The sequence below is a fragment of the Schistocerca serialis genome, chromosome 3 (genome assembly GCF_023864345.2).
Source record: "Schistocerca serialis cubense isolate TAMUIC-IGC-003099 chromosome 3, iqSchSeri2.2, whole genome shotgun sequence".
Classification (NCBI taxonomy): Eukaryota; Metazoa; Arthropoda; class Insecta; order Orthoptera; family Acrididae; genus Schistocerca; species Schistocerca serialis.
In genome coordinates this window covers 852,937,216-853,081,394 of record NC_064640.1, presented here as the reverse complement: position 1 = coordinate 853,081,394, position 144,179 = coordinate 852,937,216, and positions in this window count along the sequence as shown.

The window sequence follows — 144,179 nt, the reverse complement described above, 5'->3', positions numbered from 1 at the left end:
GGCTGTTTCCCAGAGGAACTAAAATATGCTGAAGTCAAACCACTCTTCAAGAAGGGATCAAGAGAGATCTTGGGAAATTATCATCCTATCTCAATTCTCCCAGTCCTATCTAAAATATTTTATTTGAAAAACTTTCTGTTGCACAAATCCAAAACTTCATTGCAAAATATTCTGTTATTCTAAACAATCAGTTTGGTTTTCAGCAGGGGGAAAACGCTATAGATGGAGTAAACAGTTTCATTGAGAAAATAAGTACATCATTAGACAAGAGAAATAAGATGGCAAGAATTTTCTGCGACCTCACAAAGGTGTTTGATTCTGTACACAATACATTGCTTGTTTACAAACTTGAAAAATATGGCATTAGTGGCAGTGCCCTACAATGGCTTAAATCATAAATCCTACTCATCCAACAGAAAGTAAAAAGTTATCATTTCTTCAAATGGCATATATTATTTTTCTGACTGGAAAAAAAAAAAAAAAAAAATATTTCAGGTTGTTCCACAAGGCTCCATATTATGCTCAGTCCTATTTCTCTTTTATGTTAATCACTCACCATTAAATATCAGCTCCCCATCAGTTCTGTTTGCAGTTGATGCTTCTGTCTTAGCTGAAGATCAGGATTCAGAAAAAAATTCCCCAATCTGTGATCAGTACCCTCAGTGATTTAGAAACTTGGTTTCAGCTAAATGGGTGGAATCTAAACGTATCTAAGACTCGCATGATGCAGTTCAAAACCAAACAGTCCAAATATGAGCAGACTAAGATTGTACACAACAACAAACCTATAGAAGAAGTTGACTCAGTCAAATTCTTGAGTTTAAATGTAGATAAAAATTTGAGCTGGCTGGCACACGTTGAATACCTGGCAAACAAACTGAGCAGCTTTGCATTTGCAATGCAAATATTATCAACTGCAACTGATGTGGACACACAAAAAGTAGCATATACAAGCGACTTTGAATCCATTATTAGGTATAGTATTGTTTTTTGGTGTAACTCGACAAATAGTGCAGATACTAAAAGGACAGAAAAAATCATACAAAATATGTGCAGTGCAAATCACAAAGAACCATGCTGACCAGTATTTAGAAAACTTAAAATATTAACTCTGCCATTCTTATACATTTATGAGATTATTATATTTCTGTACACCAGACATGAATTATTTGAGAGAAACCATTTTGTCCATTCACGTGATACTAGAAACAGAAAATTTTATGCTCCCCACCCACCACATCAGACTGTATGCCCAGGGACCTCAATACATGGGAATGAAAATTTGTTATAAATTAAAAGGGAACAAGTTAATGCAGATGAATTTAGACTCACTTAAAAGAAAGCTATATGAGGTACTGACACGGAAGTGTTAGTACTCAGTGGATGAACTCTTGCAGGACAAACTGGAAATTTTTGAGCTGGACAATGTGTTACACGTTCTAAGAAATATCCTTATAGTGTTATTATTTATTATAGTGCTATTATTTATTAATGTAAAAATCATTGTAACTGTTTTATAAATTTTTGACATGTCTCCTATATGCAAACCAAATGGATTGCAAATGTACATCATGAGATGAATAAAACACAAAAACAATTCCCCACATTGTCTACCTAATGGGCCAGACAGCTGGGAGCAAAAAAATTTATTTGGTACCTGGTATGTACTAGAGTAAATGGGAATATTTCTACAGTGAAAACACCATTATTTTTGTGTAGAACAAATTGAAGATAAATTTGTAGTTGACTCCCTGTGAGAAATGCACACTGGATCACTTTTAAGGCCACCTCTGCTGCACAATCTCAAGCTCTTTAAACATGTGGACAACTGGGTAGCTTACCAATGACTGTTCACTAAGCTGAACTCTGTCCTTGAGCCCTGGCAGGCTCGTCAGTACTGACTTACCGCTGTGTCATCCTCAGGGATGTGCAATGGAGGGGTGTCAGATCAGCACATGGCTGACCCAACTGTCAGTTTTCGTAACCTGGAACCTCTACTTCTAGGTCAAGTAGCTCCTCAGTTGGCATCATGAGGCTGAGTGAACCCTGTTCCAGTGTTCCCACCAAGGAAAAATCCCAGAAGTACTGGGAATTTAACCCAGGTCCACTGCATGGCAATCAGTACTCCTGACTACTCTCTATTGCCCCATGTAAATCTCTAATCCGGGCCAAGGAAACCTTACACTGTAGATAGTCAAGAAGCTATAGGTTAATCTCAAATGGCATGGTTTCCATTTTTTTGCATGTACAACAAGGTCCAAAGAATAACCGAACAGATACAGCTGCTTTCATCTTAGTATTTGAAGCAAATCTCCTCCCAGAGGAAGTTAATCATGGTGTACAGGTGTGAAATGAAACATTATGTCCTATCACCCACGAGGTCCTTCCAATGCGTATGCTTTGGTCATATGTCATCCTGCCACATGCCATAAAATGTGGCAACTGTAGATGGCCTTTCCATGAAGAGCCTTTTGAACAACCACCTTTGTAAAAGGTTTTTGATTGTGCTGAGTCACAGTCATGCAGTATTTTTTAAAAGAAAAACCGCCATTTGACTGTGTATTACTGTATTTTTCTTCTGTACTATCTATATTTCAGATTTTATGCCATTATCAAGTACAATGCTAAAAGTTCTTCGACAATTAACACATTATATATGGTGAGAAACCAGATATAACTAGATATGATGTCTTAATGGTGTAAGAGCTTTTAGCATTGTACTCAATAACTATGTAAAATGTGAAATATTGGTAGTACAGAAGAAAAATATAGTAATTTACAGTCAAATGGTGGTTTATTCTTTGTGTCTCACTTGCAAAAAAAAAAAAAAAAAAAAAAAAAAAAAACACTATCCTCCACATTTACTGACTTGCCCAGATTTAAAAAAGAAAAAAAAAGTACAAAAATATAAAAAATTGAGCACCTGTCATATATTGATGCTTAAAAAAAATGAATACTTACATCCTGCCTCTGCCCTTCTCTCATGGTTTCCATGGCCCCATCTTTGGGAACCACATCCTGCTCCCATCCAGAGAAGCAGCTCCCTCCTCTAGCAGGGCTCCCTCTTGGGGCCCCTTTTCCCAGAAACCCCAAGGTCAGAGGTTTGAAACCAACTATTGCCTGGAGTTGCCACATCCTGGGGGTGCCAGAGTTGTCTGCCCTTCATCCTTATCCACAACTGCTGTGGATAAGTCCTCGTCGGCCGGTGTGGCCGAGCGGTTCTAGGCACTACAGTCTGGAACCGCGCAACGGCTATGGTCGCAGGTTCGAATCCTGCCTCGGGCATGGGTGTGTGTGATGTCCTTAGGTTAGTTAGGTTTAAGTAGTTCTAAGTTCTAGGGGACTGATGACCACAGAAGTTAAGTCCCATAGTGTTCAGAGCCATTTGAACCATTTTTGATAAGTCCTCACAAGAACGTCAGTGACCAAAGGTTGTGAAGCAGAAGGGAAATACCAGGAGAAGGCCATTCCAGTGACTCCAGAGGCATCAGATCTCCCCACTCATTTGGATATGGAACAAATGTTAATCAATATGATTCCATCCCCACTGATGACAGGTAGTGATTCTGGGGCACAACTGATCTTTCTGGCCCTTCTAGCCTAATCAGGACACCCAGCACATGATGATCTAATGAAACTGTAATGGATATTACTCTCACCTGCCAGAACTACATTATCTCATTTACTCATCTTCTACAATTCATGTTGCTCTATAACAAACATGCTTCACTGATGACTATTTCCCAATGCTGCATTGTTATCATGCCATCAATGTGTGAATTTCTGTTTGTACTACAGTGGAAGCAATTGCAGTGCATGTGAGAATGACCTCAGCAATCACCACCACCTCCATGGCAGGCTATTATTTACCTTGAGATGACCAACTTAATCCAACAACTCCCCTCCCCCTCCCATCTTTCCTCTCCAGTGGGCTCATGGTTCTTTCGTGAGTTCGTGTGTGGTGCACATGAGGCCCCGAGTTATTGCAGCTCATTTTTCATTCCCTCGCTGCTTTTCCTTCTCCATGCCCCCTCCCTCCCTATCCCTGCTCCTTCCCTGTTGCCACTTCCTTCCCCTCTCTTGGTGTTCTGCTTTATGTTGACCTGGCTATTCTCCTGGTTTCCTGTATTGGTTGCAATTTTGTTCCTTTTGCCCGTTCTTTCACCCTTTTGACGTTGTAGTCCCCACTTGAGGTTTTACCTCCACTTCAAAATTTCCTGTTTTTATTGTGAGCCATATGGGGAAGAACTCTCTCCCTAGCGTTTACGGTGTGGATTCCTCTCCCTTCTCAGTTCCCCTCTCCCTTTCCCAGTCTAGCCCTTTTCCACACTGCTAGGTCACCAGCACGTGTAGCCAGTCCTTGTGGTGGGGCTGTTATGTACCCATATGGCTGAGCCCCCTGACAACACAGGGATCACACTGCTGTACCTCAGTTGTTCCCTCCCCGTGTATGCCAAGGAGTAGTTGCTTGTCTTCTTGGAACATTGGAACTCTTGGCAACGGCCACTGTGCCAGATGGCCCTTGCTGTGACTGGGTGACGCCCTTGGGGAGAGCCCCTGGTTGCAGTGGGTGATATCAGGGCGAATGCTTGGCGCAAGCTGCAAAAATCTGGCTGTTCTCACACAGCCATCTCTTCAAATGGTGAAGGATTCTTAAATTCTGTCTCACATGACCTGGCAACTTTTCCCTCCCTGGCTACACCATGGGAGGAGGGCCAGGCTCCCATGGAGCTGAAACATTTTCCCCGTTACCTCATCTGTACTAGGACAGAGAGGAGGGACAAAATCACCACCACAAGGCCGTTGTTTTTTGTGGAAAATATAGAGGACAAGTTTGGTGAAGTGGAGTCGATTAGTAAGATGTGATTGGGTTCCGTGTTGATCAAAACTACTTCTGCCACCCAATCTGCAGCTCTTTGTGCCTGTGATCGTCTTGGCAATGTCCTAGTGTCTATCACTCCTCACCAATCTCTGAATATGACCCAGGGAGTCATTTTTTTATAGGGATCTTGCCCTGCAAACTGATGAGGAACTCCAGGCTACTCTGGAGTGGCGTGGTGTTCATTTTGTCCAACATGTGCAGAAGGGTTGCAAAGACAACTGCACCAATACTGGCGCCTTCATCCTGGCTTTAGAGTTGGATACCCTCCCAGAGAAGGTTAAGGTTATGTGTTACAGATGAGACATGAAGCTGTACATTCCTCCACCTATGTGGGGCTTTTGGGGGTTGCGTTTTGGGCATATGTCTTTCCGCTGTACGGCGGACCCCTTGTGTGGTGATTGTGACCACCCCGTCCATGAGGGAAGCCCTTGTTCCGCTGCATGTGTGTGGTAATTGTGCTGACTACCACTCGCCTCACTCACCAGACTGCTCAGCTTACAAGAGAGAAAAGAAGATACAAGAATATAAGCCCCTGGATCGCCTGTCTTACACTGACGCTCGCCAAACGTATGAGAGACTCCATCTGGGATCACTATCTTCAACTTTTGCCTCTGTTACTTCCTTTCCTCCTCCTCCTCCTCCTCCTCCTCCTCTTACCATGCCCCCCCTTCCCCCCTCGTCCTTACCCCAGCCACACCCCACTCTCTCACCTGACGATTTACTCTGATTGGAAACTGCCATCTGACAGGCTTTTACTCACTGCTGACACCTTGTCCCACTGTTCTTTTACCTACATAAGGTGTATGACATGGCTTGGTGCCATTACATTTTAGTTACCCTCCATGACTGGGGCTTCCATGGTCCTCTTCAGATTTTTATCCGCGAGTTTTTATCTTACTGGTTCTTCCGAGTTCAAGTTGGCACTTCACCACAGGGTTCTGTGCTAAATGTTACTCTCTTCCTCACTGTCATTAATGGGTATGTGACCTCTGTTGGGCCTCTAGTTACCCTGGCGTTGTACGTTGATAATTTTTGCACCTGGTGCAGCTCCCACTCGATGACGTCTGCTAAGTGCCAGATCCAAGGCACCATCCGATGGGTCTCTGTGTGGGCCACCACCCACGACTTCCAGTTTTCCTCCTCCAGAACGCAGGTTATGCATTTTTGTTGTCAACCCACAACACCCTGATCCAGAACTTTACTTAGGCAACCAACTCCTTGATTTTGTAACACAGTCCCGTTTCTTGGCCTTATTTTTTATAACAAGCTGACATACCTGCCCCACATTCACTACCTAAAAACTACATGCATACGGAAGCTTACTGCTCTCCACCTCCTGGCCCACATATCTTGGGGTGCAGACCATTCCACTCTCCTCCTCCTCCTTCTTCTTCTTCTTCTTCTTCTCCTCCTCCTCCTCCTGCTCATCCTTCTCCACCATGCTCTGGTTTTGTCCAGACTCTATTATCTATTATGGTAGTCAGGTTTATGGTTCAGCAGCTCCTTCCACTTTGTAACTCCTTCACCCTGTCCATCATTGTGGGGTGCATCTGGCTATTGGTGCCCTTTGCACTAGTCCTGTTGATAGTCTCCTCACATAAGTGTGAATTTCCCCTCCCCCCATAGACATCCAACAGAGCCAACTCCTTGTTTCCTACGCAGTTGCCATTCACCACTTCCTTGACCATCCTCTATACACTGCAGTCTACACCAATGAGGAATGTCTCCCTCATAACACCTGCCCAAGGGTGGGATTGCCAGTTGGCATGCATCTCACTACCCTCTGTCAGGATCTCCATCTGCACTCTCTTCCAGGGTCCTAAGATCTATGTTGATCCTATGGTTTACTGGCATCTTGTATGTGCCATCCTTGCAGAGTTCCAGGGTGCCACCATCTTTTACTCTGATGGTTCTAAGACTACTGATAAGGTGGGATATGCTTTCACGTCTCTTACCAGCTTTGAGCACTATTTGTTGCCAGGATCATGTAGTGTATTTACAGCAGAGCTTCTAGCCATTTACAGGGCCCTCCTTTTTTGTTTCTTAGGCCTCCCTCCATAGTGTTTTAATTTGTTCAGACTCCATGAGCAGCCTTCAGGCTATTGATCGATGCTACTCTCATCACCCCTTGGTCTCTGCCATCCATGACTTTCTCTCTGCCCTTGAGCATGCTGCCTCTTAAGTCATCTTTGTCTGGGTCCCAAGTCGTGGGGAAATCCGAGGAAATGAAGTGGCTGACTGTTTGGCTAGAGAAGCAGATACTTACCCCCTTTTCCTTTCACGATTCCAACTGCGGATATGTGGATCTATGTCAAATCTCTCTTTGCCCAACAGTGGAATGCCATCTGGAGCGCTACTGCTCATAGTAATAAACTCTGCACAATCAAGGAGTCTACTGCAGTTTGGGGCACTTCTTTCTGCCCCCTCTCAGGAGTCCACTGTTTTATGTTGTTTAGTTATTGGCCATACCCGGCTCACCCATTGTTTCCTCCTACATAACGACCCACCCCCCCACAATGTGGTTGTGACGCCAGACTGGCGAAATCTCGCATATTGGTGGCATGTCCCTTCTTTCGACCCTTCATGCTAAGTATAGTCTCCTTGCTTCCTTAAATTTAATGTTAGCGGATGATTCACAGATGATTGACCTGGTCCTCACATTACTCTATGGAAGTGGTTTTTATTTCCAGATATGAGGTTCTCCTTTTGTCTTGGAGCAGGGGCAGGTTGGTTGTGATTGGGACTCCTTTTGCAGTCTTCACAGTTTTTGATCCCATGACTGCCTCCACCCCCCCCCCCCCCCCCCCCATCCCCCCCTCTTTCCCTTTTTCCAGTTTTTAGGTTTGGTCTCACCTTTTATGCATATACTGTGTGTGTTTAATGTTCATTCTTTTATAATTTTACTCCTCTGATTGAATCTTTTCATTTCTAGTGGACTCTCTTTCTAATGTAACCCCCTTTGGAATCGCGGGACTGATGACTTCACCGTTTGGTCCCATACTCTCTCAGTTAATCAATCAGTCCCGCCCTTTCCTCTTACTTTACAATTACAGTGCACACCATCATGCCCTGGGGAAGTTCCATTTCTTCTGGCAGGCCTTCTGATTAGCTAACTTCTTTCCAATCTTGGTCTGTCTCCCCTCAATGACAATACTCCTAGCCACTTTGTTGCTTCCCATAGCACCTATTCAGCTGCTGACCTTATGATCTCTTTCCCCTAAGCTCATGGCTTCGCTAGAATGGCCTGTACCCAATGAGCTTCGTACAGTGACCATTTTTCAGTGTCCTATCACTTGTCACAGCCCTATGGACCAATAACCATGTTTGGCACTTCAGAGAACCAATGACAGTTGTATGCTTTTGCTATCATCTTTGTTGCCTGTATGTCAGATTGCTTCAACATGGTTGTGGGAGATGTCTTTGATACAATCTCCCATGCTGCTGGAAATGCTATTCCTCTTTCTGAAGGTTGCCTCCACCATTCTATGTGCCATGGTGGACTAAAGAAACTGCAATGCCTATTCAGTTTGGCAATACCGTTGAGAGTTTATTGTAGTGCCTATTTCCAGGAAATCCACCATCCTCCCTTTCAGGCAACTAAATTCTGAGGTTCACTATCTAATTAAATGCAGTAAAAATGAATGTAGGGAGTGCTATGAACATTTCCCTGCATTGGAGCTACTTCAGGCACTTTCCTCATCTCACAGTATGGTCCCAGGCCTTGATTAAATTCATTATGAGATGATCCAACATCTGAATGAATATTATTCAGTTGCTCCACGTACTGAGGATCTTTAACCATATTTCTCTTCACAATGGTTAGATAGAATCATCATACTAGTTCTTAAGCTAGGCAAAAACCCCTTTGTCCATTGACAGATATGCCAGTTAGCCTCAACACTGACTTGGCTGCACGATATTTGTCAACTAAAGACTAACAGTCTTTGCTTTCTTGCCCACACCTCTTCAGGTGCTGATTGCACCACCCTTCTCTGTGTTTATCAGGCCCTACTATTGCCACAGTTGGACTATGGTTGCCAGGTTTGTGTTTTGGCACCCTTTTACATTTTGAAACTGTTAGATCCAGTCAGTCATCATGGGGTAAGACTGGCCACTGGCACCTTCCTGACTAGTCCCCTAGACAGACTTCTTGCTGAAGCAAGAATCTTTCTCTTTATTTCTGACAGTACCAACTGTTGCTCACTTATGCTGTTACCATCAGACAATTCCCTAATCATCCAACTGATCACACATTTTTGACCGAGAGAAGTCTCGCAGTGGTTAGCACACTGGCCCCACTTTCAGGATGACGACAGTTCAATACCCTGTCTGGCCATCCTGATTTAGACTTTCTGTGATGTTCCTAAATCAGTTCAGGCAAATGCTGGGATGGTTCACTTCCTTCTCCATCCTTCCTTAATCCAATGAGACCAATGACCTTATACGAGGGCTATCCACAAAGTACATTACGTTTTGGAATAAAAAATAAGTAAAGTATTGGAAATTCTTTTAATTATATACAGATGAAAGCCGCACTTAAATACTACTTTTCTACATAGTTGCCATTTAAATTAAGGCACTTATCATAGTGATGGACGAGCTTGGAAATTCCTTCGTCATAAAATTCGGCCGACTGCGCCTTCAACCATGTGGTTACCTCTTCTTGAAGCTGTGCATCGTCATCAAAATGCTGAATAGCCAACCACTTCTTCATCGCTGGGAATAAGTGGAAGTCGCTCGGTGCCAGGTCAGGACTGTACGGCGGATGAGGAAACAATTCCCACTTAAAAGATTCGAGAACTTCACGAGTGGCATTTGCTGTGTGGGCCCGGGCATTATCGTGAATCAGCAAGATCTTTGAGCCCAACTTTCCCCTGCGCTTGTTTTGTATTGCTCTTCTGAGGTTGTGCAGGGTTTGGCAATACCTTTGACAGTTTATTGTAGTGCCTCTTTCCAGGAAATCCAAAAAAATCACACCTTTTCAGTCCCAAAAGAAGAGGTAACCACATGGTTGAAGGTGCAGGTGGCCGAATTTTATGACGAAGGAATTTCCAAGCTCGTCCATCGCTACGATAAGTGCCTTAATTTAAATGGCAACTATGTAGAAAAGTAGTATTTAAATGTGGCTTTCATATGTATATAGTAAAAAAAATTCCAATACTTTATTTATTTTTAATTCCAAAATGTAATGTACTTTGTGGATAGCCCTCATAGTTTGGTCTCCTCCCCCAAATCAACCCAACCCAACATATTTTTTGGCTTTGATCTCCTGACACCAACCCCCTGATGGGATTACCAGTTGGCGTATGTCTCACAGCCCTGTGCCGGGATCTCCACTTAACTTCTTGAGAACATACTCCCTGCATCCTCCCCTTTGGTCAATACCCAAGCTATGAATTAAGACCAATCTGTTTCATGGTTGTAGAGTTTACATTGCCACCATGACTTTTCAGCATCTGTTGCTTTGAGTTTTAGTATCAGGGTGTTACCTCTCATTTATGCTCTGAAACCATAGACGGGATGACATGTGCTTTTACATTCAGCCCCAGGAACATGTAGTGTTCACACAGTGGAGCTGATAGCCATTAACAGAGCATTAAGTTTTCTTAAACTGGCCTCCGTTAATAGCTCTTTAATTTGTGGCTCAAGGAGCAATTTTCTGGATATTTATCTAATGCTATTCTTGTCATCCTGTAATAATGGCTACTTATAACCTCTCTTACCTTAGTCACACTGCCTGCGTAGTTGTCTTTCTCTGACCTCTAAGTCATGTGGCTATCCAATGGAATGAACTGGCTGACCATTTGACTAGAAAAGCAGTTAAATGCCCACATATACTTTGATCACCCCAGATGGACATTTTCCAGTGCAAATAGTCTCTGCTCAGACTGAGTTGGAACATCTGGTGGGCTACTGCCCCTTCTAATAAACTCCACACTATAAGGGAGACTACTGCTACATGCCACTCCTCCTTCTATCCCTCCCAGAAGGAATCTACTGTTCTATGTCACTTCCTTATCACTCATACCAGACTAACTCACAGCTTTACTTCATGTAACAAGCTACCTCCACATTGTGGTTGTGGGACCTTACAGACAGTAGTACACACAACCTGGTAGAGTGCCCCCTCCTGGCTTTAATTCTTTGCCTCTAATATTGACAATCGACTCATGGGCAGTTGGACTGGTTTCCTGTTGTTCTCCATGAAATTGGTTTTTTGTCAGATATGTTTTCTCCCCGATGAACCATGGACCTTACCATGGGAGGGAAGGCTTACATGCCTCGTGTGGATAGCTGTAATGGAGGCGAAACCACAATGGAGGGGTATCTGTCAAGAGGCCAGGCAAACATGTTGTTCCTGAAGAGGGGCAGCAGCTTTTTCTGTAGTTGCAGGGGCAACAGTCTGGATGATTGACTGATCTGGCTTTGTGAAATCAACCACAATGGGCTCACTGTGCTGGTACTGTGAACAGCTGAAAGCAAGAGAAAACTAAAACTGTAATTTTTTTTACAAGAGCATGCAGCTCTACTACATGGTTACCTGATGATGACATTCTCTTGAGTAAAATAGTCCCCCATTCAGATCGCTGGGTGGGGAATACTCAGGAGGATGTCATTATCAGGAGAAACAAAACTGGCATTCTGCATATCAGTGTGTGGAATGTTAGACTCCTTAATCAGGCAGGCAGGTTAGAAAATTCGAAAAGGAAGTAGATAGGTTAAAGCTAGATATACTGGGAATTAGTGAAGTTCGGTGGCAAGAGGAACAGAAGGACTTCTAGTCAGGTGAATACAGGGTTATAAATTCAGAATCAAATAGGGGCTGGTTTAATAATTAATAACAAAATACGAACACAAGTAAGCTACTATGAACAGCATAGTGAATGCCTTATTGTAGCAAAGTTAGATACAAAGCCCACACCCACCATGGTAGTACAAGTTTATATGCCAACTAGCTCTGCAGATGAAGAGGAGATTAAGGAAATGTATGGTGAGGAAAAAGAAATTTGTCAGATAGTTAAGGGAGATGAAAATTTAATAGTCATGGGGGACTGGAATTCGACTGTAGGAAAAGGAAGAGAAAGAAAAGTAATAGGTGAATGGAGACTGGAGGGAAAAGAATGAAAGAGGAAACTGCCTGGTAGAACTTTGCACAGGGCATAATTTAATCATAACTAACACTTGGTTTAAGAATTGTGAATGAAGGTTGTATACGTGAAAGAGATCTGGAGACACCAGAAGGTTTCAGATTGTTATACAAAGGCAAGACAGAGATTTCTGAACCAGTTTTAAACTGTAAGACATTTACAGGGGCAGATGTGGACTCTGACCACAATTTATTGTTTATGAACTGTAGATTAATACTGAAGAAACTGCAAAAAGGCAGGAATTTAAAGAGATGGGATCTGGATAAACTGAAAGAACCAGAGGTTGTAGAGCGTTTCAGAAGGAGCATTAGAGAATGACTGACAAGAACAGGAGAAAGAAATGCAGTAGAAGAAGAATGAGTAGCTTTGAGAGATGAAATAGTGAAGGCAGAAGAGTTCCAAGCAGGTAAAAAGATGTAGTAGAAATCATTGGGTAACATAAAAGATATTGAATTTAATCAGTGAAATGAGAAAATGTAAACATGCAATAAATGAGGTAGGTGAAAGGGAATACAAATGTTTAAAAAATGAGATCGACAGAAAGTGCAAAATGGCTAAGCAAGAATGGCTAGAGGACAAATGTAAAGATGTAGAAGCATATATTACTAATGGTAAGATTGATGTTGCATACAGGAAAATTAGAGAGACCTTTGGAGAAAAGAGAACCACCTGTATGGATATCAAGAGCTCAGGTGGAAAACCAGACCTAAGCAAAGAAGGGAAAGCAGAAAGGTGGAAGGAGCATGTAGAGGGTCTATACATGGGAGATGTACTTCAGGGCAACATTATGGAAATGGATGAGGACATAGATGAAGATGAGAAGGGAGATATGATACTGCATGGAGAATTTGGCAAAGCACTATAAGACTTAAGTCAAAATAAGGCCCTAGGAGTAGACAACATTCTGTTAGGGCTACTGATAGCCTTGGGAGAGCCAGCCATGACAGAACTCTTCCATCTGGTGAGCAAGATTGATGAGACAGGTGAAATAACTGCAGACATCAAGAGGAATGTAGTAATTCCAATTCCAAAGAGGTCAGGAGCTGAGAGGTGTGAAAATTACTGAACTATCAGCTTAATAAGTCACGGTTGCAGAATATTAACATGAATCCTTTACAGAATAATGGAAAAGTTGGTGGAGGCCAACTTGGGGAGGATCAGTTTGGTTTTCATAGAAATGTAGGAACACATGAGGCAATATGACGACTTCTCATAGAGATAGATTAAGAAAAGATAAGCCTACATTTACAGCATTTGTAGACTTCGAGAAAGCTTTTGACAATGTTGACTGGAATACACTCTTTCAAATTCTAAAGGTGGTAGGGGTAAGATACAGAGAGCAAAGGGCTAGTTATAATTTGTGCAGAAACCAGATAGCAGTTGTAAGAGTTAAGGTGCCCGAAGGGAAGCAGTTGTTGAGAAGGGTGTAAGATGGGCTTGTAGCCTATCCCTGATGTTATTCATTCTGTGTATTGAGGAAGCTGTAAGAGAAACAAACGAACAATTTGAAGTAGGAATTAGAAGCCCAGGGAGAAGAAATAAAATCTTTGATGTTTACCAATGACATTGTAATTCTGCCAGAGGCAGCAAAGGACTTGGAAGAACAGTTGAACATAATGTATAGTGTCTTGAAAGGAGGATATAAGATGCAAAATGAGGATAATGGAATGTAATAGAATTAAATTAGGTGATGCTCAAAGAATTAGATTGGGAAATGAGTTTTGCTGTTTGGGAAGCAAAATAACTGATGATGGTCAAAGTAGAGAGGATATAAAATGTAGACTGGTAATGGCAAGAAAAACATTTCTGAAGGAGAGAAATTTGTTAACATTGAGTATAGAGTGAATGGAATTGGGGAGATGAGAATTTTGTGGTACAACTGCATTAAAGAAGGGATTTGTTGGAAGGACACATCAAGGGATCACCAATTTAGTACTGGAGGGGAGTGTGTGGGGCAACAATCATAGAGGGAGACTAAGAGATGGATGCAGTAAGCAAATTCAGAAGGATGTAGGTTACAGTAGTTACACAGAAATGAAGAGGCTTGCACAGGATAGAGTAGCACAGAGAACTGCATCAAACCAGTCTTTGGACAGAAGACCACAACAACAACAACAACAACAACAACAATAACAATAACATAATGTTTTCAACTACTTTTGTGGTGGGGGTGGGTGGCTGTGGTTGAGGTGTCTCCCACCTTATGCTAGGTTTGGGAGACCATCAACCATACCTCAACCTCCCATTTGTTCCATACTTGTCTCCAACACCACAATGTGACACCATTGCTTATCAGTTATCCACAGAATCACAGAATGTAGATGCACACTTAATAGTTGGTAACAGGCCAAACAGGGGCATTTGTAAGGCACTTTCACTGAGATGTTATTTAGGAGAGCATATGGGATTTATGGTACCCCTAGCCTGATATAGGCTCATATCTTTAGAGTATGCTAAACACATTGGTATCTTTCCCTCAGCTGTATGTGTATAAAGTTCTCTTTGGCAGTGAATGCCTCTGTATGTTTGGACCAACTTTGATATCAGGGTGTATTTATTTCATGCAATTGTTAATTCTTAATTGTAATTGTTAATTCATTGTAATATTTCAGGACCTTATTGATGGGAGAAGAAAAGCCTGCAGATGCCAAATATAATCATTCTTATAACAATTTATTCTGCCACTCACATTTTAAAAAATCCACAGGAAAGCTTGTGATTGAACTACCTAGCTGACATCAAGCACCTACTGTGTGGAAAGTGACACTAATAAATACTTTCATCTCTTCTATTCTCATACATTGTTGAATCTTGAAACAACATTCCTGGAAAAATGACATTGCATTTAAACTCATTTGAGGACTCCATTCTGGCCCATTATTTTTCATTATTGAGCGTGTAATATTCAAAATTGATAAGACTTTGTGCGTAATTTTTAACTGTCAGTATTCTGTGTTAAAATTCCTTTGAATACAAAAGCAGCACCTTGTACTATGTATACAGGAGTGTAAAATATGCAGAAGAGCAACAGCTTTTTCAGTTGGTGACTTATGCTTGTTTTCGGTTAATCATTCACTATCTGATTATAGTTGAGCTTAAATTTATCAGAATGATTCATGTTTGTATTATTATTCCATGGCACTAAAAAAATGTATACACTTACTTTGTAGTCACTCAGATTTGTATTTCCAATAATGCTTCTTTTGATGCTATCAACATTTATTGAGACTAGTATACTATGTATGCTAAAATGAAGACACCCTTTTAGGGATATACTGTAGGTAATTGTTTCCACTGGACATGCTACCCTAAATGGTATATATTTTAGTGATGTTACACAATAATTTTCTTTAATTTTAGTAGAGAATATACAGGCCTGTGTTGAGCTAAAAAGGCTGATGCTGAGCAAAGATAGAGATGGATATCAGAAACTCCTGGAAGAGCACAACCTATTGAAAAAACAAAATGAAAGCTTGAAGAATGAAATGGGTCACCTGCAATGGCGTGGGCATTCTAAAAGTACTCATCAGTGTTCTTTTTATAGTCCAATCACTGTTAGTGCACAAGATAAAACTATAAGTGGTGTATCTGACCATGGGGAAGATGTAAGTTTTTATTCCTTTATTATCCCCAATGTGTTTATCTTGTGTTTGCAATGTCTGTATACTATGGGATTTACTTGTAGGTGAAATGCATTTTGGGGTAATGCAGAATCAGATAACTTACACAGATTAAACAATTTTGTCTTCACATATTTTTCAAATTCAAAATAATAATTAAAACTTCAGGCTTGTCTCATGTGAATGTCAAAAGGAGGAAGGGAATTCCAGCAAAAGAAAAAAATCGTTATTCAGGTTCCACAGCTTGCTGAAGTAGATGGAACAGTATCAATATTATGCTCTGTTAATTTAAATATATCCACCTGATGATGAATATATGATCACTTTGGTTATTCCAGCACTTGTAAAATGAACCATAAACACGGTTATAATTTGAATATCTTCTTCTGTAGCAAAGGATCTACCTATGACTCAATTTTTTTCAGTGTTAAAGTACATACCATGGCCTTTTGGCCTTTATACTGGTGTCTCAAGAGGATTTGTCAATATTCATGGATATGATGAGAAGGACCATTCCAAGGAAAAAAGTCTAGTAAGCATGGGCTCTAAAATGCATTCCTTAAGCTCTATGAGAATATGTACATCTTTGCTACTGGGAAATGTATCTCTTCTATTGAATAAGTGCTCACAGATCTTAAGGTATGCATTTCAGAGCCCAAGTTCACTAGATTATTATTTTTTCCCCCAAGTGATCATTCCTGTCATATTCCTGAATGTTGTCCCAGTAGAGTGCACACAGAATACCATTCCGCGAGTTACTGCAAGAACTGTCAGCCATTTTGAAGCTTCCAAAATAAATTTCATTATAGCGTATATGGTCAAAAAAGTATGTGCAAACATGTTTATAATTTTATTCATTGTTACCACTTTGTAGAAAATATAAAATGTAATGAATTTACCTGGAAATCAGATGGAAAAAGTAAGTAAACTGTTCATTATTTTGAAAGTAATCACCATAACTGTTGATACACTTAACCCACTATGTGATACACAGTCAATACCATCATAGAAACATGTTTGTGGTTGCCTACCAAACCATGATTGTACCCAGACATGCACCTCTTCATCCAAAGCAAATCTGTGGCCACAAACATCTTTCTTCAGGTCTCCAGAGAGGTGAGTTATAATTATCTGATCAATTCCATTTCCACATTCTTCTGGAAACTTCATCTTGGGACACCAGTATAAAGACCATGGTATGTACTTTAATATGAAAAGAAATTTGACTCATTGGTAGATACTTTGCTATGTAAGAAGACATTCAAATTGTGTTTGCCAATATTATTGAAAACCAGGCTTTTCACCTCAAAAATACAGGATATGGAAGTAAAACTCTACCAGTAAGGAAGCTTTATTATTGATTCATGTGCTTTAGTCATGCTTTTCAGTGCTATCTTTGTTTTCAGACTGAAGGTGTTCAATTGGTTCTCAGGCTCCACCAGAAGGTAAAAGAACTGGAAAAAGAAACAATCAAGTTGGAGAAACAAATGGAAGAGGTAGAGAAAGAAATAGATAGTCCATGTGGTGATACAGCATTTACACATGTTGGTTTTAGAGTATGACTTGAAGTGATGATTAAACTTTCAATTCTGTGTACTACTATTTAAATAATCTATTTGATAGTATATTAGAATTTGATTTCAAAAATAATATTGATTAGGGGATTATTTTTTCTGTGTCTGTTTTTTGTAAGAACAAGATGTGTGTGTGTCATCTTCGATGGTTTGGGCATGTTTTATGGGCTGGTGATGACTCTATTGCCAAGGTGGGTTACACACTTGAAGTTGTCAGCAGCAGACCCTAAGGATGACCTAAGCAATAATGGGCTGATACAATTCATAAAGACCTTAAATGTGTGAACATCCACCCAGATGCAGCCCTTGATGGAGCAAAATGGAGACAACGGACCCATATAGTGGACCCTGCAGGCACATGGGACAAATGCTGAAGGAAAAGAAGAAGAAGAAGAGTATTAGATGATGACTTGAAATGCAATAAAAGAACCATTTTGAATCATGGGTGCTGTGCTGCTTTGATCTATATGATGGTTTTTTTAATGTGTATTGACAGAAGTTGCTTGCATTAATTATTTTATGTTTCTTCAAACTTCCTTACCTGACCAGGTCTGTACATTAACACTAGCTAACAACACATAGATGAATTTTGTAACCTACAATTTGAATGATACATTAGGACAGTACAAACTTTCTCACAAAACATACATACAGCTTATATAGTAAATCAACATTAAAATGCATCATCTGTGTGGTCAACTCCATTGTCAACTCTTGTTTCAGATTTCAGAAACAACATCCAAATGTTTTAAGGTTAGTGGAAAGAAACTTTTTGTGAAGTGGGAACATATTGCTACTGAAATAGGGTTACAGTTGGTGGTTTTTGTGTTTGACATCAGCAGGTGGTTTTATTGAGCCATCTCAAACAGAGAAATCAACATCTGGGAAGGTAGCTCATTGATGGTCAGATGAAGCAGGTTTTGGAGATGATGATGATGATGATGATGATGATGAAACAACTTGAAAAAAAAAGCCCCAAGATCATGAAGATGATGTCAATTAATTTAAACCAAACAAGGGCTGTTAGGGGTCAAACAGGTATGGATTATTTGTTTAGGTTGCCCACAAACAGGTTAGCATTTAATGCAAAACTGATACTCATCACAATTCCATGGAGCTTTTGTAGATTTAGGCTTCAAAAGAGGGAATTATAGGGCAGAATGTCATTGACTGAAAGGATTAGGATTTAAGTGGTGGATTCATATTGGCAGGTTACTGGGAAATGTGTTCATGGCAATAAAGCTATGAGCATAGGGGATGATGTGTCAGGAAATAGCATCCACAGTGCAAAGCGCAGGAGGAAGTGATTTAGTCTTTGATGTAAGAAGGCAGACTGTGGACAATTGATTGGAGATGATGCTCAACAAAGGCTGGAAGATCTTTCTATGAGTGTGTTATATCCAGCCACAGTGAGGCGAACTGTAACGGGATTAGTGGTATTAGCTTTGTGAAATTTGGGGTGAAAGTGAAGATAAGGGTTCAAGTGGTTGACAATGTGTGAGCACGTGGATTAAGGTAAGAGCTTTGGAAAGAGCTGCTGGCGGTTGTGTAGGCTGAAGGTCGTATAGGGATAGCATCCTGTGGTAAAGTATGTAAGCATTGGTGTTGAAAACATTAGGAGAGTTCCCTCTGCCTCGTGGTTACTTTGATCCATGACCATGCTTCTGGAGCCCTTTTCTGAAGGGGGCTGAAGTTCATTTTAAGGCTGAGGTTGTTTTGTAAGTGTGCAGTTCACCTTACTGGAAAGAGATCTAAGGCAGGAAGGTAATGTTAAGTTGGATGTGAGGAGTTCCTGGAAAGTTATCAGGAATGGCTGCTTAGGATGGATTGAGGACCACAATTAGTAGTAGCTTGGAAGTGTTTGAGACAAGCTGCTGTGTGATTTTTTGCTGGCTGAGCTCAGTTGTGCAGATGACAAACAAATGAGTTGACTGAAGGGAACAAACAAAGGAAAGCAGGGCCTTAGCTATTCCATCATTCTTAAACTGGATTTGGAGCTAAATGAGAGGCATTTTGAAAGTACTGTAATGTTGCAGGGGCCATGTTCTTGCAAGACAAGATATTGACAGTATTTATGTAGAAAGGGGTTAGGTGAAGGTGATTTCTCTGCCTTAATGAATAAGTGACATATAAAACTATCCCTAAAAACATACTGCACCAGCCTTGCAATAGTCGTAGCAGCAATAGTTCACATGATCTCCAAAAGTAACAGTGTCACACTACCCTTAGGTCTATCAACAACTGTATCTTTCAGCCTAAGTAGGATCCAAGATGGGCCAGTTTCTCTCAACAGAATTCCAGGTGGCCACACTAAATAAAATTGTGTTCAGATGATCTTGAGGACCTGGTAGGTAACTGAATTTCCATGGCTTGTTGATCAAACCACTGACCAAATTTTTGGATGGGGATGTGATACTTTCTGAATGAATTTTCAAACTCTGCCTGCAGCTTTTTGTGTAACTCACATACATTGTAGAAGAAAAAATGTATGAGCAGCACCACTTCAGCCCTTTGTAAATTAAAGAAACAAAGCATGTGTAATGGAGTCAGGATGGTCTTAGTGCTATTAATCTCACAATGGATGAGAATGATAGACTGAAAAGTAGGTTAGAAGAACCAGTTTCTCAGCTGTCATAGAATTGTAAAGACAGTGAAGGTAACATTATTATTTATATAGCCAAAGTCACGCAAGTCAAGTAGTCAGTGTCCCAGTGACGCGTGTTGACCCTGGGCTGTGGTATTTCCTTTGCTTGACACATGGCAGTGGGAGATTCCACTAGTGCAAAGATGTCAGGCTGGGCAAGTGGCCACAGAAGTACTGAAGTCAGCACATTGTCTGGTGTGGAGTTGTGTCATACCTGCCAACATCAGACACACAACAACAGAAAACTCTGGTGTAGGCTGGCTATGCTATCAGGTGCCAATGCAGCAGGCCAGGAGCTCGCATTGGACATGGTGCAGAAAATATGCAAGGATGGGCAATGAACCAAGGACACCAGAAGGTGCCCCAGAGTCAGTTGATGACAGCCAGCAGTATGCCTCTAGCTGGCAGGCAACAGTTTGGCTACTGGCAGCATTGAGATTACATGTGGGTCATAGATGCATAGGTAGAGGAGGTAGCACCTTGTTGTAGTTGAGATGACCCAATTTGGGTCGACGATCACCATGGAGTACTTTTCAGTGTATGGTGCAGTTGACAACAGTTGGATGAGGCATGCGATATTTGGGGCCGCTCGATCTGGCTCTGTTATGACAGTATGTCACTTTTGGCCACTTAGACCACAGAAGCAGCAGAGTGCCATGCCCTGGCAGGATGTAATCCAGGTAGTCACTGCAATAGCCTGGATCTCACACCATGCTGTGTGAACAGTGTTTCAGCCCCAGCAGCAGCTGGCAGGGCCTGGTATGTGGCAAATGTACACACTTCAGTGCTGGAGCAGAGGTTTCCTTCATGTCAGCTCAGTGTGTGTCCAGTACAGGCACCATAATTTGGTAAGGTACCTGGTGGTTCATCTGGGTGCAGGTTGCAGACATTGATCTGGAAATGTAGTGCCGTAACACATGATTAGTTCACATTTTGGTGTTTAAATGTGTAAGTACTACCACTAGCCTGAACTGAATCTTGCTGCTAAGAATGATCCATCATTTATTGTGGTTTTTATGTGCTTCTACCTTGCCACTGCTGTGTAGCAATGTGTAATGTGACTCACCAGTCAAAGAGGAATCTTTCATGCTTCAGATATGCAGTGGCTGGTGTTTATGCTCAGAGCTCTCCTTCCACCCTATTACATGCATTTAGCAGAGTTACTTCAGGGCAGTGACTTCAGTACATGATAAAAACTGGATGATACTGGAAGATACATTTGCTCGCAAATGATGTTGTTGGACAATTTTCTGCACTGTGCCAAGCGTGTATACTGCTACAATCAAAACTGAACAATGGTGCATTTGTCATTTATTTTGTATTGGACACACCAGTTTACACTACCAGCAGAAATGTTACGTGACTGAGGTACTGCCAGTATATTTCGCATGTTGTCCCATAAGTGGCTTAGCTTCAGTGAGGAAGAGCTGTATGTTTTTGTGACTGAATCTTCATTATCATATATACTGAGGTTTAGTCATCTCTATTCCAAGCACAAATGTCAGGTTTATTAACAGATGTATATGTTTTACAAGGAAATAATTTTCTAGAATGTTAAAATATGGACGCAAGAAATGGTGAATTTGGCTCCTCATAAACTTAATAATCATTAAATGGTTGTCTACACATATTAATACTACAATCATTTCTCTTTGAACTGTGCACATACTTTTTCTGAAAATCTGTCTGGATCTTTGTATTTTTCCTATTAGACATATTGCTGTATTATAACTGGCATTTTTGCCTACCACCTATCCTTTTTAAAAGATCTTCACCTTTTCCAATTCTCCAGTTTCACTGGCTGGTCTGCATTATTATTATCTTCCCTTTCTCAGACGTTATGTCTGGCTAAAAATGGTAAGTGACTCAGACCTTGATCAAGCGTGTCTTCCTTTTAACTGTATGGTATATGTTACATTGCATTTAGGAACTTTCGGGTAATTGAACATGTATCAATAATTACAGATTTCTGTAATTGTAGTCCACAGCTTGTGGTCGTGCGGCAGCGTTCTCGATTCCCACTCCCGGGTTCCCAGGTTCGATTCCCGGCGGGGTAAGGGATTTTCTCTGCCTCGTGATGACTGGGTGTTGTGTGATGTCCTTAAGTTAGTTAGGGTTAAGTAGTTCTAAGTTCTAGGGGACTGATGACCATAGATGTTAAGTCCCATAGTGTTCAGAGCCAACATCTGTAGTTGTATATATATATGTTTGGATGTAGCTGTATTGCGTTGATGTACTGGTGGATATTGTGTGGTATAACTCTTGCAGTTGATAGTACAATTGGTATAATGTCAGCTTTATCCTGATGCCACATGTCCTTGACTTCCTCAGCCAGCTGGATGTATTTTTCAATTGTTCTCCTGTTTTTTTCTGTATATTTGTTGTATTGGGTGTGGATATTTCGATTAGTTTTGTCAATTTCTTCTTTTTATTGGTGAGTATGATGCCAGGTTTGTTACTGTTCCAGTATAATTTGTATTAATCATTCTCCAGTACATTTTGTGGTGCATTTATTTATTTATTTATTTATCCATCTTTAAGCATTTACATGCAATCGATATTGTCATGAGTAATGTACAATTTACATATTAAGAAATATAACTATTGTGAGGTATCACACAAAGCTAAAGTATACATTTTAAAAGAACATACATAATAAAGGAATACATTTGATACATAAAGATAGCCCACATAACTAAAGTGTTCATTTTAAGGAATGTGCATAATAAAAGAATACATTTCATACATAAGGATTTCTCCACATGTTTAACAGTTAAATGTGGAACTACAGAGACAAAAAAAGCTTAGAGGTACAAGCAGAGTTGCAAGTTGATTCATAAGTCAGGTCTATTTTTGAAGAGTTTTCAAATTCTTTAACACTGTAAAAAGCTTTGTCTATCAGCCATTTTTTAGTCTTACTTTTAAACATATTAAGAGAGACACAACGTGCCTGCACAGGTAATGTGTTGAAGAGCCTTATTCCCATGTATTCATAACTGTCTTGTGTTTTCTTGAGTCGAGTTGTTGGTATGTCTATCTTAAATGTTTGACGAGTGTTATGATTATGAATGGACTGCCTAAGGATTTAACTGTTAAAGTTTTCTTTTATGTACAAAAGGCAGCTGTATATAAAAAGAGAAGGGACTGTCATTATCTGTAATTCTTTGAAGTATGACCTACATGATATATTATTTTTGGTAATCCCAGAGATGCTCCTGATGGCTTTCTTCTGCCAAATAAAAATTTTCCTGGACCATGGAGAATTACCCCATAGAAGAATACCATAGCTAATATGGCAATGAAAGAATGCATAATAGGAATTAATCAGCAGGCTTTCAGAAACATATGTGCGTAATTTTTTCAGTAGATAGATAACTCGCGAAAGCTTTCGAGATATGTTGTCTATGTGACTCTGCCAGGTTAATTTCGTATCTAAGTATATGCCAAGAAATTTGGTAGAAGTGTACTCAGTATCAGCATTGGATAAGCTGAAGGATATATTTACAGTCTTTTCATAGTTAATAGCTAACTCATTGGCTTCAAACCACATATTGGATAATCTGAGAAAATCTTTACTTTGCTCCTTCAGTTTATTTATGTCCTTCCCTGAATTGATGAAAGTTGTATCATCTGCGTAAAGCACAGATTTGCATGGCATATTGCTGGCCAGGTCATTTATAAATATTATAAACAGTAATGGCCCAAGCAGTGATCCTTGGGGTACACCTCTAGTGACGTTCAGTAACTGTGACTTTTGACCATTGTAGCTTACAGTTTGCTTTCTGTTACTGAGATATGATTTAATGAGGGAGAGTTCCAGATCCCTAATGTCATAACACCATAGTTTCTCCAGCAGTATTGTTTGGTTTACAGAATCAAGTGCTTTGCTTAAGTCCACTAGTGTGGCTTCAGCAGATAATTTAGATTCAAAAGAAGATTGCACAATAGAAACAACATTTTCAACAGCATTAATTGTTGATAACTGGGCCCTAAAACCACATTGAGACTTAGTCAGTACACGGTTTTTTGACAAATGCATGTTAATTTGCTTTTGTATACAATATTCGATTAATTTTGAAAGAATAGGTATCAGAGAAATTGGATGATAATTATTAGTGCAGTTTTTATCACCCTTTGTGTAATGGAATTACTACTGTCTTCTTTAGACATTCTGGAGAAATACCACAGTCAAATATCCAGTGAAGAGGGGGAATGACATCAAATCGATTATTTTTTTTAATCACAAAATTTGAGAGGCCATAAATATCTTCTGATCTGGAGTCACTTAACTTTGCCACTGATTTAATTACATCACGTATTTCCACATGTCCCCAATTACAGGTTGGCACAGTATCAGCAAAGTTTTGTAAAAACTGGTTTATATAAGTAGATTGTGAATTTGGTTTTGAACTGTTCTTATGAGGAGATGAGGGATTAGGATTTGGTGCATTGATAAAGAAGAGGTTAGATTCATCTGGGGTGACATTAACACCAGTTGTAACTTTTACACTATGACTACCTGTACCTAATTCTGCTTTAATGACCCTCCATGCAGCCTTACACTTATTATTGGAGTTTTTAATAAAGATATCATTTGCTCTACATTTTGCTACTCTGATTTGTGATCTATAGTGTCTCTTGAGGCTAACATATGTTTCATTGTCAACACTACCATTTTTTACCTTATCATAGCATATCAAGACCATTAATCTTAGCTTCTGTAAATATGGTGTGAACCACCTATGTGGAGTAGTTCTACCATGCTTTCTTGCCATAGTTTTGTTTTGTTTGGTAACCATTGGACAGGAGGTATTGAAAATTTCAGATAAAGTACTAACAAACCTGCTACAAGCCTCCTCAACATTGTTGGAAGCATATATTATATTATTCCAGTTTAGTACCTTCAGCTTATCCCTGAAGCTATTTATGCCTTTATCATTTAATAACCTGACAAACCGGGTTGGTTCACAATTCCCCATTGTTTCATTAATTGTTAGTTTTGCCCATATACCTTTGTGATCTGTCAGATAGTCAACATTAAGGAGTCCCAATTCAAAATCATCTTTATGTATATTTGTGATAAAACTGTCGAGAAGAAAGTTGCCTTGTGGGACTATAATTTGCACAGAAGAGATTATGGGATCTTAGCATGTTAAGCAAATTAGTATTTTTGTGTGTGTTTTTTTTTTCCTTACATCAAAATTTAAATCTCCTAGCATGTTAAGCAAATTAGTATTTTTGTGTGTGTTTTTTTTTTTCCTTACATCAAAATTTAAATCTCCTAAAATTACTGTCTTGTGTTTGATATATTTTTCTGTATGGTGAATAAGTTTATCTAAACACTCTACAAATTGATCAGCATCACTATCAGGAGAATGGTATATTGAAATAACTGTGAGTTTTAATGTTGGTAGTAGCTTGACAGCCGCTTCAAGAATGCCTTTAACACATATGTCCTTAACATCAACCACAGTATATCTTAACCCTAGGTTGTCACTTATATATATTGAGGAACCCCCATAACCTTCATTGGGCCTGCAGTAACTTGTAATTAAATTAAAACATGGTGGTACATACAGTATTCTCAGTTCTTCTCTTAACCAGTGTTCATTAATACATAATACAATTCTATTGTTTCCATTCAATACAACACCAAGTTCATCAGCTTTATATTTCAGAGATCTAATATTTATGTGCATGAATAATATTGATTTTTCACAGCAAGAGGGAAGATGCATGATGTCTTGGGCCCAACGGGATGCACACATGGTGGTTTGCCTTTCACTGGTCCTCATGTTTGGTGTGGCGATGGTGTTATGTTTCGGTAGCGGCTGGACTTCCTTGTGGCAGGCCATAAAAAATCATTACTTCTCTGTGGTATTTTTTTGGTTCTGTTTGAGGCTCGGGTGGCAGACTTGTTTATTTCACTTCCTGCATAATTTATCTGGCATGGGGGATTTGATATAGGCCTACTTGATAGCACATTTGTGTGGGATGGCTGATTTGATGCACTAGATAACACTTCACTATGGGATGGATATGATAAAATACTTACTTAGGTTTCTGTCTTCTTATCCGGTAATCAAGGTGACATTTTTGTTGTCTGTTTCTCAAGGTTCTTGTTTGTCTCACATGTTACATAGTTTATGTGGGCAGGCTGAGTGGAGGCACTTGATAACACTTTGGCATAGGATGGAGGTGGTGATACAATACTCGCTGTGGTTTCCTTCCTCTTTTCTACCAGTGACTGCAGTGGAACTGCTACAGTTGTTGTTGACACCATTTCTGCTTCTGTTGCTTGTGCTGCTGCTGTTATTGGTCTTGTTGCTCAAGCTGATTCAGATGTTACTCAATTTGATCGTGATGCTGTAACAATTTGTGGTTCTGTAGCTGGTTTAGTTGTTGTCTCCAGGACATATTCACTTCCTGCATGGTTGCTTTCAGTAATGTATCGGTAATTCATTGCAATAGTTGGTACTGACTCATAGATACTCTGTTTTTCATATGTTTCTAATGTTTTGTAAATTGCTTTGCACAGAGATGACTTGCCTCTTCTATTCAGGTCATGCCATGTTTTGTAAAGCTGCATCTATCCAGGAAATCATCTGATAGAAATCTTATGTTTGAGTACACTTGACACACTGTTTGTATCTGTTTATTTGCTTCCTTCATTTCGGCTTTCACACATGAAACAGATATGAGGTCATGCCTATGTGGTATACCAATAACAGTTACTTTTTAGTTTTCTAATGAGCTGAAGGCACTTTTGAGACTGATAATAGTGTTAGCTTACTCGTTACAATACACGTCATTTGCTCCTCCAATTAATACAACATGATGATTTTTGTTGTCTTGTTGGTCCCGTAAAACGTCCCTAATAATTTCCCACATTGGTGCTCCTGGTTTCACATGACTGCATACTTTCAGTGTGTTTTCCCTTGACCATGCCATTTTTCGTACTTTTGTCTGTTCTGAAAGCCATATTTATATCATTGCTGAATACTTCTGTTATCTTTAGTAATTGGTTGAGTTGTTGATTTCTTGCTGCCAGTAGTTTTAGATCATCCATGTATAGCAGATGAGTGATTTTGTGTTGGTATGTACCAGTAATATTATATCCATAATGTGTATTATTTAGCATGTTGGATAGTGGGTTCAGAGCAAGGCAGAAACAATGGACTTCATAAATCTCCTTGGTATATTATACCACTTAATCTGTTTTGTCTGTTATGTGATATTATTTGAATTTGCTTGGATATTAAGTGTGGTTTTCCAATTTTTCATTACTATGTTTAGGAACTGTATCAATTTAGGATCTACTTTGTATATTTCCAATATTTGTAGTAACCATGAGTGGGGTACACTATAAAAAGCTTTTTGGTAATCAATGTATGCGTAATGTAGTGACCTTTGTTTAGTTTTAGCTTGATATGTCACCTCTGCATCTATTATCAGTTGCTCTTTACATCCTCGTGCTCCTTTGCAGCAGCCTTTTTGTTCTTCATTTATAATTTTGTTCTGTGTTTCATGTGTCATTAATTTCTGTGTAATGACTGAAGTTAATATTTTGTATATTGTTGGTAGGCATGTTATGGGGCAATATTTAGCTGGGTTTGCTGTGTCTGCTTGATCTTTAGTTTTCAGATAGGTTATTCCATGTGTAAGTGTATCAGGGAATGTGCATGGGTCTGCAATGTAACTGTTAAATAATTTAGTTGGATGTGAATGTGTTGAGGTGAACTTCTTTAGCCAGAAATTTGCTATTTTCTCTTTTCCAGGGGCTTTCAATTTTGTGCATAGAATTAATTGCTCGGGTGACTTCATGTTGCAAAATTATCACTTCAGGCATTTGTGGTATCATCTTGTATGTATCTGTTTCTCCTTGTATCCACCGTGCATGTCTGTTATGTTGTTCCGGGTTTGACCATATGTTGCTCCAGAAATGTTCCATGTCTGTTATGTTTGGTTGGTTGTCTATTTTAATGTGTGTGTTATCTATTGTCTGATAAAATTTCTTTTGGTTTGTGTTGAATGTCTGGTTTTGTTACCTTCTATTTTTACTTTTTTGTATCTTCTAAGTCGTTTCACCAATGCTTGTAATTTCTGCTTCTTTTCATTTAATTGCCCTATCGGTTCTTGTTGTGAGATGTTACCTAACCTTTTTCATTTTTTGTCTGATATTTCATTTCTTATAAATTGTGTTAGCTGTCCGATGTCTCTTCTCAGTTTTTCTATTCTAATCTGTAGCCTGTGTTGCCAAGCTGGTTTTGTGGGTTTCTTCTGTGTGTTGGTTGGTTCTGATCTCTGCCTAGTGTGTATATTTAGTGTAGTGAGTGCTCCTATATAAACCAGTAGCTGTAACTCTTCCATAGTTGTATTTTCATTTATTTTGTTGTGTATGATTGTGTTGATAGTTGTTATTGTTGTTTCGACTTGTGGGTTATTTGGTGGTCTATGCAAGAATGGTCTAATGTCTGTGTTTGTGTCTTTGTATTCTGTATATGTCAGCTGAAATTTTTCTTCTATATCTAACATGTGTGTCACTTCGTGTTCTATTTGTGCTTGTTCTGGTGGCTGTCTTAAGATTTCGTTTTCCTCTGATTGTTTAATTGATGCGTGGTGTTCTTTGTTTGTTTGCTCTGGGATGTTTGAGTCCATTACTGTATTTTATTCTTCTTCTGATTGCATATTATTTTGTTCCAGTATGTGTTGTACTTGTTGTTTGATGTTTTCTAATTCTAACTGGGGTATCCTGTTATTTTTGATTATTACATGGATCTGATCAGCTAGTCTTTCTGTTAAAAATTTTAATTCTGGGTATCCGGTAATAAATGTTGTATATACTTGTGATCTGTATCCAGTTGTGTTGGTTCCTAAGTTTGTTGCTTGGTAATAACAGAACATGAGGTGTCGGTTAACTTCATCAGACCATCTCATCCTCTGTCTTTGTTTTCCTTCTAGGGTGGTTGCAGGAAGCATATCCTGCAAAACACCTCTATTTGGATTTAAATCATTTTCCGTGTGGCTAGCAGTGTCGTTACCATTGTGGATGGGCATAGGGTTCAAGTGTCGTCCCCGACCATGACAGCACTTGTCCGAGGCTTCATTAGTTCTGTCCTGAACCAACTAATCACACTAAAAGGGGGGTTAGCCCTGTTAGTGGTTTGTTCTTTTCGTTGCCTTTTACGACTGGCGTATTATTATTATTATTATTATTGATCTTAACAATTACTAATCATTCATTAATACTAGTAATAATTGAATATAAGTAATTGTTTCTTAATTATTAATAATTAAAAGTATCATCAATAACAATAACAACATATTTATGCAAGATGAGACTGTCAGCCAAAGGTCCTGTACTATCATATTTATACATCTTCCTGGAAGAATATAAGAACACATGAGGCGATACTGAGTCTGTGGCTTAGGGCTTACCTTGGAAGACAAAACTACATTTGTGAAGGTAGTGTGAATAAAACACGTGGAACTGCAGGCTGTCTACAACTTTCACAGAAACCAGACAGTAGTTATCTGTCAAAAGATATAAAAGGGAAGCAGTAAGTAGATTGGCTATGATGGCATTGGCACACATTGTTTACATTTGTGACATCACTTGCACAGGTCAGTGCTGTACCCATGATGAGCAATAGAGCATAACCCCTGAGCTGGCAAGTGAATTGGGCTGCTGATATTTCAGACTGTAGTGCAGTTTCCCTGTTCTAGCATGTCTGCAGTGTTGGTGGTAGCAGTTGTTGTATGGTGACCCATCAGATAAATGTTCCTGATTGAGAAAGTCTTTTATTCATAACAGTTACAGTGATGGCATCAGGGAAGTGTCATTTGCATCCATGATGTAGGTGACAATAGCTGCTAAAGTGTGCTGGCATTAGCAGTTGTCTGCAAGGAGGGTGGCCCAGGGTGGCACACAGTACGATGGTAACCCATCATGCTGTAATCAGCAAATCAGCACAGCAGCAGAGTGCTGATGCAAGGCAGTAATGGGCACAGGTGACAGGGAGTAGGAAGCCACCTTAGTTCTCACTTGCTTTTTTGACCCGCCAGAGAATACAATGGAGTTGGTGGGGTTAAACTGCAGCCACTGAGATGACTGATGACAATGGCATGTGCCTGTTCTGAACAGTGAACAGCAATTACATGTGTCCACAGAGGGCAGTGATGCAAGGGTAGCTAGATCACCAGCCTCAAAACCATGGCCCACCAGGGAGGTGGCTGTTGGCAGATGGTAGTCAACCAGTAAACTGCATACAGGCTCAGCTCAAGCAGAGGACTGCAGCTCTTGACAGCAAAGTCTGACAGCAATGGCTGGTTGCTTCATCTTTGATTGCAAACAAATTTCTTTTCATAGCTAGTGGCCAGCATAAACTGCGTAACTGGGCCTTCTGTGTGCAGATTAATGCTACTGAGACTGATGGACTAAATTAGGTTTTATGTGTGTGTATGGGGGGGGGGGGGGGGGGGTGTATGTATGTAGATGAGCTGGGCTGGATAGTGTTTCTCAAACGGCAGCAGTCCTGACCTGTAAGTCACAACAGGTTGCTATTGTCAGACTTAATCATTGGGAAACTGACTTCATTTGCCACGGTTTTCCTATCTAGCTAGCTCCTCCATAAGCTCTACTGGAGTAGGGAGGCATCATAACTTCAACTTCTGGACTTCTGTAGATGATGGCTGGCATCTTCTCCATTTTCAGTGTACTGAATACATGTTCTTGAGTGCTGAATATGCACTCTTGTGCCAAATCACCTAATTATTGAGCTGATGTACGCTTCCCTCCTCATGACGTCATTCTGCTGAATGAACACAGCAGTTGTTTGCTACACCAGGCAAAGCCATGGTAGAGCACTACCTTCCACTTTGAGATTCAGTCTCTCCAGTTGTGATATGTTAACATTTATAAAGAAAATCTTAATAGATGTTTCATATATGTCCAATATTCTCCACTTCTCTCTTCTCAGGTTCAGTGTGAACCACTTTGTTCATTTGCTGTTTACTAACTTAAGTACTGTTTCCGAATATTAACACAGTTTACTGGTAGTCATAATAAAAGCTAAAGCAATCAGGTGGTTTCCCACTTAAAGTAGATTCAAGTAACACACAGTAGTCACAACCATGGTGATAACAGACACCAGGACATTGTGTCATGTTTTTTATGAATAACTGATCATGGTGTTGCCACACATGCTGGAGCACCTGCTCTGCAGTAATGCATGATTTCTGTGTAGCTGTAAGCTTAACCAGTGAAAGGAAGTCAGGTTTTAAGCGTTGCTTATGTAAGTTTAAGTCTGGATTGGTAGTAGTTTCAGTAGTTTTTTTTTCAGCTAATACAACAATGGCTGTATCATATTCATTATAGTGGTTCCATTGATATTAGTTGTAAGGCAGTTCCTGCTATGCCACAAGTTGTACCATTTACCAGTAGCACACTACCTCATAATTTTAGCCGCATCCTCCCTCTCTGTCATCCTTGCTCATAGCAGTTTATAACAACTATTTTGGTTGTAAATATGGATTAGATATAATACATTCCAGCACTTTGAGAGTAAGGATACAGTGCCATGACATCCCTTTGGCATCCTAAGGCATCTTTTATCCCTAAAAATAACCCCCCCCCTCCCCCCCCCCCCCATGGGCCTCTTGGTCCTTCTGTGAGTACGTGCATGGCGAGCATGGGGCCCCGAGCTATTGCAGCCTTCCTTCTTTCCAGGGCTGCATTTCCTTGCCCTTTCCTTCCTTTCCTCTCCCTGCTCCTTCCCCTTCTCCCTCTCCTCTCCCTCTCTTGGTGTCCTTTTTTAAGTTGGCCCTGTTATCCTCCTGGTTCTGTTGGCTTTGCAATTTGGTTTCGTTGCGTAATCACCTCATCCTTTTGGCATTCCCTGGTTCCCCTCTGGGGTTTGACCTCCATTACTAAACTTCTGTTCCGTAGTGTGAGCAATTTGGGGAAGAGTGCCTTACCTAGTGTCTCCGACGTGTGCCCTCCTAGTTCATTCCACCTTTTCTTTCACATCCTTGTCTGATGCTAGGATGCATAGCCTGCACGGTAGGCAGCCCGTGTGGTGGGGTCGCTATGTACCCTTTTGGTTGAGCCCCCTGAACACACAGGGATCACACTTCTGATACCTGAGCTGTGACCTCCTCGTGTAAGCCTAGGAGTGGTTGCTTGTTGCCCTGGAGCATCAGAATTCCTGGCAATGGCCACCGTGCCAGACAGCCCTTGTTGTGGCTGGGTGGCGCCCATGGGGAGAGCCCCTGATTGGAGTGGGTGGTATCAGGGCGGACGCTATGCAAATAAAATGCATACAGGTCCAGAACTCTGGCCTTTCTTCTGCGGCCATCTCTCCGCGTGGAAATGATTCTTTTAGTGCTTCTTCTCCTGCTCCTTTGGCCTTCCTATCCATGGCTACCCCCTGGGAGGAGGGTCAGCTAGGAGCGAAACCTTTCCCCCACTATCTAGTTTGCACCAGGACTGATGGGGATACTGTCACCAATACCAAACCTTTATTTTTTGTGGAACACATTGAAGACAAGTTTGACGAAGTGGACTCTCTGAGAAAGATGCAGTCATGTTCGTTGTTGATCAAAACTGCTTCAGCTGCCCAGTCTGTGGCCCTTCGTGCCTGTACCCATCTTGGCACAATTCCTGTGTCCATTACCCCCCAACAGTCTCTAAACATGGTTCAAGGTGTGATTTTTCTTAGGGACCTAATCCTTCAAACTGATGAGAAACTTCGGGACAATCTCAGCTGGCAGGGTGTTCACTTTGTTTGGCATGTTCAGAAGGGTCCGAAGGACAATTGCATTGATACTGGTGTCTTTATCCTGGCCTTCGAAGGGAATAAGTTCCCTGAGAAAGTAAAAATCATTGTTTATCAATGTGATGTGAAGCCATACATCGCACCACCTATGAGATGTTTTAGGTGCTTGCGTTTTTGGCACTAGTCTTCCCGCTGTTCGCAGGCCCCTCTCTGTGGTGACTGTGGACGTCCACTCCCTGAGAGGAGTTCCTGTGCTCCCCCTCCTGCGTGTGTTAATTGTCATGCCAATCATTCCCCATGTTCACCAGATTGCCCAGTTCATAAGAAGATACAAGAGTAGAAGTCCCTTGACCATTTAACCTACACCGAGGCTCGTAAGAAGTATGCACGTCTTCACCCTGTGTCCATGACGTCTAGCTATGCTTTAGTTAAATCTTCAGCCCTTCCTCCGCCTCCCTTACCCCAGTCCCGAACCCCTCTCCTCCCCCTCCCCTGCGGCTCCCACACCTTCTCCTCTAAGCGCTGCTCCCCCTCACCAGCCGATACGTGTCCCATTTCTTCGGCGTCTGCCGGTCAAGGGCGTCCCTCCTGGGATGCCCCTTACCGGCACCTTCCAGGTCAAAGGTCTGCTGCCACGAGATGACTACGAGAACCATGGTCTGTGGGCCCCCAGGTCACCTGATCTCTTTCTGTTCCCAATCTTGCTGCAGCTGGCTCCTTTATGCCACACAGCCCTCCATGATCTAAAACAGAAAAGAAGAAGAGACATAAGTTCTGGGACAAGGAGCCTCTGGTGTCACCAGAGGTCCCATCCCCACCTTTGCATCCTGATTCTCATCTGTTGTTCGTGGGTGTCGCCCCTCCTTGTCGGTGATGGGTGGTGACCCGGTGGCATGACTGGCTTTAGCCTGTTCAACCCCCATTTGAATCATCATTCTGCGGTTATCTAGTGGAGTTGTAATGGATACCACCATCACCTTCCAGAATTGAAATCCCTTGTTTCGTCTTACTCTACAGCTTTTGTGCTTCTACAGGAATCTCAATTTACTGATGATCACTCACTGACCATCTGTGGGTTCCATGTTTTCTGTTGAAATCGGGTCGGCCCCCTGCGGGCCTCTGGTGGTGTTTGTACATTGGTCAGTACGGACGTTGTGGATTCCTCTTCAAACTACATTGGAAGCGGTTGCTGTTAGGGTTCACCTGGACGCTGAGGTCACGGTTTGCAATCTTTAGCTCCCTCCTGACAGGACTCTTACGCCTGCTGCCTTAACTGCCCTTCTTCAGCAACTTCCTCCTCCCTTCCTCTTTCTCGGGGTTGCTCATCATCCCTTGTGGGGCAGTGCATTTCCATCTAGATAGGGTCTTCTCATAGACCAGTTTCTTGTAGACCATCTATCTATCTATCTATCTATCCTTCTATCTATCCTTCTATCTATCCTTCTATCTATCCTTCTATCTATCAATCTATCTATCTATCTTTCTTTCTTTCTTTCTTTTTCTTTGTTTCTTTCTTTCTTCCCTTTTCTTTCTCTCTTTCTTCCTTCCTTCCTTCCTTCCTTCCTTCCTTCCCTCCCTCCCTCCCTCACACTGGCGGCCACATGACAACATTTGTGATAGTGACCATTTCCTGTTGATTCTCTCGCTCCCTTCCTGCTCAACGATGGACAGGTTACCTCGTTGGTCTTTCCAATGTGCCGATTGGCCTCTATATACTGCACAGTTTGTTTTTTCTCCATGTTTGTCAGGTTGTATTGATGACGTCCTATGTGACGTGTCTGACGCAATTGTTCACGCTGGTAGCCTTGCTGTACTGCACTCAAGTGTACCATCACGCCGCCGGCAAGTCCCATGGTGGAGTACGGCCATTGCCATTGACATTCGTGATCACTGTCAAGCAAGTCCTGTGGTGGAGTATGGCAATTGCCACTGCCATCCGTGATCACAGTCAAGCTTTGCAACACCTTAAGAGGCACCCATCTGTTGCCAATCTTATTACCTTTAAATGCCTTCGTGCTATGTCATGGGTATGGGCTACACTTCGCTCTCTCCAAGGTTGCTGTCCACCCTCCCAGGCCTTCACCTCCTAGATGGCCTTTGCACAGACCTGTTGATTCTCGCGGAACGTCTTGTGACCAATTTTGCAACAGCATCAGCAGCAGCCTCCTATCCGGCTGCTTTGCTTCACCAGAAACAGCAGGCCGAAGCTTCCACATTATGTTTTACCCCTTGTCAATCAGAATCTTACGACAAACCTTTTACTGAATGGCAACTTCTTTCCACTCTTTATTCTTCTCATTATACGGCCTCTGGCCCAGACTCCATTCATAACCAACTGCTTCAACATCTCAGTGCTCCTCAACGGCAACATCTTCTCTGGGTGTTTAACCGTATTTCTCTCCAGGGTGACTTCCCTTCTCAGTGGATGGATAGCATCATGGTTCCTGTCCTTAAGACTGGTAAGAACCCCCCTTTGCCGAAAGCTACTGGCCAATTAGCCTGACAAATGTTGTTTGCAAGTTACTTGAATGGATGATAGCCCGTCAGCTCACTTGGATCCTCGAATCTCAGGGTCTATTGTCCACTTACCAGTGTGGTTTCCAAGAGGGGCGGTCTCTGATTGATCATTTACTTCACTTGGAATCCACAGTTTCGCAGGCTTTTTCCCAGCACCCCATTTGGTTGCAGTATTTTTCAACTTTCGCAAGGCCTATGACACGGCTTGGCGTGATCACATTTTACTTACACGTCATCAGTGGGGTCTTCCAGGCCCACTCTCGATTTTTATCTGCCAGTTTCTGTTCCATCAGTCGTTCAGGGTTTGGGTTGGTACTGTTTTTTGTTCTCCACTGACCCAGGATAATGGCATCCCACAGGGTTCCGTATTGAGTGTAGTACTTTTCCTCATTGCTATTGATGGCCTTGTGGCCTCTGTCAGTTCTTTGGTCACCCCCTGCTCTGTATGTGGATGATTTCTGCATTTGGGTTAGTTCCTCTTCGATGGCCTCTGCAGAGCGGCAGCTCCAGGGAGCTATACGGCATGCCTCTGGATGGACTCCCACGCACGGGTTTCAATTCTCTCCTTTAAAACTATGGGTGGTCCACTTCTGTCGCCGTACTACGATCTACCCCGATCTGGAGCTCTATCATGATGCACAACAATTGCCTGTGGTCCCACAGTTTCATTTCCTGGGTCTTCTTTTCGACAGCACGCTCACTTGGCTGCCCCATATCAGACTCCTGAAGGTAGGATGTTTCCGTGAACTCAATGTCCTTCGCTTCCTTGACCACACCTCTTGGGGTGCGGACTGCTCCATCCTTCTCTGCCTTTATCAGGCTTTAGTGCTGTCTCACTTTGACTATGGTTGTCAAGTTTATGGTTCGGCTGCTCCTTCCACACTGTACCTCCTGGATCCGGTCCACCATTGTGGTATCAGTTTGGCCACTGGTGCCATCCCTACTAGCCCTGTTGATAAACTCCTGGTGGAAGTTGGGATCCCCCCCCCTTCCCCCCATCCGCCTTTCTGTTCGGCTGTCACAGCTTTTGGTTTCTTATGCAATCGCTGTCCATTCCTCTCTCACTCAACCTTCCTATTCTATCTTGTTCTCAGACCGTGGACATCACCCACCTGCTCCTTCGAGGTCCGAAAGATTCCACTCCTGCGATGGTGTTCCGTTGTTTTTTCTGCCAAATTTTATGGGAGTTCCAGGATGCTGTTGTTTTTTACACTGATGGCTCTAAATCTGCTGATCATGTCGGATATGCCTTCACATCCTCTGTTGACATGGAAAATCATCTACTCCCACTTACATGTGGGGTGTTTACTGCAGAATTGATGGCAGTTTCCCAGGCCCTTACCTTTATTAAACAGTCCCAACGCAACCATGTTTTGTTATGTACGGACTTAATGAGTGGCCTTCTGGCTATTGACCAGTGTTTTTCCTGCCATCCCTTGGTCTCAGCATTTTGGTGGAATGCCGCCTTCTTTTGGCTCTGCGTACAAAGTACAGACTTCCCCACAATTTACTTTTAATGTTGGCTGACAGGTCCCAGATGGTCGAACTGGTTCTCAGTTTCCTCCATGAAAGTGGTTTTTATTCTCAGTTTTAAGGTTTTTAACCTCACTCTGGTGTTGGGGCAGGGCCAAGATCCTCTTTTCTTTCCCTTTTACTCTGTTTTTATCACTTTTTAGAATTAGTTAGTCTCCTTTTCCAGTACACACGTCTACATTCTAGTGGTTGATGCAGTAGAGGCAAGACCACCTGCTATTTAAAAGCATTCAGAGGTGGGATATTTCCTGCTTCTAGCATAGCCTTGGAGTTGCTCTCTTGCTGACTTCCCTCATTTTGTTTTTACCATTGACGGCACGACTGCAGTCTTACGTTTTTTTAGCCTTTTTCTTTCATCGTTCTGACTTTTCTGAGATGTCAGACTGTCTGAATGGACCACATTTGAAACAAGGGACTGATGACCTTGCTGTTTAGTCCCTTCAACCCCAACCAACCAACCAACCAACCAACCAACCAACTAACCAACCGACCAACCAAAAATAACTCTCACACACCTTTGTGTCAGTCTGGAGCATCTGAGTTAGGCATATTGTAACCCATCCTCTCTGCCATTGACAAATCTCATCCACTAACATTAACACATAGCATCCCCTTTGTTTGGAGATCAGCATCACCTCATGTGTCCTTAGTTGTGTGTACTTCTCCAGAGCTTTCCACTATTTAGAACAAACAAACATAATTTTGGATACACCCTCAAACTGAATACACAACCCATAATTCATTACATAAACAGTACAAATAACAATAAAAAATGCACAAAAAATACAACAGTTTGGAATGGTTCCCATAATCCAAGCATACTCTTCTTGACATGAAACCACAAGAAATGAACACCCTATCCCAAGAAAAATTCATGCACAAGTAAAATATTGCAAGTAACCAAAATTGCTTGCAAAGACTGCACTCATGCCCATTTTTTGTGGCAACACCACCTGGGGAAATGGAATCTGCATCACCCTATGTCCCCCTCATGAGAACACTGCCCATGGTCCATTGTTATACACCAGCCATGATATAACTCATTCTGTTTTGCTGATATACATGTGTTCCACTCCTGTATTGCACTTCATACCAAGCCTATTACTAGAAAACAGATTAAAGTGAAAACACTAACAGAAAAATAAGAGAACTATACAAACACAACAGAATCTACCATGAAGTTTCTCATGGACTCCATATCTCCCATACAATAAATCATACAAAAAATATTCGTAAAATATACATACAAACCCCTTATGTGCGTGACCTAAGAGCATATAGTATCTTGTGTGCAGCCTGCATGCAAGTTTGATTCTTTACTTCCCTTTACTCTTGCCATCTACCTTCTTTCCAGGTAGTGGTGCTGGCAATTGTAGTAGTATCTGAAGCACCTTTAAAAGATTAACTGTGCTCCACCTGAGCAATGGTTTGTGTGTCAGAAACTGCAATGGATTGTTTACTAGTGATGTCATTTCCACAGCTTGATATGGCCCATAATATTGTGTAATAAATTTATTCAGTTTACTCTTTGGTTATAGGGGCCAGTTAACATTACCCTTCACTTGGCTCTGTACTCTGGCAGTTTAACTTTATACTGTCCCATTTTCTCTTGCCAATCGAATGCCTTATTGCTTGCCTTTTGCATTTCCTTTCTTATATCTTTTAATGCTTTGCGATAATTCCATATGTTTCCCATTTTTTCCCTACCTTAGGTTTAATACCTCAAAAAGTTATGGCATCTTTCTTCCATGCGTCACCTTATATGGTTACAACCCAACACTAATGTGCGCCTTTCAATTATACACAGCCATTACACAGGGTAAGTAAACATCCTAGTCATTATGGTGACGGTTGAAGTAGTTGCTCAGCACCTTATTTATGGTTTGGTGAATGTGTTCAGTCCTCTCTTTAGACTGCAGGTGCAAGGACTGGTTCTTTGTTTCCAGATGTGTGATGGATGTAATGGCTGTTTCATTATCTCTGACATAATGGTGGTGCCCTGTTCAGTGATTATCATGTTGGGGATGCCAAACTTCAGTAACCAGTTATTCACAATTGCTTGTGCTACTGTAATTGCTAGCTGATTTGTAATCTTTGCAAGGTAACACAAAAAGTGGTCTATGATAGTCAAAAAAGAGTGGTTGCCCATCATTTGTGGCTCAATGGACCCAAAACTGTTCATTCCAACCATCTAAAATGGCCTGGGTGACCCTGGTAATCATTGAATTGTTTAATCTTACCCTCCCTTGCATCACCAGTTGATTTTCACTCTTATAAATAATTGACCGGTTTCATAAGCTTTGAGAGAAGTAAGATTTACGAATAAACTTTTTTACATATCTTCTTTCCTTATTGTTGGCTCTAGTTTGTCACATCTAGGGGTTGATTCTTGAAGCTTAAATTTTTTTGACTCTGTAGGTTTCAAATTACATGCTAACTATTAAGTAAGTCTGCTGTGTAATTTCTATTTTTGTACTTTTTTTTATTGTATCACATTTTTTGATATCACACTGTCTTTACAATTTCCACTTCCATAAAACCAAGAATTGCATTGTTATTGCCAAAATTAAAATCTCATTCAATTCCATCAGATCTATACCCACTACTACTTCATTCTGCAGTACTAAAAATATTCAAGAGATTTTACAAAACAAAAAGAGTTTACAAACTTCCTTGACAAAAGAGGGATCTTCACCAAGCTATATCATTTTATAGATGAGACCAGAAATAAATATTGTCAGATTGTGCAATTAACAATAGGAATTTTAAGTATGCCAGATATTTTGTAATTTAAAATATTTCTAAAAGAAAAGTAATTGTAACTGTACATAGAGAGTCAATACATATAGATTGTGATAAAGTAATAAAATAATTTTTCCTTGTGCATTTTAGTCTGAAATGTAATACATCATATACAAAAGCATATGAAATTCTTTTAGTTAAATAGCGTGGATAATATTAACCTGTTCAAAAGGTAGAAAGTATTTTTGGTATCTATAACTTCTGTTGAATAAAGGTGATGTTAGAGGATGATGTCCCTTTACAGTATCCCCTTCACAAAATTTTGAAACTGTTTGTTTACAATATTTTGTGACAGACTATAAAGTTTGACAATCGGTGTACAAAATGATGCCAAAAGGTTGAATACTGATGTATGATCTGTGGAGCATACTGTTACAAGACAAATAATACAAAGTCAAAACTATAACATTACAACACTACACTATGGAAATAAGTACAGAGACTATAATTACAAATTGTAAGTATACATCCATAAAATCACACCTTCAAAGCCTTAAAAAGAGACGAGAAAAAATTCAAAGCCTAAGTGTACAATTAGTGAGCCGATTCTCAAAATACGACGATGGGTACAGACCAGAGGAATATACTCAATTATGAGTAGGAATATAGTACAAAATCAATCAGCCACATAAACCAGAGTATTTGAGGATATGTTGATTCATAAAAGGAGGGAGAGGGAGAGTCATAAATAACTTTAAATGATGACCTAATAAAGTAGCTTGAGGACAAAAACAGTGTATGGAAGTAGACATGTATACATCTCGTTATATTGACTATGCTAGCAAAAAGTGTGGAAGACATACAAACTAACCTACATACATAAAGGCCTAGAAGACTCATTAACAACTGATAAAAAAAGTACATACTGATTCAAAGTTACATAATGTATTGGGAATTTAATCCCCCTACTTAAAAAAAACTTACATTTATGTGAAATAACACTGTCTTTGGTAGTCTTGGTTAACAATTTACAAACCTCAGTCACAACACTGATGTAGTTGGCAGGTGCTTGAGTACATTACCCAGCACCTACGATTTCTTGTAAGTTGACTGGTCCAGCCAGGTACAGCCATACAGCAGTGTGGGATTGAATCTACCCATAGCATTCAGTTTCCTCCCTAGAGTTCTCAAACTTTCAGTCTAGCATTCAACCAAATCCTGAAACATTGTTTTATGTACTAAATATGCTGTTCAATACCTTCTTTACATCACACGTTGTATGCTCTCCCTATTAAGTTTCCAAAAGCAGTTACTTATGTGAGATGAAATTTAAAAACGGTTCACACATGAAACTTTGATAAACGGAGTTAACTGCAATGGGAAGAATAAACTAACAAGGTGATACACACAGATATACTAACATACTATTCCTATTTTTTACAGTACAAATTATGTATATTATCCCATTTCAAAATTGCAAAAGGATCTACTCATGTAGTTTCATAGCATATATGTATCATATTCTAAAGCACAAATCTATTACAAAACATCATTATATAGTGCATCAAAAATTTGAACAGCCTATAGATAAGACAAAACTCTAGGAATGACATTATCTTACATACTACATTCTTGATAAACACACCACAATTATGTAGTCTTATGAATCTGCAAACGTAGTGTGTATTTTCTTCTAGATCATTAAGCATCCACAGTCATAGGTCTTGTCCTCTATACTAAAAGTTAACAGTACTTAACATTTTACATACTTGCTTTACTTACCACTAGTTCCTCCTATCTTTACACATGCAATGGACATTTCCACAGAATTCTTATTATACTGGATCTTGTCTCTAAACTGTTCAGATATACCACAAATTGGTACCTGTCTCAAACAAACAGTTCCCTTCCCACTGATCAATCTTAATGTTAATGTATGGACATCCAAAATCTGAATCATCATCTCTGATAATAGACACTTCATGTAAATTATCACTTGCAATTTTGTCAAATGCTACATCCACACTGTTTTTACAGGGTTTAATCAACTTTACTGATATCATAGAATCACTTTGGTTACTCATTTTGTCAGGTATAGATTAAAGACAAGGAATGGATTCCATAGTGCAACTGACCTCACTTATTACAGAAGGAACACAAAAAATATATTACTGTCAAAATTACACTTCCTGCTCAGATCTTCTTTGACTTCATTCCACCAATTTGGATATAAATTTTGACTAACCACAGCTAACTTATTCCAGAATGCACATTCATCTATGTTACCATCAGTCTCGTCCAAAACAAACTTAAAGATGTTTTGACCTTTTTCTCTTGGCTACAGATAACTCATTACTCTGTGTGATATTATTGAAAAACTGCTTTGACTGGACTGGTATTCCAACACTCTCACTTACACCATCACATACATCACCTTACCTTTATTCACAAATAACTCTGAAACTTCATTATTCTTAAACTCCACAACTACATGATAATCATCATAATCATAATCCCTGATGATGATTATGATTGATGATTATGATTTATGACCATACATTCATTCTCAATAAGCTACCAGTCTCAGACATACCATCTTCAGTCATTTCACAGCTCTCATTCACATCTATATGAAAATACTATCTAGTTCAGATCCAGTGGAGTCATCACCTGACTGGTATACATCAATAACACTGTTTTCTGATCAAAAGAAGAAATCCTTAGTACATACTGCATCAAAACTCCCATTAGTGTCACATTCTGGTTTGTAATTAGTACTGACAACACTATAATTAAATATAGTATCTCAAAACTTTTTATCAAAACATAAGTGAGAAATCTGATATTCCTTCTGTTCAACTTCAGATATCTGTGCCACTTTATTAACACTGTTATTATTGTCTAATTAAAAGTGTAAATTGAAGGTCCCATGCTTTTTGTGTTTCCATGCCCCAAAACTATGGACCTTCATTGAGGCGGATTGCTGTTTCCTGAGTAGTTACATCTACAATTGTTTCTTCTATTAAATTGCCCTTGGTTATCCCCATTATTCCTATCCTGCTGATGTTAAAAATTTCTGTCTCTATTAACATTTTGACCCTGATAGAAGCTACCATTATCTCTGTTTCTGTAGTTATTACCATTGTAATCTCTCTCATTTCGATTATTATGGTACATGCTTCTTTCTACTGCCCTATTCAGCCTGTCAACATACCGTAAAAATTGTTCAAGGCAATCATCAGGTCTGTGCACTAAATCCCACTGCAAACTTTTTGGTAATCTCCTTTCGAGTGCATCAGTCATTGCCATTTCATCAAATGATTTATCAAGGTGCATAAATTTCTGAAGTTGATTCTTACAAAACTCTTTCAGGGTATTGCCCAATTCCTATAATGAGGACCATTCAAAAGTTCACTTTTAATTCTCCCCTGTTCAGCTTCTGACTATAATTTATTTAAAAAACTTTTTTGAAACTTTGAGATGTTTCTCACTAACTTAAATTTAGATTTACCCAAGACAGAGCTTCGCCTTCAAGACATCTTTTAACAAATTTAATTTTTTGACTGTCACTCATGCCTGACACACAACTCTCTTTACAGTGGTGCAGAAGATCTACTGTATGTGAATTGTCTTACAGAAAAAATTTTGATTGGAATGTTGCACCACGCAACACTAATGTTTGAATGCAGATTTTTGTAAATACAGTTTTCCTGAACTTCTGAAATTTTTTGATCTAAAACATTTACATTAGTTTGCATACTGTTTTCAACATTTAAAATTCTTTGATTTAAACTAGTAAAGTTCTGTTCCATTTTTTCTGCTATGACCTTCAGTTCAACTCTGAAATCATTAGCATTCTTCATCTGTCTTGCAGACTCGGCAACTAACTCATTTTCCAAAACAATAAATTTATTTTCTAAGACATCAACTTTTTTGTTCACACTTCTTAATCCCTTGACAACCCACTTTTTAGCTCTGAAACCTGATTACTAAGTTGGTCTGTTTGGTATTGTACCTTATCCATTTTACTATTGTTTTCAGCTTTTAGGTCATTTAATTGTCCTTGTAGTGAAGTAAATTTTCTATCATTGTCCGTCCTTATTTCAGTTGACTGCTCATTAATGCACTAAATTTACTGTTATTGTTTGTCTTCATTTCCTCTAGCTTTGCCAAAATTGACTGCAAAATATCAGGTTTTATTGTTTCTTTGCTGACTACATTTTCACTTGGCTCATACATGTCCTGACTGGGTCCCACAGCTTTCACTTCTATGTCACACCTGCCCTCATCTCTCTTCATTTTGTTAACAATCACACAAGTACACAAACAAATTCATTTCACAAATACTTTGTACTTAGCTTTCCTTTTTGATGTCCCTCATTGTAGTTGTAAAGTCCTCTTTCAATTGATCCAGTCCATCATTATTGGAAGTATCTCATCACTGTTGTTATAACTTGACTGTGCAGCTCTCGGTCTTCTTTCTCTGAGTGATGGGAAATTCAATATAAACTGCAAAAGGCACAAATCACTGTCCCTTCTCTAACAGACAAAACTTCATTATCAGTCAATTGATCATGCCACCGATTGTAAAATTACCCTCCCTCACATCAACAGTTGATTTTCACTCTTCTAAATAATTGACTTGTTTCATAAGCTTTGAGAGGAGTAAGATTGACAAATAAACTTTTTTACTTACCTTCTTTTCTCATCATTGGCTCCAGTTTGTCACATCTAGGGGTTGATTCTTGAGGCTTCAATTTTTTGACTATGTAGGTTTTCAGATGACATGATAACTGTTAAGTAAGTCTGTTGTGTAATTTCTGTTTTTGTACTTTTTTTATTGTATCACATTTCTCTATATCACACTGTCTTTACAATTTACACTTCCATAAAACCAAAAATTTCATTTTTATTGCCAAAATTAAAAACATGTCCAATTCCATCAGAGTTGTGCCCAGTATTACTTCATTCTGTGGTACTAACAACAGTCCAAAGAGTTTACAAAACAGGGTTTACAAACTTTCTTGACAAAAGAAGAGTTTTCACAAAGCTATATAATTATTTTATAAATGAGACCAGAAATAAATTTAATAAATATTATCAGATTGTGCAATTAATAATAGGAATTTTAAGTGAGCCAGATATTTCATGATTTTATTTCGTGATTTCAAATGTTTCCAAAAGAAAAGTAATTTTAACTGTAAATACACAGTCAATACATATCAATTGTAATAAAATAATATCTTTTTATACATTTTAGAGTGAAGTATAATACATCATTCACAAAATCATATGGAATTCTTTTAGTTAAACTGATGAGATAATATTAACCTGTTTATAAGGTAGGAAGTTTTTTTTGCTATCGATAACTTCTGTTGAATGAAGATAATGTTAGACGAGGGTGTCCCTTTACTAGTGGTACTTGCTGATGAAGCACACTATGCACCTAGCACACAATTTCTCACATACTTGTCAACATCCTGTCTTCACACTCTTCACCAGTATTGTTGAGCAACCTTACAATCTATTGTTCTTTGACCTCTGTGTCCAGTTAGACTGTGGTTGTGAACTTCTTTCAATACTTCTTCCCATAATGCAGCAGACATCATGATGCATGGCTCAAGCTTCAGTGCCCTACCTAGCATTCCATTGTGCATGGCAGATTGTGGCTATGTTTTGAATAGCTTGTGTTGTGACTTGGCAAGACAGCCAAGCCAACTGGTAGGTAGCTGAAAGGCACGCGTTTAAGCTCACACAGGCTGGCGTGAGGTCTGGAACAGTCAAAGGAGTTGAGTCTAGTAAAAAAGTACGTAGCTTCTGGAATACTTAACTTTAATCCATAATTGGTAAACATCGGTCTGACGGTACATGCATCACAAGTTAAATAGCAAATGATAATGGCGCCTTGCTAGGTCGTAGCAAATGATGTAGCTGAAGGCTATGCTAACTATCGCCTCGGCAAATGAGAGCGTAATTTGTCAGTGAACCATCGCTAGCAAAGTTGGCTGTACAACTGGGGCGAGTGCTAGGAAGTCTCTCTAGACCTGCCGTGTGGCGGCGCTCAGTCTGCAATCACTGATAGTGGTGACACGCGGGTCCGACGTATACTACCGGACCGCGGCCGATTTAAAGGCTACCACCTAGCAAGTGTGGTGTCTGGCGGTGACACCACAGCTTGAAGTTAGCATCAGCAGTTAGCAGCGTCTATTATTCTGTATGGTTACAGCCATGTGTCCATATGACACCAAACTTTCTGCTTAATCCGTCTGCATTTTATGTGCTTTCTGCCTCGCTTATAAATCTCCTCCAGTCAAATTTGTTTAATTTCAATTCCCACCAAGTCCACCTGCTTGGAGCCTCCTTCAAGCTTAATAGCCATTTTGACACTGTGTGATCATTTAAGACTTTGAATTGCCTGGCATAAATATAGCGCCTGAAGTACATGATACCAGACATCAAACTCAACATTTCCTCTCAAGTAATTTTGCAGATTCATTTAACTGTTTTGATGCATAGGCTGCAAGGTGCTCTTTCCCATACACATCTTTGCTTATAGTACACCTTCCTGGCTAGTTATTTGCATCACAGAACAGAACAAATTCCTACTCATAATTCAGAAATATTAACACTACGTTGTCTGGTGATACAACAGTGGTGTCGTGCACAAAATAGCGGTCAACGGCCGGCGACGCCACAGTGGTGTCGTCTGCATAGTATCGCTCAGTGGTCGGTGACACCACAGTGGTGTCATGAGCATAGTATGATGCAGTGGCCAGCGCCAGCACTTCAGTATCTTTTGCATTCTGTTGGTGTTTTGTTTAGGTAACAATAAGTTACACACATCAATAAGTTTTTTGTTTTTATAAGTACTTGCACCCTTTCATCATGGCAGATGAAAGAGACAATAGGATTATTTACAATGAAGGTGCAGGCGTCTTGTCTGACATTTTGAATGACTTGGCTGATTAGGAGGAAGACATAGGATTTCAAAAAAATTAAAGTGAAGCAGAATCGTAGGAAGATAGTAAAATACGTCCAAGAAGAATTCAGTGAAGGCTACGGTTTCCAACTGATTCGGCTGAATCAGATGAAGAAGACAGTGCACAGGGGTCAGACTTTGATTTACCAAGGACCAATAATAAATTTTAAGGAACCTCGGGTCCAAACATATTTCCCAAATATACACAGAGCATCGAGGATATCATAGAATTAGATATCGGGAACGATCTATTTGAATATATTAGCAATGAAACCAACGAGTACTATAGTCAAAATTGCAAGAGAAGGAAACTGGATTTAAAAAATGCCAAATTTGTCAATGTTATGGGACCCAAGCATAGAAATTGGTTTGGGCTGCTATACTTATGAGAATTATAAATACAGCAAGGATTGATGATTATTGGTCAACAAATCTATTGATAGACACACTGATATTTTGCAAAACGATGTCCTGCAACCAATTCAGACAAATATTATCATTTTTACATTTTTCCAACAGCAACAGTAAACCAGATAATGCCGACCAGCTAGTCAAAGTGCAATTCGTAATAGATTATTTTTCCAAAAAGTTTGGAGAAATGTTTAATCCAAGTCTGAACATCTCAACTGATGAAGGAATGACACCATTGGGTGGACGGTTAAATTTTAAAGTTTATAATCCATCAAAAATTATGAAATACAGCATACTCATTCGGATGCTGTGTGATTTGAGTACAGGATACATTTCTTCATTCGAGATATATTCCGGTGCTGGACAGAATTTAGCAAAAACAGTGATGGAACTATTGACACCTTCTGAGGGAAAGTGGCACCACTTCTGCATGGCTGATTATTATAACAGTGTAGAACTTGCAAAGAAGTTACTTGAAAAGAAAATTTGAGTTTGTGGAATGACATGGCAAAATAGAGGATTTCTGGAAAATTAAAGCTCACAAAAGTCAATGTTTTATAAGCTTGTCATCTATGGAAAGGTGACAAGTGGCCAGTGACAAGCCAACTAATCTGAATTAGTGCTGCCGGCGCCAAGTGTATAAATTTGTAGGAGATGTGAGGACGGCAAAGTGCTAACATGGGGCTAGTTGTTAGTGCTCCTTTTATTTTTTTTGAATGTGAAATTGAGAAGATCTTAGCTGTAAGTCAGTTAGTTTTAGTGATGTACAAATCAGTGAAGTTGGCCACACATAAATAGAACATTTCTGAACCTCATTCCATGTTGATTAAGTATGATGTGGAGTCATTTAAAATATTATGGAGGTTTATATTAATGCATGGTTTTGCAGTGATATGTACCACTAAAACTCTCTTGAACTTCCAGCTGCAGCAAGTGGTTTAAAACTCACAAGCTTTCAGCCAAGTACTCCTTGGCAACTGTCAAGTAGTGACTGTCTTTCGGTTGCCGCTAACATCCTTTACTGCTGCACTGCCTTACATGATGTCACTGGTGCTCACTCCAGCACCATATAGGGTAATGTTTGCATTGCACCCCTGCTGCACCTGCTTCAGCTTTCTGATGGCTGTGTTACAATCCTTGCTCAACGGTAGGGTACCACCTTTGCTGAGGGTGTTTTCACAAACTTTTATCTATCACTTCTTTAATTATGCTATCCCAGAAAGTACTAGTCCATGTAATAAATGATGTCTCTTTGAATGCAGTATGATGTGAATATTCTAGAGCATGCTCTACTATCATTGATATCTTATAACATGACAGGGGAAAGCATCTCTCATGTTCTGTCTGACAGAAAACTGTCAATGCTCACACAGTATTTTATATACTCCTGGCATTCTGAGGCCTACATCACTTTTACAGATCTCGTGAGTTGTCAAATTTTTGTTGGAGGCCTGTAGACTGAATCTGTTTCATACCCCTTTAAGAAGTGGCTAATATTTCTGATTAATGAGCCACAGAACAGAAAAAAACATAAGCTTCATTGAGTTTTATTCAGGGTTCTTCTGCTCCTGTGTTTTCAGGAAGGTGGTTTGTGAAATCTGGTAACTATTGTATCTGTTTTCCTGGAATACTTTCTGTATGTGGCTCAGTTCCTTCAGCAGGTTTTCAGTATCTGAGACACCTTCCACACAATGCACTAAGATCCTCAGAACAGAATATTTTTGTGACAGATAGTGATAGCTGTTAATGTGCAGGTATCTGCAGTATGTGTGGGTGCATTTCCAGTAAACACTGTGGCTGACACACAAATTGCCTTATGGCAGATGAAGACATCAAGGAAGTGCAAGGTGCTACCAGTCTCTACCTCCATTGTGAATTTGATGTTGTCATGGATATTGTTGATGTGGTCCAAGAATTCCCCAAGCTTTTTACATTCATGAGACCAGATGATGAATGTATTGTCAATGTAATGAAAAAAGCAACTAGGCTTTGCAGGAGCCACATCCAGTGAAAAGCATTTGTCTGATTAAAACATTCTATATTCTCCATCATACAAAATCAGATGGACGGCCTCACAATGGAAAGTCCATTAGCTCTAGTTATACCCAACTTGTTTATGGAGAACATCATGCTGGACATGCCTCCTGCAAAGTCTGATTGCTTTTATCATTACATCAATGACACATTCATCATCTGGTCTCATTGATGTGAAAAAACTGGGGTAATTCTTGGATCACATCAACAATATCCATGACAATATAAAGTTCACAATTGAGGTGGAGACCTATAGTGCCTTGCTGTTCCTTGATGTCCTCATCTGCTGTAAGGCAATGTGTGTCTCAGTCACAGTGTTTACTGGAAATCCACCCACACACATCGGGATCTGCAAGCTAACAGCTGTCACGATCTGTCACAGAAATGTTTTGTTCTGAGGACCTTGGTGCATCAATAGAAAGCTCTCTCATACACTGGAAGGTTGCCAAGGGAACTGACTCACTTACAGAAAGTATTCAAGGAAAACGTCTACAACAATTGCCAGATTTCAAAAGCCATCTTCCCGGAAACATCGAAGCAGAAGGGCCCCGAGAAGAAATATAAGCTTTTGTTTTTTCCATTCTATGGCTCAATAATGGGAAAGATCAGCCATTTCCTAAAGAGGCATGAAATAGATTCGGTCATCAGGGCTCCAACAAAAGTTTCACAACTCATCAGTCCTTTGAAAAATGGTATAGGTGTTTGAATGCCAGTAGTACATAAAATACTGTGTGGGTGTGGATATTTTTACGTTGGACAGACTGTGCATACTAATGAAGAGTGCTGAGTAGAACACAAGATACTTTCACTTTTGTTACCCTGAGGGATCAGTGGTAGCAGAGCATGCTCTGGAAAACAGACATCATATTTCATTCAAAAAGACATCAGTTATTACACAGATGTGTTGTTTCTAGGATATCATAATTAAAAAAGCAATAGAGATAAAAATTTGTAACAACACTCTCAATGAAGTTGATGGCCTATAGTTAAGCAAGCCTTGGGACCCTACCATCAGAAAATTGAAGTGGGTGCTGTGGGTGTGCAATGAAAGTATTACACTATATGGCAGTGGAGCAAACACCAGTGACAACAAAGAAGGAAGCACTGCTGTATAAGTATGATGGCAGCAACCAAAAGATAGTCACCACTTGACAATGGCAGAGGAGTACTTGGCCCAAGGGCTTGATGATTTTACACCATTTGATGTTATTGTGAGGTCAATAGAATTTTATCATAATGGTTAATTGTTTATCAGATCACTGTTGATGTTAACCTACAGCACTATCACAATTACAGTAAGCTGTGATCAGCAAGCCTGACCTCATGCACTTGCATGGCAGGTCTTAATTTCTTGTAGAGATAAAGTTGCCTATTTTTCCCAGGTTTCAAACACATGTTTTTTATTTTTCCTAAATCAGTTATGGTGAATGATGAGATATTACTGTTGACGAGGACTTTTTCTAACTGTTGCTAATTAACTTTGTCTAATTATGAGAAATTGTTATTCACTTAGCAAATAAGATGGATAAATGGTACAAACTTGGATCCTCTTTGCAACTATTTTTGAGAAATATTTCAAACAGTTGATTATACACTTTTTAGCGAGCTTCTGTGCAACGTATTTCTATCAGTGGAAGCAAAAGTTTCAGCATGGCATACTCCTATTTTTGTGAGAATGTTTTATAGCTGTATTATCATAAGAATTCTGTATCAAATGAGCAGTAGCAGGAGGCCACTTTTGTAATCATAATGGGGATGTGCCAGTTTCTACCCTTTGTATAGGTTTTTTTTCTGTGGTTGTGCAGTATGACATAAGTCAAATGATTGGATGTAGATGTAGATATGAAGTGGAAAGAATACCTCAGAATGGCAGTAGGGAAGGTGAATGGTAGACTTCATTTTAGTTGAAGAATTTGGGCAAAGTGTCATCCATAAAGGAGATGGTGTATAGAATGCTAGTGCTATTCATTCATTCAAGTATTTGGCATCCCCATCAGGTTGGATTAAAGGAAGACATGAAGCAGTTCAGAGTGGGCAGCTGGATTTGTTACCAGTAGATTCAATCTGCAATTTGTCCCATGGGTAGATGCTTGATAAGAAATAGTAAGGTACAGCTAAACAAGAACAAGGGTCTATTACAACCACAATAAAGAGATTTAATAACAAAGGAAAACTCTTCTCAATAAAATATAATACAACTTCTCTGACACTAACAGGCACACACCTGGAACACTCAGTGAATAAACATTGTGAGGCATGAAGACCATGCCACAGATAGTCCCTAATGACAGAGGTTGAATCCTCAACATAGCTGGTTGACAGGTATGTCTCACGATATCACTGGAAAGTTATAAGTGCTGCTGTGGTGGCTTCTGATCAGGCCCTGACTGATTAGCTGCTTAGAGCTTGTGTGTGAATTGGCCCAGAACCCTGGTGTGGTGAACCATCAAATCGTGTTGGCTTGCACTGTCCTGTATAGATGGGACATGGAGGAATACATGCCAATCCAGTTCTGCACACAACCCAGTTGAGGAAATAGGTCCCTGACGTGGAGGACCTCTGGTGGTGCTCGTCCTGCTGTCTGTCATCCTTTATGTGATCAGTTCAATGCAGTGAGGCAATACCTTGTACATATGCAAGCCCATGATGGATCAGTGTCTGAGGGGTTGCTGATCCCTTTAGGTGAATGAGGGGTACGTGGCGCCATCAGCACACAAGTGTTACGAAGATGCTTTATGAACTTAAATGAGAATCCCTTGTGGAAAGATAATGCTCTTTCTGCAAGGCATTATTCCTGAAATTTAGAGAACCAACATTTGAGGCTGACTACATAATGAATCTACTGCTACCAACATGCATTTCACATAAGGATCATGAAGATAAGATGTAAGAAATTAGGGCCTGTATGGAGGCTTTAAGATATTCATTTCTTCATTGCTCCATTTGCAAGTCAAATAGGAGAGGAAGTGATTAATAGTGGCACAAAGTATCCTCTGTTGTGCACTATATGGTGGTCTGCAGCGCATGTATGTTGATTTGTTATTAGTAGTCAACCTGCTTAGCTGAGTGGCAATGTGTTTGCCTGCCACGCAGTGGGCCCAGGTTCGATTTCCGGCCGTGTTGTGTCACCACCACCACCACCACCACCACCACCACTACCACCACCACCACTGACGTGCAAGCCACCCAACGTTGCGTCACCTGAAATAAGACTTGCAACCCGGGGCTGAACTTTCCTGGATGGGGCCTCCCAGGCAACGAGGCTACAATGTCATAATTTTTGTTTTTTAAAAAGTGTTCATTTGTAGTTAGCATTAGAGTATTTTAAACATGTTTATTATGGCATTTAGACATGGTGTTGAAACTGCAATAAAACTTGGATGTAGATTTTAGTCCATAACACAAAACAACTATTTCTTTAGGCAACATTTGATGTTGCAGGCTACACATGACACTGTTAATCATTTGGTATGTGCAGTGGCTGTGGGTGTTTATTATTGGTATGATGAAACTGATTATAGAATAAACAGAGCTGCAAAAGACCCAACTACTAATATGAACAACGCCATTCACCAGTAGTGTTAAAAAGTATAAATAGCTCCATTTTCAACTAACTGTTAGGGAAGAGGCCCAGAGAAAATTGACATTTACAGCATGTTTGTTTAACAAATACTCTGTTGAGAAATAGACTCCAATGTGGACACAGTTAAGATACAATGTTCTTCATACTTATAGATGTGTGACAGACTTTGAGGTAATCTCAAGTATGCAATACTATAAAGACCACTGCATATTAAGGTACCTCAAATTGCACATAAAAAATGATAAGTGACATCATTACATAAAAATCTTTTTTGAGCCAGGAACATAAACTGAGCAGTGTTGAGTCAGTTTAATTCTGTTTTAAGTATCTGTTATCTCTGAGGCATCATTCTTGAGACACCTTTTATATTTCAATTTCAGTTGCAGCAACTGGAAGTGGAAAATCAAAGATTACATGCAAATATGACTAAACTTCAGCTATCATTCGATGATTGCTGTTCTAATCAAACATTAGATGATGGACCAGGACGAGAAGAATTGCTAAGTAAGTTCAAATTGTTCCTTCATCATAGTAAGGATCTTTCTTGTTGCTGTTGTTCCCAAATACCCAAGTTCATGGTTTTCATTCCGAAAAACAGTTTTTTTTTTTTTTTTTCCTCCATAGACACTCTTTCTAATAATTGAGGACTTCTGTAAGTATAGGTTTTTACAAATACTGCCAGTTCTAGACAGAAATAATTATTCTATCATACTACATGCTAAAGGTATAAAATTGCTATAACACTAAAACAAATATAATAGATATAATATTTGAGAATGTGTTCCTGATGTGCATTTTAAGTCTGTGTTTCCAAATACTCTAGGGATGGTAACTTGTAACTTGACATTCACAGGTGACTGTTCAACAGCATAACATCTGATTTTCTACACGACTGGTGTTATTTTGTTATACTTGAATTAGTATTAATTTCATTTATTTATGACAGTGTTATAAATTTGTTCTCATTCAGAGCAGTACAATTGGCTGCAACTTGAAGTTGACAGATGGCGAGAAGAATGCATTCAGTTACACAGTATTCTAGCAAAGCAAACTGAAGGTTTGAAGAATGTTGCTAGTATCAACTATGGAAGTCATGTACACTTAATAAATGAGGTTGTGCAGCTAGTACTGGCATTTGAAGCACAGAAGGAGATAAACAGGTATGTGCAAAAATGCAGTACCATATCTTATTTTTGTTAGTTAAGTCTGGGAATCATTAACTCTTTAAACTGTAAATTCATGTAGGCAGCTGGAAGATGAATTGCACCAAGAGAAAAATAAGTGGCAAGCAGAAAGAGAACAACTCCAACAAGAAAATGAGAAACTCAAAGAGGAGAATGATAATCAGCACAATCTTTTGTCTCCAAGTTTAACTAAAAGCCCACAAACTCAAACTGAAGCTTTTATGCAACATGAAATTATAAGAGTGACTTCAGAAAAGCTGGTGAATATTAATTCAGATCATATTAATGTATAAAAACTTCATTAAAACAGCTTATAGCATGTACAGGATGTCTTAGGAGGAAACACATATGCATGAAGAGGTGATAATACAGACTGCTGTAATGGGGAAACAATGTATTATTCTAGACTTTTTTCTCAGTTACAAAACTTAACAATAGGAGAATGCATAGAGGACTGAGGCCAAATCAGCAATAATATTTGTAGTTTTCTGTGGTCTTTTTGAGAGTTCATAATTATGCCAATTTTTTAGATGTTTCCAGTTAGTCCCTTACTTAATGCTGAACTTCATGGCTGGGCACAAATACCATGCTGTTTTCTCTGTCAGGTACTAGTGGAAAATGTTCATTGCTTCTATCTTGTGACCCAGCAGTGAAGTGTCCATTTCATTTTTCTTCTTACTTTTTTTCATTTTTTCTCTTTTTTTTCTTGTGTAGTTGACTGTGCTGAGTGCTTTTGCAGTGCAGTTTTTCTCTGTCATTGCAGATTAGCATGGAATGAAAGTAAACTCTCACTTCACATACTTCATTCTTCAAATCAAATCCTTGGAGGGTGTTTGTAAAACTTTACATTCACATTTGATTGAGGAATAACCAACAGTACAAAATGCTCTCTCATAGTGACTGAGTGACACACTTTAGGGATGTTACCCCACCTCTCTTCTCTGCTTCCACCTTTTCCCTGCCTCATCCCCTTGTCCAGATTCCTGTGATGAAACTTTCTTCCATCACCACCATTAAAGCTGGTATCCTCTGGGTGAGCACCTTTGCACTAACATGAATAATTACCTTTATTATTCAATTAAGCAAAGCTCTGACAGAAATTGTCTTTCCAGCCAATAAAATTCATATTCTTGTTAATAAAAAAACAGTTTATTTTCTATTGGAATCAATTTACACCTGCAGTTGTTACACAACTCATCTTCAGTCTTAATTTCTTCATGTTTGTTTTTTTTTTCTGTGAAAAATTTCATTCTCTCTTTGTCAAACTAGTATTTGTATACTATGCTACTCCTAATATCCTATAAACCATATTATAATTCTATCACTACTTTCATAACTTTTTATTCTGTTTTAATAACAGCTATTAAACCCCACTATGTTACTAAAACAACAATCACCCTTATGGCTGCATTCATTACTATTCAATGTTGGGTTTGAAACATTCCTTTTGTCCATATGTCAGAGCTTCTGTGGCATTGCATGCAATTCCATCCACGGCAGCAGTTGGAATGCACTACTCTTAGCAATGACCAGTGTGCTACACAAATAATGTGATTTACTGCTCTGTAGATTTAATCTGAAGCATTATTAGTAGAACTGGATAACTTCTCGGCACTGCCACACTACCCAGTCAGTTGAAATAAGGGTTGCCAGCCTTGACTTGACCTGTGAGAGAGGGTTGAACTTCTCACTACTCCAGAGTCAATAATTGAAAATCCTGTACTTCTCAAACTACTTTCAGGACAGATTCAGAGATATGAGCTCTGGACTGGAATATGATAAATGCTGTCAGTTGAATACATCACCTCCAGCTGGCTACTGGCAGCTGTTGGCAATAATAACTAAACATTGCCACATTGATCTCACTGTCTAAAACACTGCTGTCCAGCTAACTAATGGCACTCCAGTCTGATGGAAGGGCTGTGCTTACCTAAGAAATGTACTTGCACATAAAAACACACTTGCCTGGAACACTGAAAAGTTAAAACTGAAATCCATACTCCTTCTGAGTCTGTTTTCTGTAGTATGAGAAGTAACTTGGTTTATCATGAAGCTATGCAGCTGGAAACTGGCTGAGACAACTAAGATAATGGACAGGAATAGTGCACATGAGTGGCTGAGAAACAATATGTTAAAAGTTGAACAACAGCAATGCACATTCACTCACCTTCATTCCTATGTCAGTAGCATACTTTCATGAAGAGTAGAGTTGACTGGAACTGACCCCGAATTAACTTTCACGTCTACTTTGCAGAATGTGGCAATAAGGTGTGTGTGAAATATTCTTTACGCAGAGATAAAATGTTGTAATGTCAAATATTGTGTCAACATATCTGTAATGGTTTCACTTCTCACACAGGCATGTTGGAAGATATACATGTGTTACGAAAATTGTCATGAATATTAGACTGATTATGGAAATTTTGACTGAAAGGATTATATTTACAATGATGCGTGTTGCAGACATGTTGACTGTGTTGGGTACTAATCAAAGACTCAACTGGCTGTCATTTACCCTGAGCCAAGCTGCAGCTCATCTGAGAAAATTTTGCTGATACCATGAATAATTATGTAAATTCCAGTTGTTATATTTTAAAATATTATTATCCAATTTATTGCTGTTTTTGTAATGAGTTAGCAGTTCATTACTGCTATATGCAAGCAGTATAGTGAAACTTCCTGACAGAGCACACTCTACTGCAGAGTGAAAATCTTATTCTGGAAGCAGTATAGTTTCTCCCAGTATTGTATCATCTGCTTCATTTCTTTGATTATGGTATACAATCTACTGGTTTCAGCATAGAAAAATCCTGGCAACTTTGCATCTGTCATTTAGCTGCAGATTTCATGTTCATAATGTGGTAAAGATCTGAGCCAGAAATTTTAAAGTTATGTACTCCTTCTTTACTTACTGCATGTTTCCTCTCAGGATACTCTTGGTACACCCAGAGTTACAGATTTCACTCTCCTGATATGACTATATGATTGTAAATGCTCTGATCATCTTATGTGGCTTCCCAACCTGTTTAATATATCCTTGAACTAGGAAGTCCCTATTTTAAGAATGCTGATGAACTGTATTTAGTTTCTTGTGTTTTGTTAAAATTCACCCAGTGTACATGAACCAATAATTACAAATGATTTGTTAGGAAATAAGTATAAGGTTTAATTGATTGAGATACAATGAATATATCTTATGACTATATTGTTCCACCTTATGTGGCCAGAGAATGTGAATCTTGAGGATAACCTTTCATGATACCTTCTCGCTAGATGATAAGGAACTTTAAATAAATCCTGCACATCCATCATTATTGAAAATGTCAGTATGGTCCAAGGAGAAATGCAAGATCTTTTTCATCTACCATCATCACTGGAATTTTTCTTGTAATGGTTTGCAAATAGATGCAATTTGTAGTGCAATCATTTCTTCAGCATTTTTGTAATTAATCCCACATTTATTATTTTTTTGTTATTTCTTTCCCAAGCCATTGCCTGCAAATACAGCTTTGTTTCCTTATACTTTTACCACAAACAGTACAAATGGCAAAATACGTTTTAGATATATTAATTATTTCTAAATGTGTTGTGTACAAATTCCAGGTTCTTCAAGAAAAACTAGATTTAGCTAAAGAGGAACTTTCACAATGCAAGAGCAGCTTAAAATTCCAAACTGAAGTGCTGAAGGATGCAGGGTGTAAGTACATTTTGGAGACCAATAAACAGGGTGTTAAAATTATTCCATATTTTGAGAGGTGCTGTTATAATGATTGTGTAACTGCTTCAGAAACAATATTATTTTTTTCCCCTAGTGTTTTCCAGCAAATTAGATAACAATGCTGAAACAGCTGGAAGCTCAATAGAGAAAGTGCTAGTGAAGAGGCAAGATCAAAGGAACAACAGAAGAGGGACAAGAAAGAAGGAAAACCATTACCAAGGCATTTTTGAGTTTCACAAAGAGGATATTATACATATTGTCAGGCATGTGATATTTAATCAGTATATATACCTGAACAATTTTTCATTATGTTCACTCATGTGTTCTCTTTATTGAAGTACTTCCATTTCTTTATGAATTTTCCATTCTTTTAATTGCAGAATTAAAGCCACATATTGCTGTAACATTACTGCCAGGATTGCCTGCATACATTTTGTTCATGTGCATTAGGCATGCCGACCGTCAAAATGATTATGAGAAAGTACGGTTACTCCTGACAGCAACTATCTACACCATCCAAAAAGTTACTAAGAAAGGCCATGATGATATTGATATAATGGTTTTGTGGCTTTCAAATACTGTGAGACTTCTGCATAGTCTGAAACAGTATAGTGGAGACAAAACATTCCAAACCGAAAACACATCACTACAGAATGAGCAGTTTCTGCAGAATTTTGATCTCACTGAATACAGAGAAGTTCTTTCAGATACAGCTGTAGAAATCTACCAGGTATGCCTTATATTTACTGCAATTTTGTAGCTGTTGTACAAACAACAGATCCCAGATGATGATAATTGGTAGTGGTAATGTAATCAATAGACAAAACTTGCTGCATTGACTGCAATCAAGAAGTGTAGCATGGCCTCCAATTGTTTCTCAAAAATACTCTGTGGAATTTATCTCATTTCTCAGTCCTAAGACCTCCTGCACACCAATTTCTACTTTCTTCTGAAACTCATATGTCCAGCCATTCAATACATCTCATTCTAGCTTGTTGCTATGAACCCACCGAAGAAATTTTCACTCTTGCCTATCAACACCTATAGTCTACTGCTTCCAGCCTAAAACACTACACCAGAGGTACTAATTACTTCTTCCATCAATTCTTGACATGTTAGTCACCGTATCATCTCCATCTGCACTATTACACAAAGAGTAACTCCCCACTAATTGACCATAATTCTCCCTCAACAATCCTCTTACCCACCTTAAACCCTAATTTCTACACATTAAGAGGGAAGACTGTCAAGAGAAGCAGTCATCAGCTGAGTTCTACGATTCTCAGAAGGTGGTTTTGGAACACAACAAGCACAGAACTCGTGATAGTCTAATTATTTGGACATGATCCCATAAAAAACGCTCAAAGAAGTCTGTAAAAAACTATGGCAGTGGAGATATGGCAAAACTGATAGATTTTATGAATTTTTTGCGTCATTTTCCTGTACCAGTTTGTTGCTGACTACTGATGGCAGTGTGGCTGGTGATCATGTTTTAACATGCTACAGCTCACTGTAAACATTGCCCCCCCTGCAGGTTTGGGGTAAGAATAGGCCCAAGGTACTCCTGCTTGTCATAAGAGGTGACTAAAAGGAGTCCCTCCCCCTCAATGGGGTAGTTTGCGCCTGCATGCGGAGACCGACGGTTCAATGACTTACATTTGTGGTCATTTTGGTTTTTTGCTTATTCTGGTTGTTTCCTTCCTTTGTTTGTTTTCTTTCTTTGTCCTTCTCCCTCTCTCACTGTCTTCCTTACTTTTTACCTTGCATCCTTCTCCTTGCCTTCTTCTCCTTGCTTTCTTGTCCACCCTATGGTCTCTGCCTTGGCGTTTGAGACAGTCCGTCCTTTCTCTCCCTCTCTCCATTTTTTTCTTATTCTTCTTTCCTCCCTGTGCGTGCCTGAAGGCAGATCCCCGTGTTTGCACACGTAGTCGGTGACGGGGTAAAGCATAATTCCCCGCCCTGGGTAGACGAGTTGGGCCCATGCGTACCCCCTGGTAAAGGCCAGGCCCGGGGAGGGGTGATTGCCCAAGCTGACACCTTCCGACCATGCCGATTGGTCCCTCCATCCATTTCTCAGTAGGTGTGACCTGAGGTGTAAACATTCACCTAAAGCGGAAGCGCCCTCTGAGAGGGTCCCCATAAGAAAGGAGCGCGCCATCGGAGATGCCGGCAATCATGGGGGATTCATCCGCAATGGATTTCTCTTCTTCTTCTCTCTTGACTTCTGGCAAAAACTGAAACTTGACCAGCCACCAGTGACAAAAGTACTACCACCTGCCCCAAAGTTCCTCGTAGTTTCTAGATCTGAGGACGGAAAGGATTTTTCATCTGTCAACCCTTTCGTTATGCAGAAGGGCGTAGATGCCATAGCCGGACCTTGTAGCAGGATGTGTAACGGTACATTGTTGTTGGAAACTGAGAGCACCTTTCAGGCACAAAAGCTCCTTCAGGCCACACTCCTGTATATGTTCCCTGTCCTGGTGGAGACTCACCACACTTTGAATTCGTTGCGTGGTGTGGTATCTACTAGATCACTCGACGAATTGACTGACGAGGAGCTTCAGTCCTTCCTCGCTGAACAGGGCGTGACGGCTGTCCATAGGATCATGAAAATGGTCAACAATGACCTTGTACTGACCTGGACACTTTTCTTGACCTTTGATAGTGTTCAGCTGCCGTCGCGCATCAAAGCAGGCTATGAGGTTATTTCTGTTCGCCCCTATGTCCTGACACCTACGCACTGATACCAGTGTCAGCATTTTAACCACACTCACCAGTCTTGTTGTAATGTGGCTAAATGCGTCACTTGTGGCAGAGATGCCCGTGAGGGTGATTGTCCACCTCCATCTCCTCATTGCGTGAACTTGTCAGGGTGACCATGCAGCATTCTCTCGCGACTGTCCCATCTACAAGGATGAACGCTGTATACAGGAAATTCGGGTCAAAGAGAAAGTGTCCACCTCGGCTGCTTGCAAGCTTTTTGCTAGTAGGAAGCCCACGCTGCTCCCAGCGGGGAAATACAGTACCATCCTCGCCTCTCCTCGGCCTACCGGTGAGGTATCGACACAGACATGCGATCTGACCTTTAACACTACGGTCATCCGATCGGCCAGTGCTAAGATCGCCCGGTCAATGTCTCCTCTCCCTCCCATCACCCCTAAGACACAAGCACCTTCATCAGTTTCTGCCAAGACTAAGACCCAGAAGTCAGATGCACGGGCCTTCAAGGAGGAACCGTCCCATGAAGACTTCTTACGTACCGCAAACTCCCAGCCATCGACCAATACTTCGACTAAATGACCTCCCAAGGAGGCCCATAGGAAGAAAAGTTCTCCTTCTCCCTACGGCGTGTTTCTTCTCCTGCGCCACCCAGCGGTTGCCACCCCAGGCCATCATCCATTTCGCCTGGCTGCATCGCTGGTAGCCGAACATCTGGCCGTTCACCGGCGGAGGAAGCTCCCCCTTCTGACCATCTTAACATGGTGGCCAATGAACCTATTGAAAAAATGGACGATGACTCTCCTCCTATTGACAGCGGCAGCAGTGCTTGCTCGAAGCCAGGCCCTCAGTAGCCTACGATGTGACCCCTTCTTGCTTCTCCTTTTTCTTCTCACGATGGCACTTCTTCATTGGAATATTTCTGGCATTCGCTCCAACTGCAAGGACTTAAAGTTGCTGGTACACTTGCACTGTCCACTTGTAGTAGCTCTCCAGGAAATGAAGCTACGCCCATGCGATCGTATTGACTTGGCACACTATACCTCTGTGTGTTTTGACCTACCCCCTGTGGCAGGTGTTCCGGCTCATGGAGGGGTTATGTTGCTGGTCCAGGATGATATCCACTGTGATACCATCACATTGCACACCAAATTGCAGGCAGTTGCTGTCCGATTTACTCTCCCCACTTTCACATTTTCCATTTGTACTGTTTACACTCCATTGTCATCTGCTGTTACTAGGGCAGAAATGATGCAACTTATTGCTCAGCTACCTGCACGATTTTTGTTGACTGGGGACTTCAATGCCCACCATCCCCTTTTGGGGCTCTCCAGCATCCTGCCCAAGAGGCTCCTTGTTAGCAGACCTTTTCAGCCACCTCAATCTTGTCTGCCTCAATACTGGTGCCCCTACTTGCGGACACAAGTCACACCTATTCCCATTTTGACCTCTCTATATGTACTACCCAACTTGCATGTCGGTTTGAGTGGTACACTCTTTCTGATATGTATTCGAGTGACCACTTCCCTTGTGTTATCCATCTCCTGCATCATACCCCATCTCCATGCTCAACTAGTTGGAACATCTCCAAAGCCAATTTCTGGCTTGACTGTTGCTAATGACATCCTTGTGGCCCATGAGGATGTCTCCAATGCCTTCGGCCAATTTTTCGCAGAGATTTCGAGCTCCGTTCAGTACCACCCTGCCTTCCTCCCCCAAAAACAGGCAGAGGAGGCAAGGCCACCCAACATCCACTCCACAAATTATGAAAGTTATAATACCTCATTCACCATGCGGGAACTTGAAAGTGCACTTGTCCGGTCACGGTCCTCCGCTCCGGGCCCTGATTCTATTCATATTCAGATGCTAAAGAACCTATCTCCTGCGGGTAAAGGTTTTCTTCTTTGTACTTATAATCGCATCTGGATTGAGGGTCATGTTCCCACATGCTGGCGTGAATCTATTGTTGTGCCAATTCCTAAGCCAGGGAAGGACAAGCACTTTTATTCCAGTTATTGACCCATTTTCCTTACCAGCTGTGTCTGTAAGGTGATGGAACGAATGGTTAACTCTCGTTTGGTTTGGCTGCTCAAACCTCGACGCCTACTTACCAATGTACAATGTGGATTTCGTAGGCGCCGCTCTGCTGTTGACCATCTGGTTACCTTGTCGACCTTCATTATGAATAACTTCTTGTGGAAGCGCCAGACAGTGGCTGTGTTCTTTGATTTGGAGAAGGCTTACGACACCTGTTGGAGGGCAGGCCTTCTCCGCACCATGCATACATGGGGCCTTTGCGGTCGCCTCCCTCTTTTCATTCGTGCATTTTTAATGGATTGAAAGTTCAGGGTACGTGTGGGTATTGTCCTGTCCGACGCCTTTCGCCAGGAGAATGGGGTGCCACAGGGCTCAGTTTTGAGTGTCGCTCTCGTCGCCATAGCGATCAATCCAATAATGGATTGCCTCCCAGGTGATGTATCAGGCTCACTTTTCGTGGACGATTTTACCATCTACTGCAGTGCGCAGTGTACATGTTTTCTGGAGCGCTGTCTTCAGCGTTGTCTTAAGCGCCTTTACTCCTGGAGTGTAGCCAATGGCTTCAGTTTTTCTGCCAAGAAGACGATCTGTATTAACTTCTGCTGCTACAAAGAGTTTCTCCCACCGTCCTTAGATCTCGGTCCCGTTGCTCTCCCATTCGTGGAGACCAAAAAATTTTTAGGTCTTACATTTGACAGGAAACGTAGCTGGTATCCACATGTGTCATATTTGGCTGCCCGTTATACCCGTTCCCTAAATGTCCTCCGTGTTCTCAGCGGTACGTCGTGGGGAGCAGATCGAACTGTCCTACTTTGTCTATATCGGTCAATCATCCGCTCAAAGCTGGATTATGGGAGCTTTGTATACTTCTCTGCATGGCCGTCCATCTTACGCCGCCTTAACTCTATACAACATCGAGGGTTACGTCTTGTGATCGGAGCATTCTATACTAGTCCCGTCGAGAGTCTTCATGCTGAAGCCGGTGAATTGCCACTAACCTACCGGCATGATATACTGCTTTGTCGGGTTGCCTGTCGACTATTATCAACACCTGAACACGCATCTTACAGTTCCTTTTTTGACGACTCTCTCGACCATCAATACGGGTTGTATGTATCTGCCCTGCTACCCCCTGGAGTTCGCTTTTGTCACCTCCTTCAGCAACTTGATTTTCGATTCCCTGCAACCTTTAGAGTGGGCGAGAGCCAAATGCCACCTTGGCTCCTGGCTCAGGTTCGCGTTCACTTTGACCTGAGATCGCTCCCAAAGGAGGTTACACCAGCTTCGGTATACTGCTCACAGTTTGTCAAACTATGTTCGAAGTTCATTAATATGATCTTTATTTGTACAGATGGCTCTGAGACCAATGACAGTGTCGCGTGTTCTTTTATTGTCGGGGCACACAGTTTCAAATACCGGCTCCATGGCCATTGTTCGGTTTTCATAGCTGAGCAATTTGCCCTCTATCAGGCTGTTCTTTACATCTGCCGCCACCCACATTCTGCTTATGTCATTGCTATGATTCCCTGAGTGCCATCCAGAGCCTCAGTGATCCGTATCCAGTTCACCCTTCCGTGCACCGGATCCAACACTCTCTTCAGCAGCTGGCGGACGACGGTTCTCCGGTTACCTTTATGTGGGTTCCTGGCCAAGTCAGTATCCCTGGGAACAAAGCTGCAGATGCCGCAGCCCAGGCTGCGGTCCTCCAGCCTCGGATAGCTTCGTGTTGTGTTCCTTCATCTGATTTTAGCACGGTCATTTGTCAGCACGTTTTATTGCTGTGGCATGCCGATTGGTCTACACTTACTGAAAACAAGCTTCTGGCCTTGAAACCTCTCCCCATGGCTTGGACGACCTCTTCACGCTCTTCTCAGCGGGAGGAGGTTGTTTTGGCCCGGTTTCGGATTGGATCAGCCACCGTCATCTGCTGACGGATGCACCGACGACATTCTGCCCATGTGGGCAAGTGCTGAAGGTACGCCACATTTTAATGTCCTGTCCGAATTTTAATACACTGCACATTGATCTTGGCCTGCCATGTACTCTGGATGAAATTTTAGCAGATGACCCAGGAGCAGCTGCTCGCGTTCTTCATTTTATCCACTTGACAAACCTGTCTAAGGACGTTTGATTATGCTGTTTTCTTTTAATTCCTTGCCTGTTAATGTGCCTTTTATAGTGATGTCCTTTTTAGTTGCTGTTTTAACATTGTGCCTCGCAGTGCATTCATAATTTAGTCTGGGCACCAAAGACCACTGTAGTTGTGCGACATAAAACCACAAAAAAACCTGTAAATATTGCACTAAAATTATACCATTTCTCATAAAATGTGGCCGGTGTGCAAATAAAATGGACAAAAAAATGTTTTTGTAGTGCTCTGTATACAATAACCAGAAACAAGTGTCAAGTGCTGAAATGGTCATCCACACTATGATCAACTCAAAAAAGCGATACAACTGTCTGTTTCGATTGCACATGCTCTGATGTGACATTGTCCCTGTTGCGACTATGGGCATGATGTTATTCACAAGTCAGTATTTTTCTTTGAAGATGTCTGTCAGGTACTGTGAAAGCAACATGGTGTATTCAGTATATGTTCTACTGGGCCATAAAAAATGTAAAATTCTCTCTAATAATTTGTGAGTAAAGTATGAGGGATTTGTGAGCAATACTTGACATATCAGTGCCATGGTGCACTGGTCAAGCATACCAGCTGGCAGTTTCTCAGCTCACATTTGATTCTTGCTGCTCTGTGCTTCTTTTCCCCCTTCATAATGATAAACTTTCAATTATAAAATTTTAAATACATTTAAACAGTTCAGTTTACATTTGTAAAATTAATATATTCAATTTGGTTAAGATTACTACACTTGTAAGTCAAAAGGTTGTATGTGGTGGTAATAAAGGGAATATATGAGGAAATTTAGTATGAAAGTGTATAAAGAGCATTGCATTTGCGTGTGTGACGTGCACAATGTGTTATTTGCTTTCCATGTTTGTTATTCATGAACAGTGATGCATGGGGTAGAAGGGGATGAAAGATCTGGGACATTAATGCATTAACATAAAAGAAACAATGGAAATCATAAACATAAAGGGTGGGCAGCAATCTGTTGTTATTAACTGATAATGCTGTGATGTACAGAAACTTTTCACTGTTGTGTGACTGTAACGGGGTACAATATGCCTTTGATAAGATTTCTACTTAAGATACAATATTTCATTGCTTGTTTTCTTAAGAGGTGTGATGCAGTGATCTGTGGACATACATACACTCCAGAGAGACCACTGCATTGTACTTCTGAACAACCCCCAGGGGATCCACAACTCTTTTGTGGATCCGTGCGTGGTGAGCACGGGGCCCCAAGCTATTGCAGCCTTCCTTCTTTCCTGGGCTGCATTTCCCTCCCCTTCCTCTCCTTTCTCCTTCCACCTTGACCTCTCCTCTCCCTCTGTTGGTGTCCTTGCTTATGTTGGCCCCCACCATACTCCTGGTTATGTTGGTTTTGCAATTTAGCTTCGTTGCATAATCACCACCTCCTTTTGGCACACCCTGGTACCCCTCTGTGGTTTGACCTCCATTACTAAATTTCTCTTCCGTAATGTGAGCCATTTGGGGAAGAGCACCTTACCTAGTGTCTCCGACGTGTGCCCTCCTAGTACATTCCACCTTTACTTTCACGTCGTCGTCTGATGCTAGGGTGCATAGCCAGCATGGTAGCCAGCACGGTAGCCAGCCCGTGTGGTGGGGTCGCTATGTACCCTTTTGGTTGAGCCCCCTGAACCCACAGGGATCACACTTCTGATACCTGAGCTGTGACCTCCTCATGCGAGCCTCAGAGTGGTTGCTCATCATCCTGGAGCATCGGAACTCCCGGCAGTGGCCGCCGTGCCAGACAGCCCTTGCTGTAGCTGGGTGCCACCCGTGAGGAGAGCCCCTGATGGGAGTGCATGGTATCGGGGCAGACACTATGCAAATGAAACATATACGGGTCCAGAACTCTGGCCGTTCTTCTGCAGCCGACTCTCTACGTGGAACCGATTCTTCTAGTGCTGCTTCTCCTGCCCCTTCGGCCTTCCATTCCATGGCTACACCCTGGGAAGAGGGTAAGGCCTGTCGGCTAGGGGCAAAGCCTTTCCCCCGCTATCTGGTTTGCATCAAGACTGATGGGGATACTTTCACCAATACCAAACCTTTATTCTTTGTGGAACACATTGAAGACAAGTTCGGCGAAGTGGACTCCCTGAGCAAGGTGCGGTCGGGTTTGTTGCTGATCAAAACTGCTTCAGCTGCCCAGTCTGCGGCCCTTCGTGCCTGTACCCATCTTGGCACAATTCCTGTGTTCATTACCCCCATCAGTGTCTAAATATGGTTCAAAGTGTGATTTTTTACAGGGACCTCATCCTTCAAACTGATGAGGAATTTCTGGACAATCTCAGACGGCGGGGTGTTCACTTTGTTCGGCGTGTTCAGAAGGGTCCTAAGGACAATCGCATTGATACTGGTGCCTTTATCCTGGCCTTTGAAGAGGATACCCTCCCTGAGAAAGTAAAGATTAAGGTTTATTGATGTGATGTGAAGCCATACATCCCACCTCCTATGAGGTGTTTTAAGTGCTTGCGTTTTGGACACATGTCTTCCCGTTGTTCGCAGGCCCCTCTCTGTGGTGACTGTGGATGCCCACTCCATGAGGGGAGTCCCTGGTTTCCCCCTCCTGTGTGTGTTAATTGTCATAGAAATCATTCTCCACATTCACCAGATTGACCAGTATATAAGAAGGAAAAGAAGATACAAGAGTATAAGTCCCTTGATCGTTTAACCTACACAGAGGCTCGTAAGAAAAATACACATCTTCACCCTGTGTCCATGACATCTAGTTATGCTTTAGTTACATCTTCACCCCTTCCTCTCCCTTCCTTACCCCAGTCCCAGACCCCTCTCCTCCTCCCCCCCCCCCCCCCCCCTGTGGCTCCCAAACCTTCTCCTCTGGGTGGTGCTCCCCCTCCCCAGCCGGAGAAGTGTCCCACTCCTTCGGCGTCTGGTGGTCAAGGGTACCCCTCCCGGGATGCCCCTTCCCGGCACCTTCCAGGCCAAAGGTGTGCTGCCACGCAACAAGCGCGAGAACCGTGGTCCTTCGGCCTGCAGGTCGCCCGATCTCTTTCTGTTCCCGATCTTGCTGCAGCTGGCTCCTTTATGCCACACAGCCCTCCTTGATCTCAAACAGAAAAGAAGAAGAGACATAAGTTCTGGGACAAGGAGCCTCTTGTGTCACCAGAGGTCCCATCCCCAGCTTCACAACCAGATTCTGACCTGTTGTTCATGGATGTCGCCCCCTCCTTGTCGGTGATGGGTGGTGACCCGGTGGTATGACTTACTTTAGCCTGTTCAACCCCCATTTAAATCATCATTCTGTGGTTATCCAATGGAATTGTAATACTACACTCACCTTCCGGAATTGAAATCCCTTATTTCGTCTTACTGTGCAGCTTGTGTGGTTCTACAGGAATCTCATTTTACTGACGATCACTCACCGACCCTCTGTGGGTTCAGTGTTTTCTGTCGAAATCAGGTCAGACCCTTGCGGGCCTGTGGTCGTGTTTGTACATTGGTCCGTATGGACATTTTGGATTCCTCTTCAAACTACACTGGAAGCGGTTGCTGTTAGGGTCCACCTGGACTCTGAGGTCACGGTCTGCAATCTTTATCTCCCTCCTGACAGGACTCTTACACCTGCTGCCTTAACTACCCATCTTCAGCAACTTCCTCCTCCCTTCCTCCTTCTGGGGGATCTTAGTGCTCATCATCCCTTGTGGGGCAGTGTATTTCCATCTAGAGGAGGTCTTCTTTTGGATCAGTTTATTACAGACCACAACTTGTGCCTTCTTAATGATGGCTCCCCTACTCATTTCAGTGCTGGTCACGGTACCTTTTCTGCCGTTGATCTTTCTCTTTCTTCTCCCTCTCTCCTCCCTTTATTACACTGGTCACCACACGACGACCTTTGTGATAGTGACCATTTCCCATTGATTCTCTCTCTCCCTTCCCGCTCCTCGATGGACAGGTTACCTCGTTGGTCTTTCCAACATGCCAATTGGCCTCTATACACTGCACAAGTCATTTTTTCTCCCTGTTTGTGAGATTTTATTGATGATGTCCTATGTGACATGTCTGACAAAATTTTTCGCGCTGCTAGACTTGCTGTACTGCGCTCATCTGGACCATTTTGCCGCCAGCAAGTCCCGTAGTGGAGTACGGCCATTTCCACTGCCATCGCCATCTGTAATCACCGTCAAGCAAGTCCTGTGGTGGAGTACGGCCATTGCCATTGCCATCTGTGATTGCCATAGAGCTTTGTAACACCTTAAGGGCCACCCATCTGTTGCCAACCTTATTACCTTTAAATGTCTTTGTGCTAAAGCCCATTTACTTAATCAAACAGAGCAAACGGATATGTTGGGAACAATTTGTTTCTTCCCTCGGTTCTACTGTCCCTATGTCATGGATGTGGGCTACACTTTGCTCTCTCCAAGGTTGTCATTGGCAGTCCACCCTTCCAGGCCTTTACCTCCCAGATCGCCTTTGTACGGACCCATTGATTCTTGCGTAACATCTTGGGACCCATTTTGCAATGGCATCAGCATCAGCCTCCTATCCGGCCACTTTCCTTCACCGGAAACAGTGTTCCGAATCTTCCATCTTATGTTTTACCCCTTGTCAGTCAGAATCTTACAACGAACCTTTTACTGAATGGGAATTTCTTTCCGCACTTTCTTCTTCTCATGATACGGCCCCTGGCCTAAACTCCATTCATAACCAACTGCTTCAACATCTCTGTGGTCCACAACGGCAACATCTTCTCTGGGTGTTTAACTGTATCTGGCTCCAGGGTGACTTCCCTTCTCAGTGGAGGGATAGCATCGTGGTTCCTGTCCTTAAGCCTGGTAAGAACCCCATATTTGTTGACAGCTATCAGCCAATTAGTCTGACTGATGTTGTTTGCAAGTTACTTGGACAGATGGTAGCCCATCGGCTCAATTGGGTCCTCGAATGTCGGGATCAATTGTCCCCTTACCAGTGTGGCTTCCGAGAGGGACGGTCTCCGATCGATCATTTACTTCACTTGCTATCTGCAGTTCGGCAGGCTTTTTCCCAGCGCCGCCATTTGGTTGCAGTATTTTTTTACCTTTGCACGGCCTATGACATGGCCTGGTGCTATCACATCTTACTTACACTTCATCAGTGACTCAAATGGGAAGACGACGTTTTTGAGGAAAACTATTGAGAAAATTTAGAGAAATGGTATCTGACTCTGACTACAGAATGATTCTACTGCCACCAATATACTTTCCATATAAGTACCAAGAAGATAAGACACAAGAAATTAGGGCCCACACAAAGTTGGACAGTCATTTCTCCCTTGCTATATTTTGAGTGTAGCAGGAAAGGGAATGACTACCACTGGTAAAGGCTACACTCTGCCATGCACCATGTGGTCAACTGCCGAGTATCTATGTAGATGTAGATACAAATATCATACATGAGCTTAGTTCATTATGTAAAGCTAATATCACAACAATATTAAGTCAATCCTGTCATGACGATACAGTGAAACAAAATCTGTTTATATTTGTAGTATTGTAGCACATCGGTAAAATTTTGCGTGAGCCACCAGTGCTAGATTGACAGCAGTTTTTGTTGCCGTCGTCATCACCAGCACAATAGAACAATTATGAAAATATATATTCACATAAACAAAGATTTATCTTTTTGTAGTACAGTAATTTTTATGTAATTTGATTTTTTTTTTAATCACAGGGGTTAATTGTGTTAGCACAACATATTATACTGTCAGATTTTAAAACGTTTCAAATTAGATCAAAAAAGGATAAGATCATAAATTTGTGAATATACAAGGTCCAAATGGCTTATTGCACGTTACACAGTCCCCCGAGAGTTTCACTCGCATTCCACTGCGAGGGAAAGTCTCGCAGGCATGCGCAATGTTAACAAATTTGAAAAGTATAACATGCGGTAACACAAGTGTTTATGAAATATCATCATAGGTTTCTGTGGCCTGAATAGTTGAAGGCTGGTAAAAGGAGGTGTCTGGTGTGCACTGAATTTGGAGGGCGGTGACAGATGGTTCTTCATACTGCTGATGGTCTTGATTTTTTAGGTGTGGACACAGCTCCAAGGATATTTCCAACAACATTTTTCAGTGTATCAGCTTCATAATCCAATGTTCCCTAATCACATGTGAAATATTTCATGAGAAAATTCCAAGATAAACAAGGCTTTCAGAATCTGCATATCAAAAAGAAACCAGAGAAACATCAAAATGACTTCTTAACTGATTTGAAGTTTAAGTGAAAAGAATACTTGGCAAACCCTTAGGCAAAAGCAAATACTAACTCATCTTGAAAAATAAATAAATAAATTTGAATGTGTTACTTCCCGCAAAAAAAAAAAAAGTTCAGATGTAATAATGCTGGTAAATTTTGTATGACTACTGATTAGTAATATTAAAGAAAATACTTACACTAAGACAAAAACTGTAAAGTAAATATTAATGCATTAGGGCTAACAAGCCTGAAACTAACACTCAGATGTCTGTAAATTTTAACCTGGATGCAGAAAATACTAAGATAAATGATTTGTTTTCTTAGTCAATAGACTTCATAAAGTTGCTAAATTTTTTGAAAAGTTAATACTATTTTGAAAACAGTCTTTTCTGTTACTTTCATCATAACTGTAAAATACTATACCATTTACACTATTGTAGATTCCTGTACCAATTTTGCTACCGAAAAATGCAATACCATATCTTAGAAGCAAGTCCTCTGTACCTTTTTCTCACTACCATGGCTACAGTACTATTTTACATTGTCAGTAGTTCATGAAATACTATGTGCAGCATAGACACTACTAAAACATCAAGGCATTTGTTAAAGTTTTGTGTGCTACATAGGCACTACTCAGTTCCAGGATACTAGATTATGTGTATAGTAGTTCAAATATAAGTCCAGTGTGCTACCATGGCACAGCTTCAATTTAGGATACCATATGGTAAAATCTATCACTCAACTAAAAGTTCTTTATGACAATTTAAGTTCAAGTCCAGTTGAGGGTACCATGTAGTGTGTTTAAACACACAGCCCAGTTCACTATCAATTTGGTTCAACTCGTGGGTAAGGACAATATACAACATCAATGAAATAACATATTTATAAACACTATGGTAAATGTCCATAGAACATGTCATGTAACTAACACTTAAAGCACAAAAATGAAAATGTCCTCTCCAGATCATGGTGTTGTCTGAAATTTACATACCATTTCTGGATGAATTCTCACTTAAAACCGGATTGAATTGGACAATGTCCACAAAGGCAATACACAAAATTATATACTGTACACAGATGATATTATGTATCAAATTTTGGGAAGCAAGTGCCCACAGATGTCAATAACTCGCCCGATATCTTTTACTCATTTCGGTGATAATAGGATTTGCTTGTTTCAGAGTTTTGTATCATAGACATTTACATAAAATTGCATGGTGCTTTCTGTTTACAAGTAGTTCAAAGACAAAGAATAGTATACATGTATTACTAGTTATCAGACAGTATCTTCAAGGTATTTACAAAAATGATAGTGTTATGCAGTTTTTTATGGGGTGTGGGTATAGTATTCAGTGGCAAAGTAGTCTTTGTACCTGTTAGTATCATTCAAGAATCACTCCCATACTCATAGTTGCTTGCATAAATAACAAAACAGCAAAGAAAATAAGTAACAGCACTTAGATATTTAAAAGTCATTGTGTGGGATATGGTTGTGGTGAAACAGTTAAAAAAACGTAAAAAATAGAATTTCTGTGCAGATAAATGTTGATCATTACATGTGTCAGTAAGTCACTGTTGGGTTTTAACACTTGGTGCACATCAAGCACAAAACAAATTCATTATAAATATCCCATCTGGGGTAAAATGTTTCAAAAACTTAATATATACCTCATCATGTTTTCAGAAAAGTAACTATATAACTCCCATCATTCATCAGATTTTCAGAAATAGTAAAAGAACACTTATATGTCTCAAGTATATAGTCTGATACAATAAGTAGTTCAATTTATAGAGGCTTTTGAATATTGAGTACATCTACCCACAAGTGTTCAGATGTGTTTTCCTGGCTTATCTTGTATGATTCAGCATAAGTAAAAAGATTTCATAAGTTCAGAAATAAGCATTTCTGACTTCTCATTATCTTTCAACGGTGTAAAAGTATGTAGTGGTGTATAGGTATAGTTGTTAATTCACTAAAAATATTCTCCAGCTCACTTCCTATTTTAAAGTGTCACATTCTTCACATTAATTACCATTAAGACAATTAATCACTTTCCAGTGCACAGATTACTGACATGTCGCCTAATTACAAAAGATGTCACACTTAACATAGAATCAACCTTTCTGCATAAATTTAACTGAGTATTTTCTTGCATCTGTTACTTCAAACCAGTCCCTACCTAACATCATTCTCCTCGTTACATAAGTGGTACATCAATACTTCATTAAATACCTCAAATATCTCCTCATTGTATCAACATAATAACTTCACCTATTATCCTCATAATATCACCTTATTACTCCACTACATACTCCATAATAATAATAATAATAATAATAATAATAATAAACCCCGTGGAGGCCTGGGAAAAGAATAGCCCTCCAGTATGTTCTGCCAGTCGTAAAAGGCAACGAAAAGAACAAACCACCAATAGGGCTAACCCCCCTTTTAGTGTGATTTGTTGGTTCAGGACAGAACTAAAGAAGCCTCGGACAAGCGCCGTCATGGTCGGGGACGACGTTTGAACCCTATGCCCACCCACAATGGTAACAACACTGCTAGCCAACTGGAAAATGATTTAAATCCAAATAGAGGTGTTTTGCAGGATACGCTTCCTGCAAACACCCTAGAAGGAAAACAAAGACAGAGGATGAGATGGTCAGATGAAGTTAAGCGACACCTCATGTTCTGCTATTACCAAGCAACAAACCTAGGAACCAACACAACTGGATACAGATCACAAGTATACACAACATTTATTATCAGATACCCAGAATTAAAATTTTTAACAGAACAACAACTAGCTGATCAGATCCATGTAATAATCAAAAATAACAGGATACCCCAGTCAGAATTAGAAAACATCAAACAACAAGTACAACAAATACTGGAACAAAATATAGTGCAATCAGAAGAAGAAGAAAATACGGTAATGGACTCAAACATCCCAGAGCAAACAAACAAAGAACAACACGCATCAATTAAACAATTGGAGGAAAACAAAATCTTAAGACAGCCACCAGAACAAGCACAAATAGAACTCGAAGTAACACACATGTTAGATATAGAAGAAAAATTTCAGAATTTAGAATACAAAGACACAAATACAGACATTAGACCATTCTTGCATAGACCACCAAATAACCCACAATTCGAAACAACAATAACAACTATCAACACAATCATACACAACAAAATAAATGAAAACACAACTATGGAAGAGTTACAACTACTGGTTTATATAGGAGCACTCACTACACTAAATATACAACTAGGCAGAGATCAGAACAAACCAACACACAGAAGAAACCCACAAAACCAGCATGGCAACACAGGCTACAGATCAGAATAGAAAAACTGAGAAAAGACATCGGACAGCTAACACAATTTATAAGAAATGAAATATCAGACAAAAAACGAAAAAGTTTAGGTAAAATCTCACAACAAGAAGAGATAGGGCAATTAAATGAAAAGAAGCAGAAATTACAAGCATTGGCGAAACGACTTAGAAGATACAAAAAAAGTGAAAATAGAAGGAAACAAAACCAAACATTCAACACAAACCAAAAGAAATCTTACCAGACAATAGATAACACACACATTAAAGTAGACAATCCACCAAACATAACAGACATGGAACACTTCTGGAGCAACATATGGTCAAACCCAGTACAACATAACAGGCATGCATGGTGGATACAAGCAGAAACAGATACATACAAGATGATACCACAAATGCCTAAAGTGATCATTTTGCAACATGAAGTCACCCAAGCAATTAATTCTACTCACAATTGGAAAGCCCCTGGAAAAGATAAAATAGCAAATTTCTGGCTAAAGAAGTTCACCTCAACACATTCACATCTAACTAAATTATTTAACAGTTACATTGCAGACCCATACACATTCCCTGATACACTTACACATGGAACAACTTATCTGAAACTTAAAGATCAAACAGACACAGCAAACCCAGCTAAATATCACCCCATAACATGCCTACCAACAATATACAAAATATTAACTTCAGCCATTACACAGAAATTAATGACACATACAACACAGAACAAAATTATAAATGAAGAACAAAAAGGCTGTTGCAAAGGAGCACGAGGATGTAAAGAGCAACTGATAATAGATGCAGAGGTGACATATCAAGCTAAAACTAAACAAAGGTCACTACACTACACATACATTGATTACCAAAAAGCTTTTGATAGTGTACCCCACTCATGGTTACTAAAAGTATTGGAAATATACAAAGTAGATCTTAATTGATACAGTTTCTAACCATAGTAATGAAAAATTGGAAAACCACACTTAATATCCAAACAAATTCAAATAATATCACATCACAGCCAATACAGATTAAGTGTGGAATATAGCAAGGAGACCCATTAAGTCCTTTCTGGTTCTGCCTTGCCCTGAACCCACTATCCAACATACTAAATAATACAAATTGTGGATACAATATTACTGGAACATACCCACACAAAATCACACATTTGCTATACATGGATGATCTAAAACTACTGGCAGCAACAAATCAACAACTCAACCAATTACTAAAGATAACAGAAGTATTCAGCAATGATATAAATATAGCTTTTGGAACAGATAAATGTAAGAAAAATAGCATAGTCAAGGGAAAACACACTAAACAGGAGGATTACATATTGGATAACCACAGCGACTGCATAGAAGCGATGGAAAAAATAGATGCCTATAAATATCTAGGCTACAGACAAAAAATAGGAATAGATAATACAAATATTAAAGAAGAACTAAAAGAAAAATATAGACAAAGACTAACAAAAAATACTGAAAACAGAATTGACAGCAAGAAACAAAACAAAAGCTATAAATACTTATGCTATACCAATATTGACCTACTCATTTGGAGTAGTGAAATGGAGTAACACAGACCTAGAAGCACTCAATACACTTACACGATCACAATGCCACAAATACAGAATACATCACACTCATTCAGCAACTGAAAGATTCACATTAAGCAGAAAGGAATGAGGAAGGGGATTTATCGACATAATAAACCTACATTATGGACAGGTAGACAATTTAAGAAAATTCTTTCTAGAACGAGCAGAAACTAGCAAAACACACAAAGCAATCACTCATATAAATACATCGGCTACACCACTGCAATTTCATAACCACTTCTACAACCCTTTAGATCACATAACATCAACAGATACGAAGAAAGTAAATTTGAAAAAGAAAACATACATGGCAATCACCCGTATCATCTAACACAGCCACACATCGATCAAGACGCATCCAACACATGGCTAACAAAAGGCAATATATACAGTGAGATGGAAGGATTCATGATTGCTATACAGGATCAAACAATAAACAACAGATATTACAGCAAGCATATTATTAAAGATCCCAATACCACAACAGATAATTGCAGACTTTGCAAACAACAAATAGAAACAATAGATCACATCACAAGCGGGTGTACAATACTAGCAAATACAGAATATCCCAGAAGACATGACAATGTAGCAAAAATAATACATCAACAGCTTGCCTTACAACATAAACTTATAAAACAACACGTTCCCACATACAAGTATGCACCACAAAATGTACTGAAGAATGATGAATACAAATTATACTGGAACAGAAGCATTATAACAGATAAAACACCACCACATAACAAAAATTACCCAGAAGTTCCTAAATGCAATATATCATATACCATACAGTTAAAAGGAAGTCACGCTTGATCAAGGTCCGCGTCACTTTCCATTTTTGACCAGACATAACGTCTGAGAAAAGGAAAGAATAATAATAATAATAATAATAATAATAACAATAATAATAATAAAACAACACGTTCCCACATACATGCATGCACCACAAAATGTACTGGAGAATGATGAATACAAATTATACTGGAACAGAACCATTATAACAGATAAAACAACGCCACATAACAAACCTGACATCATACTCACCAATAAAAAGAAGAAATTAACACAACTAATCGAAATATCCATACCCAATACAACAAATATACAAAAGAAAACAGGAGAAAAAATTGAAAAATACATCCAACTGGCTGAGGAAGTCAAGGACATGTGGCATCAGGATAAAGTTGACATTATACCAATTATACTATCAACTACAGGAGTCATACCACACAATATCCACCAGTACATCAATACAATACAGCTACATCCAAACTTATATATACAATTACAGAAATCCGTAATTATTGATACATGTTCAATTACCCGAAAGTTCCTAAATGCAATATAACATATACCGTACAGTTAAAAGGAAGTGACGCTTGATCAAGGTCCGCGTCACTTCCCATTTTTAACCAGACTTAACGTCTGAGAAAGTAAAGAAATAATAATAATAATCATCATCATCTCCTCCTACGAAACATGACCTGCTTCATCTTGTGCTATAGATAAACGTCACAAAATAACATCACGTAGTAGTAGAAGACATTAGATTAGATTTACTGTCATTCCAATTGATTCTTAATGAGGAGGTCCTCCAGGACGTAGAACATGTCAGACAAACAATAATACATGTCAAATACAGTATTTACAACTAAAACACATATGCTACTATACCTTCCAAAGGTCCCAAGTGGAATGATTCTCATTTTTAAATTAACACTATATGAAAGGATCATTTTACAACACTCATTTACTAAGGTCACATTAATACAGAGAATTTAAAATTTAAAAAAAATGTTTATTTTATTTATAAGGTAATAAACATATAACTACCACAGTACTTATTTACAATGAACACATTACTGCACTGAAATGGTGCAGAAGTTTGTAACACACACAAAAATCTGTTGGTTCTACTGAGAAATTCATCAATGGAGTAGGAGGAGTTGGCCACCAATAAATCCTTCAGGCTTCTCTTAAACTCAATTTCATTGGTTGTTATGCTTTTTATGGCTGTTGGCAAGTTATTGAAAATGTGTGTTCCTGAATAAGGCACACCTTTTTTTTACAAGAGTAAGTGACTTCAAATCCTTGTGAAGTTTGTTCTTATTTCTAGTATTGATTCCATTAACTGCACTGTTTTTTTGAAAAAGTGATATATTTTTAATGACAAATTTCATTAATGAATAAATATATTGGGAAGCAGTAGTTAGTATCCCTAGTTCCCTAAACAGGCCTCTGCAGGATGTTCTTGAGTTCATACCACATATAACTCTTATTGCACGTTTTTGTGCCCAGAAAGCTTTAGCTTGGCTTGATGAATTACCATAAAAATAATCACATATGACATGATGGAGTGAAAGTAATCATAGTATGCCAGCTTTTTCATTTTTATATCTCCTATGTCTGACAGAATTCGCATTGAAAACAGATATTTGGTTAGACGCTTCAGCAGTTCTGTGGTGTGCTCCTCCCAGATGAATTTATTATCAAGTTGTAATCCTAAAAATTTAACACTGTTCACTTCTTCTATCTGCTTGTCATCATCTGTTGGGCATATACTCGTGGGACACCCCTTACAGGTTCTAATCTGCATGCAGTGTGTTTTTTCCAAGTTTAGTGATTAATAATTGGCTAGGAACCAGTGATTAGTGTCCAAAACTATTTTATTAGCTGATCTTTCTAAGACTACACTTGATTTGCTATTTATTGCTATGTTTGTATCATCGACAAATGAAACGAACTTGGCATCTGGTAATGTTACTGATGAAAGGTCATTGATATACACAAGAAAAAGTAAGGACCCTAAGATGGAACCTTGTGGGACCCCACATGTAATTAGTTCCCAGTTGGCTGATGCCTAATAGCTCAATAAACATCTCTTTCTTAATAACACCCTTTGTTTCCTGCCAGAGATATTAGATTTGAACCATTTTGCAGCGTTTGCTGTTATACCATAATATTGTAATTTACTTAAAAGGATATTGTGATTTACACAGTCAAATGCCTCTGAGAGATCACAAAATATACCACTTACTTGCAATTTTTTGTCTAATGAATTAAGTACATTTTCACTGTAAGTGTAGATAGCCTTCTCAATATCAGAACCCTTTAGAAACCTGAACTGCGACTTTGACTGTATGTTATTTGTGATAAGATTCCACTGATGAATGACTGGTTACACAGGTAGCTTAATATGTTACTTAACTCAGAATCACATTCTTTAATTAATTGTGTTGATATTTCATCATACCCACCAGATGTTTTTGATTTTAAAGATTTTATGATGGACATTGTATCGTATTGTGTTGTGTGGAACTGGGAACCTAGAAACAATGGAGAGGCTTTATCCCTGCCATAGCCCTCAGTGGTTTACAACCCAACAACAGGCTACGGCAGTCCACTCACCCCACTACCGCCCCACACTGAACCCAGAGTTATTGTGCTGTTCGGCCCCCAGTGGACCCCCTTCCCTAGGAATGCCTCACACCAGATGAGTGTAGCCCCAATGTTTTATGTTTTTGTGGTAGACTAAATATGGTGTACGCATACATGGGGAGAGTTTATGCACAGAAATCGCTGACATAGTGTAACTGAGGCAGAATAAGGGGAACCAGCCCGCATTCACCGAGGCAGATGGAAAACTGCCTTAAAAACCACCCACAGACTGGCTGGCATACCGGACTTTGACACTAATCCATCCGGCAGATTTGTGCCAGGGACTGGCATTCATTCCCCCCCCCCCCCCCCCCACTGAAAGCAGTGCGTTAACTGCATGGGTAATGGGGTGGGCCAAAATGGACATTACTTCTGTTGGGGTAGTGAGGGTCAAATTCATATTATGGAAGTTACTTGAAATGTCTGGTCTAAGGTATCCCATGGCAGCATCTACAGAACCTGGCAACCCCCTCTTTTCAGTAACAGTTATAAAATGTTTGTTAAAAAGTTTTGAAACATTATACACATCTGTCACCAATGTATTATTTACTCTTAATGCTATTTGTCCTGCTTCATACCTGGGTCTACAAGTCTCCCACTTCACTATATCCCATGTTGTCTTTATTTTGTTATCTGATATTACTATCTTTTCCTTGTAATATATTTGCTTTGATGTCTGTATTACAGTCTTTAATATTTTGCAGTATCTCTTGTAATGTGGTATAGCATCATCATCATCAGAACTGTTTTGGATTGACAGACACAGTTTTCTTTTTGTTTTACAAGATACCTCAATTGCTTGAATCATCCATGACTTCTTTGTAGACTTTGCTCTAACCTTGGCTAGTTTTGGGGGAACAGTGTGTTCAAATAAGGTAAGCACTTTATTAGCAAAAGTGTTATATTTTTCATTCATGTCATGAGCACTGCAAACATCACTCCAGTGAATGTCTCTAAGGAGTGTCCTAAAATAATCAATTTTTTCCTTATTGATTACCCTCTTGAGTTCAGATTTAACAGATTTTATATCCTGTTCAGTATTAACATTTAACAGAAGGAACTGCATGTCATGCTCTGAGAGGCCATTGACTATTGGTTTTGTAATATAATTTTGTTCATTGGACTTTTCTATAAAGATATTATCAATGGCTGTTTGTGAGCAATTGGCTACCCAAGTTGGGAACTTTACAGTGGGAATTAAGTTGAATGATAGTCTCACTATCTCAAGTAAGTTCTTATTGGAAGAGTCTTCAAGAAAATCTACACTGAAGTCACCAGCAACCACTATTTCTTTGTTTTTGGTTGTTAACTGGGCCAGTACAGATTCGGTGTGGTTTATGAATGGATTAAAGTTTACCTGCAGGTGCTCGATATACATTTAATATTATGAAGGATTTGTTTGTGAAATTCTGCTTCTGTTGCACATGCTTCCATATGCCGTTCTAAGAAAAATTTATGAATGTCTATGTTCTTAAATTTATGACAGTTCCTGATTACTGTGACAACTCCTCCTTTCTCCATTTCCGCTCTACAAAAGTGAGATGCTAACCTAAACCCTGTAGCACTTAAAAGTACTATACCAGTGGTCACATGATTTTCAGAGAGGCAGATTATGTCAGCTGGGTTTGAGGATTCTAATTCATCTATGCAGATAATTACTTCATTAATGTTATTTCTCAGTCCTTGAATATTTTGATGCAATAAAAATAGCTGACATTTCACATTGACAGAGTTCAGATTTGGTAGAGTTGAGATTTCTGCTGATTGTTGAAAATTCTTAACCAACAGCTGTTTATGCTGATGTAACAAGCTAGAATTATGTTTTTTTTTTGGTTTCTTTCTCAAACTGAAGGTTTGTCTCAATCCTAACCCCTCTTAAAACTTGGTTTCTTTCTGTCCTCCCTACCCTAAAAAAGGGTCTTCTCTGAACCCTAAACCACTGGTATTTTATCACTCATGACAGTGCCTCCCCCCTTTAACTGTCCTGCTATTTACCCAATCAGTTTATCCTTCCCTTTCTTGTTGAGGTGAAGGCCATGCCTAGTATAATCCCACATATCGAGAGAATTAACAGGAACAACAGAAATGTGTGACCCTGCACCTGACATAAACAGCTGTTCCAGCTCAAAATTAACTCTCCTGACAGAGGAGTTCAAATTCGGTCAATCATGGTGCCCAAGAACAGATACAAACTCAACATTAGTATGCTTTGATGCTGATGCAATCTTTGCCAGGGTACACTCTGTACAGTACCCAGGAACTCTGTCAATACTATTACCTGGCCCACCCACTATAACCACAGTGTCTTCCTTAGTGAAATCTTTGCAAAGTGATCCTAAATCCTCTGTAACCTGCTCCAGACTGGCACTAGATTTAAAAAAATTGGTGACCTGGTATTCTGATCCTAGTTCATCCTGCAAAACTTGGGCAACACCTCTTCCATGGGAACTACCTAACAACAACACTTTCCTACTCTTTACTGATTTCCCTATATTCCTAATTTTCAATTTGATGCTGAAAGTTTGTTGTGCCCTGTCTACACCTACGACTGCTTAAGGCTCACCAGCTTCTAACTGAAGCGACAGGTCAAATCTATTTTCCACATTCACCACGAAGCTGTCAGACAAAGTTCTAGGCCTGTTCTTCCTGTTGCCACTTCCCGCCTCTTTTCGCCCTTCTCCCTCCTTAACGTGTCAAGATCTCCCGTGGTCTTGTCTAACTCAGCCTGAAGGGTGGCAATTTTCCCCTCCTGTTATAGTATTTTCCTATCTTTACTACATATCCTATGAAACCACTGACGAGTCTCATTTACTTCCCCTACTCCCACGCCACTACAGTGGCCCACATGGAAAAAACTACAGCACCCGTCACACCAAAGCACCGATCTAACAATTCTATGGCAATTCAAGCACTTTTCACTTATGATAAACGTAATAGTTTATTAAAAATAAGTCAGTTAAATTACAGGTAAACACGAAAAGATGATTCCACAAATTTAGCCTATACGCAACTGTATGTAAACAGAAACAACAGTGCAAAGTTTCTGAAACAACAACTTAAACTTTATGCTACTCTCTGGAAAAGTGAGTTAAATAATGAAGAGGTATGCTACAGTTAAATAGCTGGAGATAGCAAATAACAATTAAATGAAATTCTGTAGATTTTCTGCAGCAAGACGTAAACAGAAAATATGACTATAACCCGACTGTATCATCTTTTCACATTTTCTGCTACATTAAGTAAAGAAAAATGAAACCTAAAAAGGTACACTTAAAAAGCACATGAATACACCTATTTACCATGTAATCAGTACTAAATTAAATGTTGTTATAATCTAAAATGACTTATCTTAATGAGAACACCAAAAACTCGTGCTAGTTCCCTGGCTACTGGGCTACCAACCTCATAATTGGTATAGATTTTCCTCTAACAATAGAAACAGACATTACACTATTTACATGTTTTATTACCTTACTGTATGTAATAACTGCATTGCTTGCACAACTCATTACTTTATACAGTCATATTACTTCAACTTAACCCTTAAGCAGTCGCGCAGGGTGTTCAGAACACCCCAGTCATCCTTATCGATGGATTATTACATAATGGATATGAGTATAACGTCATGTTCTTTGGTACCTTTCTAGGACATAATATGAAAGCTTTCAGTACCAATAGAATCCACAATGGAAGGGCAAGTTCCAAGAAAACACGCAACAATGTGCCTTGGGGTGGTGTTGGTACCCCGCATGACTCTTTATGTTGCAGTGCTGCAAGAAATCGCACAGTTGTGTTCCGTAGCAGCTGCTTGTATTTTGTCACTCTCTGCAGTTAAAACAGCTATGGGTTGTTATGAAATAGAACAAGAAAGAGTGTGCAAGCTTCTGGAAGAGGTCTTAGATAAAACTTTTGAAGGAGGAGAAGAGGAAGAGGAGTAAACAGACAGTTGCAAAGTTCTCTCTCATCACAGTGACACAGAAATGGAGGATGAAGACAACATGGAACTGGAACAGCGAATAAGTGCAGCAGATAATGAAAGCAAGCATGATTTTTTTATTGGAAAGGATAAGGTTGCAAAATGGATGAAAAGTTGTCCTAGTTGTAACATAAGAATTAAAAGTGTAGACCTCATTAATCTCCCTGGTGTGAAAGCTATCGCAAAATCTGTGAAAACTGCTGTGGACTGTTTTTCGATATTTATAAGTGACATAATAATTAGAATGATTACATCATGCACAAATATTTACATACAACACATTGCATCAAATTTCACAAGAGACCATAATGCCAAACCAACAAATGAGGAAGAAATCAAAATTTCTTCTGTTATTGGCTGGCCATTACAGGACAGGACACCAAAACCTGGCAAACTTATGGGACACAAATGGTTTTGGAATTTCAATATTTCATACAACAATGAGTTTACAGCACTTTCGTTTCTAATTGCATTGTTTGAGATTCAGGATATTCAAATCAGACCACATCATAGAGAACTTGATCACCTAGCTGCATTCAGAGAAGTATTTGAATTATTCATGTCAAACTGTGTCAATAATTTTACGGTGTCTGAATATACAACAGTGGATGAACAACTGGTCACATTTAGAGACAAATGCAGTTTCTAACAGTATATACCAAGCAAGCCTGTGAAATATGGTTTGAAAATTTTCACCTTATGTGACGCAAGAACATGGTATACTTTGGGGATGGAAATCTATGTTGGGAAACAGCCAGAGGGTCCCTTTGCACTGTCAAACTCGCCTAAGGAGATAGTAAATAGACTTGTACGGCCTATCGAAGGTACAGGACGCAATGTGATACTAGACAACTGGTTTTGTTCCATACCACTGTCTGAAGAGCTCCTGAAAAAGAAACTTAAAGTAGAAGAACTCTTAAAAAGAATAAGAGGGAGCTCCCTCCAGACTTTGTTTGCACGAGAGGTCATGAACTTGGAAACAGCCTTTTTGGATTCGGAAAGGATATCACCATAGTTTCATATGTGCCAAAGAAGGGCAAAAACATTATTCTTCTTTCATCTTTGTATCATGATTGTGCCATTGACACTAATACTGTGGAGGAAAATAAACCAGAAATTATAACGATGTACAATAAGACCAAAACAGGTGTGGACGCAATAGATGAAATGTGCGTTACTTATTCAACCTCAAGGAAAAACTAGATGCTGGCCACTTGCCCTATTTTTCCGAATGATCGACATTGCTTGCATTAACGCCTTCATCATGTATGCAAATAACAACAATGAGAGTATTTTCCAAAGAATGTTTTTATGTGATGTCAGAAGGTCATCAGTAAATCCCATAGTGTGCAAGAGAGCAACCACTCACTCCCTGCCTAAACAAGTTAAACACATTAAACGCTGGAATATACTGGCAACACCAGCCACTTCCATTCCTCCACTACTACCACTATAGTTAGCTTTGCAATTATTTTCATGTGTACCTTTATATTTTTGTGGACATCTACAATACTTTGATATTACTGCTACATCTAAAACTTTCCCTGTATACATACTGGTGGCAGATACTACACCATGAAGAGATGTGTGTCCCCGTTTATGCCAGGTACCATCGAACGCTGCAGTCAAATCTCTGTTACCATTATTTTCCATTACTGCCTCTTCCACAGCGTTCTTCATAGATGCTATACAGACATCTTCTACTTTAGACCCTATTAATTTATTATAGGTCGTAAACTTGGTTGGGGGATTTGGAAGATTCATGATGCCACAGAAAATTGCACCTGCAGTAGCACCCTTAGCAACTGAATACAAGGAATAAACAAATCTAATGTTGTGTTTGTAGATTTTGCTACCATTTTCTTCAGTTGCAGTTACTGCAACACTGTTCCAAAAGGTGGTCATATATGAACACTTATCACATTTCAGTTGTATTTCACTAGCAAGTCCTACGTGCTTTATTATAGAGAGTTCCAGACCAGCTTCACTACAATGAATACATCTTACACAGTTTGAAAAAATTCCTTTGAGAACCAACATATCAAATATTTCATTCACATCTGATTCACCCATAAAACATTCATAGTTTTCACTCATTGAACCAAGTTTCTTCTGTGAAGTATTTTCTTTCCCACTTTGACTGCTATGGGCAGGTGTACTTGAGAGGTTAGGTTCACTCACTTGGTTATCGTCTTTATTGTTTACAGTAATAACACATACCTTTGGCTTTCCAACATTTCTCCTTTTCTTAAAAGCCTTCAGAGGATTTCTAATAACTTTACTTTTACTCATTATTATACTTCAACAAAACAGAGACTCAAGAAACAGAATTAATTACGAATATTTTCGAGATAACGACAGATTAAATAAACATGAAACAATTGACAATCACACCAGCGATATATATTGAACCATCACAGGTTAGCCACAACACATACTTTATCTCACATCACTAAAATGTACCTGATGAACACGGACGTTAATAATAACACCATTTGACAGCAGTTTAACAGCGCCACAGTGGGTCACGCCCATGTAGAACACATTTCAAAAAAAATTTAAAAATAGTTGTAGTCTTCGGAATTGAATAAATTATATATCTATTAAAAGGTAATAGTCTACAGATTCAGAAAACGCAAAAAAGTAAAAATTGAACTTTTCATGATTTTGAGCCTTTCCGGAGCCCCTTAACTGTATTTGGATCCAGGGTGACTTCCCTTCTCAGTGGAGGTATAGCATCATGGTTCCTGTCCTTAAGACTGGTAAGAACCCCCCTTTGTCGAAAGCTACCGGCCAATTAGCCTGACAAATGTTGTTTGCAAGTTACTTGAATGGATGGTGGACCGTCGGCTCACTTGGATCCTTGAATCTCGGGGTCTATTGTCCCCTTACCAGTGTGGTTTCCAAGAGGGGCGGTCTCTGATTGATCATTTACTTCACTTGGAATCCACAGTTTTGCAGGCTTTTTCCCAGCACCCCATTTGGTTGCAGTATTTTTCAACTTTCGCAAGGCCTATGACACGGCTTTGCGCGATCACATTTTACTTACACGTCATCAGTGGGGTCTTCCAGGCCCACTCTCGATTTTTATCTGCCAGTTTCTGTTCCATCAGTCGTTCAGGGTTTGGGTTGGTACCGTTTTTTGTTCTCCACAGACCCAGGAGAATGGCATCCCACAGGGTTCCATATTGAGTGTAGAACTTTTCCTCATTGCTATTGATGGCCTTGTGGCCTCTGTCAGTTCTTTGGTCACCCCCTGCTCTGTATGTGGATGATTTCTGCATTTGGGTTAGTTCCTCTTCGATGGCCTCTGCAGAGCGGCAGCTCCTGGGAGCTATACGGCGTGCCTCTGCATGGACCCCCTCACACGGGTTTCAATTCTCTCCTTTAAAACCATGGGTGGTTCACTTCTGTCGCCGTACTACAATCTACCCTGATCTGGAGCTCTATCATGATGCACAACAATTGCCTGTGGTCCCACAGTTTCATTTCCTGGGTCTTCTTTTCGACAGCAAGCTCACTTGGCTACCCCATATCAGACTCCTGAAGGTAGGATGTTTCCGTGAACTCAATGTCCTTCGCTTCCTTGACCACACCTCTTGGGGTGCGGACTGCTCCATCCTTCTCCGCCTTTATCAGGCTTTAGTGCTGTCTCACTTTGACTATGGTTGTCAAGTTTATGGTTCGGCTGCTCCTTCCACACTGTACCTCCTGGACCTGGTCCACCATTGTGGTATCAGTTTGGCCACTGGTGCCATCCATATTAGCCCTGTTGATAAACTCCTGGTGGAAGTTGGGATCCCCCCCCTCCCACTCCTTCCCCCTTTCCGTTCGGTGGTCCCAGCATTTGGTTTCTTATGCAATCACTGTCCATTCCTCTCTCACTCATCCTTCCTATTCTATCTTGTTCCCAGACCGTGGACATCACCCACCTGCTGCTTCGAGGTCCGAAAGACTCCACTCCCCCGATGGTGTTCCGTTGTTTTTTCCGCCAAATTTTATGGGAGTTTCAGGATGCTGTTGTTTTTTACACTGATGGCTCTAAATCTGCTGATCATGTGGCATATGCCTTCACATTCTCTGTTGACATGGAAAATCATCTACTCCCACTTACATGTGGGGTGTTTACTGCAGAATTGATGGCAGTTTCCCAGGCCCTTACCTTTATTAAACAGTCCCAACGCAACCATGTTTTGTTATGTACGGACTTAATGAGTGGCCTTCTGGCTATTGACCAGTGTTTTTCCTGCCATCCCTTGGTCTCAGCATTTTGGTGGAATGCCGCCTTCTTTTGGCTCTGCGTACTAAGTACAGACTTCCCCAAACTTTACCTTTAATGTTGGCTGACAGGTCCCAGATGGTCGAACTGGTTCTCAGTTTCCTCCGTGAAAGTGGTTTTTATTCTCAGTTTTAAGGTTTTTAACCTCACTCTGGTGTTGGGGCAGGGCCAAGATCCTCTTTTCTTTCCCTTTTACTCTGTTTTTATCACTTTTTATAATTAGTTAGTCTCCTTTTCCAGTACACACGTCTACATTCTAGTGGTTGATGCAGTAGAGGCAAGACCACCTGCTATTTAAAGGCATTCAGAGGTGGGATATTTCCTGCTTCTAGCATAGCCTTGGAGTTGCTCTCTTGCTGAATTCCCTCATTTTGTTTTTGCCATTGACAGCACGACTGCACTTTTACATTTTTTAGCCTTTTTCTTTCATCATTCTGACTTTTCTGAGATGTCAGACTGTCTGAATGGACCACATTTGAAACAAGGGACTGATGACCTTGCTGTTTAGTCCCTTCAACCCCAACCAACCAACCAACCAACCAACCAACCAACCAACTGACCAACCTAAAAATAACTCTCACACACCTTTGTGTCAGTCTGGAGCATCTGAGTTAGGCATATTGTAACCCATCCTGTCTGCCATTGACAAATCTCATCAACTAACATTAACACATAGCATCCCCTTTGTTTGGAGAACAGCATCACCTCGTGTGTCCTTAGTTGTGTGTATTTCTCCAGAGCTTTCCACTATTTAGAACAAACAAATATAATTTGGGATACACCCTCAAACTGAATACACAACCCATAACTCACTACATAAACAGTACAAATAACAATAAAAAGTGCACAAAAAATACTACAGTTTGGAATGGTTCCCATAATCCAAGCATACTCTTCTTGACATGAAACCACAAGAAATGAACACCCTATCCCAAGAAAAATTCATGCACAAGTAAAATAATATTTCAAGTAACCAAAATTCCTTGCAAAGACTGCACTCATGCCCATTTTTGGTGGCAACACCACCTGGGGAAATGGAATCTGCATCACCCTACGTCCCCCTGATGAGAACACTGCCCATGGTCCATTGTCATACACCAGACATGATATAACTCATTCTGTTTTGCTGAAATACATGTGTTCCACTCCTGTATTGCACTTCATACCAAGCCTATTACTAGAAAACAGATCAAAGTGAAAACACTAACAGAAAAATAAGAGAACTATATAAACACAACAGAATCTACCATGAAGTTTATCATGTACTCCATATCCCCATACAATAAATCATACAAAAAATATTCATAAAATATACATACAAACCACTTATGTGCGTGACCTGAGAGCATATGGTATCTTGTGTGCAGCCTGCATGCGAGTTTGATTCTTTACTCCCCTTAACTCTTGCCATCTATCTTCTTTCCAAGTAGTGGTGCTGGCAATTGTAGTAGTATCTGAAGCACCTATAAAAGATTAACTGTGCTCCACCTGAGCAATGGTTTGTGTGTCAGAAACTGCAATGGAATGTTTACTAGTGATGTCATTTCCACAGCTTGATATGGCCCATAATATTGCGTAATAAATTTCTTCAGTTTACTCTTTGGTTATAGGGGCCAGTTAACATTACCCTTCACTTGGCTCTGTACTCTGGCAGTTTAACTTTATACTGTCCCATTTTCTCTTGCCAATCGAATGAATTATTGCTTGCCTTTTGCATTTGCTTTCTTATATCTTTCAACGCTTTGCGATAATTCCATATGTTTCCCATTTTTTCCCTATCTTAGGTTTAATACCTCAAAAGGTTATGGCATCTTTCTTCCATGTGTCACCTTATATGGTTACAACCCAACACTAATGTGCGCCTTTCAATTATATACAGCCATTACACAGGGTAAGTAAACATCCTAGTCATTATGGTGACTGTTGAAGTAATAGCTCAGCACCTTATCTATGGTTTGGTGAATGTGTTCAGTCCTCTCTTTAGACTGCAGGTGCAAGGACTGGTTCTTTGTTTCCAGATGTGTGATGGATGTAATGGCTGTTTCATTATCTCTGACATAATGATGGTGTCCTGTTCAGTGATTATCATGTTGGGGATGCCAAACTTCAGTAACCAGTTATTCACAATTGCTTGTGCTACTGTAATTGCTAGCTGATTTGTAATCTTTGCAAGGTAACACAAAATGTGGTCTATGATAGTCAAAAAGGAGTGGTTTCCCATCATTTGTGGCTCAATGGACGCAAAACTGTTCATTCCAACCATCTAAAATGGCCTGGGTGATCCTGGTAATCATTGAATTGTGTAATCTTACCCTCCCTTGCATCACCAGTTGATTTTCACTCTTGTAAATAATTGACCGGTTTCATAAGCTTTGAGAAAAGTAAGATTTACGAATAAACTTTTTTACATATCTTCTTTCCTTATTGTTGGCTCTAGTTTGTCACATCTAGGGGTTGATTCTTGAAGCTTAAATTTTTTTGACTCTGTAGGTTTCAAATTACATGCTAACTATTAAGTAAGTCTGCTGTGTAATTTCTATTTTTGTGCTTTTTTGATATCACACTGTCTTTACAATTTCCACTTCCATAAAGCCTAGAATTGCATTGTTATTGCCAAAATTAAAATCCCATTCAATTCCATCAGATCCATACCCACTACTACTTCATTCTGCAGTACTAAAAATATTCAAGAGATTTTACAAAACAAAAAGAGTTTACAAACTTTCTTGACAAAAGAGGGATCTTTACCAAGCTATATCATTTTATAGATGACACCAGAAATAAATATTGTCAGATTGTGCAATTAACAATAGGAATTTTAAGTATGCCAGATATTTTGTAATTTAAAATATTTCTAAAAGAAAAGTAATTGTAACTGTACATAGAGTGTCAATACATATAGATTGTGATAAAGTAATAAAATAATTTCTCCTTGTGCATTTTAGTCTGAAATATAATACATCACATACAAAAGCATATGAAATTCTTTCAGTTAAATAGCTGAGACAATATTAACCTGTTCAAAAGGTAGAAAGAATTTTTGGTATCTATAACTTCTGTTGAATAAAGGTAATGTTAGAGGATGGTGTCACTTTACAGTATCCCCTTCACAAAATTTTGAAACTGTTTGTTTACAATATTTTGTGACAGACTATAAAGTTTGACAATCGGTGTACAAAATGATGCCAAAAGGTTGAATACTGATGTATAGAAGTATCTGGTACATAACATATTACGGAAAACAGAAAAATATCTGCTATACAAGTCATAATCTATACATATGTCAGGGCATGGCATTCAGCTCTTCAGATCTGTGGAGCATACTGTTAAAAGACAAATAATACAAAGTCAAAACATTACATCACTACACTATGGAAATAAGTACAGAGACTATAATTACAAATTGTAAGTACACATCCATAAAATCACACCTTCAAAGCCTGAAAAAGAGACGAGAAAAAATTCAGAGCCTAAGTGTACGATGAGTGAGCCGACTCTAAAAATACGACGATGGGTACAGACCAGAGAAATATACTCAATTATGAGTAGGAATATAGTACAAAATCAATCAGCTACATAAACCAGAGTATTTGAGGATATGTTGATTCATGAAAGGAGGGAGAGTCATAAATAGCTTTAAATGATGACATAATAAAGTAGCTTGAGGACAAAAATCAGTGTATGGAAGTAGACATGTATACATCTTGTTATATTGACTATGCTAGCAAATAGTGTGGAAGACATACAAACTAACCTACATACATAAAGGCCTAGAAGACTCATTTACAAATGATAAAAAATATATATACATACTGATTCAAAGTTACATAATGTATTGGGAATTTAATCCCCCCACTTAAAAAAAAACTTACATTTATGTGAAATAACACTGTCTTTGGTAGTCTTGGTTAACAATTTACAAATCTCAGTCACAACACTGATGTAGTTGGCAGGTGCTTGAGTACATTACCCAGCACCTACAATTTCTTGTAAGTTGACTGGTCCAGCCAGGTACAGCCATACAGCAGTGTGGGAGTGAATCTACCCACAGCATTCAGTTTCCTCCCTAGAGTTCTCAAACTTTCAGTCTAGCATTCAACCAAATCCTGAAACATTGTTTTATGTACTAATTATGATGTTCAATACCTTCTTTACATCACACGAAGTATGCTCTCCCTATTAAGTTTCCAAAAGCAGTTACTTATGTGAGATGAGATTTAAAAATGGTTCACATATGAAACTTTGATAAACGGAGTTAACTGCAATGGAAAGAATAAACTAACAAGGTGATACACACAGATATACTAACATACTATTCCTATTTTTTACAGTACAAATTATGTATATTACCCCATTTCAAAATTGCAAAAGGATCTACTCATGTAGTTTCATAGCATATATGTATCATATTCTAAAGCACAAATCTATTACAAAACATCATTATATAGTGCATCATAAATTTGAACAGCCTATAGATAAGACAAAACTCTAGGAATGACATTATCTTACATACTACATTCTTGATAAACACACCACAACTATGTAGTCCTATGAATCTGCAAACGTAGTGTGTATTTTCTTCTAGATAATTAAGCATCCATGGTCACAGGTCTTGTCCTCTATACTAAAAGTTAACAGTACTTTAACATTTTACATACTTGCTTTACTTACCACTAGTTCCTCCTATCTTTACACGTGCAATGGACATTTCCACAAAATTCTTATTATGCTGGGTCTTGTCTCTAAACTGTTCAGATATACCACAAATTGTTACCTGTCTCAAACAAACAGTTCCCTTCCCACTGATCAATCTTAATGTTAATGTATGGACATCCAAAATCTGAATCATCATCTCTGATAATAGACACTTCATGTAAAATGTCACTTTCAATTTTGTCAAATGCTACATCCACACTGTTTTTACAGGGTTTAATCAACTTTACTGATATCATAGAATCACTTTGGTTACTCATTTTGTCAGGTATAGATTAACGACAAGGAATGGATTCTATAGTGCAACTGACCTCACTTATTACAGAAGGAACACAAAAAATATATTACTGTCAAAATTACACTTGCTGCTCAGATCTTCTTTGACTTCATTCCACCAATTTGGATATAAATTTTGACTAACTACAGCTAACTTATTCCAGAATGCGCATTTTGCTATGTTACCATCAGTCTCGTCCAAAACAAACTTAAAAAGGTTTTGACCTTTTTCTCTTGGCTTACAGATAACTCATTACTCTGTGTGATATTAATGAAAAACTGCTTTGACTGGACTGGTATTCCAAGACTCTCACTTACATCAACACATACATCACCTTACCTTTATTCACAAATAACTCTGAAACTTCATTATTCTTAAACTCCACAACTACACGATAATCATCATAATCATAATCCCTGATGATGATTATGATTGATGATTACGATTGATGAGTATGATTGATGAGTATGATTGATGAGTGTGATTGATGAGTATGATTGATGAGTATGATTGATGAGTATGATTGATGAGTATGATTTATGAGTATGATTGATGAGTATGATTGTTGATTATGATTGATGATCATACATTCATTCTGAATAAGCTACCAGTCTCAGACGTACCAACTTCAGTCATTTCACAGCTCTCATTTGCATCTATATAAAAAATACTATCTAGTTCAGATCCAGTGGAATCATCACCTGACTGGTATACATCAATAACACTGTTTTCTGACCAAAAGAAGAAATCCTTAGTACATACTGCATCAAAACTCCCATTAGTGTCACATTCTGCTTTGTAATTGATACTGATAACACTGTAATTAAATATAGTATCTCAAAGCTTTTTATCAAAACATAAGTGAGAAATTAAAATTGTAAATTGAAGGTCCCATGCTTTTTGTGTTTCCATGCCCCAAAACTATGGACCTTCATTGAGGCGGATTGCTGTTTCCCGAGTAGTTACATCTACAATTGTTTCTTCTATTAAATTGCCCTAGGTTATCCCCATTATTCCTATCCTGCTGATGTTAAAAATTTATGTCTCTACTAACATTTTGATCCTGATAGAAGCTACCATTATCTCTGTTTCTGTAGTTATTACCATTGTAATCTCTCTCATTTTGATTATTATGGTACATGCTTCTTTCTGCTGCCCTATCCAGCCTGTCAACATATTGTAAAAATTGTTCAAGGCAATCATCAGGTCTGTGCACTAAATCCCACTGCAACCTTTTTGGTAATCTCCTTTCATGTGCATCAGTCATTGCCATTTCATCAAATGGTTCATCAAGGTGCATAAATTTCTGAAGTTGATTCTTACAAAACTCTCTCAGGGTATTGCCCAATTCCTATAATTAGGACTATTCAAAAGTTCACTTTTAATTCTCCACTGTTCAGCTTCTAACTATAATTTATTTAAAAAACTTTTTTTGAAACTTTGAGATGTTTCCCACTGACTTAAATTTAGATTTACCCAAGACAGAGCTTCGCCTTCAAGACATCTTTTAACAAATTTAATTTTTTGACTATCACTCATGCCTGACACATAACTCTCTTTACAGTGGTGCAGAAGATCTACTGGATGTGAATTGTCTTACAGAAAAAATTTTGATTGGAATGTTGCACCATGCAACACTATTGTTTGAATGCAGATTTTTGTAAATACAGTTTTTCTGAACTGCTGAAATTTTTTGATCTAAAACATTTACATTAGTTTGCATACTGTTTTCAACATTTAAAATTCTTTGATTTAAACTACTAAAGTTCTGTTCCATTTTTTCTGCTATGACCTTCTGTTCAAGTCTGATGTCATTAACATTCTTCATCTGTCTTGCAGACTCGGCAACTAACTCATTTTCCAAAACAATAAATTTATTTTCTAAGACATCAACTTTTTTGTTCACACTTCTTAATCCCTCGGACAACCCACTTTTTAGCTCTGAAACGTGATTACTAAGTTGGTCTGTTTGGTATTGTACCTTATCCATTTTACTATTGTTTTCAGCTTTTAGGTCATTTAATTGTCCTTGTAGTGAAGTAAATTTTCTATCATTGTCCGTGCTTATTTCAGTTGACTGCTCATTAATGCACTAAATTTACTGTTATTATCTGTCTTCATTTCCTCTAGCTTTGCCCAAATTAACTGCAAAATATCAGTTTTTATTGTTTCTTTGCTGACTACATTTTCACTCGGCTCATACATGTCCTGACTGGGTCCCACAGCTTTCACTTCTACATCACACCTGCCCTCATTCCTATTCATTTTGTTAACAATCACACAAGTACACAAACAAATTAATTTCACAAATACTTTGTACTTAGCTTTCCTTTTTGATGTCCCTCATTGTAGTTGTAAAGTCCTCTTTCAATTGATCCGGTTCATCATTATGGGAAATATCTCATCACTGTTGTTATAACTTGGCTGTGCAGCTCTCGGTCTTCTTTCTCTGAGTGATGGGAAATTCAATATAAACTGCAAATGGCACAAATCACTGTCCCTTCTCTAACAGACAACACTTCATTATCAGTCAATTGATCATGCCACCAATTGTAAAATTACCCTCCCTCACATCAACAGTTGATTTTCACTCTTCTAAATAATTGACTTGTTTCATAAGCTTTGAGAGGAGTAAGATTGACAAATAAACTTTTTTACTTACCTTCTTTTCTCATCATTGGCTCCAGTTTGTCACATCTAGGGGTTGATTCTTGAGGCTTCAATTTTTTGACTTTGTAGGTTTTCAGATGACATGATAACTGTTAAGTGAGTCTGTTGTGTAATTTCTGTTTTTGTACTTTTTTTATTGTATCACATTTCTCTATATCACACTGTCTTTACAATTTACACTTCCATAAAACCAAAAATTTTATTTTTATTGCCAAAATTAAAAACATGTCCAATTCCATCAGAGTTGTGCCCACTATTACTTCATTCTGTGGTACTAACAACAGTCCAAAGAGTTTACAAAACAGGGTTTACAAACTTTCTTGACAAAAGAAGAATTTTCACAAAGCTATATAATTATTTTATAAATGAGACCAGAAATAAATTTAATAAATATTATCAGATTGTGCAATTAATAATAGGAATTTTAAGTGAGCCAGATATTTCGTGATTTCAAATATTTCCAAAAGAAAATTAATTTTAACTGTAAATATACAGGTAATACATATCAATTGTAATAAAATAATGTCTTTTTATACATTTTAGAGTGAAGTATAATACATCATTCACAAAATCATATGAAATTCTTTTAGTTAAACCGATGAGATAATATTAATCTGTTTATAAGGTAGGAAGTTTTTTTTTGCTATCGATAACTTCTGTTGAATAAAGGTAATGTTAGAGGAGGGTGTCCCTATACCAGTGGTACTTGCTGATGAAGCACACTATGCACCTAGCACACAATTTCTCACATACTTGTCAACATCCTGTATTCACACTCTTCACCAATATTGTTGAGCAACCTTACAATCTATTGTTCTTTGACCTCTGTGACAGTTAGAATGTGGGTGTGAACTTCTTTCAATACTTCTTCCCATAATGCAGCAGACATCATGATGCATGGCTCAAGCTTCAGTGCCCTACCTAGCATTCCATTGTGCATGGCAGATTGTGGCTATGTTTTGAATAGCTTGAAGTCAGCATCAGCAGTTAGCAGCTTCTATCATTCTGTATGGTTACAGCCAAGTGTCCATATGACACCAAACTTTCTGCTTAATCCGTCTGCATTTTATGTGCTTTCTGCCTGGCTTATAAATCTCCTCCAGTCAAATTTGTTTAATTTCAATTCCCACCAAGTCCACCTGCTTGGAGCCTCCTTCAAGCTTAATAGCCATTTTGACACTGTGTGATCATTTAAGACTTTCAATTTCCTGGCATAAATATAGTGCCTGAAGTACATGATACCACACATCAAACTCAACATTTCCTTTTCCACACTCAAGTAATTTTGCAGCTTCATTTAACTGTTTTGATGCGTAGGCTGCAAGATGCTCTTTCCCATTCACATCTTTGCTTATAGTACAGCCTCCTGGCTAGCTATTTGCATCACAGGACAGAACAAATTCCTTCTCACAATTCAGAAATATTAATACTACGTTGTCTGGTGATACAACAGTGGTGTCGTGCACAAAATAGCGGTCAATGGCCGGCGACACCACAGTGGTGTCGTCTGCATAGTATCGCTCAGTGGTCGGTGACACCACAGTGGTGTCATGAGCATAGTATGATGTAGTGGCCAGCGCCAGCACTTCAGTATCTTTTGCATTCTGTTGGTGTTTTGTTTAGGTAACAATAAGTTACACACATCAATAAGTTTTTTGTTTTTATAAGTACTTGCACCCTTTCATCATGGCAGATGAAAGAGAAAATAGGATTATTTACAATGAAGGTGCAGACGTCTTGTCTGACATTTTGAATAACTTGGCTGATTAGGAAGAAGACATTGAATATCAAAAAAATTAAAGTGAAGCAGAATCGTAGGAAGATAGTAAAATACGTCCAAGAAGAGTTCAGTGAAGGCTACGGTTTCCAACTGATTCGGCTGAATCAGATGAAGAAGACAGTGCACAGGGGTCAGACTTTGATTTACCAAAGACCAATAATAAATTTTAAGGATCCTTGGGTCCAAACATATTTCCCAAAAATACACAGAGCATCGAGGATATCGTAGAATTAGATGTCGGGAACGATCTATTTGACTATATGAGCAACGAATCCAACAAGTACTATAGTCAAAATTGCAAGAGAAGGAAACTGGATTTAAAAAATGCCAAATTTGTCAACGTTATGGGATCCAAGCATAGAAGTTGGTTTGGGCTGCTATACTTATGAGAATTATAAATACAGCAAGGATTGATGATTATTGGTCAACAAATCCATTGATAGACACACTGATATTTTGCAAAACGATGTCCTGCAACTGATTCAGACAAATATTATCATTTTTACATTTTTCCAACAGCAACAGTAAACTGGATAATGCCGACCGGCTAGTCAAAGTGCAATTCATAATAGATTATTTTTCCAAAAAGTTTGAAGAAATGTTTAATCCAAGTCTGAACATCTCAACTGACGAAGGAATGACACAACTGGGTGGACAGTTAAATTTAAAGTTTATAATCCATCAAAAATTATGAAATACAGCATACTCATTCGGATGCTGTGTGATTTGAGTACAGGATACATTTCTTCATTCGAGACATATTCCGGTGCTGGACAGCCTTTAGCAAAAACAGTGATGGAACTATTGACACCTTCTGAGGGAAAGTGGCACCACTTCTGCATGGCTGATTATTATAACAGTGTAGAACTTGCAAAGAAGTTACTTGAAAAGAAAGTTTGAGTTTGTGGAATGACATGGCAAAATAAAGGATTTCTGGAAAATTAAAGCTCACAAAAGTCAATGTTTTAGAAGCTTGTCATCTATGGAAAGATGACAAGTGGCCAGTGACAAGCCAAGTAATCTGAATTAGTGCTGCCGGCGCCAAGTGTATAAATTTGTACGAGATGTGAGGACGGCAAAGTGCTAACATGAGGCTAGTTGTTAGTGCTCCTTTTATCTTTTTTGAATATGAAATTGGGAAGATGTTAACTGTAAGTCGGTTAGTTTTAGTGATGTACAAATCAGTGAAGTTGGCCATACATAAATGTAACATTTCTGAACCTCATTCCATGTTGATTAAGTATGATGTGGAGTCATTTAAAATATTATGGAGGATTTATATTAATGCATGGTTTTGCAGTGATATGTACCACTAAAACTCTCTTGAACTTCCAGCTGCAGCAAGTGGTTTAAAACTCACAAGCTTTCAGTCAAGTACTCCTTGGCAACTGTCAAGTAGTGACTGTCTTTTGGTTGCCGCTAACATCCTTTACTGCTGCACTGCCTTACATGACGTCACTGGTGCTCACTCCAGCACCATATAGGGTAATGTTTGCATTGCGCCCCTGCTGCACCTGCTTCAGCTTTCTGATGGCTGTGTTACAATCCTTGCTCAACGGTAGGCTACCACCTTTGCTGAGGGTGTTTTCACAAACTTTTATCTATCACATCTTTAATTATGCTATCCCAGAAGCAACTAGTCCATGTAATAAATGATGTCTCTTTGAATGCAGTATAATGTGAATATTCTAGAGCATGCTCTACTATCACTGATTTCTTATGACATGACAGGGGAAAGCATCTCTCGTGTTCTGTCTGACAGAAAACTGTCAATGCTCACACAGTATTTTATATACTCCTGGCATTCTGAGGCCTACATCAGTTTCACAGGTCTCGTGAGTTGTCAAATTTTTGTTGGAGGCCTGTAGACTGAATCTGTTTCATACCCCTTTAAGAAGTGGCTAATATTTCTGATTAATGAACCACAGAACGGAAAAAAACATAAGCTTCATTGAGTTTTATTCAGGGTCCTTCTGCTCCTGTGTTTTCAGGAAGGTGGTTTGTGAAATCTGGTAACAAGTGTATCTGTTTTCCTTGAATACTTTCTGTATGTGGCTCAGTTCCTTCAGCAGGTTTTCAGCATCTGAGACACCTTCCACACAATGCACTAAGATCCTCAGAACAGAATATTTTTGTGACAGATAGTGATAGCTGTTAATGTGCAGGTATCTGCAGTCTGCAGTATGTGTGGGTGGGTTTCCAGAAAAACACTGTGGCTGACACACAAATTGCTTTATGGCAGATGAGGACATCAAGGAAGTGCAAGGCACTACCAGTCTCTACCTCCATTGTGAATTTGATGGTGTCATGGATATTGTTGATGTGGTCCAAGAATTCCCCAAGCTTTTTACATTCATGAGACCAGATGATGAATGTATTGTCAATGTAATGAAAAAAGCAACTAGGCTTTGCAGGAGCCACATCCAGTGAAAAGCATTTGTCTTATTAAAACATTCTATATTCTCCATCATACAAAATCAGATGGACGGCCTCACATTGGAAAGTCCATTAGCTCTAGTTATACCCAACTTGTTTATGGAGAACATCATGCTGGACATGCCTCCTGCAAAGTCTGATTGCTTTTATCATTACATCAATGACACATTCATCATCTGGTCTCATTGATGTGAAAAAACTGGGGTAATTCTTGGACCACATCAACAATATCCATGACAATATAAAGTTCACAATTGAGGTGGAGACCTATAGTGCCTTGCTGTTCCTTGATGTCCTCATCTGCTGTAAGGCAATGTGTGTCTCAGTCACAGTGTTTACTGGAAATCCACCCACACACATCGGGATCTGCAAGCTAACAGCTATCACGATCTGTCACAGAAATGTTTTGTTCTGAGGACCTTGGTGCATCAATAGAAAGCTCTCTCATACACTGGAAGGTTGCCAAAGGAACTGAGTCACTTACAGAAAGTATTCAAGGAAAACGGCTACAACAATCGCCAGATTTCAAAAGCCATCTTCCCAGAAACATAGAAGCTGAAGGGCCACGAGAAGAAATTTAAGCTTGTGTTTTTTCCATTCAATGGCTCAATAATGGGAAAGATCAGCCATTTCCTAAAGAGGCATGAAATAGATTCGGTCATCAGGGCTCCAACAAAAGTTTCACAACTCATCAGTCCTTTGAAAGATGGTATAGGTGTTTGAATGCCAGTAGTACATAAAATACTGTGTGGGTGTGGATATTTTTATGTTGGACAGACTGTGCATACTAATGAACAGTTCTGAGTAGAACACAAGATACTTTCGCTTTTGTTACCCTGAGGGATCAGTGGTAGTAGAGCATGCTCTGGAAAACAGACATCACATTTCATTCAAAAAGACATCAGTTATTACACAGATGTGTTGTTTCTAGGATATCATAATTAAAAAAGCAATAGAGATAAAAATTTGTAACAACACTCTCAATGAAGTTGATGGCCTATAGTTAAGCAAGCCTTCGGACCCTACCATCAGAAAATTGAAGTGGGTGCTGTGGGTGTGCAATGAAAGTATTACACTCTATGGCAGTGGAGCAAACACCAGTGACATCAAAGAAGGAAGCACTGCTGTATAAGTATGATGGCAGCAACCAAAAGATAGTCACCACTTGACAATGGCAGAGGAGTACTTGTCCCAAGGGCTTGATGATTTTACACCATTTGATGTTATTGTGAGGTCAATAGAATTTTATCATAATGGTTAATTGTTTATCAGATCACTGTTGATGTTAACCTACAGCACTATCACAATTACAGTAAGCTGTGATCAGCAAGCCCGACCTCATGCACTTGCATGGCAGGTCTTTATTTCTTGTGGAGATAAAGTTGCCTATTTTTCCCAGGTTTCAAACACATGTTTTTTATTTTTCCTAAATCAGTTATGGTGAATGATGAGATATTACTGTTGAGGAGGACATGGTTGATTTGTCATTACCAGAAGGATGTTGAGCTAATCTACCTCAATACTTTATTAAATTGTACGCAGCTCATGTCACCCACATAAAACAAATGTCAGTTTCTAATCTGCAATTATCCTATATCAGTATCACAGAACCAGTATTGATTAAGAAGTGAAACTTTTTGCTCTCCACTCAGTCCTCTTGTTACAGGCTCATAACAGTTATCTACACTGCCTGTAGTTAATAGCTGTGATGTATGGGAACATTTCCTATTGTAAAGATTCAATTCAGTAATGACTTTCAATATAGTAGTAAGAAAGATTTGTTAGGAGGGATATTCTTAATGTAAACATATATTTAGAGGACTATACCATGACATGAAAGAATCCAGTTAGAGAACTATACCATGATAAATCAGAAAACTTAGACAGGCTACAAATGACACTTTCTTAAAAGGGTACTTTTTCTAACTGTTGCTAATTAACTTTGTCTAATTATCAGAAATTGTTATTCACTTAGCAAATAAGATGGATAAATGGTACAAACTTGGATCCTCTTTGCAACTATTATTGAGAAATATTTCAAACAGTTGATTATACACCTTTTAGCGAGCTTCTGTGCAACGTATTTCTATCAGTGGAAGCAAAAGTTTCAGCATGGCATACTCCTATTTTTATGAGAATGTTTTATAGCTGTGTTATCATAAGACTTCTGTATCAAATGAGCAGCAGCAGGAGGCCACTTTTGTAATCATAATAGGGATGTGCCAGTTTCTACCCTTTGTATAGGTATTTTTTCTGTGGTTGTGCAGTATGACATAAGTGAAATGATTGGATGTAGATGTAGATATGAAGTGGAATGAATACCTCAGAATGGCAGTAGGGAAGGTGAATGGTAGACTTCATTTTAGTTGAAGAATTTTGGCAAAGTGTAGCTCATCCATAAAGGAGATGGTGTATAGAATGCTAGTGTCATTCATTCATTCAAGTATTTGGCATCCCCATCAGGTTGGATTAAAGGAAGACATGAAGCAGTTCAGAGTGGGCAGCTGGATTTGTTACCAATAGATTCAATCTGCAATTTGTCCCATGGGTAGATGCTTGATAAGAAATAGTAAGATACAGCTAAACAAGATCAAGGGTCTATTACAACCACAATAGAGAGATTTAATAACAAAGGAAAACTCTTCTCAATAAAATACAATATCACTTCTCTGACACTAACAGGCACACACCTGGAACACTCAGTGAATAAACATTGTGGGGCATGAAGACCATGCCACAGATAGTCCCTAATGACAGAGGTTGAGTGCTCAACATAGCTGGTTGACAGGTATGTCTCAGGATATCACTGGAAAGTTATAAGTGCTGCTGTGGTGGCTTCTGATCAGGCCCTGACTGATTAGCTGCTTAGAGGTTGTGTGTGAATTGGCCCAGAACCCTGGTGTGGTGAACCGTCAAATCGTATTGGCTTGCACTGTCCTGTATAGATGGGACATGGAGGAATTCATGCCAATCCAGTTCTGCACACAACCCAGTTGAGGAAATAGGTCCCTGACGTGGAGGACCTCTGGTGGTGCTCGTCCTGCTGTCTGTCATCCTTTATGTGATCAGTTCAATGCAGTGACGCAATACCTTGTACGTATGCAAGCCCATGATGGATCAGTGTCTGAGGGGTTGCTGATCCCTTTAGGTGAATGAGGGGTACATGGCACCATCAGCACACAAGTGTTATGAAGATGCTTTATGAACTTAAATGAGAATCCCTTGAGGAAAGATAATGCTCTTTCTGCAAGGCATTATTCCTGAAATTTAGAGAACCAACATTTGAGGCTGACTACATAATGAATCTACTGCTACCAGCATGCATTTCACATAAGGATCATGAAGATAAGATGTAAGAAATTAGGGCCTGTATGGAGGCTTTTAGATATTCATTTCTTCATTGCTCCATTTGCAAGTCAAACAGGAGAGGAAGTGATTAATAGTGGCACAAAGTACCCTCTGCTGTGCACTATATGGTGGTCTGCAGTGTATGTATGTTGATTTGTTATTAGTAGTCAACCTGCTTAGCTGAGTGGCAATGTGTTTGCCTGCCATGCAGTGGGCCCAGTTTCGATTTCCTGCCGTGTTGTGTCACCACCACCACCACCACCACTAGCACCACTACCACCACCACCACTGACATGCAAGCCACCCAACGTTGCGTCACCTGAAATAAGACTTGCAACCCGGGGCTGAACTTTCCTGGATGGGGCCTCCCAGGCAACGAGGCTACAATGTCATAATTTTTGTTTTTTAAAAAGTGCTCATTCATAGTTAGCATTAGAGTATTTTAAACATGTATATTATGGCATTTAGACATGGTGTTGAAACTGGAATAAAACTTGGATGTTGATTTTAGTCCATAACATAAAACAACTATTTCTTTAGGCAACATTTGATGTTGCAGGCTACACATGACACTGTTAAACACTTGGTATGTGCAGTGGCTGTGGGTGTTTGTTATTGGTATGATGAAACTGATTATAAAATAAACAGAGCTGCGAAAGACCCAACTATTAATATGAACAACCCCAGTCACCAGTAGTGTTAAAAAGTATAAATAGCTCCATTTTCAACTAACTGTTAGGAAAGAGGACCAGAGAAAATTGACATTTTTACAGCATGTTTGTTTAACAAATACTCTGTTGAGAGATAGACTCCAATGTGGACACAGTTAAGAGACAATGTTCTTCATGCTTATAGATGTGTGACAGACTCTGAGGTAATCTCAAGTATGCAATACTACAAAGACCACTGCATATTAAGGTGCCTCAAATTGTACATATAAAATGATAAGTGACATCATTACATAAAAATCTGTTTTGAGCCAGGAACATAAACTGAGCAGTGTTGAGTCAGTTTAATTCTGTTTTAAGTATCTGTTATCTCTGAGACATCATTCTTGAGACACCTTTTATATTTCAATTTCAGTTGCAGCAACTGGAAGTGGAAAATCGACGATTACATGCAAATATGACTAAACTTCAGCTATCATTCAATGATTGCTGTTCTAATCAAACATTAGATGATGGTCCAGGACGAGAAGAATTGCTATGTAAGATCAAATTGTTCCTTCATCATAGTAAGGATCTTTCTTGTTGCTGTTGTTCCCAAATGGCCAAGTTCATGGTTTTCATTCTGAAAAACAGTTTTTTTCCCTCCATAGGTGCTCTTTCTAATAATTGAGGACTTCTGTAAGTGCAGGTTTTTACAAATACTGCCAGTTCTAGACAGAAATAATTATTCTATCATACTACATGCTAAAGGTATAAAATTGCTATAACACTAAAACAAATATAATAGATATAATGTTTGAGAATGTGTTCCTGATGTGCATTTTAAGTCTGTGTTTCCAAATACTCTAGGGATGGTAACTTGACATTCACAGGTGACTGTTCAACAGCATAACATCTGATTTTCTACACGACTGGTGTTATTTTGTTATACTTGAATTAGTATTAATTTCATTTATTTATGACAGTGTTATAAATTTGTTCTCATTCAGAGCAGTACATTCAGCTGCAACTTGAAGTTGACAGATGGCGAGAGGAATGCATTCAGTTACACAGTATTCTAGCAAAGCAAACTGAAGGTTTGAAGAATGTTGCTAGTATCAACTATGGAAGTCATGTACACTTAATAAATGAGGTTGTGCAGCTAGTACTGGCATTTGAAGCACAGAAGGAGATAAACAGGTATGTGCAAAAATGCAGTACCATATCTTATTTTTGTTAGTTAAGTCTGGGAATCATTAACTCTTTAAAATGTAAATTCATGTAGGCAGCTGGAAGATGAATTGCACCAAGAGAAAAATAAGTGGCAAGCAGAAAGAGAACAACTCCAACAAGAAAATGAGAAACTCAGAGAGGAGAATGATAATCAGCACAAGCTTTTGTCTCCAAGCTTAACTAAAAGCCCACAAACTCAAACTGAGGCTTTTATGCAACATGAAATTATAAGAGTGACTTCAGAAAAGCTGGTGAATATTAATTCAAATCATATTGATGTTTAAAAACTTCAGTAAAACAGCTTATAGCATGTACAGGATGTCTTAGGAGGAAACACACATGCATGAAGAGGTGATAATACAGACTGCTGTAATGTGGAAACAATGTATTATTCTAAGCTTTCTTCTCAGTAACAAAACTTAACAATAGGAGAATGCATAGAGTACTGAGACCAAATCAGCAATAACAGTTGTAGTTTTGCGTGGTCTTTTTAAGAGTTCATAATTATGCCAATTTTTTAGATGTTTCCAGATAGTACCTTACTTAATGCTGAACTTCATGGCTAAGCACAAATACCATGCTGGTTTCTCTGTCAGGTACTAGTGGAAAATGTTTGTTGCTTTCATCTTGTGACCCAGCAGTGAAGTGTCCATTTCATTTTTCTTCTTTCTTTTTTTTTATTTTTTCTCTTTTTTTTCTTGTGTAGTTGACTGTGCTGAGTGCTTTTGCAGTGCAGTTTTTTTCTGTCATTGCAGATTAGCATGGAATGAAAGTAAACTCTCACTTCACATACTTCATTCTTCAAATCAAATCCTTGGAGGGTGTTTGTAAAACTTTACATTCACGTTTGATTGAGGAATAACCAACAGTACAAAATGCCCTCTCATAGTGACTGAGTGACACACTTTAGGGATGTTACCCCACCTCTCTTCTCTGCTTCCACCTTTTCCGTGCCTCATCCCCTTGTCCAGATTCCTGTGATGAAACTTTCTTCCATCACCACCATTAAAGCTGGTATCCTCTGGGTGAGCACCTACACACTAACATGAGATAATTACCTTTATTATTCAATTAAGCAAAACTCTGAGAAATTGTCTTTCCAGCCAATAAAATTAATATTCTTGTTAATAAAAAAACAGTTTATTTTCTATTGGAATCAATTTACACCTGCAGTTGTTACACAACTCATCTTTGGTCTTAATTTCTTCATGTTTGTTTTTTTTCTGTGAAAAATTTCATTCTCTCTTTGTCAAACTAGTATTTGTATACTATGCTACTCCTAATTTCCTATAAACCATATTATAATTTTATCACTACTTTCATAACTTTTTATTCTATTTTAATAACAGCTATTAAACCCCACTATATTACTAAAACAGCAATCACCCTTATGGCTGCATTCATTACTATGCAATGTTGGGTTTGAAACATTCCTTTTGTCCATATGTCAGAGCTTCTGTGGCATTGCATGCAATTCCATCCATGGCAGCAGTTGGAATGCACTACTCTTAGCAATGACCTGTGTGCTACACAAATAATGTGATTTACTGCTCTGTAGATTTAATCTAAAGCATTATTAGTAGAACTGGATAACTTCTCGGCACTGCCACACTACCCAGTAAGTTGAAATAAGGGTTGCCAGCCTTGACTTGCCCTGTGAGAGAGGGTTGAACTTCTCACTACTCCAGAGTCAATAATTGAAAGCCCTGTACTTACCAAACTACTTTCAGGACAGATTCAGAGATATGAGCTCTGGACTGGAAAATGATAAATGCTGTCAGTTGAATACATCACTTCCAGCTGGCTACTGGCAGCTGTTGTCAATAATAACTAAAAAGGAAGTTCAAAGTCAATGTAAATGGAGAAAGAATCACACAAAGACATTACTCTAAAAATTTCTATCGAAGCACATTGATCTCACTGTCTCAAACACTACTTTCCAGCTAACTAATGTCACTCCAATCTGATGGAAGGGCTGTGCGTACCTAAGAAATGTACTTGCACTTAAAAACACACTTTCCTGGAGCACTGACAAGTTCAAACTGAAAGCCATACTCCTTCTGAGTCCGTTTCCTGTAGTATGAGAAGTAACTTGGTTTATCATGAAGCTCTGCAGCTGGAAACTGGCTGAGGCAAATAAGATAATGGACAGGACTAGTGCACATGAGTGGCTGAGAAACAATATGTTAAAAGTTGAACAACAGCAATGCACATTCACCCAACCTCATCACGATTCCACATAATGGTCACTAACCTTCATTCCTATGTCAGTGGCATTCTTTCGTGAAGAGTAGAGTTGACTGGAACTGATACTAAATTAACTTTCACATCTACTTTGCAGAATGTGGCAATAAGGCGTGTGTGAATATGTAAGTTATTAGATTACCAGTACATTTTTATTAGGTTAACAGCAACTTGATATGAAATATTCTTTACGCAGAAATAAAATGTTGTAATGTCAACATATCTGTAATGGTTTCACTTCTCACACAGGCATGATGGAAGATATACATGTGTTACGAAAATTGTCATGAACACTAGATTGATTATGGAAATTTTGATTGAAAGCATTATATTTACAATAATATGTGTTGCAGACATGTTGACTGTGTTGGGTACTAATCAAAGACTCAACTGGCTGTCATTTACCCTGTGCCAAGCTGCACCTCATCTGAGAAAACTTTGCTGATACCATGAATAATTATGTAAATTCCAGTTGTTATATTTTAAAATATTATTATCCAATTTATTGCTGTTTTTGTAATGAGTTAGCAGTTCATTGCCACTATATGCAAGCAGTATAGTGAAACTTCCTGACAGGCACAGACTCCGCTGCAGAGTGAAAATCTTATTCTGAAAGCAGTATAGTTTCTCCCAGTATTGCATCATCTGCTTCATTTCTTTGATTATGGTATACAATCTACTGGTTTCAGCATAGAAAAATCCTGGCAGCTTTGTATCTGTCATTTAGCTGCAGATTTCATGCTCATAATGCAGTAAAGAACTGAGCCAGAAATGTTAAAGCATTGTACTCCTTTACATTGCTTACTGAATGCTTCCTCTCAGGATACTCTTGGTACGCCCAGAGTTACAGATTTCACCCTCCTGATATGACTATAAGATTGTAAATGCTGTGATCATCTTCTGTAGCTTCACAACCTGTTTAATATATCCTTGAACTATGAAGTCCCTATTTTAAGAATGCTGATGAACTGTATTTAGTTTCCTGTGTTTTGTTAAACTTCACCCAATGTACATGGACCAATAATTACAAATGATTTGTGAGGAAATAAGTATAAGGTTTAATTGACAGAGATACAATGAATATATCTTATGATTTTTTGTGGCCAGAGAATGTGACTCCTGAGGATAACCTTTCATGATACCTTCTCACTAGATAATAAGGAACTGTACATAAATCCTGCACATCCATCATTATTGAAAAAATCAGTATGGTCCAAGGAGAAATGCAAGATCTTTTTCATCTAACATCATCACTGGAATTTTTCTTGTAATGGTTTGCAAATAAATGCAATTTGTAGTGCAATCATTTCCCCAGCAGTTTTATAATTAATCCCACATTTATTATTCTTTGTTATTTTTTCCCAATCCATTGCCTGCAAATACAGTTTTGTTTCCTTATACTTTTACCACAATCAGTGCAAATGGCAAAATACATTTTGGATATATTAATTATTTCTAAATGTGTTGTGTACAAATTCCAGGTTCTTCAAGAAAAACTAGATTTAGCTAAAGAGGAACTTTCACAATGCAAGAACAGCTTAAAATTGCAAACTGAAGTGCTGAAGGATGCAGGGTGTAAGTATATTTTGAAGACCAATAAACAGGATGTTAAAATTATTCCATATTTTGAGAGGTGCTGTTATAATGATTGTGTAACTGCTTCAGAAACAATATTACTTTTTTCCCCTAGTGTTTTCCAGCAAATTAGATAACAATGCTGAAACAGCTGAAAACTCAATAGATGAAGTGCTAGTGAAGAGGCAAGATCAAAGGAATATCAGATGAGGTATAAGAAAGAAGGAAAGACATTACCAAGGAATTTTTGAGTTTCACAAAGAGGATATTAGACATATTGTTAGGCATGTGATATTTGGTCAATATATATGCCTGAATAATTTTTCATTATGTTCACTCATGTGTTCTCTTTATTGAAGTACTTCCATTGTTTATGAATTTTACACTCTTTTAATTGCAGAATTAAAGCCACATATTGCTGTAACATTACTGCCAGGATTGCCTGCATACATTTTGTTCATGTGCATTAGGCGTGCCGACTGTCAAAATGATTATGAGAAAGTACGATTACTCCTGACAGCAAGTATCTACACCATCGAAAAAGTTACTAAGAAAGGCCATGATGATATTGATATAATGGTTTTGTGGCTTTCAAATACTGTGAGACTTCTGCATAATCTGAAACAGTATAGTGGAGACAAAACATTCCAAACTGAAAACACATCACTACAGAATGAACAGTGTCTACAGAATTTTGATCACACTGAATACAGAGAAGTTCTTTCAGATACAGCTGCAGAAATCTACCAGGTATGCCTTATATTTACTGCAGAATGAACAGTGTCTACAGAATTTTGATCTCACTGAATACAGAGAAGTTCTTTCAGATACAGCTGCAGAAATCTACCAGGTATGCCTTATATTTACTGCAATTTTGTAGCTGTTGTACAAACAACAGATTCCAGATGATGATGATAATTGGTGGTGGTAATGTAATCAATAGACAAGACTTGCTGCATCGACTGCAGTCAAGAAGTGTAACATGGCCTCCAATTGCTTCTAAAAAATACTCTGTGGAATTTATCTCATTTCTCAGTCCTAAGACCTCCTGCACACCAATTTCTACTTTCTTCTGAAACTCATATGTCCAGCCATTCAACACATCTCATTCTAGCTTGTTGCTATGAACCCACTGAAGAAATTTTCACTCTTGCCTATCAACACCTATAGTCTACTGCTTCCAGCCTAAAACACTACACCAGAGGTACTAATTACTTCATCCATCAATTCTCAACATGTTAATCACTGTGTCATCTCCATCTGCACTGTTATACAAAGAGTAACTCCCCACTAATTCACCATAATTCTCCCTTAACAATCCTCTTACCCAACTTAATCCCTAATTTCTACACATTGAGAGAAGACGGTCAAGAGAAGCAGTCATCAGCTGAGTTCTGTGATTCTCAGAAAGTCGTTTTGGAACACAATGAGCACAGAACTCGTGATAGCCTAATCATTTGGACGTGATCCCATACAAAATGCTCGAAGAAGTCTGTAAAAAGTTATGGCAGTGGAGATATGACAAAACTGATAGTTTTCATGAATTTCTTTAGTGATTTTCCTGCACCAGTTTGTTGCTGACTACTGATGGCAGTGTGGCTGGTGATCATGTTTTAACATGCTACAGTTCACTGTAAACATTGCACTAAAATTATACCATTTCTCATAAAATGTGTGCTGGTATGCAAATAAAATGGACGAAAAAATGTTTTGTAGTGCTCTCCATATGATAACCAGAAACAAGTGTCAAGTGCTGAAATGGTCATCCACACTATGCTCAACTCAAAAAAGCAATAAAACTGTCTGTTTTGATTGCACATGCTCTGGTGTGACATTATCCCTGGTGGCACTAAGGGCATGATGTCATTCACAAGTCAGTATTTTTCTTTGAAGATGTCTGTAAGGTGCTGTGAAAGCAATATGGTAAATTCAGTATATGTTCTACTGAAGAGGCCCTTTTCCAGTAGATTTTTGGAGAAGAAAGGAAGAATTAGAGTTAGGTACACCTATTCCAAATTTAAATCCTAACAAATCTGGATCAAACTGTGTGAGTAGAAATGGGTGGATGCCCCTTTGAACTTACTATCATATGTCACCTGCATGGGCCATAAAAAATGTAAAGTTCTCTCTAATAATTTGTGAGTAAAGTATGAGGGATTTGTGAGCAATACTTGACATATAAGTGCCATGGTGCACTGTTCAAGCATACCAGCTGGCAGTTTGTCAGCTCACATTTGATTCTTGCTGCTCTGTGCTTCTTTTCCCCCATCATAATGTTAAAGTTTCAATTATAAAATTTTAAATACATTTAAACAGTTAAATTTATATTGGTAAAATTAATATATTCAATTTAGTTAAGATTACTACACTTGTAAGTCAAAAGGTTGTAGGTGGTGGTAAAAAAGGGAGTATATGAGGAGATTTAGTATGAAAGTGTATGAAGAGCATTGGATTTGTGTTTGTGATGTGTACAGTGTGTTATTTGCTTTCCATGTTTGTTATTCATGAACAGTAAAGCATGGGGTAGAAGGGGTGAAAGATCTAGGACATCAATGCATTAACAAAAAAGAAACAATGGAAATCATAAACATACAGGGTGGGCAGCAAACTGTTTATTTACTGATAATAATGTGATGTACAGCAACTTTTCACTGTTGTGTGACTGTAATGGGATACAAGATGCCTTAGACAAGATTTCTACTTAAGATACAATATTGCACTGCTTGTTTTCGTAAGAGGTGTGATGCAGTGGTCCTCTGGACATACATACATGTCAGACAGACCACTACATTGTACTTCTGAACAACACAGGCACTGCAATATCTTATTTAACTACCAACACTGGGCAAGTGACTTTCAATTAAAATGTCTCCCCTGTATGGGAATAGACATAATGGATGTACTAGTGTAGGTTATAGACACATGGTTAACAGCATATAGAAGATCGAGTCTGCCCATGAGGCATGCTTGGGTAGCTTAATGGTAAGATGACCTCTTGCAATAAGCAGAAAATCAGGGCTCAAATCCCAGCCCAGCACAAATTTTCATTATCGTCATTCCATTATAGGGCTGCTTGTTGTCCATATTTCAACTACAAATTTATTTGAAGATTCCTAGTTGTCATGAATCGCAGCTAGCTCTTCATGTACAAAAATGTAAGTTAATGTGGATGAGTAGGGAAAGAAATTTGTTCTGTAACAGCATTAGTAGTGTGCCACTTGGCACAGCCAAATCATTTAAACATGTGAATGTAATGTTGCAAAGCAATATGAAATGGAATGTGCATGTGAGGATTGTGGTTGTGAAGGTGGATGATAACCAGTTTTGTGGTTACCTGTAAAGCAGATGTCATATAGGATACTAGTGATCTATTCTCGAATATTGATTGAGTATTTTGGATCTGCAGCAGATCATATTAAAGGAAGACATTGAAGCAGTTCAGAGGTGTGTTGCTAGACTTGTTAGCAGTTGGTTTGAACAACACACGAGTATTATGGAGATACTTCAGCGACTCAAATGGGAAGACGATGTTTTTGAGGAAAACTATTGAGAAAATTTAGAGAAATGGTATTTGACTCTGACTACAGAATGATTCTACTGCCACCAAATATACTTTCCATATAAGTACCAAGAAGATAAGACATGAGAAATTAGGGCCCACACAAAGGTGGACAGTCATTTCTCCCATGCTATATTTTGAGTGTAGCAGGAAAGGGAATGACTACCACTGGTAAAGGCTACACTCTGCCATGTATCATGTGGTCAACTGCCGAGTATCTACATAGATGTAGATAAAAATATCATACATGAGCTTAGTTCGTTATGTAAAGCTAATATCACAACAGTATTAAGTCAATCCTGTCATGACGATACAGTCAAAAAAAAATCTGTTTATATTTGTAGTATTGTAGCACATTGGTAAAAATTTGCCTGAGCCACCAGTGTTAGATGGACAGCAATTTTTGTCATCATCATCATCATCATCATCACAATAGAACAATTATGAAAATATATATTCACATTAACAAAGATTTCTTCATACTGTTGATGGTCTTGATTTTTTAGGTGTGGACACAGCTCCAAGGATATTTCCAACAACATTTTTCAGTTCATGAAATTCAGAATACAATGTTCCCTAACCACATATGTGAAATATTTCATGAGAAAATTCGAAGATAAACAAGGCTTTCAGAATCTGCATTTCAAAAAGAAACCAGAGAAACATAAAAATGACTTCTTAACTGATTTGAAGTTTGAGTGAAAAGAATACTTGGCAAACCCTTAGGCAAAAGCAAATACTAACTCATCTTGAAAAAAGTAAATAAATAAATTTGAATTTTGTATAACTACTAATTAGCTATATTAAAGAAAAATACTTACACTAAGACAAAAACTGTAAAGCAAATATTAACGCATTAGGGGCAACAAGACTAAAACTAACACTCAGCAATCTGTAAATTTTAACTTGGATGCAGAAAATACTAAGATAAATGATTTGTTTTCTTATTCAATTGACTTCCTAAAGTTACTAAATTTTTTGAAATGTTAATACTATTTTGAAAACAGTCTTTTCTGTTACTTTCATCATAACTGTAAAATACTATATAATTTGCACTATTGTAGATTACTATACCAATTTTGCTACCGAAAAATGCGATACCATATCTTAGAAACAAGTCCTCTGTGCCTTTTTGGCACTACCATGGCTACAGTACTATTTTACATTGTCAGTAGTTCATGAAATACTGTGTGCAGCATAGACACTACTAAAATGTCAAGGCATTTGTTAAAGTTCTGTGTGCTACATAAGCCCTACTCAGTTCCAGGATACTAGATTATGTGTATAGTAGTTCAAATATAAGTCCAGTGTGCTAACATGGCACAGCTTCAATTCGGGATACCACATGGTAAAATCTAGCACTTAACTAAAAGTTCTTTATGACAATTTAAGTCCAAGTCCAGTTGAGGGTACCATGTAGCCACACAGCCCAGTTCACTATCAGTTTGGTTCAACTCGTGGGTGAGGATAATATACAACATCAATGAAATAACATATTTATTAACACTATGGTAAATGTCCATAGAACATGTCATATAACTAACACTGAAAGCATAAAAATGAAAATGTCCTCTCCAGATCATGGTGTTGTCTGAAATTTACATACCATTTCTGGTTGAATATTCACTTAAAACCGGATTGAATTGGACAATGTCCACAAAGGTAATACACAAAATTATATACTGTACACAGATGATATTATGTATCAAATTTTGGGAAGCAAGTGCCCACAGATGTCAATAACTCGCCCGATATCTTTTACGCACTTCGATGACAATAGGATTTGCTTGTTTTGTGTCATAGACATCTAAATAAAATCGCATGGTGCCTTCTGTTTACAAGTAGTTCAAAGACAAAGAATATTACTAGTTATCAGACAGTATCTTCAAGGTATTTACAAAAATGATAGTGTTATGCAGGTTTTTTTTTTATGCGGTGTGGGTATAGTATTCAATGGCAAAGTAGTCTTTGTACCTGATAGTATCATTCAAGAATCACTCCCATACTCATAGTTGCTTACATAAATAACAAAACAGCAAAGAAAATATGTAACACCAATTAGATATTTAAAAGTCATTGTGTGGGATATGGTTGTGGTGAAACACTTTAAAAACTTAAAAACTAGAATTTCTGTACAAATAAATGTAGATCATAACATGTTTTAGTAAGTCACTATTGGGTTGTAACACATGGTGCACATCAAGCACAAAACAAATTCATTATAACTCTGCCATCTGGGGTAAAATGTTTCAAAAACTTAGTATATACCTCATCATGTTTTCAGAAAAGTAACTATATAACTCCCATCATTCATCAGATTTTCAGAAATAGTAACAGAACAGTTATATGTCTCAAGTATATAGTCTGATACAATAAGTAGTTCAATTTATAGAGGCTTTTGAATATTGAATACATCTACCCACAAGTGTTCAGATGTGTTTTCTTGACTTACCTTGTATGATTCAGTGTAAGTAAAAAGATTTCATAAGTTCGGAAATAAACATTTCTGACTTCTCATTATCTTTCATCAGTGTACAAGTATGTAGTGGTGTATAGGTATAGTTGTTAATTCCCTAAAAACATTCTCCAGCTTACTTCCTATTTTAAAGTGTCACATTCTTCACATTAATTACCAACAAGACACTTAATCACTTTACAGTGCACAGATTACTGACATGTTGCCTAATTACAAAAGGTGTCACACTTCACATAGACCCAACCTTTCTGCATAAATTTAACTGAGTATTTACTTGCATCTGTTACTTCAGACCGAAAACAACTTGCTCTACAAACCTTGCTGACTATATGTGTCTTTCATAAACTTTCTCCATGGTAAGAAAAAGTTATGTTCCCTATCCAGTCCCTACCCAACATCATTCTCCTCATCACATAAGTAATACATAAATACTTCATTAAATACATCTAATATCTCCTCATTGTATCAACATAATAACTTTACCTATTATCCTCACAATATCACCTTATTACTCCACTAAATACTTAATAATACTTAAATACTACTTAATACTTAATACTTAAATAATAATAATAATAATAATAATAATAATAATAATAATAATAATAATAATAATCCCCGTGGAGGCCCGGGAAAAGAATAGGCCTCTGGTATGTTGTTCTGCCAGTTGTAAAAGGCGACGAAAAGAACAAACCACTAATAGGGCTAACCCCCCTTTTAGTGTGATTAGTTGGTTCAGGACAGAACTAATGAAGCCTCGGACAAGCGCTGTCATGGTCGGGGACGACGCTTGAACCCTATGCCCGTCCACAATGGTAATGACACTGCTAGCCACACGGAAAATGATTTAAATCCAAATAGAGGTGTTTTACAGGACATGCTTCCTGCAACCACCCTAGAAAGAAAACAAAGACAGAGGATGAGATGGTCTGATGAAGTTAACCGACACCTCATGTTCTGTTATTACCAAGCAACAAACTTAGGAACCAACACAACTGGATACAGATCACAAGTATACACAACATTTATTACCAGATACCCAGAATTCAAATTTTTAACAGAACAATGACTAGCTGATCAGATCCGTGTAATAATCAAAAATAACAGGATACCCCAGTCAGAATTAGAAAACATCAAACAACAAGTACAACAAATACTGGAACAAAATAATATGCAATCAGAAGAAGAATAAAATACAGTAATGGACTCAAACATCCCAGAGCAAACAAATAAAGAACACCACGCATCAATTAAACAATCAGAGGAAAACGAAATCTTAAGACAGCCACCAGAACAAGCACAAATAGAACATGAAGTGACACACATGTTAGATATAGAAGAAAAATTTCAGCTGACATATACAGAATACAAAGACACAAACACAGACATTAGACCATTCTTGCATAGACCACCAAATAACCCGCAAGTCGAAACAACAATAACAACTATCAACACAATCATACACAACAAAATAAATGAAAATACAACTATGGAAGAGTTACAACTACTGGTTTATATAGGAGCACTCACTACACTAAATATACACACTAGGCAGAGATCAGAACCAACCAACACACAGAAGAAACCCACAAAACCAGCATGGCAATACAGGCTACAGATCAGAATAGAATAACTGAGAAAAGACATCGGACAGCTAACACAATTTATAAGAAATGAAATATCAGACAAAAAACAAAAAAGGTTAGGTAAAATCACACAACAAGAAGCGATAGAGCAATTAGATGGAAAGAAGCAAAAATTACAAGCATTGGCCAAATGACTTAGAAGATACAAAAAAAGTAAAAATAGAAGGAAACAAAACCAAACATTCAACACAAACCAAAAGAAATTTTACAAGACAATAGATAACACACACATTAAAATAGACAATCCACCAAACATAACAGACATGGAACACTTCTGGAGCAACATATGGTCAAACCCGGTACAACATAACAGACATGCACTGTGGATACAATCAGGAACAGACACATACAAGATGATACCACAAATGCCTGAAGTGGTAATTTTGCAACATGAAGTCACCCGAGCAATTAATTCTATGCACAATTGGAAAGCCCCTGGAAAAGATAAAATAGCAAATTTCTGGCTAAAGAAGTTCACCTCAACACATTCACATCTAACTAAATTATTTAACAGTTACATTGCAGACCCATACACATACCCTGATACACTTACACATGGAAAAACCTATCTGAAAACTAAAGATCAAGCAGACACAGCAAACCCAGCTAAATATCACCCCATAACATGCCTACCAACAATATACAAAATATTAACTTCAGTCATTACACAGAAATTAATAACACATACAACACAGAACAAAATTATAAATGAAGAACAAAACGGCTGTTGCAAAGGAGCGCGAGGATGTAAAGAGCAACTGATAATAGATGCAGAACATAGTAATGAAAAATTGGAAAACCACACTTAATATCCAAACAAATTCAAATAATATCACGTCACAGCCAATACAGATTAAGTGTGGAATATAGCAAGGAGACTCATTAAGTCCTTTCTGGTTCTGCCTTGCTCTGAACCCACTATCCAACATGCTAAACAACACAAATTATGGATACAATGTTACTGGAACATACCAACACAAAATCACACATTTGCAATACATGGATGATCTAAAACTACTGACAGCAACAACTCAACCAATTATTAAAGATAACAGAACTATTCAGCAATGACATAAATATGGCTTTTGGAACAGACAAATGTAAGAAAAATAGCATAGTTAAGGGAAAACACACTAAACAGGAAGATTACATATTGGATAACCACAGCGACTGCATAGAAGCGATGGAAAAAACAGATGCCCATACATATATAGGATACAGACAAAAAATAGGAATAGATAATACAAATATTAAAAAGAACTAAAAGAAAAATATACACAAAGACTAACAAAAATACTGAAAACAGAACTGACAGCAAGAAACAAGACAAAAGCTATAAATACTTATGCTATACCAATATTGACCTACTCATTTGGAATAGTGAAATGGAGTAACACAGACCTAGATGCACTCAATACACTTACACGATCACAATGCCACAAATATAGAATACATCACATACATTCAGCAACAGAAAGATTCACATTAAGCAGAAAGGAAGGAGGAAGGGGATTTATCGACATAAAAAACCTACATTATGGACAGGTAGACAATTTAAGAAAATTCTTTCTAGAACGAGCAGAAACTAGCAAAATACACAAAGCAATCACTCATATAAATACATTGGCTACACCACTGCAATTTCATAACCACTCCTACAACCCTTTGGATCACATAACATCAACAGATACGAAGAAAGTAAATTTGAAAAAGAAAACACTACATGGCAAGCACCCGTATCATCTAACACAGCCACACATCGATCAAGAAGCATCTAACACATGGCTAACAAAAGGCAATATATATAGTGAGATGGAAGGATTCATGATTGCAATACAGGATCAAACAATAAACACCAGATATTACAGCAAGCATATTATTAAAGATCCCAACACCACAACAGATAAATGCAGACTTTGCAAACAACAAATAGAGACAGTAGATCACATCACAAGTGGATGTACAATACTATCAAATACAGAATACACCAGAACACATGACAATGTAGCAAAAATAATACATCAACAACTTGCCATACAACATAAACTAATAAAACAACATGTTCCCACATACTAGTATGCACCACAAAATGTACTGGAGAATGATGAATACAAATTATACTGGAACAGAACCATTATAACAGATAAAACACCACCACATAACAAAGCTGACTTCATACTCACCAATAAAAAGAAGAAATCAACACAACTAATCGAAATATCCATACCCAATACAACAAATACACATAAGAAAACAGGAGAAAAAATTGAAAAATGCATCCAACTGGCTGAGGAAGTCAAGGACGTGTGGCATCAGGATAAAGTTGACATTATACCAATTAAACTGTCAACTACAGGAGTCATACCACACAGTATCCACCAGTACATCAACGCAATACAGCTACATCCAAACATATATATACAACTACAGAAATCTGTAATTATTGATACATGTTCAATTACCCAAAAGTTCCTAAATGCAATGTAACATATACTGTACAGTTAAAAGGAAGTGACGCTTGACCAAGGTCCGCCTCACTTTCCATTTTTGACCAGACATAACGTCTGAGAAAAGAAAGAATAATAATAATAATAATAATAATGATAATAATCACCTACAAAAAATCACCTGCTTCATCCTGCACAATAGATAAACTTCACAAAATAACGTAATGTAGTATAAGACATTAGATTAGATTTACTGTCATTCCTTTTGATTCGTAATGAGGAGGTCCTCCAGGATGTAGAACATGTCAGACAAACAATAATACATGACAAATACAGTATTTACAACTAAAACACATAAGCTAATATACCTTCCAAAGGTCCCAAGTGGAATGATTGTCATTTTTTTAATGAACACTATATAAAAGGATTATTTTACAACACTCATTTACTAAGGTCACATTAATACACAGAATTTAAAATTTTTAAAAACTGTTTATTTTATTTATAAGGTAATAAACATATAACTACTACAGTACTTATTTACAGTGAACACATTATTGCACTGAAATGGTGCAGAAGTTTGATTGTAACACACACAAAAATCTGTTGGTTCGACTGAGAAATTCATCAATGGAGTAGGAGTAGTTGGCCACCAATATATCCTTTAGGCTTCTCTTAAACTGAATTTCATTGGTTGTTATGTTTTTTTATGGCTGTTGGCAAGTTATTGGAAATGTGTGTTCCTGAATAAGGCACACATTTTTTTACAAGAGTAAGTGACGTCAAATCCTTGTGAAGTTTATTCTTATTTCTAGAATTGATTCCATTAACTGTGCTGCTTTTTTGAAAAAGTGATATATTTTTAATGACAAATGTCATTAATGAATAAATATATTGGGAAGCAGTAGTTAATATCCCTAGTTCCCTAAACAGGCCTCTACAGGATGTTCTTGAGTTCATACCACATATAACTCTTATTGCACATTGCTTTAGCTTGGCTTGATGAATTACCCCAAAAAATAATCTCATATGACATGATGGAGTGAAAGTAATCATAGTATGCCAGGTTTTTCATTTTTATATCTCCTATGTCTGACAGAATTCGCATTGAAAATAGAGATTTGGTCAGACACTTCTGCAGTTCTGAAGTATGCTCCTCCCAGTTGAATTTATTATCAAGTTGTAATCCTAAGAATTTAACACTGTCCACTTCTTCTATCTGCTTGTCATCATCTGTTAGGCATATACTCGTGGGACACTCCTTACAAGTTCTGAACTGCATTTAGTGTGTTTTTTTCAAAGTTTAGTGACAAAGAATTGGCTAGGAACCAGTGATTAATGTCCACAAATATTTTATTAGCTGGTCTTTCTAAGACTACACTTGATTTGCTATTTATTTCAATGTTTGTATCATCGGCAAACAAAATGAACTTGGCATCTGGTAATGTTACTGATGAAAGGCCATTGATATACACAAGAAAAAGTAAGGACCCTAAGATGGAACCTTGTGGGACCCCACATGTAATTAGTTCCCAGTTGGTTGATGCCTAATAGCTCAATACATGTTTCTTTCTTAATAACACCCTTTGTTTCCTGCCAGAGATATTAGATTTGAACCATTTTGCAGCATTTCCTGTTACACCATAATACTGTAATTTACTTAAAAGGATATTGTGATTTACACAGTCAAATGCCTCTGACAGATCACAAAATATACCAGTTACTTGCAATTTTTTGTCTAATGAATTAAGTACATTTTCACTGTAAGTGAAGATAGCCTTCTCAATATCAGAACCCTTTAGAAATCTGAACTGCAACAATGACAGTATGTTATTTGTGATAAGATTCCACTGATAAATGACTGGTTACACAGATAGCTTAATGTGTTACCTAACTCAGAATCACATTCTTTAATTAACTGTGTTGATATTTCATCATACTTACCAGATGTTTTTGATTTTAAGGATTTTATGATGGATGTTGTATCGTATTGTATTGTGTGGAACTGGGAACCTAGAAATGATGGAGAGGCTTTATCCATGCCATAGCCCTCAGTGGTTTACAACCCAACAACAGGCTACAGCAGTCCACTCACCCCACTACCGCCCCACACCAAACCCAGAGTTATTGTGCGGTTCGTCCCCCAGTGGACCCTCTTCCCTAGTAACGCTTCACACCAGAGTGTAGCCCCAATGTTTTATGTTTTTGTGGTAGACTAAATATGGTGTACACATACGCGGAGAAAATTTTTGCACAGCAATCGCTGACATAGCGTAACTGAGGCAGAATAAGGGGAACCAACCCGCATTCGCTGAGGCAGATGGAAAACTGCCTTAAAAACCATCCATAGACTGGCTGGCATACCGGACTTCGACACTAATCCATCGGGCAGATTCGTGCCAGGGACTGGCAGTGACTAGCAGTGCGTTAGATGGCACAGCTAATGGGGTGGGCCAAGATGGACATTACTTCTGTTGGGGTAGTGATGGTCAGATTCATATTATATAAGTTACTTGAAATGTCTGGTCTAAGGTATCCCACGGCAGCATCTACAGAATCTGGCAACCCCATCTTTTCAGTAACAGTTATAAAATGTTTGTTAAGAAGTTCTGCAGCATTATACATATCTGTCACCAATGTATTATTTACTCTTAATGCTATTTGCACCGCTTCATATCTGGTTCTACCAGTCTCCCACTTCACTATATCCCATGTTGTCTTTATTTTGTTATCTGATATGACTATCTTTTCCATGTAATATATTTCTTTGATGTCCGTATTACAGTCTTTAATATTTTGCAGTATCTCTTGTAATGTGCTATAGCATAATCATCAGAACTGTTTTGGATTGACAGATACAGTTTTCTTTTTGTTTTACAAGACACCTCTATTCCTTGAATAATCCATGACTTCATTGTAGACTGTGCTCTAACCTTGGCTAGTTTTGGGGGAAAAGTGTGTTCAAATAAGGTAAGCACTTTATTAGCAAAAGTGTTATATTTTTCATTCATGTCATGACCACTGTAAACATCACTCCAGTGAATGTCTCTGAGGAGTGTCCTAAAATAATCAATTTTTGCCTTATTGATTACCCTCTTGAGTTCACATTTAACGTATTTTATATCCTGTTCAGTATTAACATTTAACAGAAGGAACTGCATGCCATGCTCTGAGAGGCCATTGACTATTGGTTTTGTAATATAATTCTGCTGATTGTTAAAATTCTTAACCAGCAGCTGTTTATGGTGATGTAACAAGCTAGAATTACGTTTTTTTGGTTTCTTTCTCAAACTGAAGGTTTGTCTCAATCCTAACCTCTCTTAAAACTTGGTTACTTTCTGTCCTCCCTACCCTAAAAGAGTCTTCCCTGAACACTATAACCACTGGTATTTTATCACTCATGACAGTCCCTCCCCCCTTTAACTGTCCTGCTATTTGCTCAGCCAGTTTATCCTTCCCTTTTCTGTTGAGGTGAAGGCCATGCCTAGTATAATCCCACATATTGAGAGAACCAACAGGAACCACAGCAATGTGTGACCCTGCACCTGACATAAGCAGCCATTCCAACTCCAAATTCGGGAGGACGACGGTTCAATCCCGCGTCCGGCCATTCTGATTTAGGTTTCCCGTGATTTCCCTAAATCACGCCGGGATGGTTCCTCTGAAAGGGCACGGCCGACTTCCTTCCCCATCCTTCCCTAATCCGATGAGATCGATGACCACGCTGTCTGGTCTCCTTCCCCAAACCAACCAACCAACTCCAAATTAACTCTACTGACAGAAGAGTTCAAATTGGGTTGGTCATGGTGCCCAAGAGCATATACAAACTCAACACTAGTATGGTTCGATGCTGATGCAATGTTTGCCAGGTCACACTATGTACTGCACCCAGGAACTCTGTCAATACTATTACCTGGCCCACCCACTGTAACCACGGTGTCTTCTGTAGTGAAATCTTTGCAAAGTGATCCTAAATCCTCGGTCACCTGCTCCAGACCAGCACTAGATTTAAAAAAAATTGGTGACCTGGTATTCTCATCCTAGTTCATCCTGCAAAACTTGGCCAACACCTCTTCCATGGGAACTACCTAACACCATTACTTTCTTTCTCTTTACTGATTTCCCTACATTCCTACTTTTCAATTTGCTGCTGAAAGTTTGTTGTGCCCTGTCTACACCTGCAACTGCTTGAGGCTCACCAGCTTCTAACCAAAGCAACAGGTCAAATCTATTTTCCACATTCACCACGAAGCTGTCAGACAAAGTTCTAGGCCTGTTCCTCTTGTTGCCACTTCTCACCTCTTTTTGCCCTTCTCCCTCCCTAACGTGTCAAGATCCCCCCTGGCCTCATCTAACTCAGCCTGAAGGGTGCCAATTTTCCCCTCCTGTTCTAGTATCTTCCTACCTCTACTACATATCCTATGAAACCACTGACGAGTATCATTTACTTCCCCCATTCCCACGCCACTACAGTCGCCCACTTGGAAAAAACTACAGCACCCGTCACACCAAAGCATCGATCTAAGATTCTATGGCAAGTCAAGCACTTTTCACTCATGATAAACGTAATAGTTGATTAAGAATAAGTCAATTAAATTACAGGTAAACACGAAAATATGATTCCACAAATTTGGCCTATATGCAACTGTATGTAAAGAGAAACAACAGCGTGAATTTTCTGAAACAACAACTTAAACTTTACACTACTTTCTGGAAATGTGAGTTAAATAATGAAGAGGTATGCTACAGTTAAATGGCTGGAGAGAGCAAATAACAATTGAATGAAATTCTATCACCTAGCTGCATTCAGAGAAGTATTTGAATTACTCATGTCAATCTGTGTCAGTAATTATACTGTCTGAATATACAACAGTGGATGAACAACTGGTTGCATTTAGAGGCAAATGCAGTTTCCGACAGTATATACCAAGCAAGCCTGCAAAATGTAGTTTGAAAATTTTCACCTTACGTGACGCTAGAACATGGTATACTTTGGGGATGGAAATCTATGTTGGGGAAACAGCCAGAGGGTCCCTCTGCACTGTCAAACTCGCCTAAGGAGATAGTAAGTAGACTTGTACAGCCTATTGGAGGCACAGGACGCAATGTGACACTAGACAACTGGTTTTGTTCCATACCACTGACTGACGAGCTCCTGAAAAAGAAACATACAATAGAAGGAACTTATAGAAAGAATAAGAGGGAGATCCCTCCAGACTTTGTTTTCTCGAGAGGTCATGAACTTAGAAGCAGCCTTTTTGGATTCAGAAAGGATATCACCATTGTTTCATATGTGCCAAAGAAGAGCAAGAACATTATTCTTCTTTCATCTTTGCATCATGACTGTGCCATTGACACTAATACTGCAGAGGAAAAGAAACAAGAAATTATAACAATGTACAATAAGACCAAATCAGGTGTGGACACAATAGATGAAATGTGCGCTACTTATTCAACCTTAAGAAAAACTAGACGCTGGTCACTTGCCCTATTTTTTCGAATGATTGACATTGCTTACAATAACGCCTTCATCATATATGCAAATAATAACAATGAGAGGATTTCCCAAAGAATGTTTTTACGTGATGTCAGAAGGTCATTAGTAAATCCCATAGTGTGTAAGAGAGCAGCCACTCACTCCCTGCCTAAACAAGTTAGACAGAAAGCCACAAAAATGGCAGGAATTGAAGACAGCAACAATGCACCACCTTCTGAGCAAAGGATACTTAAGCCCAGGTGCTGCACAGTTTGTCCTCGGGGTAAAGATATAAAAGTTAAATTGCACTGTGCTCGATGTTTGAAAGTTATGTGTGTAAAGCACATGAGAAATGTCTGGGAAAAGTGCTATGATAACGCACTCCTTGCAGCCAGTGATAGTGACTGATTTCATAAAATGTTTGTATGAATTGACTGAACAAATTTTTAATTATAAGTATAATGTCTTACACCTGTAATACAGTATGAAGAATAACAGAAATAAATAATTAAACAAAATATTGTAAGAAAATGGGAATTATTGCATATGTTTCAAATAACCCTGTTTAATACTAAAGTAACATTAAATAAAACGCTAATATACTGGGAGATAACATTCTAAATAGCCATTTGTGAAGTAAACATATTCATATCAGTGATATGCTGCACAACAGTGTCATTATAGCCACTATTATTTTGGGTGTTAGCAACACCCTACGCGACTATTAACATTACGAAAAGCCACATGACCACATAAGGGTTAAGGGTCAGAAAGGTAACACTCCCTACAATCACTTCATTACTTTCAAATACACTTCACTAGGCAACTGTACTTTCACTTATTACATTATACAAACCCTTTACAAGCTAGTGCATGATGCTAAATAGCTCTGGTGTATTCTTCTACTAATACCTATATATACCCTATACTTCCTCAATATTCTCCAAAAAATTGTGTACATGCAGTGTACTAATCTCATTACTCCTGCCATTATACATCCTTTTATATTTTCATGTTTACTGGTTACTCAGGGCACTCAAAATAATTTGATACACTTGTACATTTTGTAAAATTCCATTACCTTACATTTTTGCTATAATCAAAAAACTTTTTTCACTATAAACAGAAAAACATCCTTCTGATTACTTTTGTACTCATAAAATAATCAAATAGTTGTTAACTCTCTGAATTTTACATAATCAGTGTTGTATAGGTTTTATGTTACTGTTTACTGTCAAAAATGGCTGTTCACCAATGTTTCTGCCAACCGAGAGGGTTTCGGTTTAATCTATCACCTCTACTATCATTATCTCTCACATGTGTGGGGGACTAGTTACTATTTGTCCATTTTCCACCACTATTTTCAAAATTCCCATCACCATTTCTGTTCCCAGAATTTCTATTCTCATAAAACTGTTGGTCCCCATGGTTTGATGCTACATCCTGATAATTTCTAAAATTATTTGGATTCCTGTCATTCCTTGCCAGGATGTTGTTGTTATGTCCTTGGTTAAAACTGTCATTATTATTTGAATTTCTATTATTATTGTGATTACTCCAGTTAAGCCTCCTGGAATCTGTACTGTGGTGGCCAAACCTGTTACACACCCTGTCCAACGTTTCTACATATTTCAGGACTGGTCTACAGAATCATCTGGCCCATAGAGTAACCCCATTTCAATTATTTCTGGTAGCCTTCTCTTAAGTGCACCTATGTGAGTTAATTCATGAAAAGGTTGGTCTAAGTGAGAATGTTTCATGATCTGGTCTTCGCAAAACTCTTTCATATCCCCATTCTGCTCCCTGTACATCGGACCATTTAAAAACTCACTCTTTATCTGTGCCTGTTCAGTGTCAGACCAAAACTTTTTCAAGAAACACTTTTTGAATTCATCTATGGATAAATTGTTACAGTCAAGTTGGGTGGCCTATGACAGCCCTTCCCCTTCTAATGATCTTTTAATAAACTTAATTTTTAATTCATCACTCATACCAGGGAGAAAACTATCATGGCAATGTCATATAAAATCAACTGGATGGAAATGCTTGTCACCGAGGAAACATTTTAGTGGCATAGTAGGAAAGCTTGGGTGTCCTACATTGAAGAATTTTTTTGATAAGCCCCATCTTGTTTTTTTGGTAATAGTGACATCACTATGTAAGTCATTTGAGTCTGTTATCTCAAATATTTTCTGAACTTTTTTTATCTATTTCTGAGGCAACACTGTCTATTTTTTCATTATGCTTATTTATAAAGTTTACAGCTTGTTTACTAGTGTCTCCAACAGTATCTTTACATCTAACTTCAAATGCACCTATCTCAGATCTGAGACCCTTGTCTACTTCCTATGGTTTTGTCTCTAATGATTGAATTTTGGATTCTGAAGCCTCTAACTTCCCGTCTACTTTTTTCACATGTTCATCTGTAGCTTTCACTTGCGAAAAAACACCAACTAAGTCTTTTTTAATATCTGAAATTTGTGCATTAAGCTCTGCTCTAATGACATTACATTCTGAGACTATTGACTTTCAAGTTTTTCACTATTTCTCTCTGTCGATGACAGTTTTTTCACTAGTTTTCTCTACCAACGACAGTTTTTCACTATTTTTCTCTATCAATGACCGTTTTTCACTCTTTGTTTCATTGATGACATTAATGCAGTAAACATGTCTTGTAAATTTAACTGTTTCGGTTTTTCACTTGGCATTGTTTCACTTACGTGCAACTGTACTTGTTTCTCATGGTCTGGACTCAAATATAACACACTACTGTCTAAAAATTTCGATTCTGCATGGATTTCATTTAACTGTTTTGGTCAACTATTGCCTAATGCATCCTGAAACATGCCTTTATTGGCTATATCCTTTTTAAAGTCATTAGTTGAAGCTGGTAGCTTCAGCATGTTTTTTTCATTGTTCTGATCATGATCCATTTGTTGTAAATTTGTTCATAAATTATCAATGCTAGAAAAAATGCCAGTCAGAATGTCCACACAACATTGCACTGAGAAAGTACAAAAATAAATTTTTAAATTGGTACTTAGCTTATTATTGTCCTGGATTGGGTAGGTGGTGTCAACTTTCGTAATAATGTTTCAACCTTTTAAAACCATGTATGTCCATAGTGTTGTGTCATTCCAAAACTTCTCAACATGTACTATGTCAAACAATATTTGATTTAAAATCATTACACTTTGCAACACAATTATATGCTTTTTGATCACGTGAAACATAAACACTGTCAAAAATCCAAACGTATAAGTATCCTGGCCACAAGGGCACCACTTTAACGACCTCCTTTGTTATGCACATTGGATGACTGTTAATTGTAGTAATTGTTCAATGAGTAGAAATACTGTTGGGCAGATCTAGTGGTAGATTTAAAGAAAAAATACTCTTCTTGTTTCCTTTTTTAAAGGATCTCCTTCAATCCGTTGCTTGAATTTCTTCTGTATGGAAGCCAGGTTCTCTTTTAGGTCTGGAAACCCTATAGATTGACATGCTTCTTGAAATGACATAGACTACAAACTGATTCATATGTAGTTTTAAATTTTAATAGTCCTATATGCCTTGCTGACGTCAACTAAAATGTTCACTCAGTGAAATACATTCCATTTGTCTGAAACTCCAGACAACTTTACATTTTTCCTTCCTTCCTTCCCGACAGACAACATACAACCAACTGGCACCCACTTCACATCATTTCATAGTACATCAGTAAAGATTTAGGCATACTAAGAGCAAAACAGCACATTAAATCAAGAATAATTTACAGAAAATGAAATTCACTCAGCAGCACAATAGAACAATTATGATAATATATGTATTCGTATGAACAAAGCTTTTTTTTTTTTTTTTTTGTAGTACAGTAATTTTTATGAAATTCTTTTATCACAGGGGTTAATTGTGTTAGCACGACATATTATACAGTCAGAGTTTAAAACATTTCAAATAAGATTGAAAAATGGATGAGATTGTAAATTTGAGAATATACATGGTCCAAATGGCTTATTGCACATTACAATGTGCACCACATTCATTCATAACATTCAGTTCCCATACAATAATTATTTTTAATGAATGTCAGTGACACTGAGATATTTATGCCACTAAAAGCAATGTTACTGAATGGCTTTCCACATCTGCCATGATTTTTAATTGCAATTCCCATTCTGAACAGTTACTATAGCAAACAAGAAGTTTGGTGTAACAGTATTTTAGATTGAAATTTGGAAGGTTCACTTGTATATTAGATAGGAACTGTCATACTGAAAACTTCTCCACTTTTGAGTGAAGCTAGTACTGATAACGTCTCATTTGATGTATCATTGCAAATTCCAGTAGTGAATAACTATTATGAGCAGTGGACATGATTTTGCTGTGTTGCTCTGTATGAAATTGACAGCTTCTGTCATGTAGTTCAATTGGGAATTTTGTTTGAAGTGGGTCCGATAACAAGTCATTGCCTTCAGATATCAGATGTGCCATTTGAGGCCTTTTATTTCTGTGGTCCTGGTATTTCATCAGTTCAAGAAGTTAAACTTTGCTGGATATTTGCTTAAAAAGTTGTAAATTTAAAAAAGAATAAGATTTGACGTGACATCCATATTGTCTCTAATACATTTCTTTCTTTTTTTAATCTGAATGTGGAAAAAGACATGTTGTTGTTGTTGTTGTTGTTGTGGTCTTCAGTCCTGAGACTGGTTTGATGCAGCTCTCCATGCTACCCTATCCTGTGCAAGCTTCTTCATCTCCCAGTACTTACTGCAACCTACATCCTTCTGAATCTGCTTAGTATATTCATCTCTTGGTCTCCCTCTATGATTTTTACCCTCCACAGTGCCCGCCAATGCTAAATTTGTGAACCTTTGATGCCTCAGAACATGTCCTACCAATTGGTCCCTTCTTCTTGTCAAGTTGTGCCACAAACTCCTCTTCTCCCCAATTCTATTCAATACCTCCTCATTAGTTATGTGATCTACCCATATAATCTTCAGCATTCTTCTGTAGCACCACATTTTGAAAGCTTCTATTCTCTTCTTGTCCAAACTATTTAACGTCCATGTTTCACTTCCATACATGGCTACACTCCATACAAATTCTTTCAGAAACGACTTCCTGACACTTAAATCTATACTCGATGTTAACAAATTTCTCTTCTTCAGAAACTCTTTCCTTGCCATTGCCAGTCTACATTTTATATCCTCTCTACTTCATCCATCATTAGTTATTTTGCTCCCCAAATAGCAAAACTCCTTTACTACTTTAAGTGTCTCATTTCCTAATCTAATTCCTTCACAATCACCTGATTTAATTTGACTACATTCCATTATCCTCGTTTTGCTTTTGTTGATGTTCATCTTATATCCTTGTTTCAAGACACTGTCCATTTCGTTCAACTGCTCTTCCAAGTCCTTTGCTGTCTCTGACAGAATTATAATGTCATCGGTGAACCTCAAAATTTTTATTTCTTCTCCATGGATTTTAATACCTACTCTGAATTTTTCTTTTGTTTCCTTTACTGCTTGCTCAATATACAGATTGAATAACATTGGGACACTGAACTCACATTCGGGAGGACGACGGTACAATCCCACGTCCGGCCATCCTGATTTAGGCTTTCCGTGATTTCCCTAAAATCACTCCAGGCAAATGCTGGGATGGATCCTTTGAAATGGCACGGCCGATTTCCTTCCCCATCCTTTCCTAATCTGATGAGACCGATGACCTTGCTGTTTGGTCTCTTCCCCCAAACAACCCAACCCAATTACATCAGGGAGAGGCTACAGCCCTGTCTCACTTCCTTCCCAACCACTGCTTCCCTTTCATGCCCCTCAACTCTTATAACTGCCATCTGGTTTCTGTACAAATTGTAAATAGCCTATCGCTCCCTGTATTTTACCCCTGACACCTTCAGAATTTGAAAGAGAGTATTCCGGTCAACATTGTCAATAGCTTTCTCTAAGTCTACAAATGCTAGAAACATAGGTTTGCCTTTCCTTAATCTTCCTTCTAAGATAAGTCATAAGGTCAGTATTGCCTCACGTGTTCCAATATTTCTACGGAATCCAAAGTGATCTTCCCCGAGGTTGGTTTCTACCAGTTTTTCCATTCGTCTGTAAAGAATTCGTGTTAGTATTTTGCAGCTGTGACTTATTAAACTGACAGTTCGGTAATTTTCACATCTGTCAACACCTGCTTTCTTTGGGGTTGGAATTATTATATTCTTCTTGAAGTCTGAGGGTATTTTGCCTGTCCCATACATCTTGCTCACCAAATGGTAGAACTTTGTTAGGACTGGCTTGTCAGGACTGGCTCTCCCAAGGCCTTCAGTAGTTCTAATGGAATGTTGTCTACTTCCGGGGCCTTGTTTTGACTCAGGTCTTTCAGTGCTCTGTCAAACTCTTCATGCAGTATTGTATCTTCATCTACATTCTCTTCCATTTCCATAATACTGTCCTCAAGTACATCGCCCTTGTATAGACCCTCTATATACTCCTTCCACCTCTGTGCTTTCTCTTCTTTGCTTAGAACTGGGTTTCCATCTGAGCTCTTGATATTCATACAAGTGGTTCTCTTTTCTCCAAAGGTCTCTTTAATTTTCCTGTAGGCAGTATCTGTTTTACACCTAGTGAGATAAGCCTCTACATCCTTACATTTGTCCTCTAGCCATCCTTGCTTAGCCATTTTGCGCTTCCTGTCGATCTCATTTTTGCCTGCTTCATTTACTGCATTTTTATATTTTCTCCTTTCATCAATTAAATTCAAGGATTTATACTAGCCCTCGTCTTTTTACCTACTTAATCCTCTGCTGCCTTCACTACTTCATCCCTCAAAGCTACCCATTCATCTTCTACTGTATTTCTTTCCCACATTCCTGTCAATTGTACCCTTATGCTCTCCCTGAAACTCTGTACAACCTCTGGTTTAGTCAGTTTATCCAGGTCCCATCTCCTTAAATTCCCACCTTTTTGCAGTTTCTTCAGTTTTAATCTACAGTTCATAACCAATAGATTGTGGTCAGAGTCCACATCTGCCACTGGAAATGTCTTACAATTTAAAACCTGGTTACTAAATCTCTGTCTTACCATTATATAATCTATCTGATCTCTTCTAGTATCTCCAGGATTCTTCCGTGTATACAACCTTCTTTTGTGATTCTTGAACCAAGTGTTAGCTATGATTAAGTTATGCTCTGTGCAAAATTCTACCAAGCAGCTTCCCCTCTCATTTCTTAGCCCCAATCCATATTCACCTACTATGTTTCGTTCTCTCCCTTTTCCTACTCTCGAATTCCAGTCACCCATGACCATAAAATTTTCATCTCCCTTCACTACCTGAATAATTTCTTTTATTCATCATACATTTCATCAATTTCTTCATCATCTGCAGAGCTAGTTGGCATATAAACTTGTACTACTGTAGTAGGCGTGGACTTCGTGTCTATCTTGGCTACAATAATGCGTTCACTATGCTGTTTGTAGTAGCTTACCCACACTCCTATTTTCTTACTCATTATTAAACCTACTCCTGCATAACCCCTATTTGATTTTGTATTTATAACCCTGTATTCACCTGACCAAAAGTCTTGTTCCTCCTGCCACCAAACTTCACCAATTCCCACTATATCTAACTTTAACCTATCCATTTCCCTTTTTAAATTCTCTAACCTACCTGCCCGATTAAGGGATCTGACATTCCATGCTCCGATCCGTAGAACGCCAGTTTTCTTTCTCCTGATAACGAAGTCCTCCTGAGTAGTCCCCGCCCGGAGATCCGAATTGGGGGACTATTTTACCTCCGGAATATTTTACCCAAGAGTATGCCATCATCATTTAACCATACAGTAAAGCTGCAGAGACATATGCAGGAATAGTTTTAAAGGAGGCATATAATGGGGCCATTGCCATGTGGCTTGAAAGGATATATAGCTGCAACTGACGAAACAAGGTACCACACTCTGAAAATGGCATATTAGTAAAACACTACTAACAATCTCTTGATACTGCCATTACTGATTTTGGCTTACAGTTAATTCATGAAGAAGGAATTCATATATGTATGTATTATCATGCTGTGATTCATCAGTTAAGCACTAAGAAATCACCACTAACACAACAATAATTTGTTATAATTTTGAGATGCTGAATGTATTATGTTGCACGTAAAGAGCTATTATCATTACTTGTTGGGCAATATGTGTCTGCTGGATTGACTGTGAATCAAAGGAAAGAGAAGAGAAAACGATATGGGAAGAGCCATGCTGCTACGGGATACTATATTAACACTTCGCTGGCTGCATATATCGTACAAATTGATCCCGACAGTGATAATTCAGATTACTTGGCTTGTCACTGGCCATTCATGACATTATTAGGAGATATCATCACTAGTTCTTGTAAGTTCTCAATCCTGTTCCCCTACTTACATGAAATTTCGAAGATATACATATGTAAATAAATACAAAATTTGTTTGTTTCAAATGTTTGTTCATTCAAACTTTTTGGAAAAATAATCAATTACGAGTTGCACTTTGAAAAGCTGGTAAGCATTATCCAGTTTATTTGGCTGTCAGAAAAATGTAAAAATGATAATATTTGTGTGAATCGCCTGCGGGACAGCACTTTGTCAAATATAGGTGTGTGTAGCAACGGATTCGTTGACCAATAATCATCAATCCTTGCTTTTTTTTTTTTTTTTTACAGTTTCCATAACGATAGCCAGCCCAAATCAGTTTCTAAGTTCGGGTCCTCTAACGTGCGTATGCGCAGACACAAGCGCACACACACATACACACACACACACACACACACACACACACACACACACACACACACACACACACTCTCTCTCTCTCTCTCACTCTCTCTCTCTCTCTCTCTCTCTCTCTCTCCCTCTCTCTCTATTTCAATACACGAACACTATCCCAATAGCTTGAAGTGCATATAGGAATCTCTGTTATATTCCAAAGAATGATTGGTGTCAAGACAATGTCCTGCAGTGGCAGATTTACTTGGCTGTTGTAAGCGTGCATGCCATTTATGCTCAGAACATTGGCCTTTCACAGTCCTGATAGTCTGACCAATATATGACATGAAACAGCTGCAAGGAATACAGTAGACAACCACCTTACATGAACCAAGATCATCCTTTATGTTACCTAAAAGAACCCCAATTTTAAATGGTTATTAAAACACACACATCACATTGTATTTCCACAGGATATGACCAATCCTGTTTGAAATGCTTCCTGTGTAAGGCCAAAAAGCCGTAGAATTTGGTACCACCTCAGTATTATCATGGCTCACACAGTGCATAGTTGGTCAAGAGTGCAACATATGTCTTATCTCTCTTTCACTACAACCATTCCGACAAAAGGTGACTTCAAGATGGAATAACTCTGTTGACAAACTCTCAGGGCCCAGGATGACATGGGCCCTGTGAACCAAGGTTTGAAGTACCCATTCATGTTAAGCTGTATGGTGAAAACTATTAGCCTGCAGATACAAGTTAGTGTAAGTAGGCTTCCTATAATTGGCATGTCCCAACGCACAGTCCACCTTCCTCCTAACCACCACATCAAAGAATGGAAGACAGCCATCCTTTTCCACCACTGTTGTGAAGTGAATATTGAGGTGGGTTGAATTCAGGTGTTCTAGAAAGTCATTCAAATTCTCACTGCCATTAGGCCAAACAACAAAAGAATCTTCTACATATCTGAAAAAAAACATGCAGTTTTCAAAGCCGTAGACTCCGAGGTAAGTTCTTCAAAATCTTCCATAAACAAGCTGGCATTGATAAGTGACAACTCCATCTGTCTGCTCATAGTACTGCTCATTGAATAAAAAGGAAGTGAGTTAACACATGTTGAAATGGGTTCATTAATTCAGCACCAATCCTAACCTCAATCAACTGTAATGAATCGGACAGAAGTACATGAGTGAAGAGAGAGAGAGACCACATCAAAACTTACAAGAATATGTCATTCAAATGCATTCACTCTAACTGATCTACAAAATCTGCTGAGTTCTTAACATGGTGCTTACATTGACCTACTATATGACTCAACAGAGTAACAAAGTTTTTTTCTACACAATGTCAGAGCAACAGTCTTAATCACAATCTTATGAAGAGGAGCCTCTTCCCTGTGGACCTTAGGGAGGCCAAGTACCCTAGAGAGAATAGCAAAATAAGAATTGAGGCTCTTGATATTCTCCTACCATATGGAACTTTTTCCAGGAGGTTGTTAGTATTTCTCTAAACACTTTTTGTTGGGTCAGAACCGATCCTGCGATATGTGGAATCAGACAGTAAAAACTGCATCCTTTGACGGGTCAACTCTAAGTGAACGTAAAGCAGTCCTCTCAGCTGCTGTGATATTACTCTTGGGTGTACGTCCCCCAGTCAACACACAATATGCCTTCCTCCTAGTATATTCTGCAACATCAGGAGGTAGTTTAAAAACAGTGTGTACAAGAGAACTTATAGAATCAACCACTGGCAAATGCTTTGGAGCACCGATAAAGCTGCTTCATCAAAAAGCTTTCTCCATGAGACATATCACAGAATGTTGAGATACAGTATAGATTCCAAGCTACAGAAACATTCAAACTTTGCCAAATGCCTGGCAGTTACAGAATGAAATTCCCAGTGCCATGAAGCATCATCCACCAATCCCAGGAAAAAGTTGAAATTTTGAAGCAGGCGTTAAATGAAGCTGAAAAAATTCCTTGGAAACAAAATCCAGCTGTCAGTGAGTGTAATGGATCCTCTCATAAACAATATCTAGGCTAGTGCATTGCTTGATAAGACTAGTGGCAGGAGAATTAATATGATGCACTACTTTGGCAAATGTTGGAACAATATTTTGATCACAACACTGCAGTAAAAACGACACTGCACATTGCAATCTTACTGTACTGCTGCAGAATTTATCCAACCTCCACAAGCAGTGATTAGTTCTATTGGGAGGAAATTTACAATGTGAGATTTAGTTTCTTCTGGCATATACAGTGTTCAAATAACTTAAGAGAATGCAGCTGGGTGGCATCGTTGACAACTGCAGATACTTCAACAGGAACATACCTTGCCATTTTCAATGCAAAACTGCAGAAAGTAAGCACTGTGTTGACACCCACTTACTTTTTATTCAATGACCAGTACTGTGAGCAGACAGATGGAGTTGTAATGGGAAGCCCATTGTCACCCATCATTACCAATTTGTATATGGAAGATTTCGAGGAACACACCTTGGAGTCTGCAGCTGAAACTAGCATGTTTTTTCAGATACGTAGATGATAGTTCTGTTATTTGGCTTCATGGCAGTGAGAACTTGAATGACTTTCTAGAACACCTGAATTCAATCCAGGGAGGAGAGAGAGAGAGAGAGAGAGAGAGAGAGAGAGAGAGAGAGAGAGAGAGGTGGGAGGAGGAGCAGGAGGAGGAGGAGGATTGTTATTGAACTTCGCTATTTGAGCAAGTGTAGGTGGATTACCATTTACCATATGGGTACCCAGCTTTACAGTGTTCAGACTGTGTGCTGCAGAATTTGCATTGTCAATAGTGGTAGTATCATGACTTGCCATTAGTAGGAATACTAGTACAGAGACAAAGTGCTGAAACGTGTCAATGTGCATTACAGCTGCAGACAGTCAATAAAGGTCTGGGCATGCGAGCAGAGCTTTACTCATAGAACTTTTTTTTATCAAAACAGCAGCACTAGTGTTGCTGCTCTTCACAAGTCTCATGCATTAAAGGAATATGAAGAGGTCCTCTTTCTACACCAGTGTTGAAGAATATGATTCAGAAGTCAGAACTAACTGACAATTTGGGAATTACTCCTGAAAAAGGCCAGTGGCCAGTTGTGTCACATGTTGTTGAAGAATGTACTGTTGCCATGGCTGAGAAAGCTGGACACAGTAACAATCTTCAAGCTGTGCCACAACTGCTGAACATTCCATTGTCCTTTGTTCAAAAAGTGCTGCAAACAATTGAGATGGTATCCAGGCTATCATGGATGCAGGAGGTCATAACATTGAGCAATATTTGTAACTTGGAATGTCAACATGGCAATTTATGTGTTGAAATTTCTCCCTACTCACTCTATATGTGACTTATTATAATTTATGCTCTGTATTTTATGCATGCCCAAGCCATAGAACAGATTTCTGTTAACTATTTTGTGTCTGTCTAAATTTTTCATGTGCAAAATCCAGATCTATCTTAACTTTCTGAGAATCTTTCTTAAATACCACCTAATGTTCTCCCATTGTTTTTAATAGTGCAATAATTCTTCATCTGAGAGTATTATATAACAATTCCCACCTAACTATTACCTCATGAGGCTATGCCTGGAAAGTGATTTCATTACATTTCAAGTGTAACCTTCATATGTTCCTTGCAAGACTCATGAGAATTAGTCTGCACTGAAATTTAATCTCCTCCTTAACCTCAGATTCTTAGTGTGTCATTGCATAGGATAGCTTTTGAATTGGAACACAACTTATTGATGCAGATTAAATACTGAATAAGACGTAGATACTGTACTCAAAGTATGAAGAAACAAGCTAATTTTATACAGTGTTATCATGGAAATGTGACTCTACTAATCACCATGCACAGACTGCACAGTTCAGTGTCAAATTTTTGAGTAGTTGGAGCTAGGTTCATTTGGCAAAACTCGAAAATTTTCATGAAGGTGATAGGCACTTGATTTACTTATTGTATTTATGAAATATTCAAAATAATATCCAAGTTCTAGCTCAAATTAGATCACACCTACTGAATATTGTATCCTTATAGTGTGTAACTACTACATGGCTACATGATAAGAAAGTGCAGACTGATTCTGGGATTACTGTCCAAATGGTGTAGCATGTAATACCCCGAGATGATATGCACACCATAGTATGAGATGCAACAGAGGTGCACAGAGGTGAAGAAACAATGTTGATCAGGTCTGTTTAAAGTTTTGTGGATTTTGTAAATTTCTTCAGTTTTGAAGACATGGTTTATAGTCTTTGTATTCTCTTTGGTTTTCTTATGTAAGTGCTGAGAAACATTACAGACTCAATGATACGCTTCCTTTGTTAATTAATTAATTAATTAATTCTTAAATCATTGCATGGAGGACATAAAGTAGGGATTTTTTTCTGTTGGCTATATAGAGGATTGAATATCTGCATAAAAAGATTGAAATAAGAACATGTTTTAGTCCTATTTTGAGTTTTCCTTAACAGATTGTTTTGGTCTTATTTCATCTATGAACGTAGCAGTTTTATGAATTCATCTAGAAGGTATATAATAACGGTCCCCAAAATAATGCCTATCATTCACATGCCATTACTCAGAGTCTTGCTGGGCACATACAAGAAAAGATACAGCCACTGGTGGTGCCAGCTATTCTTGAACATGAAGAAATAAGTGGCTTGACAAGTCAGATAGCTAGTGGAAAGAGAGGAAGAGCTGTGTTGTCATCATGGGATTCTGAGCCATTTTTGGGTGTACAGAAGTCATTGGATGCACTCTTGCAGGAACTAAATTATATCTATAAAATTATGGGGAACCATGGTGTTGACCCAGAACTTACTGTCCAGATATTTCGGCAGGTGAGATGACCAATTTTCTAACAGTAAGGCATGATCCTAGACTATAAGGAAACTGCTGTATTTTGTAAATACTGAAGTCTCTAGTAGATTGCAAACCAGAAATAAAAGAAAATACCCATGACAATGTTACCATTTTAAGTGAAGTTGTGTGTTTTAATTTTGCAGGTATTCTACTTCATCTGTGCCATTTCAATGAATAACCTACTGCTCCGAAAGGATTTGTGTCATTGGAGTAAAGGAATGCAGATAAGATATAATCTATCACATCCTGAACAGTGGTGTCGTGACATTAGACTACAGGTACATGTAGTGTTATCAGTAGTCCATTTTTTTTTCCTCCCCCCTGCAAAGAACAACATTAATGAAACGTGGAGTATTCATATGTTTTGGCTTATGGAATCACTTTTGTATTGTAAAATCGACAACAATAAGGATTTAGGGAAATCAATGCAGTCCCTTTAATCTCATTATGTTGTGGGAAAAATAATGTTGTTTTAGACTATTATGTAACTAAAAATTAAATTTGGTCTGATTAGGTCACTTACTTGGGGTATTATACAGTGTTTTGCCTTGGGACACCCTCTTTTACTGTTACTCAACAATGACGTGTCATCAAGTGTAGCAGATGACTCCAAAGTAACTTGCAGATAACATAAGGAATAGACTGTCATCTGGAACCGCATAATGTAGCCCCACAAATAACATATCAGAGGGAAATCTGTTGATGTGTCACATATAAGAGTGTAACTCTGTTACAATAAAAATGTACTATAAGTAATTTCTGTTGAATAATTCCTTTTGGATTGGTGTTATTACAGCCATCAATAATGTCCTAATCATGTAGTGTGGTACGTCAGACTTCTAGGACTGAAGGCAGGTGTGGCAACTCTTGTGGAAGGCATGTACATTTCATCTGCAAATGGTGAATGTAGATAACACGCTTTACAATAATAATACCAATATCTACAGTCAGCACCTGTGGTATGCTTTAACTACTTTACTTTGAATTGTATTTAATTCCTTGATGTCATATGGGATAATATTGTGAGGTATCTCAGCACAGGTGCATAGGATACCTTCTACTCTAAAAACATGACAGATACACTTACATTAAACTAACTTCATGAGTGATGTTTCATTGTATGGAGCAGTAGATCTGTATTGAAATAATTTACAGAAGAACCTCCCATCTCCATAGTGAACTGGATTTTATTGTACAAGGTGTACAACTTTGCTTCCGCCATTTTTCCCCAACATTTGAGGCTTTAATGAAACAAATGGTTACACGTGTTTCATTCAAAGTATTTTCCATTGCTGGCCACTACTTTCTCCCATCTTTCAGGCAGTGTATGAATCCTGCATCAAAAACATTGTTTAACTTTTGAAGCAATCCATTAATCGATCCAGTTTGTGGCTTCTTCATGAGATCGTAAGTGTTGGTCAGCCAGGCCACGTGCCATTGATCTAAACAGGTGGTAGTCTGAGGGAGCAATGTCTGGAGAGTACAGCAGGTGGGTAGGACTTCCCATTTTAATGTTTACGTATGCTTTGACCTCCCTTGCAATGTGGGGTTGAGCATTGTCGTGCTGCAAAATCACTATATTGTGCATCTCACTGTAATGCTCCACTCAAATGCACCTAATTGCATTCAATAGCAAGCATCTGTGATTGTTTCACGTGGTTTTAACACCTCATAGTACACGATGCCAAGCTGGTCCCACCAAATGCAAAGCATTATCTTGGAGCCACGAATATTCGGTTTGGCCATCAATGTGGAAGCATGGCCAGGATATCCCCATGATTTTTTGCATTTAGGGTTATCGTAATGAACCCATTTTTCGTCCCTGGTCACAAAATGATGCAGAAATCCCTTCTGTTTTTGCCTTTAAAGCAACTGTTCACAAACCCACAAATGCCATTAAACGTCTCTTGGTTTCAGCTCACATGGGACCCAACTTCCTTCTTTCTGAATCATGCCCATAGCCTTGAGAAGTTTTTAAATTGCTAGATGTGTCACTCCCACTAATTGTGCCAATTCTTCTTGAGTTTGACACGAGTCTTTACTCAGCAATGTCTCCAATTCTGCATCTTCAAAAACATTCTCTCTTCCACCATGCCAGTCAACGACATTAAAATCACTGTTCTTGATGCATTGAAACCACTCAAGACACATTCTTTCACTAATTGCATCCTTACCATTCATACTTGAGAGCATTCAATGAGACTCAACCACTGTTTTCTTCATATTGAAACAAAACAGGAACATCTCCCACAAATCATGAGAATTAGGCTCATAAAATGACATTTTCAATCAAGTACAACTTCATGATGCAGACAAAAATTGACTAATGTTTGACTGAGGTTATGTTGACTGAGGTCCAAGCTAACTGCCTGATGTCTGCGATCTGTTTGTTTCGACTGCTACTTACTATTGTCGCCACCTATTGGCAAACAGTGTAAGCAAAGTTGTACACCTTGTATTGTGACTTTAAATGTTGTAGGAATGCATTTATCTAGTGATACCATTCCATAAACACTTCACATTGCCAACATACCTGATCCAGTATTTAATTTTTCAGCTCATTGTTGCTTTCACAGGAAGAGCACTTGTTCAATTTGTTTGTAAAACACCATATAGTTAGGACTAATAAAAGAAATCCATAGCTATGTCATTAGATGGTCTGTAGTAAGTGTTCTCAAACAGAAAATAATTCTGTTTTGCATATGTTTCACTGGTAATTGTTGATGTGTAGCACTATGGAATTCAGCTTAGGTATGTGTAAAAGGTATCTTGATTTGTTTTTGCGCTCATCAGTGGGAGTATTTGTATACAAGCTAGTGATGTTAAACGAAACTACCCTACCTGACAAAGAAAGTGAACCTGCAAGAAGGGGAAAAAAATAAACTTCACAGTTTGAGAAGTTACGTGATGTTACAGCAGTGGTTACAAAACTGAATCAAATTTACAAAGAGCTTAATAGTAGAAGTCCACTTATCAGTATGATGTTGCACCCCTCTGAGATGGATGTATGCACTTCTTTGGTTGAAAAAGGTGTCATAAGGAGTTTGTGACCTCTCCTGAGACAAGTTGGCCCACAACTTTTGTAACTAGTCCTTAATATACTGCATGCCAGCATGGGATGTTAGTTGAGATCCAAGCTGATTCCACACATGTTCCGTCAGGGGCAGTTCTGGGGATTTTGTTGGCCACCGGCAAACCTCAACATCATGCAGACAGTTCATAGATACACATCATGTGTGAATGACCATTATCCTGTTGAAAAATGGTACCATAATCTTCTTGCATGAGAGATAACACACAGAATGCCTGTGGTGTACCATTGTCTTTCAGAGTTTTCTGCGTCAATATAACCTGTTACCTGGAGTTACACCCAATGGCTTTACACCCCGTAATGCCAGGAGTAACACCTTATGCCTCTAAAAAACCATGAAAGAATGGGACCTCTCCCAGACTGGCATTGTACTCACCAATGATGGTTATCCAGGGTAGTACAAACTTCAGTTCATCAACAAAGGCAATGTGACATCATTAATTAGCAATTTATTCTTCCTGGCCGTACCATGACTCCAAAAAAAAAAGTCTGTATTGTGGTTTTAATGACCACCTCATGGGATGGTAATTCTCTGGTGAAACTGCTGCTGGTTTCTGACCAAAGGTATGGAATGACACAGAATGTAGCAAGAGTTCATTATTTGTTCTCAGAAGGCAGATGTAAGTCAGAAGGGGTTACAGTGTTGTTAGTGCAAACTATGACAGTCCCTCTATGCGGTGGTTAGGTGCAGTTCACCGAAACATTAACAATAAGTATATGAGCCCTCACACTCCCATACAGTCAAACATAGTCACTGTCACATACAAATGCCATCAGATCTGGATATTGCACAATCTGATGAGGCAGCCAATTGAAGACCCACAATGAGGCCCCTTTCAAACTCTGTCAGGTGCTGATAACACTGTCTAAAAAGAGTATGCAGCACCTCCATGTTCTTCACAGTGATCATTCAACATCTTACACTGTCCATGCTCCTTATATATCCAACCAGGCTTGGTAACAACAATTAACTCAAACAACAGTAATGGACTACCTGCAACTCTAATCATTACTTACTCAACAATCGTGCATATGTATATGAAAGTAAATTGATATCTGACCATGGCTATTAAGTGACTTTTTGTCAGACAGTGTAGTTAAAGCCAATATTGTTTGAATTTTAGCTACAAGAGCTGAGGAATTTCTGATGCCAAATATTAGATTAAGTTTTGTTTTCTTGTTGTGATGTAATCTAGTTTCTTCCATAGTAATCAACAAGAAGCAGAGAAACTGGACACTACTGGCTGTCATACGTATGTAACATAGGTAAACCAAAACATCTAGGAGCCATTGGAGTCATATTTACAAGTGTCCAGCTGCTGGTTTCTGAACCGAAATTTTCACATGATTTTATAGTGTTTTGTTCCTCTTGGTTGTTAGAAGCTGCAGTTGGATCTTCATACAGATTGTGAAATTTAGATTTATTTAGGCATTTTTATTTTTTGACTTTGTTAGTGATAACATCGCTGGACACAAGTTTCCTCTTGAACTTGATAATTGTATTAATTTTACCACACAAAATAGCGTCACTATTGGAAGCAGCACTTTTTAATTGTGATCTGGCAAATGTTTCATAGAAGGATCTCCCATTAACACAATTAAAGGTCTATTTATCACTTACAGAAAAACAGCTACTTCTACTGTGACCTGTGCAGGATGGTACCATCCAGTCACAAGTAAGCAGCTTTCAGTTCCTTTGGTGTGTCACCTCTCACTGGTTCCATTATCCAAATCTGATTTTCAAACAATATCCATAACTTAATCATTATTTTAAATTGAAGACACAATGAAATATTGAGAGCAGATCAGTTCAAAATCAACTGCAAACATATTGGAATAGTATAAGTGGTCAGTCAAGCAGAACTGTGGCAGTTAGGTTGTCAGAACACCAGAGAAGATGGACACTATGGAAGATGGGTTCAACCTTGCACAACATCTCTTAAAAGAAAATAATGCATTAAGATGTGTGCTGCAACATTTTACATGACTTTAATAAAAAAGGTAAATGGATAGTTTAAATCAATAAACGTATGATATAGAATACCAACTTAGTTTTGAATGACAAAACAGTTTTCATTCTAATTTCAAATTAAGGTTCATTTATGCAGATGTTAGATTAGAACATTAAAATCAATTTCATCATTATTTTTTGTCAAATATAACAGTTACCATACAATGACACTCTGTCTCATCATTTTATATATCTTCATATGTGTTTCAATAATATTGTGTAGATGCCTTATCATTCTATCTACAGTTGTGATGATTGGCTGTCACCTGTCTGTTGTGCTGCCACAAGGAACAAAGTTAGTTTATCCACATACAAGTAAACAGCAAACACACAAATGGTACAATAAACAGTAGAACATAATCTGAGGATGAGCACCTGCTGTGCTGTCCTTATATGGAGGAGATCTCCAGCAGATGCACCATGTGCCATACCATGTGCCCAAGTTACGGGCAGCCTCTGGTGGCCATCTCACACAGATGCCATTGGCAGAGTATGAGTGTAGTGCACTGGTAACCTGGTAACATGGATCATATCCATATATACAGGATTATAGCACCCCCCCCCCTTACCAAAAGGGCACTCGTCTGATGACGGAATTGGGGCAAATGATGACACAACCATGACCTATGTGGTGGGCAACGGAGATGCTGGTGGATGTCGGAGGAGATTCTGGCATGGAACTGGTGAGTAAAGGTGGAAGTGACACGGCCCCTGATATGTGCAGTGGCCACCTCTTGCAAAGTGCCATAAGTGAGGGCCAGTGAGAATGGTGTTGGTAGCATCTAGACATCTGGGTCCTCAGAGTGGCAGAACTGCACCAATGCTGAAGTCACTAACCACCTAGGCCAGGAAGAGAGCTTTACCACCTGATGGGTTGCACACTGAGAGCAGGCCGTGACAAGACACACAATGTCTTCGTCAATGCCAGGCCAGAAGATGTGTCGATGGGTCAGTGACTTGGTATAATAGAGCCCTCCACTTTCCCAGCTGTAGGAACTGAAGCACACCATACTCTACCGCTATTGGAATCACAACCCTGGATGACAGCCCATCATTTGCTAAGAGAAAACCACCATTACACACTGGAAGGTGGTGACAAAGGACAGAATAGCTACATAAAAAATCAGAAGTCCTGCCCAAAGACCTGTCTGGCAAACCAAGTTGAACAACTTGGTGCAAAGTCAGGTTGACAGCAACAGCAGCTGCAATCCAGAAGCCTGCAATAGGAAACCCTTCCACTATACGTTCTGCCTCAACATCTAAATGAAAACAAAGGCACTCTTCCTGATCAAAAGTAGGGTATGGCCCTGTCAGAATCAGGGACAGTGCATTGACATTGACATGCTGTGCAGTAGGCCAAAAATGTATTTCTTAGTTGTAGTGAGACAGAAACAAGGCCCCACACTGGAGGCAATCTGCTGCTTTGTCAAAGTACAAAGCAGAAGGACTAAACAACAGAACCATGGGCTTGTGGTAAGAAATGAGGTGGAACTTAGATCCATACAAGAATACATCAAACTTTTTGAGGGTATAGATGATAGCAATGCCTCCTCCTCAACTAGGCAGTAGTGCTGCTGAGTGGAATTGACCATTTTTGACATGTCAACTATCAGACATTAAGAACCATCCTCACGACCATCAGGCCATACTTAGAGGAGCCTGTAGCCAAGACCATTTGGTGGCCAGGATGCCAGGAGAAGAATGCAGCATACATTTCAGAAGCATTAATGCATGCTGCCAGGCCGATGTTCAGTGAAAAGAAATGTCCTTGTGGTGAAATTTGTGGAGGGGATGGTCCGCTGTGGGCACAGCCAGAATGAATTTATGGTAGTAAGCAATTT